This window comes from Canis lupus, chromosome X, assembly GCF_003254725.2.
Source record: "Canis lupus dingo isolate Sandy chromosome X, ASM325472v2, whole genome shotgun sequence".
Classification (NCBI taxonomy): Eukaryota; Metazoa; Chordata; class Mammalia; order Carnivora; family Canidae; genus Canis; species Canis lupus.
In genome coordinates, this window is record NC_064281.1 from 90,937,767 (window position 1) to 91,081,945 (window position 144,179).

At 38.5% G+C, this 144,179-nt stretch overlaps 1 protein-coding gene across 1 annotated transcript; it reads left to right on the plus strand.

Annotated features, from left to right (window-relative positions):
- Positions 1–34,097: 34,097 nt before the first annotated feature.
- Positions 34,098–115,453, plus strand: WDR44 (WD repeat domain 44). Its single transcript, XM_025431340.3, has 20 exons — positions 34,098–34,594; positions 62,357–62,390; positions 68,615–68,689; positions 73,312–73,948; positions 74,442–74,572; positions 75,684–75,779; positions 77,493–77,629; positions 78,441–78,524; positions 82,036–82,142; positions 82,893–83,044; positions 87,599–87,737; positions 88,970–89,034; positions 100,199–100,312; positions 104,994–105,116; positions 108,372–108,563; positions 108,745–108,846; positions 109,272–109,387; positions 110,239–110,366; positions 110,944–111,078; positions 114,327–115,453. Exons 1-20 carry the CDS (start codon positions 34,518–34,520, stop codon positions 114,419–114,421), a joined length of 2,739 nt encoding a protein of 912 aa, XP_025287125.1. The 5' UTR covers positions 34,098–34,517; the 3' UTR covers positions 114,422–115,453.
- The last annotated feature ends 28,726 nt before the right edge of the window (positions 115,454–144,179 follow it).

Sequence of the window (144,179 nt, forward strand, 5' to 3'; positions counted from 1 at the left end):
TGAGCCACCCAGGCACCCTGAAATAGGAAAAGCTTTCTAAGCAACTAACAAAAGCCAGGGGCTACAAAGTAAACAACAACAACAACAAAACAGCATAGGGGCAACTGGATAACTCAGTTGGCAGAGCATGTGACTCTTGATCTCAGGGTCATGAGTTTAAGCCCCATGTTGGCTGTACAGACTACTTAAAAAGAGTTGTTTTTTTTTTAATCGGCCAGACTGCATACAAATTCAAAACTGCACAACAAATGACAGAATAAACAAAAGTCAAGTGTTATTATTTAAAAACTAATAAATGTGGGGTACCTGGCTGACCCAGTGGGTAGAGCATGCAACTCTTGATTTCAAGGTCCTGAGTTCAAGCCCCACATTGGGCATGGAGATAGATACATAGATAGATAGACTAGATAGATAAAGTGACTGGGATAAAATATGTTTACAAATTAAAGGATTGGGGTGCCTGGGTGGCTCAGTCTTTTAAGTGCCTGCCTTTGGTTCAGGTCAGGGTCTCAGGGTCCTGGGATCCAGCTCCAGGTCAGGCTCCTTGCTAAGTGGGAAGTCTGCTTCTGCTTCTCCCTCTCCCTCTGCCCCTCTGCCTCCCCTCCCAGCTCCTATGCATGTTCTCTCTCTCTCCCAAACAAATGAATAAAATCTTTTAAAAAAACCCAAAGGATTAAAATATTTTTAATTGATTTGAGTTTCTTCAAAACAATAGGAAAAGACCATCCAAAGAAAAAATAGGCAAACAGGTAATTCAAAGACAAAAAATAGGAATTTCCAATAAGATATTTTTAAAAATTTTTTATATATTTTTAATTGGAGTTCGATTTGTCAACATATAGTATAATACCCAGTGCTCATCCCGTCAAGTGCCCCCTCAGTGCCCGTCAAGTGCCCCCCTCAGTGCCCGTCACTCAGTCACCCCAGCCACCCCCCCACCTCCCCTTCCACTACCCCTTGTTAGTTTCCCAGAGTTAGGAGTCTCTCATGCTCTGTCACCCTCACTGATATTTCTCACTCATTTTCCCTCCTTTCCCCTATAATCCCTTTCACTAGTTCTTATATTCCCCATATGAGTGAAACCATATAATGATTGTTCTTCTTTGATTGACTTACTTCACTCAGCATAATACCCTCCAGTTCTATCCACATCGAAGCAAACGGTGGGTATTTTTTGAAAGATTTTATTTATTTATTTGAGAGAGAATGTGCATGCACATGCAAGTGTAAGCAAGGAGTGGGCAGAAGGAGACCAGCAGACTCCCTGCTGAGCAGGGAGCCCCATCATGACCTGAACTGAAGTCAGTCATTTAACCAACTGAGCCACCCAGGCACCTCACCAATAAGACATTTTTTAAATTTGTATTTATTTCAAGTAATCTCTATACCCAACATGGGGCTTAAACTCAACTCACGAACCCAGAATCAAGAGTCACATGTTCCTCTCGCTGAGCCAGCCCATCCAATAAGGCATGTTTAAATGTGCAGCCTCAATAATAATGAAAACAATGAAGCCTCTTCTTTTTACCATCACATTGGCAAAAATGAAAGCAATCATGTTAACTAATGAAATCTAAATAAAAACTTTTAAAAAAGGAAAGCAACAATCAAGTGCTTGCTAATATCCAATGTTACTGATGAGAGTGGGGAGAAATGGACTCTTTTAAACTCTATTGGTGAGAGTGACTGTAAATTGCTTCAAACTTTTCAGAAGGCAAATTATTGACCATTAAATAAGTTCTACAATAAATTCTATTAAAATGTTCATTGTACGGGCACCTGGGTGGCACAGTTGGTTAAGCACTGCATCCACCTCTTGGCTTCGGCTCAGGTCTTGATCTCAGGGTAATGGGATCAGAGCCCATATCAGGCTCCGTGCTCATCACAGAGTCCGCTAAAGTTTCTCTCTTCCTCTCACTCTGCCCCTTCCCCCTTGCGTGCGCACTCTCTCTCTCTTTCTACAATAAATAAATACATCTTTAAAAAAATAAAATGTTCATTATATATTAAGTTATCTGTTAAAATTCCTCGTGTGTATGCATACCCACTCATCCAGCAACTGCATTAATGTGCCTTATAGATCCTATTTCCTTCAGTCACAACTGCCATCCAAACCTCGTTTATCAAAACAAACAAACAAACCTCGTTTATCATAATTTATATCTTAATTCGAATACCGTACTCATCCTCTTCTAAGGTAACCAAATCTCTCACTCTCCTTACCTTTCCAAATTCTTCTACTATGTCCTCTGAAACGCAGTTATTTTCTTTAAAGATTTTATTTATTTATTTATTTGACAGAGAAAGAGAGCACAAGCAGGGGGAGCAGCAGGCAGAGGGAGACCAGCAGACTCCCTGCTTAGCAGGGAGCCTGATGTGGAACTCTATCCCAGGCCCTTGAGATCATGACCTGAACCAAAGGCAGACATCTAACCAACTGAGCCACCCAGGCACCTCTGAAACTCAATTATTATCAACATTAAACTTTGCTAAACCCCTGCCTCTTCCCTAAATGTTTCCTTCCCCTTCTTGTTCTCCCTAAAACTGCACACTTCCCTAAGCACACTGCTTTCCCCAAAGCTCTGCCAGGTGGAGGCTATTTCTCTTCCACAGAAGTCACACTGCTAGACTTGGAGGTAAAGTGCTCTCTTTGTTGCCCATTGTCGTCGTGGCCATCTCCAATTCATTCCTCCTTTAAAATCCCCAGTTCCACACATCTAGCACTCTGTCACCTATGACTTTGGCATCAATATGACATCCTGCTGTCCAAAACCACTACTGTCATTCTTGGTGCCTTTGATATTCACGTGGATCGTCACTGAACCCCTCTAGTCAATCAATTCCTTAACCTGCTCACATCCAGTAATGTTTTTCTCCAGGCTACTTCAACTGCCTACTTCCACCACCATAACCTAAATCTTATAATTACTTTAATTGAACCACCTCCCAATGTAACACTGGAAATTGCAACACACTAGAGCAATGCCTTCAAAATTTGAAGGAAAATTACATCCAAACTAAAATTCTATGCTGGTCAAACCATTAATCAAGTGACAGGGTAAATTAAAAATATTTCAAACAGGCAAGATTTCTAAAAACCTCTGATGCCTAGATCAGATAAAGATTCTCCCCGTACTCCCAACACACAAACACAGAATGTTATGTTTTCACCTTAAGAGCTAGAGGTTGACTCTGATGAGCTTAAAAAATATAGGGCAGCCTATTCTTTCTAGTCATCTTTCTGCAGAATGTACAAAAGTTGGTCCACACTACTACAGCCTTGCCAAATATCCTGACTCTTGTGGGCCCTGTTTCTCAGGACTGGTGCTTTGCTGGGTAGCTGGCTCTCCAAATTATTTTTTAAAGTCTTTTGTTTGTTTGTTTGTTTGTTTATAATCTTTATATCTAATGTGGGGCTTGAACTGATGGCCCAGAGATCGAGTTGCACGCTCTTCCAACTAAGCAAGCCAGACAACTCCAAAATATTTTTAATCAAAAACAAAAGCCCAAAATTTAGAGTTTGTCAATTTTCATGATGCAAATATTCCCATTATGGCCAACTGGCCAATTTCAAGGTGCAAACATGACATAATTTCCTAAAATTGTAGGGCACCTGGTTGGCTCAGTGGTTGAGCATCTTTCTGCCTTTGGCTCAGGTCAAGATCCCGGGGTCCGGGAATTGAGTCCTGCATCAGGTTCCCTGTGGGGAGCCTGCTTATCCCTCTGCATATGTCTCTGCCTCTCTCTGTGTGTCTCTCATAAATAAATAAATAAATTTTTTTTAAAAAATTCCAAAAATGTAATCATCAGTCAGTACAAGCCAGCTCCAACACACCATCATGTAACACAGCAGCACTCACTTATGACTTTGCCCATGAACTCCCTCAGTGGGAATTCTTATAAACACTCAGGGAAGTTGGCCAGAGCCCCCAGGGACTCTTCTTCTGAAAGCCTTTATTTAATAATGGCAATAGGGGACCCTAGGTGGCTTGGTCAGTTGAGCAGTCAACTCCTGATTTTGGCTCCGATAGTGATCTCCTGGTACTGAGATGGAAACCTGCATCCGCCTCCATACTCATCATGGAGTCTGCTTGAGATTTTCTCTCTCCCTCTCCCTCTGCCCCTGCCCACACTCTCTCTCAAATTAATAAATAAAGCTTTTTTAAAAAAACAATGGCAATAATAGTGTCTGTCCTTTCCTAAGGAGATTAGTGCTTACTACTCAATTTTTCAAAATTAAACAAAATACATGATACATAGGTGGTTAATATATCAAGGGAGAAAAAAAAAACAAAGAAATGTTTAAAATAGAGAGATAGTGATTACTCCTGGCAGTAATGAAAGGGGACATAAATGAGGAAGAGAATACAAGGGCCTTTTAAGATATTAATGATTTCTGTTTTCTAAGCTGGATGGTAGGTACACAGGTGTTTATTTTTATTATGCCTATACTATTTTTTTAAGATTTTATTTATTTATTCATGAGAGACACAAAGAGAGAGGCAGAGACATAGGCAGAGGGAGAAGCAGACTCCCTGCAGGGAGCCCGATGTGGGACTCAATCCCAGGACTCTGGAATCATGACCTGAGCCAAAGGCAGACACTCAACATTGAGCCATCTAGGTACCCCTGTACTATTTTTTATATAACATACATTTAATAGTTTAAAATGTTTGAGTAGTGGGGCACCTGCTGGCCCAGTCATTTAAGCATCTGCCTTCGGCTCAGATTATGATCCCAGGATCCTAGGATCCAGCCCCACATTGGGCTCCCTGCTCAGTGGGGAGTCTGCTTCTCCCTCTCCCTCTGCCTCTCTCCGGGCTGTGCTCTCTCTCTGTCAATAAATAAATAAAATCTTTAAAAAATAAGCTATTTACAAAATAAAATAAAATGTTTAAGTTGTAGTGAAATAGGAAAGAAAAACACTTAAAAGAAAAATGGTGGATTAAAACAAAATGCAGTAACATACTTTTATCTAATCCTCAATTAGGAGGTCCTTCCTTAGCAAGATTCCAAACCCCAAGTCCAAAAGACTTATGGATTTGATTATATCGAGATTTTAAATTTCTGTACAGAAAAAGATAACAGGGACACCTGAGTGGCTCAGTGGTTGAGCACCTGCCTTCGGCCCAGGGCGTGATCCTGGAGTCCCAGGATCAAGTCCCACACTGGGCTCCCTGCATGGAGCCTGCTTCTCTCACTGCCTGTCTCTGCCTCTCTCTTTCTCTTTCATGAATAAATAAATAAAATCTTTTTTTTAAAAAAAAGGATAACAAAATTCAAAGGCAAGTAATAGAGCAGAAAGGAAAGATTTCTACTACGTGAGAAAAAAGTTAATACTTAAAATACATGAAGAATCCTTTCAAATCAATGAGAAAAAGACAAGCAACCCACCAAAAAAATCGAGTAAAGAATATCAACAGATGGGTGGCAACTGGCTGACTCCGTCAGTAGAGGATGCAACTCTTGATCTTGGCTTTGTAAATTCGAGTTCCACATTGGGTTAGAGATTACTTAAAAATTAAAAACAAAAAAACATTACAAACAAAGAATATCACAATTCATAGAAAAAATGCAAATAGTAAACATATGGAAAATATTCAACCTCACTAATATTTTGGGGAAAAACAAATTAAACAATAATAAAATACGAATTTTTACCCATCTGGCTGGCAAATAAAAACAGCTAATGATATCCAGTGTTGGTGAGGGTGTAGAGAAACAGAGTATCTCCAATATTATTAGTGAGAGTATAATTGGGTACATTCTTCTTATAGGACAATCTGATTGTATATCTAAAAAATATTAAATGCATTTTTCAACTCTGCAATTCCTCTTCTAGAGTGGTAGCCTTCAGATACACTTGCATAAGTGGACAAAGTATAGATGAAAAAAACAAAACAAAACACCCATACAGGACTGATAAGGGATGCCTGAGTGGTTCAGCAGTTGAGCATCTGTCTTCAGCTCAGGGCATGATCCCAGGGTCCTGGTATCAAGTCCTGCATCAGGTTCCCCGTGGGGATCCTGCTTCTCCCTCTGCCTGTGTCTCTGCCTCTTTCTCTGTGTCTCTCATGAATAAATAAATAAATAAAAACTTTTTAAAAAATACAGGACTGATAAAACATATTACAAGATATTCATATAATGGAATATATGTTAAAAAAGAAAATGTACTGACATGGAAAAATGCCTCTGGTTTATTGCAGATTTTACACACGTATGCACATACACATGTATGCGCGTACACACATATACACGTATACCCGTACACATGTATACACATACACACGTATACACGTACACACGTACACACATATGCATGTACTCACAAAACATTAAATTAACTAATCTAAACCCCCCTTACCCCCATAAACTCATCTTATTTACAATATACCTATTTATGTCCCGCCAAACCCCAAGAAAAGGACTAAGTAAATGCAACATTCATAAGCCACATCTAAATTTCATATAATTACACCACAACTCTAGTTAATTCAACAAAATAACTTCATATGCCTAATTTCACAATCTATAGATAGGACTTCCTTGACTACACCCCTTCCATTCAACTCACAAAAATCCAATCCCACATTCTCATCAACATAATATATAACACCATAAAACACCTGTTAATGTAGCTTAATAAATAAAGTAAGGCACTGAAAATGCCAAGATGAGTCATAAGACTCCATAAACACAAAGGTTTGGTCCTAGCCTTCCTACTAGTCCTTAGTAAGCTTACACATGCAAACCTCCACGCCCCAGTGAGAATGCCCTCAAAATCACTAAGCATTTGGGATCCCTGGGTGGCGCAGCGGTTTAGCGCCTGCCTTTGGCCCAGGGCGTGATCCTGGAGACCCGGGATCGAATCCCACGTCGGGCTCCCAGTGCATGGAGCCTGCTTCTCCCTCTGCCTGTGTCTCTGCCTCTCTCTCTCTCTCTCACTGTGTGCCTATCATAAATAAGAACTTTAAAAAAAAAATCACTAAGCATTTAAGAGTGGATCAAGCACACTCTAAAGTAGCTCACACCACCTTGCTAAGCCACACCCCCACGGGATACAGCAGTGATAAAAATTAGGCCATGAACGAAAGTTCGACTAAGCTATACTAAAGAGGGTTGGTAAAAGTAAATTTCGTGCCAGCCGCCGCGGTCATAGGATTAACCCAAATAGGCCCACGGCATAAAGCGTGGTTAAGATAATACCGTACTAAAGTTAAAACTTAACTAAGCCAGAAAAAGCTACAGTTACCATAAAATATACTACGAAAGTGACTTTAAAACTTCTGACTACACGGTAGCTAAGATCCAAACTGGGATTAGATACCCCACTATGCTTAGCCCTAAACATAAGCTATTCTATAACAAAATAATTCGCCAGAGAACTACTAGCAACAGCTTAAAACTCAAAGGACTTGGCGGTGCTTTATACCCCTCTAGAGGAGCCTGTTCTATAATCGATAAAAAAAAAAAAAACAATAAACCTCACCATCTCTTGCTAATGCAGTCTATATACCACCATCTTCAGCAAACCCTTAAAAGGAAGAGTAGTAAGCACAATCATGTCGCATAAAAAAGTTAGGTCAAGGTGTAACTCATGAGATGGGGAGAAATGGGCTACATTTTCTACTTTAAGAACATCTTATGAAAGTTTTTGTGAAATTAAAAACCGAAGGAGGATTTAGTAGTAAATTAAGAATAGAGAGCTTAATTGAATAGGGCCATGAGGCATGCACACACCACCCGTCATCTTCCTCAAGTAAAAACTTCACACATAACATATTAACTATACCAAAACACGAGAGGAGATAAGTCGTAGCAAGGTAAGCATACCGGAAGGTGTGCTTGGATTAACCAAAGTGTAGCTTAACCAAAGCATTTGGCTTACACCCAGAAGATTTCATACATTATGACCACTTAGAACAAAAGCTAGCCCAACTAAACCTCAAACTAAAGTACTACAATATTATAAAACAAAACATTAGTTAAACCATAAAAGTATAGGAGATAGAAATTTTAATTGGAGCTATAGAGATAGTACTGTAAGGGAATGATGAAAGATATTTTAACAGTACAAAACAGCAAAGATTACCCCTTTTACCTTTTGCATAATGAATTAGCCAGAAATAACTTAACAAAGAGAACTTAAGCTAAGCCCCCCGAAACCAGATGAGTTACCTATGAACAATCTACAAGGATCAACTCATCTATGTCGCAAAATAGTGAGATTTATAGGTAGTGGTGAAAAGCCTAACGAACCTGGTGATAGCTGGTTACCCAAAACCAGAATTTTAGTTCAACTTTAAATTTACCTAAAAAAAAAATTAAAATTTTAATGTAAATTTAAAATATAATCTAAAAAGGAAAAAAGTTAAAAAAATAAAAAATATATAATCTAAAAAGGTACAGCTTTTTAGAATAAGGATACAACCTTTCTTAGAGAGTATATATTAATGCTACCATAGTTGGCCTAAAAGCAGCCATCAATTGAGAAAGCGTTCAAATACTTACCTGGCAGGGGAGATACCATGATCACGAGAAAGCGTTCAAGCTCAACAATTAATATGACTTAATTCCAACCGTATTAAATTAACTTCCAATGTGACACTGGGTTAATCTATTTAAATATAGAAGCAACAATGCTAGTATGAGTAACAAGAATTATTTCTCCCTGCATAAGCTTATATCTGAAACAGATAGACCACTGATAGTTAACAATATGATAAAATTAATCCAAAAATAAAATACTTATCAACCCCATTGTTAATCAACACAAGTATGCACCCAAGGAAAGATTAAAAGAAGTAAGAGGAACTCGGCAAACATAAGCTCCGCCTGTTTACCAAAAACATCGCCTCCAGCATCCCCAGTATTGGAGGCACTGCCTGCCCAGTGACATCTGTTCAACTGCCGCGGTATCCTGACCGCGCAAAGGTAGCATAATCATTTGTTCTCTAAATAAGGACTTGTATGAATGGCTACAGGAGGGTTTAACTGTCTCTGACTTCCAATCAGTGAAATTGACCTTCCCGTGAAGAGGTGGGAATAACATAATAAGACGAGAAGACCCTATGGAGCTTTAATTAATTAACCCAAATTCATAGATCTTATTAACCTATTAGGTATAACATGTTACCATTATTATGGGTTAACAATTTAGGTTGGGGTGACCTCGGAATATAAAAAAACTTCCGAGTGATTATAATTTAGACTTACCAGTCAAAATATTATATCATTTATTGATCCAATAGTCTTTGATCAACAGAACAAGTTTCCTTAGGGATAACAGTGCGATCCTATTCAAGAGTCCATATTGACAATAGGGTTTATGACCTCGATGTTGGATCAGGACATCCTAATGGTGCAGCAGCTATTAAGGGTTCGTTTGTTCAACGATTAAAGTCCTACGTGATCTGAGTTCAGACCGGAGTAATCCAGGTCGGTTTCTATCTATTTAATAATTTCTCCCAATACGAAAGGACAAGAGAAATAAGGCCCACCTTATAAAAGCGCCTTAAAACTAATAGATGGAATAAGCTCAATCTAACCAGTTTATCTCCCCATAAGCCCAAGAAAGAGGACTTTGTTAGGGTGGCAGAGCCCGGTAATTGCATAAAACTTAAACCTTTATCCTCAGAGGTTCAACTCCTCTCCCTAACACCATGTTCTTTATTAATATCATTTCATTAATTGTCCCAATCCTCCTTGCTGTAGCTTTTGTTACCCTTGTAGAACGAAAAGTCCTAGGCTACATACAACTCCGAAAAGGCCCTAACATTGTAGGTACATATGGCCTTCTACAACCCATTGCTGATGCAGTAAAATTTTTCACAAAAGAACCTCTACAACCCCTCACATCCTCTATATTTACCCTAGCACCCATCCTAGCCCTATCGCTGGCCCTGGACTATATGAATCCCCCTCCCCATGCCTTACCCCCTCATTAACATGAACTTAGGAGTAGTGTTTATGCTAGCAATATCAAGCCTCGCCATATACTCCATTCTCTGGTCAGGATGAGCTTCAAACTCCAAATACGCCCTAATTGGAGCCCTTCGAGCTGTTGCTCAGACAATCTCATATGAAGTCACGCTAGCAACTATCCTCCTCTCTGTACTACTAATAAATGGATCTTTTACACTATCCACACTTATTATTACTCAAGAACATATATGACCAATCTTCTCCACCTGACCCTTAGCCATAATATGACTTACCTCTACCCTAGCAGAAACTAACCGAGCCCCCTTCGACCTGACCGAAGGAGAATCTGAACTAGTCTCAGGATTTAATGTAGAATATCCAGCAGGGGGACGCCTGGGTGGCTCAGTGGTTGAGCATCTGCTTTGGCTCAGGGTATGATCCCGGAGTCCCGGGATCGAGTCCCACATTGGGCTCCTTGCAGTGAGCCTGCTTCTCTCCCTGCCTATGTCTCTGCCTCTCTCTCTGTGTGTCTCTCATGATTAAATAAATGAAATCTTAAAAAAAAAACCATGCAGGTCAATATTTATGGTATAATTTTGTGCTCATTTTGGCAGCATATATACTAAAAATGGTATGATTTTGGGGCACCTGGGTGGCTCAGTCAGTTAGGTGTCTACCTTCGGCCTGGGTCATAATCCCAGGGTCCTGGGATCAAGCCCCACATTGGGCTCCCTGCTCAGCAGGGAAGGCTGCGTTTCCCTCTCCCTCTGCCTGCTGCTCCCTTCTGCTCGTGCTCTCTCACTCTCACTCTCAAATAAATAAGTAAAATCTTTTAAAAATAAATAAATAATAACAATTAAAATGGTATGATTTTGGGCAGCCCCGGTGGTGCAGCGGTTTAGCACTGCTAAACTCTGTGTCTCTATGAATAAATAAATAAAATCTTTTTAAAAATGGTATGATTTTATTTATTTAAAAAAACTAGAGGTGCCTGGCTGGCTCAGTCAATGGAGTGTGCAACTTTTGATCTCAGGGTTGTGAGTCTGAGGCCCATGTTGGGTGTAAAGATTAGTTAGAAATAAAAAATGTTTAACAAAATAAAAAATAAAATTCTCTTATATTATCTTTATTATTTTTAATTATTTTCCTTAACAATAAATGAAAATTTAAAAATCTATATGTGTGTTTATACACATAAGTAACATAAATGTTACATATATGCTATTTTTATATGCTTTTTTTCTATATGCTTTTCCTTCAAAATATTTTTCTATGTCTTTGTATATGTGTACATATATATGCTTTTCTAATATACTTTTATACATGTATATATAACATATTATATCACAATATATAAGAAAATATATAATGTTACATATTTATATATTAAAAATCACATCACATACATATATATGTATGTACTTTTTAATATATATACATATTATATATATATATATATATATATATATATATATATATATAAAAGCATAGAACATTTTGAAGGAAACTCACTAAACTCTTATGGTTACCTCTTCTTGGGGAATATGACCAGAAAACAGCTGGAGGAAGAGTAACAATTATAACATTTAACTTCTGTATTATTTGAATCTTCGTAAGCATGTACCTGAAGATTTCTTGCATAATTGTAATACAAAATCTTAATGTTTGCATAGTTGGTGAGAAAAGTTTTACAAAAAATATATTTGATGATTTTTATTTTACTATAGCTTTGACTAGGATCTCTCTTTTTTTTTAAGATTTTATTTATTTGAGAGAGAGAGAGAATGAGTGAGAGAGGGGAGGAATAGAGGGAAAGGGAGAAGCAAATTCCATGCTGAGCAGGGAGCCTGACATGGGGCTTGATCCAAGGACCCTGAGATCATGACCTGAGCCAAAGTTAGACACTTAACCGACTGAGCCACCCAAGCACCCCAACTGTGACCTCTTTTAAGAGTAATCCAAAAAAAAAAAAAAAAAGAGTAATCCAGATTAATTTTGTCAAAGCAGCTTATGGAATCACAAAATAATAATATAGCTCTGACTCCATTTCTTCTGTTCTGCCGAAGTTATAAATAACCCTTCTTAAGTGTTTCCCAAATATTTCTGGCAGTTAAGTCGTCAGAGGCCATCACAATATGCTCTATAAATGAGTTTGCTTTGCTGCTATGTGGTGCCTACTATTTTCCCCAGTTTTGATGTCTCTTGTTCCTTTCATGACCAAGAGTGGCTTGTATGCTAAAATGCCCATGAAGGCCCCGTGAGCTGATGTCTTAGCTGAAGCCACCTGTACTAGTCCCATTACCAAAAGAGCTACTGTCCTCAACAATGACACTGCCAATGTTGCTGCTACTGCGAATCACCATCATCTTGATACCTCTCTCCTGCCCCCACATCCCATTAATCTATAAATTGTAAAGATTCAACCTCCAAAATATATCTCAAATATGCTGACTTTTTTCCAAGTCCACTATTATCATCCTAACCCAAGCCACTATCATATCTTATTTCTGCTATTGCAAATACCCTACTAAGTGTTCCCCCCATTTCCATTCTTTCTCCAATCCAATCCATTTTCCACAACAATAGTAAGAATGATCCTTTAAAATATAAATTAGCTTTAATCATTTCCTTGCTCAAAACCATTCAGGGCCTCTCCACTACACTTAATTAAAATTCAGACTTAACAACACCAACAAAATTCAGACTTTACCATGATTTACTAGGCTCGACATGAGCCTAGAGCTGACTTCCAACAACCATTAGAACTTCATCTTGTGCCACTCTCTCTTCAATCAATCAGGTACAGTACATTGCCTCCTTTCTGTTCCTCAAATACGCCAAGCTGTTCCTGCCTTGCAGGCATTATATTTGCTATTGCCTTTGTCTACAATGTTCTTCTCCCTGCATTCCTTATAGCTCCCTCCTTCTTGTCATTCACTCATTACTTTATTTTTTTTTATTTTTTATTTTTTTTAAAGATTTTATTTATTTATTCATGAGAATGCACAGAGAGGAGAGAGAGAGGCAGAGACGCAGGCAGAGGGAGAAGCAGGCTCCATGCACCGGGAGCCCGATGTGGGATTCGATCCCGGGTCTCCAGGATCGCGCCCTGGGCCAAAGGCAGGCACCAAACCGCTGTGCCACCCAGGGATCCCCACTCATTACTTTAAATGTCTCCTCTGGGGATGCCCGGGTGGCTCAGCGGTTTAGTGCTGCCTTCAGCCCATGGCGTGATCCTGGAGTTCTGGGATCGAGTCCCACGTCAGGCTCCCTGCAAGGAGCCTGCTTCTCCCTCTGCCTGTATCTCTGCCTCTCTCTGTGTGTCTCTCATGAATAAATAAAATTTTTAAAAAAGAAAATTAAAAATAAATAAATGTCCCCTCTGCAGAGAGCAACCGCCCTGACCTACCAATCCAAATAGATATTCATTCTCTATCATGTCATTCTACTTAATATCCTGCACATCACTTCTCACTGCCTGGCATTTTGTTAGTCCATCTGTCCCAACAAAACTGCTAGAATCCATGATCCAAAAGAGAAAGGACTTTGTCAGTCCTCTTTGCCACTGTATCCTTAGCACCTAGCCGAGTGCCTAGCACATAGTACAGGCTCCCAATAAAATTTTGCTAAAGGAATCACCCTCACCAACATGACCAATGTTGCTGCCAATGTCAGAACTGTTAACTCCTTATGTTCTTACTATCCTACATAGTTTTATAGGACGCTGTATTTTAACTTTTACTCTTTTATTTTTAAAGTTCCTGGGATGCCTGGGTGGCTTAGTGGTTGGGCATCTGCTTTCGGCTCATGGCATGATCCCACGGTCTGAGATTGAGGCCCACATTGGGCTCCTTGCAGGGAGCCTGCTTCTCCCTCTGCCTATGTCTCTGCCTCTCTCTCTCTCTCTCTCTAGCTCTCTCTCTCTCTCGGTCATGAATAAATAAATAAAATCTTTTTAAAAAGTCTTATTCTTAGGTAATCTCTTTGCCCAATATGGGGCTCGAACTCACAACCCTGAGATCAAAAGTTGCATGTTCCACTGAGCCAGCCAGGCACCTCATTGTTTACTCTTTTGTAGCTCCTTAGATGCAGGTCTCAAGTATGGCAATTCAGGTGGGGCCACAGGTAGGACTCCCTTCGGGGTGAACCCAAGGGCAATTTGATACGTAGACTCACATGGCACCCAAAACCACTCCTTGGCTGCCTTCAGCCAATATCTTTGACAACCCTGTAAATGGATATTTTCTCAACCTCTAGAGCAGCAGTTCTCAATCTCTGCTATAGAAAGAATTACCTGAGGAGGTTTAATAAATATTAATGCCTGGGGGTGGGGGGGTGGCGCCTGGGTGGCTCAGTCGGTTAAGTGGCTGCCTTTGGCTCAGATCAGGATCCCAGGATCCTGTTATTGAGCCCTGCCTCAGGCTCCATGCTCGGTAGAGAGCTTGATTCTCCTTGTCTCTGCTGCTTCCCCTTCTTGTGCATTCTCTCTCTGTCAAATAAAGAAATAAAATCTTTTAAAAAAGTAAATATTAATGCCTAGCCAATTAATTCTGATTAATTGGTCTGGGATGCATCATGGGCATTAGAAATTTTTTTTAAGCTCACCAAGTGATTTTGACTTGTAGTGGAAGGTGACAACCACTGCTATAAGAATGAATTTTTTCATGGAGGACTCCCTGATCTCTCATACAAATAGATCCCCGGTAGGTCAATTTCAAATCCTCTTGACTCTCCCAGAATTAGTGTAAAGAACAACATCAGGCTCCATCTGAGACCCTTGCTGCATAGATGTGCTACCACATACGAATACTGGAATATTGACACAATAATACTTTGACCAAACCAGGGTTCTGAATATCCATTTCATGATTGCATTAACTGAGGTGAGGCACTTTTAAGAAATGTAGTGGGGGGGCGGGGGGTGGATCCCTGGGTGGCTCAGCGGTTTAGCACCTGCCTTCAGCCCAGGGCGTGATCCTGGAGTCCTGGGAATGAGTCCGGCATCAGGCTCCCTGCGTGCAGCCTGCTTCTCCCTCTGCCTGTGTCTCTGCCTCTCTCTCTGTGTGTCTCTCATGAATAAATGAATAAAATCTTTTAAAAAAAAAAAAAAAAAAGACATGCAGTGTGTGCTTACTGTCACTAGAGGGCTGTCAGGTAAGGTAAGCAAAAGTGAAGAAACAAAATTTTCAAACTTCAGAGCCTCTATTTACTCCTGTTTCCTATCATTTGGATGGGTACAAATCTAAACTTTCTATTGCTTGTCTCGATCACTTTTCAAATGTCCAGAACTGTACATTCAAGTGCACGTCCTGGCAATTTCTTCTTGCTTGTTGGTCCCTTCATATTTAACCAAACACTGAAGTCAAACGTGTGCCTCCCCAGACTAACTTCTGTTTCTGTCAATGATGTTTCTATTCTTCTAGTCACCCTAATGAGAAACTCTGCAGTCCTGTGCCTCTTTCTTCATGTATCCCCTGCCTCCGTGCTCCAAGGTCATTTTACCTCCTGAGTATTTCTCATGTCCATTTCCTCTACTTTACCCTCACTGCCACGGCCTTGGTCTAACCCCACAGGACTTCTCACTTGGATTTCTGTAATAACTACCTAATAGGTCTCTATGACCCAGTTTGGGTCATCTCCTCCTTTCCTTAACACTGCCACCAGAACAAGCTTATAAAACTGAAAAGCTGGGGCGCCTGGGTGGCTCGGTTGGTTAAATGTCCAAATCTTGATTTCAGCTCAGGTAGTGATCTCAGGGTCATGGGATTGAGCCCCCCATTGAGCTCTCACTGAGCATCAAGCCCCACAGTGAGCAAGGCATCAGGCTCACACTCAGCAGGGAGTCTGCTGGAGATTATCCCTCTGCCCCTCCCCTTGCTCATTTCCTCTCTCTGAATGAATAGAATATTTTTAAAAATAAATAAAACTGAAAAGCTGACCATGATCATGGCAATCCCCGCTTAAAACCCCTCAGTAGGGCAGGCCGGGTGGCTCAGTGGCTTAGCACCACCTTCAGTCCAGGGTGTGATCCTGGAGACCCGGGATCGAGTCCCACGTCAGGCTCCCTGCATGGAATGGAGCCTGCTTCTCCCTCTGCCTGTGTCTGTGCCTCTCTCTCTCTCTCTCTCTCTCTCTCTCTCTCTCTCTCTCATTCTCTGTCTCTCATGAATAAATAAATATATTTTTTAAAAAACCCTCAGTAGCTCCATATATAATAAAGTACATATCTCTAGGGCCTTTAAAGACATGGCCCCTTCCTACTTCTCCAAATATATTTTTATTTTTTAAAAAGATTTTATTTTTATTTATTTATTTGAGAGAGAGCATGTGATGAGTGGGGAAGGGGCAGAGAGGGAGAAGCAGACTCCCCACTGAGCAGGGAGACAGATACGGGGCTCAGTCCCAAGACCCTGGGATCATGACCCAACCTGAAGGCAGATGCTTAAGCGACTGAGCCACTTGGACACCCCCAAATACATCCTTCATAGCCCTTTCTTTTGCATACTAGGATATGATGTCTCCAGCCTTGCAGTTTCCCCATCTGTGCCTTTACAAGTACAGTTTCCTCTGCCTATAAGGCTCTTCCTCTTCTTTTTAACCTGATGAACTACTTATCCTTCAGAATTCAGCTATAGAGTTTCCTTCTATTTTCAGGCAAAGGCCATCCCTCTGGTGCCCTCTGGGCAACAGAACTTTCCACAGCTCACAGGTGGTTCTGATGTGTATCCAAGGTTGAGAACCAGGGGCATCTGGTGGCTCAGTCAGTTATCCATCTGCCTTCAGCTCAGGTCATGATCCCTGGGATCGAGCCCTGCATCGGGCTCCTTGCTCAGCAGGGAGTCTGCTTCTCCCTCTGTTCCCTCACCCTACTCATGTGCACGCGCTCTCTCTCTCTCAAATAAATAAACTCTTGATAAAAAAACAAAGTTGAGAACCACTGCCACCATATATCTCTATCACTATACTATATTTCAATCAGTTTTAGCATATTTGTTCTCCTTTCTAAACTCTAAGGTCTTTGAGGAAATAAAACATATCTTACTCAATTTTGTAATCTTATGGAGAATAAATAAATGAATGAATAAACTTTATAAGTAATATAAAAACACAGTTTCCATGAATATTTATTTTTAACTAGGCTTCACACCAAACGTGGTGCTTCAACTCATAACCCTAAGAGCAACTAAGCCAGCCAGATGCCCTTCCATTAATATTTTTGTTATAACCACATAAAGTTCTCTTTTGTAAAAATATGATGCAACACTACCTTGTAAGAATGTAAGAATTGTCTTGCTGATTTAAACTAAATATTGTCACCAATAGTATAAAGAACATGATTGTCCTCACTGACAACTATGTCAATCTGCTCAAAGATACAACCATCTGTAAATAAATTTAGCTTCCTATAATAATTTATCATAAAGCCATTGTAGGCAAATTAATAAATCTCTTCAAAAGCTATTTATAATTCTAGCTAGGCCTATCTTATGGGGATAGATTTACTATTGGCATGCAGAAACATTCCAGGGCCTGGTATTAGATACAGAGTGCAATGAAGCCACCTAAAATTTTCTTTTTTAGATAGAACTTGATCCTGAGACTGAGGACAATTTATCCCCAGAGCAGCTTCCCCAGATGCCTTCATTACACCATCACATTCTTATCAACAGCTGCTTAGCTAAAACTTCCTGAGGACCGCTCAGCTAGCCTAGCCCAAAGAACCTGAAGATATTTCTGGGATTAGAAGAGAGATAGTTGAGAGACTATGGAAATAGAGGACATCTGTTGTTGTCATTCCACAACAAAGATGACACCAGAAAACTTGGGCCTTTATCCTAGGTAGAAGTGCCTAACCATGATTGGGAGGTCTTTAGCCACGGGGAAATGTGAAGTACTGATCTGGGTTGGGTCTGAGTCCCCTAATCTGTGTCCTGCTTTGGCAGGGGTGTCCCATTAAAGGGTCTTCACTGTTCGCCTCATTGACCTGGACACACATAGAGTATTCGTGGACTGGGACCATTAAACCTTTCTAAAAGAACAGAGACTTGAATATTTGATAAGGCCATAGGCTGGCAGCAAGAAAGTGCCTTGGTGTATGGGTAGTTAGAACAAGAAAGCCAGGGTTTAGAAGCAGTCGGAATATGTACCGATAAACTTACGCAGAAGCATAAGCTAAAGCTACAGCCAGGAGGCTAGTTGTTGGCCTTGGCCCTGGTCTAAGGAGGGCCGTTTGGAGATGAAAATGGCAAACATTTTTACTCTTTTCAGGATTTAGAGGATGAGCATCTTGTTCTTCAAGTGAAACATCTGTGGGGGCTGCTGATGGAATGAAATGCGATCATCATTGTGTATCTACTGACCCACTCCCTTGGTCTATTCCAGACACAAATTAACTTGAAGAACTGAGAGGAAAATCTGGGAGAAAGGTGTTTACATTTGTAGTAATGGCAAAGTACCACTCAACTTGGCACAGCCTCAGCTACTAACTAGGTCCTTCTGGTAGTCATGGTAACATTCTATATAGCATAGAGGACTCTCCATCATGAGTAGACTCTGACCTGGAAGTCTAGTCTTTCTAATTAATTTTTCCTACTTGCACCTTCTAATCCCAGATTACAATATAAACTTTTTGGTCTTTTGAGGAGCAAAGTCCTTTCTTATCTAGCCTTCAGCAGACATGGTTTGGGGCTTCAGATTGAAATAGCACTAACTTCCTGAAACAGGGCTAGTTTCCTTATGGTTGCTCCCAGGATGTCCTGTTACTATCTCTTCCTCCCTGCGGCTCTAATCCCATACTGTTCCTATCCCTGCCCCTAGGATCATAGCATCCTAAATGGTCTGCAGTCTTTCTCTGTTGTCTCTCTCTAGACTCCCTGGCTGCTGCACCTTCCAACTTCATGATATATTCTTTCTTAAGCTTCTTTCTGTCCCCAACTCTGGTTGTCCCACACATTTTCTGTCTCTTCTCTCTTTCGCAGTAAACACTTTAGAATTTTGGATTTTTTTTTTTTTTTTTTACAAACCTAACTCTAGATATCACACCCACCTCCTCCAACATATAGGGCTGCATTTCCTTACCTCCCTCCCTCCAGTTCAATTTTTCTCCCTATTCCAGCTTGAACAACATGTATCTTCAGAACCATCCCACATACATACACTAACTGCCATTAAGCATTTACAAAGGCTTAAAGTTCTTTTTTTAAGATTTATTTATTTATTTATTTATTTATTTATTTATTTATTCATGAGAGACAGAGAGAGAGAGAGGCAGAGACAACAGGCAGAGGGAGAAGCAGGCTCCATGCAGGGAGCCCGATGTGGGACTCGATCCCGGGTCTCCAGGATCACGCCCTGGGCGGAAGGAGGCGCTAAACCGCTGAGCCACCCGGGCTGCTTAAAATTCTTATATTTATATTTTAATAGTCCTGGGGTGCCTGGCTGGCTCAGTTGGAGGAACATGCAACTTTGATCTCTAAGTCATGAGTCTGAGTCCCACATTGGGTGTGGGACTACATATGTAGAAATATGTATTTAAATGTATACCAAAATATATCTATTTTTTTAAATAATTCCACTTTTAGACCTCCCCTCCCCAATGTCACAGTCACTTTGAGAATGGAAGGAATTTATTTTCTATAAATGCCCCTGAGTATTTATGGCTGAAATCTTCAGTCCAATGGCCAAACAGCAATCCTTAGGTATAAAAACAAAATGTGAAGCTTCTTCAAATCAACTTTGTTTAAAGTGTTGCCAAAGCACTACCTGCATCACAGTCATTTGGGAGAAGCTTCTTAAAATGCTGATCTCAGGGGTGCCTGGCTGGCCTAGTTGGTAGAGCATGCAGCTCTTGATCTTGGGGCTGTGAGTTTGAGTCCCACGCTAGGTGTAGAGATTACTTAAATAAACTTCTTAAGCTTTTCAAAATAAATAAATAAAATGTTGATTTCAGGGTCCTCCCCAAGATCAGAATTCAACAGGTCTAGGGTAAAGTCCCATAATGTATATTTTAACAGGCTCCCCACATGAATATATAGTTTGAAAATCACTGCAGTACGACATGCTGCTTACATAGCTTTCTTTACTTTAGGTGTCAGGATCTTGATTGTGGTCATCTGATGAGGAACCCAAAACAGGATGTAGAGGTTTGTTTGTTTCTTTGTTTGTTTGTTTGAGAGCAGGCACTGTGCTCACGTATACACACAAGCAGTGGGGGGATAGGAGGTGACAGAGAGAGAGAGAGGGAGAGAATCTTAAGCAGGCTTTGTGCTGGGCACAGAGCCTGACACAGGGCTTGATCCCAGGACCCTGAGATCATGACCTGTGTTGAAATCCAGAGTCGGGGGACCCTTGGGTCCAGCAGTTGAGTGTCTGCCTTTGGCTTGGGATGTGGTCCTGCGGTCCTGGGATTGAGTCCCACATCAGGCTCACCGCAGGGAGCCTGTTCCTCCCTCTGCCTATGTCTCTGCCTCTCTCTCTGTGTCTCTCATGAATAAATAAATAAAATCTTTTTTTTAACAAAGGAATCCAGAGTCAGATGCTTAAGTGAATTTTTTTTTTAAGATTTCCTTTTTAAAACAAGTTCCAAACAGATTGAACCTCTGTACTTCCTAGGCAGACTTGATAGCCTTATACTCTTCCAGAGAGAATGGAGTCTCACTTTCTGCCCAAACAGTGCTTGATCCCCTTTCTGCATTTCTCCAGTCCAGAAAGCATCCTCTTCAGGACCTGCTGCTGGTATTAGATAAGACACACTACCTGCTCCAGAACCTCAAACATCCTTATTTTTTCAAAGACATTATAAATCTGGTAACAACATAGCCACCACAACAACTATGTTATAACCTAATCAATATAAACCCAAAGGCAGAGCTTCTGTACAGTCTGTTTTACTTCTTCTCTGACAGCCTCCTGTCTTGGTAGAATTGTCTTTTTACCAATCTACCTACCCAAAGCCCTATCTTTCTGTGGAGCAGGACTGAATTGAGGTAATACATCAGCAGAGATGTCTGAAGAAATATCTCTAGTATAGCACATCTTATAATGACAGATAAGAGAGAGAGACAGACAGCAAGAGGACAGATAGACTATGTCCTTTTAAAGATTTTATTTCAAGAGACAGAGTGAGCACAAGCAAAGGGAGGGGCAGAGGTAGAGAGAGAACCTTAAGCAGGCTCCATGGTCAATGAGGAACCCCACCCAGAGCTTGACCTCAAGACCCTGAGACCATGACCTAAGTCGAAATCAAGAGTTGGGAACTTGGGAGACACCTGGGTGGCTCAGCAGTTGAGCATCTGCCTTCAGCTCAGGGTGTGATCCCAGGTCCAGGGATCAAGTCCCCCATTGTACTCCCTGAGAGAAGCCTGCTTCTCCCTCTATGTCTCTGCCTCTCTCTTTGTGTCTCTCATAAATAAATAAAATATGGTGTTTTAAGAAAAGAGAGGGAGATGGAGATTTGGGCACCTGGGTGGCTCAGTGGTTGAGCATCTGCCTTCGGCTCACGTCATGATCCCAGGGTCCCAGATCCAGCCCTGCATCAGGCTTGCCACAGGGAGTCTGCTTCTCCCTCTGCCTATGTCTCTGCCTCTGTGTGTCTCTCATAAATAAATAAAATCTTTTAAAAGAAAAAGAGAGACTTAACGGACTGAGCCACCCAGGTGCCCCAGATCATGTCCTTTTTTTTATTTTTTTATTTATTTATTTATTTATGATAGTCGCACAGAGAGAGAGAGAGAGAGAGAGAGAGAGAGAAGCAGGCTCCATGCACCGGGAGCCTGACGTGGGATTCAATCCTGGATCTCCAGGATCGTGCCCTGGGCCAAAGGCAGACGCCAAACCGCTGCGCCACCCAGGGATCCCCAGATCATGTCCTTTTAAATGCAGGGCTGATGGTTGAGATGGTGGGAAAATAAGAGCCAGTAAGAACATGTCAGCACTAATGTAGAGGAAAGAAAGAAAGCTATAAAGCTGGCACTTACCTTGGGATAGCTACTGCTTCTTAGAAACCCCAGAGAGTAGTTTTAATGGGCCAATCAAGTGCAAGCAAGGGACAAAAGGAACAAATCCAGGGGTCCAGCCAAGGTTACAAGCTGGATCAGGCACACAGCATCTCCCTCCTCTGCTTAAAGTCATAGCCCCAGAAATGATGCTCTTAATGGAGGAACAGAGTAAAAACAACAACAAAAACAAACCAACAACAACAAAAAAACACTACCTAGAAGCAGATGGTAGAGATACATGCTTGCTTGGTTTTGGCTCTGCACAGAATAGAAAAAGAGGAGGGAGAGAGAGAGATAAATTCCCTTTAGACATCATAACCACAAACCTGAACTCAGGCATGTTTGGGTCCAGAATTCACATTACTTATACAGTCAAAACACCTCATATCAGAAATGTAGCTTAAAATAGGTTTGTATTGGCAGTGCAATTGATCCTTGAACAACACAGGTTTGAACTGCATGGGTCCACTTATATGGAGATATTTTTTCAATAAATACAATATAGTACCATAAGTTATTTTCGCTTCCTTATGATTTTCTTCTTTCTTCTTTTTTAAGTAAGCTTTACACTCAACATGGGGCTTTGAACTCACAACCCCAAGACCAAGAGCCACATGCTCTACCCACTAAGCCAGGCAGGTGCCACTCATGATTTTCTTAATAACATTTTCTTCTCTCTAACTTACTTTTTAAAAAAGATTTTATTTATTTATTCATGAGAGACACACAGATATATATATATGTATATAGGTGGGGTATACTAGAAAAAGCATACATTTAAAAGACAGGTTCAGAATAAAATATAAAAATTTTTTAAAAATAAAAGACAGGTTCAGGGATGCCTAGATGGCTTAGTCAGTTGGGCATCTGCCTTCAGCTCAGGTAATGATTATGGGGTCCTAGAGTTGTGTCCTACACAGGGCTCTCTGCTCAGCAGAGGATCTGCTTCTTCCTCTCCCTCGGCCCCTCCTCATGCTTATTCTCTTTCTAATAAAGTAATAAATAAATAATCCTAAAAAAAAGTCAGGTTTGCCTAAGTTCAAATTCTGACCCAGCTACTGTGCTTCAGGTCCCCACCTATAAAATAAAAGTAAAAACACAGTGGGGAAAGGTTTGAAAATTGAATGACTAAAATAAGATGTAAAATGTCGGCCAGATCACTGGTACAAAACAAATGATCATTCTCTTTCCATCTTCCATTGTTCTTCTTAGGCCATGACTATCAAACTTTTCCTAAGACTGAGACCAGATCAATGATTTTTTTAACTTTTTTTTTAATATAAGCTCTTTGCCCAACATGGGGTTTGAACTCCCAATCCTGAGATTAAGAGTTGCATGCTCTACTGACCTGAGCTAGCCAGGTGCCCCAATGATTAGTTTTTAAACAGATTGTCTACTTTTGACAAAATGATTATTTGGGGTATAAAACTTTGTTAGAAAATTTGAAAAGTTAAAAGTATATCTACTGTTTCTCAACCCCAAGATCTATGTGGGCATGGTAGGTCTAAGGATTGAATAGTTATTAACAAACCAGAACAGCCAGCTAATAAGACTCTGGTGGACAGGACAATTGAAGTAGGTGAACAGATCTGGCATGGCAAACTAGAATTTCAAGTCCATTACTTAGCACTAGCCAGGTAACATAGGAAAACTGTGGTCAAGGCTTCTCCAAAACTAGAAAAGGCTGATGTCCAGAAGTTCAGTCTTCAAAGATAAGGAACATAAGCAAAAGCTGTAAGTGAAAAGCTAGATTTAGTTATTAAGGGGCTGAGCAATGACTGTTGGAAGCCTGATTCCCAGATGATGGGTCATATGTGTCAGATTCCAGGAGCAGAGTACTGAAGCAAATCAAGAACTTATTTTTTTAAAGATTTATTTATTCATGAGAGACACAGACTGAGAGGGAAAGGCAGAGGCACAGGCAGAGGGAGAAGCAGGCTCCTTGCAGGAAGCCTGATGTGGGACTCGATCGCGGATCCTGGGATCACGACCTGAGCTGAAGGCAGGCATCCAACCGCTGAGCCACCTGCAAATTTGCATCCTGCAAATCAAGAACTAAGATGACAAGGATAAAAAGCCCAACCTAGAAGGATTGGGCCATACCACTGTTAACCCACTACATGGCACAATGCCTGGCGTATAGTAAGCCCTTAATAAACATCTGTTAAATGAATGAATGGATAATGAAGCAACCACAGTGAAGCCGGTAACAGGATAACAATACTGTAAGGTCAGTAGTGAGATTAACATTGAAACTAAACCCAAATTCTGGATGTAAGCAGGTTCACTCAAGGGTAAAAGACCATAGAAGCAGGGGATCAAACAGTCTCTAATATATGGTTGAGTAGCAGGATTACAAGGCTTCAGAGGATATTTTGCAAATGGAGGTGAATTGGGGTGTAGTCTGTCTCTGTATGAGTGTATGTGAAGCAAGATACTTCTCTCATATTACAAATGCATGGTAGGTTATTTATTATTTTTTAAAAGATTTTATTTATTTATTCATGAGAGACACAGGGAGAGAGAGAAGCAGAGACACAGGCAGAGGGAGAAGCAGGCTCCATGCAGGGAGCCGGACGTGGGACTTGATCCTGGGTCTCCAGGATCACACCCTGGGCTGAAGGTGGCACTAAACCACTGAGCCACCTGGGCTGCCTAGTTATTTTTTTTAGTTCACCGTTTTTCTCTTCTGTTACATTATACCTTAATGTTCACTCCACTGTTACATGTATTCCCAAGTGCACTTAAGGACTTGAGAAAGCAAACAGCATCTGTTGACATATTACACTTTTTTTTTTTTACCATGACCTACTTAGATCTGTCATCCATTTTTTTAAAGATTTTATTTCTCAGTATCTCTGCACCCAATGTGGGGCTTGCATTTACAACCCAGAGATCAAGAGTTGCATGCTCTGCCAACTGAGCCAGCCAGGTGCTCCTAGATCTGTCCTTCTTAATTGGCAGAGGGAGGGTAGGGATATTTATCTCTGTAGTTGTTTTTTTTTTTCTTTTCTTTTCTTTTCTTTTCTTTTCTTTTCTTTTCTTTTCTTTTCTTTTCTTTCATCTTTCTTTTCTTTCTCTTCCTTTCTTTCTTTCCCTTCCTTCCTTCCTTCCTTCCTTTCTTCCTTTCTTCTTTTCTTTTTTCTTTCTTTCTTTCTTCCTTTCTTCCTTTCTTTCTTCTCTTTCTTTCTTTTTTTCTTTCTCTATGCCCAACATAGGGCTTGAGCTCAGGATCCTGAGATTAAGAGTCACATGCTCTAATTACTGAGCCAGTCAGGTGGCCCTCCCTGTAATAGTTTTTATTGCTTTATAACAAATGATCCAAAAGTTAGTGGCTTTAAAAAATATAAATTTGTTATCTCACAGTTCTGTAAGTTAGAAGTCTGGGTCCAGTGTGGCCAGACTCTGCTCAGGGCCTCATGAGGCTGAAATAAAGGTGTTGGCCATGGTGCATTTTCATATGGAGCATGGGCTCCCTTTCCCAGCTCATTCAGGCTGTTGGCAGAATTCAGTGCCTTGCATCTGCGGGATCCAGAGCTCCAATTCCTTCCTATCAGCAGGGGGCCATTCTCAGTTCCTAGAGGCCACATTCCACACCTCATCTGCAGTTCACAGCATGTTTGCTTTCTTCTAAGCCAGCCAGAGTGTATTTCTCTGACTTCCTCTTCCCCATCTGCCAGAGAAAACTCTGCTTTTACAGGGCTCATGTGATTAGGTCAAATCCACCTGTATAATCTCCCTATCTTAAAGTCAACTGATTTGGGACTTTAATGACATCGGCAAAAATCCCATCATAGCCGCACCTAGATTCGTGTTGAACTGAATAACTGGGAGGAAGGGTGAGTAAACTAAGAGCTAGGAAATCTTGGGGTCTATCTTAAAATTCTGCCTACCACAACTCCCAATGTTGAGATGCACCCATTGAGGTTAAGAAAACCATTACACACACACACACACACACACACACACACACACACACACACAAAGAAAGAAAACCATTACAAAAATGAAAAAAAGGAATATCAACCAATTGCTTTAATTTTTTTTATTATGATATTATCACTTCTGACACTTCACTCATTAACATGCCTCAGTTGTTACAGGCTGGTAAAACTAGAGCAAACTCTGGGGAGATAATGAATAAAATAAAATAAAAGTGTGAACTTAGGCTCAAATTTTGACCACTAAATGCTAGCTGTGAAACTTTGGGCAAGTTACTTAACTGTTTTAGATCTTTTTCCCTACTTAAAACATAGTATATTCCTCATATTACATGGATTAAGTGAAATAATATATGCAAAGTACTTAATAAAGTACCTAGCACTAACTTAATGATAGCAACTATTACTATTTTATTATCACTGAATGACATAAGATATTTGAAACTATCTCAGAAAGTATAAAGAACTATTCTAATGCAATATTACTAGGTACACACAGAGAGCATACCATTAGGCAGGTACCCTATACATAGGTTAACATGTTTAGTATGTACACATATTATCCCATACTTATTTAATGTACATTTGGCCATTTGAAATTTCCATTTGTCTTTGTCTCTTAACACATTTAGTGTAAACACATCAGTGTATATTCTCAAAATAAAAAATAATAAAGAGGACTGGTAACCATCTTTAAATAGATTAAAGGTTTTGTTAGACTTAGTAACCAGATTTATAACCAGTAGATGTAAACTAGAAACACAGATTTGGGCTAAATACAATGAAGAAATTTGTTTACATTTATCAAAAAGTGGATTGGGAAAAAGAAGGAGAAAAAAGTGAATTGGGTAAGGGTGCTTAGCTGGCTTAGTCAGTAGAGCAGCACATGACTCTTGAACCACACATTGGACATAGAGATTACTTAAAAAATAAAATGAAATAAAATAAAAACAATAGTTAAAAAGTGGATTGGGTAAATAGTAAGCTCCATGTCCCTGAAGGACCACTTATCAGGAAAGCTTGTAAAAGGAATCCCTATTTCAGATATGAGGTTTGGACAAGCCATTTTTAAAATCCCTTCTAGTTCTAAGAGTCCATGAAATTCTAATTTTTGCTATTAAATACATGTCTCATGTGTGTATGCACACATGTGTATTAGCCTGATGATTGATATTTCTATATAAATGTTTGCCATTTGAGTCAGCTTTAGCAATTAAAAATATATGTAAACGTCACAGGAAACAAAAACCCCAGTTTTTGGTCTGATGTAATATATTTTTTTAAGATTTTATTTATCTATGAGAGAGAGAGAGAGAGAGGCAGAGACACAGGCAGAGACCCAGGCAGAGGGAAAGTAGGCTCCATGCAGGGAGCCTGATGTGGAACTTGATCCCCAGACCCGGGATCACACCCTGAGCCAAAGGCAGACGCTCAACCGCAGAGCCACCCAGGTGTCCCATGAAGTAATATTTTGAAGCATAAAGTTCATATGTCTTAGTTTACCCCTGTTTAGATCAGGCCATATATATTGCTTATTGTTTTGAAAAACAAAATTACGGTTAGTTCATATTATTAGAAGTGAACCTATATTTTTTAAAATTTTTTAAAGATTTTATTTATTTATTCATGACAGACACAGAGAGAGGCAAAGGCACAGGCAGAGGGAGAAGCAGGATCCATGCAGGGAGCCCGATGTGGGACTCAATCCTAGGACTCCGGGATCATGCCCTGAGCCAAAGGCAGATGCTCAACCGCTGAGCCACCCAGGTGTCCCAGAAGTGAACTTTGAATATTATGCTTTGCCTCTAGAAGCTTCACAGTGCCTTTGGAAATTATCATTACCATTCTCTGGATGTTAGGCCTGCAGCGCAAAAATAAAAATAATACTTTTTACTGGTAGACTCAACTACATTCCAAGATTTGCTTTGTGGGTATTTTTTCCAAGTTCAGCCTCTTAGTGGCACTTATTTGAACTGTTCTAGAAGCTAAGTGGGATGCTTGCAATAGGCCCAAGACTCACAGTCGTGTACTATATGGGCAACAAATCTCAGGCCTTTATTTTGTATTTTAGTGTACCTTGTATATGCTTGGTTATATATTTTCTTTTACTATTCTCCCTCATTTAAAAAGTAATATGGGGCACCTGGCTGACTCGGTGGATGGGGCATGTGACTCTTGATCAGGGTTGTGAGTTAAAGCCCGGCTTTGGATGTAGAGATTATTTAAAAGTAAAATCTTAAAAAGTAAAAAATAAAAATAAAAAGTAATATACATTCACTGTAGAAAACTCAATCATTATACAAAGGTATAAATAAGGCACACATCTCTTAATATTTAATCAGCAGCCAAAGACCATTATCATCAATCATTTGTTAATATTCTTCCAGAATCCTCCATGCTTATGCACACATATACGTAGATAAATGATTTTACATAAATGAGATTATACTCCATATGCAATATTTTATAACATCTGTTTTTATTTAACACATCATGAGCTTTTGTCACGTCAATGAATACAGAGACTGAACCATTAATGACTGTGGTTAGCACATTGTTCCTGTCTCCTAGTAACTCTCTCTTGGAAAAAGCAACCATTGCATATTCCATGTGGTCCTAGTGAGAAAGAGATTCATAGCAGTCTCTCCCTACTTGGTGTATATCAAGGAATCAGCTGACTTAAGGCTGACAAATAAGAGTTCTCTATGCCCTTAGCTAGAGGAATTTCCTAAGGCCAATCAACATCATCTCTGAGATTTAATATATGACCACTGGGACAAAAAAAGTCTCACTTCCCTTGGGATTGAGAATTATTAGGACATTATAAACTAAAGTTGCCTGTAACCTTTTTCACTGACTTCAAGAAGGAAGCTGTGATAGGAAAATTGAAACCAAATCACAAAAAGCAGCAGAGATAAGCAAAGATGTGAGATGGGCAAGAAGAAAGAGACTGATATACTGGACCCTGGATCCAGCCATGCCTAAAGCTACTTCATCTGGACTAGTCAGTGCTGCCATGTGGTAACATATGCTTTCCTAAAAATCACTCTACTACACAAAGTTGTTCAATAAAAACCCCATGGTTTATGTGGAAAATGAGGCTAGGAGTACAACATTCAAAAACTTGGTCACTATATTATACAGCAGGAACTAACATAACACTGTATGTTAACTATACTCAAATAAAAAAAATCTTTAAAAACCCTACCAAGAAAATATTATGTGTTTATGAAGACCGAATAACACCTGACTGTTCTAAAAAACAAAACCCTCAAAAACCCAAAATCAAAAACTTCTGTCCGTGACACATACACAAAAACATACAAACCTAATAAAAATGGTAGTAGCACAGTTTTATACCTATTAAGTGGTTATGAAATAAACACATAAATACTGAAATAAATAGAGCACTATATTTTGAAGACCTGAAGTTTGCTTGTGGAAATAGGCGTCAGAGGAGTTGTGGCTTGTTATTGTGAAGTGGTGGGAGAGTTATCTGAAATCAGACTCTGAAGGAAAATTCTAATGCTTAGATATGGACGGGTGTAACTCAAAATACACACAATGAACTGAGGTAGATGTAAGTATATTTTGTGCATTCCTATGTGACTTGATTCAGCTGAGTGTATTTTTCTGCTTTTACCTAGTGTTTCTGGCTGACAAAAATCACACTAAAGCAAATACAAAATTTGCTTTATGCTCAAATTCTTCTCTAATACATTAATTACAAAGGAATAGACAAGTATTATAGCAGTCCATATTTGATTATGCAAATGAATAAATTCTCTTTATGTTGTTGTTTAAAATAATCTGTTTTATTCCATAGTCTATATGAACAGTAATACATGGCTACTTAGTATTCAGTTACATAGTAGGACAATTTAAATCCCAAACTAGTTTTCTGCATCTCTTTTTTTTCCTGAATCTCTTAACAAATTTCTAGACTATCTTTCTCTACTTTTGGTTTTTGTATACTCAAAGATTGAAAGTCATTTCAATATTAATATCAAGAAAACATCATTAACAGGCACCTGGGCAGCTCAGTGATTGAGCATCTGCCTTTGGCTCAGGTCATGATCCCCGGGTCCTGGGATGGAGTCCTGCATGGGGCTCCGGGCAGGGAGCCTGCTTCTCCCTCTGCCTGTGTCTCTGCCTTTCTCTGTGTGTCTCTCATGAATGAATAGATGAAATCTTAGAAAAGAAAAGAAAGGAAAAGAAAAGAAAAGAAAAGATCATTAAGAAGATTATATGGACCCTAAAAAGACATAAAGATTCCAAAGCCAAATAGAAGTGATTTTTTTAAAATAATACTTAACATCATAATCTACAACACAACTGACCTTTCAAACATAATCAAAGGTTGATTACAGAATTGTAGCTTGGACCTAAGAATTCTTGGCCAGTTTCAGAATAATTTTCTTTTATGGATTCTGATACTTCAAAATCCATAAAAACTCTCACAGAGATTACAATATTAAATCAGTTCATGTCAATATTGTATCTCAAATCATCTAACTCTGCATATAAAAAGTTTTCCCCTGATTTATCACTTTAGCTCTTGTTTGTAAAAAAAAAAAAATTAAAGCCTACACTTGTGACAGTCTTGTCACTGATGCTCCCAGTGAGTACCTGAGTTTGGAGCAAAATTGGCTTCAAGTATACTGCCAGTTTGTATTATTCTTGCCAAGAGAAGAGAGTGAACATCCCATAGACAAATTGTTCCATACACTGGCTGTGACCTGTTGCCTTTGGAACTCCTAAGTAGAGTTTATGCTTTTCAGATAAGGAGACATAAAAATGTTCCTCAACTCACTTTAGCCTCAGACCTGGGTATTTTTTAAAGTCACTAGAAAGGAGTCAGGTAGGAAAAGGTTTTATTCTCATTCTTATCTCTATGTATGATTTTGTGGCATCATACAATTCTGTTGTGAAACTAATTCAAATAACCATTTAATATGCATGTACTTTCAGTTCTGGGGCACCTCATAAAATAATATTCTATGGACCAAAGGTGGGTAAAATTTTCTGTAAAGAGCCTAATAGTAAATATTTTAGGGCCTTGTGGACCATACAGTCTCTGTCCCAACTACTCAACTCTAAAAGTAAACATACAATACATAGACAAAAAGGTCTGGCTGTGTTCCAATAAAACTTTACAGTAGTCCTCCTTTATCCCTGGGGAATATGTACCAAGACCCCCAGTGAAACTGAACCCTGCAGTGCCTGAAACTATAGATAGTACTGAACCCTATATATACTATGTTGTTTCCTATACACACATACCTATGATAAAGTTTAATTTATAAAATAGGCACAGTAGAAGACTAACAATAACTAATAATAAAACAGAATAATTATAACAATAGACTAATAAAAGTTATGTGAATGTGGTGAATATTGTACTGTACTCACCCTTCTTGTGGTGATATGAAATGATAAAATGCCTATGTGATGAGATAAAGGAAGGGAATTGATTTAGGTGTTCTGATGTACTGTTAGATGACATGTCAGAAGGAGAAGCATCTGTTTCTGAACCACAGCTGATCTTGGGCAACTAAAACTGCAGAAAGCGAAACCATAGATAAGGAGGAATTGCTGTATTTACAAAAACAGACAGTGGGATGGATTTGTCCAGTGTATCATAATTTGCCAATCCCTGCTTTGGACCAATAGCCTCCAATTTCTTTTAATGACACCTTGGGGCAGTCTCTTTACGCTCAGAGACCTGAACTATTTCGGCTTCAACTGGTGCAGTTATTATTTTTATCATAAGTAGAATTTTACCTGAAATTAGATTTGATTAAAAAATTTCATTTCTAATAAAGGGAAAAACTTTAACTTCCTTGGACTAAATCTAAAACCTGCTGCTTTAAAATTTTAGATGATTCAGGCAAAACATTCTTAAAAATGGTAACAGGTGATAGGGAGTAGGGGCCTGGCTGGCTCAGTTGGTGGAGTATGTGACTCTTGATCTCAGGGTCATGAGTTCAAGCCCCGCGTTGGGTATAGAGATTACTTAGAAATAAAATCTTTTTAAAAAAATTATGAGGTGCACTTGGGTGGCTCAGTGGGTTGAGGATCTGACTTCTGGTTTGGGTTTTGGTCATGATCTCAGGGTCATGGGATCAAGTCTTGCATTAAGGCCCTGCCCCCTCCCTTACTCATGCTTTCTTTCTCTAAAATAAATAAATCTGTTTTAAAAATTATGACATGCAGTACACATATGCTTTGATGTTACCAGAAACTTACTTTCTCACATAGTAGATAAAAGCATTTAAACAGGCAACTTTAATAGCTCTAAAAATGCTATCTGCTTATAATTTCTCCACTTAGACTTTTTCTAAGCATAATGTTTAAGGTACCTTAAAAGGTCCGAGAGATAGAGGGAAAAAAAAGAAGACCCAAGAGATGTGATATGGTATAGTAAAAAAAAAGCACCAATTCAAGAATCCATATTTGGATCCATTGCTAGATTGTGAGCTCCTGGAAGACAGGTACTAAATTATCTTCTTTGTCTTTTTTCTAAGTAATCTCTACATTCAAGGGGAGGTTCAAATTCAGGACCCCAAGATCAAGAGCCACATGGTCTACCAACTGAACCAGTCAGGCACCCCAACACCAAACTCAATTTTTAAGGCAAACATAAATTCACTATTAGATGACTAGGAAGAGAATAAATTCAGGGAGTTTGTTTGCTCTTTTCACAATCCATAAGGAAAATAAGCATATCTCTCCTAGTGAGCAACAAAAATAATAAGTTAGTATTTGGAGATACCGTTTTATACCTGGGAAATTAACATGTTTAAAACACATAAAAGCTAATAATTACTGGACTGTAACAAAAATCACATCCTCACAAGGACTCAGAAATCCCTTGCGTGCAATTCTGAAATCCAAAAAGTCCTGGAAACTGAAAATGTTTTGTATTTTTAGGAACTTATTTGACAGTCAAATTGATCTAACCTAAACTTATTTGGCAGTACTATCTAACCTGAACTGATGAGGCTATTTACTGGTATTCATTTACCCCGTATGAATAATCATACGGTTTGCTACAAAAAATATTACCATATTTGAACATGCAGTGTTTCCCCTGAATTCCCTGGGATGTTACAGAAGTTACAGTATATGGCATTTGGTTTTACTCAAGCACGCCAGACAACGCTAGATCTTTTCCCAGTTGCTTTACAAGGAGAAATTTAGAACCCCATTTTAGCCTCCAAGGCAAAGAGCCCAGAGCCAATTCAGTCTTTCCTGCTGCCATCTTGAGAAGTAGTTGAGGCTGAGCAAACAGTTCCGAGAGCCCGCCAGTCATGACGTCAACGGGAAACTAAAGCGTTTCAGCGACCACCTAGAAAGTCAATGTTATCACTTTTGTGGTCAATGATCCGTCAAGAAAGAACATCTTGGTCTTTCAAAAAGTACTTATCTATTTTTATCACTGGACATTGGACAATCTAGGGTCAGAATTAAGTTACTAGCTCTTAGCTCTGCCACAGTAGTATCTGTTCAATAAATATTTACCACTGACTGATCCACATCTTGGCCAGTCTGTAAGAATTTCTCTCACATTAAGTGTGGGCAGCAACAAATATTTGTTTAGAGAAAGAGTAACTGGAAGCCTTATGCTGGCTCCGCTCCAGCAATGAATCCATCATTACTTCATGGAACTGGCACACTCCCCACGATCTCATGGACCCCACCCTCTGGCCGGCAGGATCGTCTCTAGGGACCTCAATCAGAGATCCTGTAGTAAACAGCTCGAGTTATTCCCGTAACGCTAGCGGTGGTGGACCTGCCTATGCCCTAGGGTGGGATACTCTGGGCTTGGATAAATGAAGACGACGTAAATGCAAACCACAACGCCAAGGTTTCCCGACATCATTTCCTCACAAGGAAAAAAAGCAGACTCAAAACCACCCCTCTGAAGATGCGGGTCTTCCGAACTCCAGGGTTACAGGGTAAGACAATCCGCCACACCCCACCTACGTTGGGCGCACTCCCTAGGAGCCGAGGCACCACCCCGCTCCTGCGCAGGTTGTAGGCTCCTCCCTCCAGGAGGCTCTTCCCCACCCTCCTCGGCTACTTCCGTCCGTCACCGAACGCCCTCAACGCGCTTGCGCCGTTTTGATAGGCCTCTCGGGTAGCAGAAATCTGAGCGCCGCCGCTCTGGAACCGCCCCCGCCTCCTCTTCGCCCCGCCCACGCTCTAACCGGCCCCTCCCGAAATCTCGCGAGGTTAGGTGCGCGTCCGTATTTTGCGGGCATCTGGCTCTCCCAGCTGCTGTAATTGCTGCTGCGGGAGAAATTGGAGCCGCTGTCGTCGGCGCGCCCGCCCTCCCCCACAGAGAGCCACCGCCTCTTCGCTCACTCTCCCTGTACACCTATCGCCGGGAGCGGCGGCTGCAACAGTCCCTGGACCCACCGCCACCTCCTCAGGCTGCCGCTTGACTGGTCGTTCCCGCAGCGCGGCAGCTGACGGCGGCCCCCTGCTCCTCACCGGCTCCTCACTCTAGATCGTCTCCTCCGTCCCTATCCTCGCCCGGGACCCACCTCCTCACGGTCTCGCCGGGGAGGAGGACGACAAGGAGGAGACGAAAGTCACCCTCCCTCCAGGCGGCGCCGGCCCCCTCACCCGCGGGTGTGTCCTATAAATGGCGTCGGAAAGCGACACCGAGGAATTCTTTGATGCCCCTGAAGATGTGCACCTAGGGGGCGGCTACCCTGTAGGGTAAGTAACTGGAGCTATGGCCCAGAAGCCGGGCGCTCCGGTCCCCCGGTTTCCCCTGTGCCTTCCCCCCGGCACCCCTCCCAGGTCTCGCTGTGTCCGCCACCGCTGCTTCTCTGTTCTCACTCCCGCACTACAGAGGGATTCGGGGGAGGGGGAATGGCCCACCTTGGCAAAACCTCCTCCTTTCCCTGGGGAGCGGTCCCTGGGGCTAAGGAGCCCCTTTCTTGTCTTGCCCTGCTTTCTTCGAGGTGGGACACTTTACGTGTCCGAGAGCCGGCGATTTGTATTTGTGAGGTTCAGCGTTTTACCTTCGAAACATCCGTTTTGGCCTTGGGGACCACAGAGCAGTAACAGAAGAAATTGCACTTCCCGCTGGTTCTCTTCTTTTGCCGCTAACTTACCTATTCGTTTCGAAGGTAGCTTTAATTATCCACCGCCCTCTTCGTTGTATAGAAAGAAAAGGAGCGGCAGAGGGAAAGGTTGGATATTTACTTAGGAAAGTCCTCTAGCTGATGTACCTACATCAACAGTGTTTTACTAAAATAGCACCTCACCGTGAGGCAAAGGAAATCGAAGACACGGTCCTTACCATTAGGGAGAATGCCGTCTTAAAAGGATAGCCGGCCACAATTACAATTGTACATAACCAACTACAGAAATACAAACAAGTGCTGAGTAATCTGTTCGTTGGAAGAGCCACAGCTTTGTCTTGTTTATCTAATTCTGCAAAATGTTTTAATGATGATTAGTTTGAGAGATTCTGAGTAAGAAAGTGCAGTAGTTGGAATGCTTTGCTTGTCTGGGACTGCTTGACTGGGACTTCTACTTACCGACTCCTCCACTTTTAAAAGTTGAAACAGGATTTAAAGCTATTTTGCCGAACTCCTCTACGGACTTGGGTGGAAATTGAGGCAGTGAAATATATTTTCATGCTGTAAGAACTCGAGAATTAGTGAAATTTGTATATTAATGTAAGTAGACACTTATACGGTTACAGGAATTTAGCTGCCTTCAATTCCCAAATTTTCCCCATGGAAGAAACACTGCTTGATGCAAATAAAGTTATTTGTACTTTCTAGAAGTCATTCTAAAGCTTAATATATTTTATATATAACATATAGCAAAAAAGTCACAGCAGCAAAATCAGAAAGAAATGTACGTTGTAGATGGCAGATGTGTTTCCACCAGCCTTCCTATCACTATTACGAGATTTTTGGGTGGCAAGGCCCAATCTTGAGTTGGCACTGAGTCTCCTTCAAGTTCAGTATCTGAAACAAGTTCATAGCTAGATGGTACAGGATTGAAAATACTTTTGGCGCCAAAATGTTTGGATTCCCTTGAAATTAAATTTTGTTTTTGTTGCTTTTCCCTTTGAACTGTCGATTTAGGTTGAATGATATACCTAATCGATTAATGCTTTTGAGTATGTGTGGAGTGGGGAAGGAAATAACTATGTATATGATTGTAATCATTTTAGAAATATGTGAATATTGTTCCTTCTCAGTGAACGAAACATTTAATTTTGAAGAACAGTTATATCAGGAGTTTATTTTGTCTAGTACTTGGCACAGAAAGAACCCAAATGTCCATTCCCTTGTCCTTTCTTGGAATTAACAAATTTAACTTCACACAGTGGTTACTTTGAGAGGAAGTATGCAGAACTTGGAGCTATTTAACTTATTTAAATCCAGTGAGTCATTTTGATAGAATTGATAGAATCACTTCTTGCCTCTTGGGATAATAGAGCTTCTCAAGTACTTTGATCCTTTGATAGTAGGTGAAAAGTAAAAACGTCTCTTGGGACCTAACCTTCTAATTTTAACTCTAACTTCTCCAAATATTAATGGTGTTGAACTCTATGGGTAAAGCTATAGTGTCAGTCTGTGAATTTCATGGCTCCCATCTGTATTAGTAGGGGGGATTTGGAAGAGAATTAGGTTCGTCCGGACAGTTGCATCTGAAAAGAACTAGTAGTACTGGGAGGACTGAAAATGGTTGTGGCATCATTGATATTTCCTCTGTTGTGACAGGTTTTGTCTTTCGTGTAAGGTACCTTGAAGAGAAATGCAATGAGAAATCTTGATTTGTGGAAATAGATGGTATCACTAGATATCTGGTCACCAGAAATATCTTCTGTCCCTTGATTGAACTGCAGTGGCACACCATACAGACTCTTAAGAATTTAACAAGCTGAGTTTGCAAACTTTAAGAAATTTTCCTTGCTGACGGGTGTACCACAGTACATAGATCATTTCATCAAATTGTAGTGAACCGGACAGCCCCGGTGGCTCAGCGGTTTAGCGCCACCTTCATTCCGGGGTGTGATCCTGGAGACCCGGGATCGAGTCCCATGTCGGGCTCCCTGCATGGAGCCTCCTTCTCCCTCTGCCTGTGTCTCTGCTCCTCTCTCTCTCTGTGTGTCCCATGAATAAATAAAATAAAATCTTTAAAAAAGAAAAACAAATTGTAGTAAACTGATTCACAAGTGAAAGTTATCTCATGTTTTGTTAATCAGAATCCAAATACACAGTCCATTTCCTGAAATTGATTTATTTCTTCTGTTCCCTTCAGTGGTGTCTTCAGTTTTGTTCTACTCTTTAGAGGTTAAAGATCAGCCCAGTTTCTTAATAGAAAGACTTCATTCCAGTACTGCCTACTTTTCCACAGTGGCAGATCTTCTCCAATTGCCCAGCTTTGCAATATTCACCACATATGTTTATATTTTTTTAATTTAATTTTCTTTTTTTAAGATTTTATTTATTTATTCGTGAAAGAGAGAGAGAGAGAGGCAGAGACACAGGCAGAAGGAGAAGCAGGCTCCATGCCAGGAGCCTGATGTGGGACTCGATCCCGGATCACACCCTCGGCCAAAGGCAGGCGCCAAACCGCTGAGCCACCCAAGGATCCTGTATTTTTTTAATTTTCAAAAAGATTTTTATTATTTGAGAGAGAGCACAAGCAGGGGGAGCAGCAGAGGGAGAGGGGGAAACAGGCTCCCCACTGAGCAAAGAGCCCAACTTGGGCTTGATCCCAGGACCCTGGGATCCTGATCTGAGCTGAAGGCAGATGATTAACCAATTGAGCCACCCAGGCGCCCCTATAACACCACATTTATAATGCTTAAGTTTGATTGATATTTTAGGTCAGATTTCCTTGTTTTCTCCATTTTTACGTATGAGGAACCTTAGACTCAGAGAGATTAATGAATTGGCTTATGAAACACAGCTTGTAAGTGATAGAATTGGGATTTGAAGCCAGTTTTTCAGACTCATAGTCCAGTATTTTTTTTTCCAGTACATCATAGCTATGCCACACTGTGTGTAAGTGTGTGTAGAGATTCTGGAGTAGAATGCTTTAGGACCAGCTTGCTGAATTGAACTGATGCATCTATTTAAAACTGGCAGCCCACTTTTCAGTTCTCTTGGCTAGAAATTCCCACTTTTCTCTTTCAGGAATGTTTATTTTGTCAGATATGATTTTTTTTTTTGGTGGGCAGAAAGCAAAATTTATTGAGAGTACAAAGCTTCTGAGGAGGGAGGGGACCCAAGAGGGTTCCCTAAGATAGGGATTTAATAACATCATACCATGTTACAGCTAGAAGGGGCATCTAGTTAAATTTCTGCATATAAATTATTGTGGGGGCACCTGGGTAGCTCAGTCAGTTAAGTGCTTTCAGTTAAGTGTCTGCCTTGGGTTCAGGGTTCAGGACCCTGGTGGGTTCAAGCCTGGCAGCCCCACATCTGACTCCCTGCTCAGCAGGGAGCCTGCTTCTCCCGCTGCTGCTCCCCCTACTTGTTCTCTCTCACTCACTCACTCTCTCTCTGCTAAATAAATAAATAACCAAATAAATAAATAAATAAATACATACATACATACATACATAAATAAGAAAACCAAAGCCTAACGAGGGAAAGTGACTTGTCCAAGGTGCCACAGCAAATTAATGGCAATTAGGACTAGAATCCAGGTCAGTTTTGCAGTCTTTCATTCTTTTTGCTACTTTGCTATGTTTTGATAAAGCAGGAAAGGGAGGAGGAAGTGTGGTATAGTAGAAAAAGCCCTGGACTCTGAGTCATTTCATTTCCTCATCTTTAAATTGAGATTACAGCCTGAGAACTTCCAACTCTAAAAGTCTGTCATCGTGTTGAGGTTTAATAGTGTGCTTTTATTGGTAAGCTTTTGTTCTTGGGAAATCTTTCCATGATTTTCAAGATGAATGCTCCTGCTAGTTGAATGGATCATACATACACTAAAGACTGGCAGTAAGAACATGTTATAAAAATAAATGTGACATTTTGAGCATTCTTTATTTTTTAGTGGCAACCAAAATATTTTTGAGGCTTTGAAAGGATGGATAGAATGGTAACATTTTTAGGATAGGAAAGGATGAGAAATCATTCAATGCAGCCCTCTGATTTTTTAAAAATATTTTATTTATTTATTCATGAGAGGCAGAGACATAAGCAGAGGAAGAAGCAGGCTCCATGAAGGAAACCTGACATGGGACTCGATCCTGGGACTCCAGGATCACAACCTGAGCCTAAGGAAGACACTTAACCGCTGAGCTACCCAGGCGTCCCATACCCTCCCATTTAACTGAGAGAAACCTAGGTTTAGAGAGGGAAGGTCAACCCATTGCTGATTAGTGGCAGACTTGAAACTATAACCCAGGTCTCCTGATTCTTCATTTGTACCATGCTGCCTTGTCTGTGGAAGGAGGGAAAGTATTGCTAGCTATCCCTGCTCTAGGTTACTGGCACTTACCCTATTAGTGGGGTATTAAGATGGTCTCCTATCTATGGTGGTTCTGTTTTGTCATGCCCTGATGTCAGAGGACATGGACTGTTCTGTCTAGGATTCTAGCTTTTGCCCACTAATTTTCTCCAGATCAGGATGAAAACCGGTGGCAGAATAGTTGATCTAAGAACAGTGATTGTTACTCAGTTTAGTTTCAGGAGTCTAGTAGGAGCCCCAGTCTTTTTTTTTTTTTTTTTTTAAATAGGCTCCATGCTCAACATGGGGCTTGAACTGAGGACCTTGAGATCAAAAGTTGCATGTTCTACCATCTGAGCCAGGCAAGTGCCCCACTAGTCTTTCATTTTAGATTGGAGTAATGGTGAAGTCTTTATTTTTTTTAAGTCATGAGAACTGAGATCAGACTGTCCTGAAGAATTGTTCAATCTGAAAACAAAAAGTTGCATAGCCGCCTTTGTTGAAAACTTAAGCTTCTCACTTTACTTAGGCATCAGAAATATTTCCCTCTGAAGTGAAAATAGATACAAATTTCGATTAAAAACATTTGTGCAATATGGGTTACTTTAGGAAAGATTCCTTAAAATGGCTGTTCATAGACTGGCATTTAATCAGATTATATTTATAAATCCCAGATTATTATTGATTGCTTTTGGCTTTGTGGATTGATAGAAATATATTTGTAAAAGCTGTTTATCACACCCACGTAATTTCATGTTGAAGCGGGGCGGGGGGGGGGGGGACAGACCTACATGTAAGGTAAATTCAGGCTCTAAATTTAGTGACCTCCAACTGTCAATTGGTGATTCATGGAGATAGGACAGTTCGTATTAGTATGGCAGTTTGGGGGCTCACTTTTAATCTGTACAAACTCCTGTAAACTGAAAAGCTTACTTGGCTCTTGTGATAACCTACTGCATAACATAGAGTAGATAAAATTTAATTTTTAAGATGTTGAAAACCTATGTAGTTTTAGGATGTTGGCAATTCAGTGGTGGGCTTACTGAACAGTAAATAATTTCTGATTTTTGGTATTTGAGACTTACTGGGTAACCTTTACATTATACAACCTTCCTTGTGTTCTCTTCATTGTTTTAACTTTGACAAAGTCAGGTGAATTTACCAGGCAAACCCCTTAAAGATGCTGTTTGTTTCCTCCTCATACTCTGCATGCAATTCTGGTAATTACTTCCTGGGGTAGTGTAGGTGGAGGAAGGGTTTGGTTGATGGGGGTGGTGATTGAGGCACAGGGGGTGAGGATAGCCCCAGTAGCCAATATAGAGACCAGGTTATAAGGCTGCTTCCTGGAGCGTAGATAATTGAGATAAAACAAAGCACACCATTTACTATTGTTTTAGATTCGCATCTACACAGTGTGAATTAAATAATCCTTTTTGTAAGAGATTAATAGCCCATAAGAAATACCTTAAACAAAATTTAAAGTAACAAAAACTGTAGGTACTTTATGATGTCCTCCTGATATCTAACTTAAATTGATAAATAACCTACATTTCTGTTTTTCTACCCAGAGCTAAACTAATTTCTACAAACTTTCACTCGGTCTGTTCTCTTTTAGCTGTGGGATATTATTCAGATAAACCTTTAATTGGGGGCTTTCCTTACTCTTTAGAGCAGAACCCCATTCTCTTATTTCAGACTGAGTGGGCTTTGTGTTAGTTTGTCATCTCATGATTTAAAATTGAGGAAAAAGCATGTGAAACTTAATGTGGGCCTCATACCTGATGGCAACCCCTATGTTTTTCCCCAGTCAGTATACAAATTTATCTTGGTTGCCATAGCAATCAGCCTATCAGTTATTCTTCTAGCTCCTTTGCCTTGTCTCAGCTACTAGGATTACCATATAATCAGGTTCTGTTAAAGCTCTTCAGGTTTTAGTATTTTATTGCCAGCTGCAGCTGTCTGGCAGTTTATAGTTTGGCATTCCATCTGGGTAAATTAGTTTTAAGTCCGCAAAAACTTTTTGTCTCCAAACATTTTAAGCCTTCAGAATTTAAAAAGAATGCATTTAGGCAACAGTTCCTCACACTACTGTTCCCAGTTCCATTGTTAGTCATTGTCTTGAAGATTGAATACATTGCATCACTGACATCCAATGGCCATCCTTTTGTAATATCAGCTAGAATAAATTTCAAGATCAAGAGTGATCAGTTAAGAAATAAATTTGCAAATCATCACAAACTAGCTGAAGTGACATAAAAGCACCTTGATTCATCAGCAGCTACCAAATAAGCAATCTGACTTCTAACAATAATGATTTCTGTGGGTTATAGAAAGAATGACTCTTAGATTAATTCATTCTAACTTGAGAAAATTGTTTAGAAATTAGGAAAGGTTATCTTTCTTTTGCAGCCTTCGAATAAATGGGAAGGGAAAGGTAAAGACTGGATAGTAGTGGAGGTCGTTATTATAAGCCTTTCTATTTACTTGACAAGTACTTTTTAATCTCTTAAAAACCTCAATAAATGTTTACTTGTCTTGCTAAAAATAAGGATATTGAAGAGGTACCTGGCTGGCTCGGTCAGAAGAGCATGACTCTTGATCATGAGTTGGAACCCCACGCTGGATGTAGAGGTTACTTTTAAAAGGGGGGGGGGCGTTCCTGGGTGGCTCAGTGGGTTAAGCATCTGCCTTTGGCTCAGGTCATGATCCCAGGGTCCTGGGATCAAGCCCCACATCGGGCTCCCTGCTCAGCAGAGGGCCTACTTCTCCCTCTCCCCTCTATTTCTCCCCCTGCAGCAGCGCGCGCTCTCTCTCTCTCTGTCAAATAAATCTTTAAAAAAATTAAAAACATTGAAGAAGTATTTAGGATTTATAAAATTGGTTTGTGCATTATTAGTATTTGTGTTACTGTTTGGTGCTCATGCTTATTAATATTGTATGATGTAACTTCCAAATAAGCATAATTAATAATCTCAGGTTAACTGAATTGGACAAGGTTATTAATCTGCTAAAGATTTAGCCAGTATTCCTGTTTCTATACATAACAATAATGTCTTTTTAAACTCAAAGTAGAATTTTAATCTTAAGATTTTTTTTATTTTTTTACTTTTCAAAACATGTTTATCTTGTTAAACTAGAAGATTATGTACTAAGATTGTAAGTTTGTGAATTAATAAATGTTCCTGGCTTGAATTCTTGTTGAAATCATGATTTGAATGGCTTCGTTTTAAGACTAATATATCCTAATCAAAACTGTGGTGAAATTCTGATAATGCTCAAAAGAGAACTTTATTTTAGTTCCACAAATAGATTTAAGGGCAATAAAAGCTTTACTTTTCCATAGGGCCCTAATCCTGATCATTTTTATATAGAAAGTGAGGAGTGAGGGGGAAGATAAAAAAAATTTTTTAAATGGAAATTTCTGACAGAAAACCTTAATATTTTCCAGTGGGTAACCTGTACAGAGCAAGCCATACCTGTATAAAACCTACTTGACCACTAATTGTCATAGACTATTCCGGTACAAACTCGTTGAACTGTAGGCATTCTTATGAACCACAGGTCAAACTTTCTAGAGAACCAATGAATAGAATGTAGAAGCTGTATTCAAACCCACTTTCTCAGAAGCAAGCATCCTGGTTACTAAGTAGGCTCAAGAGAAGAGGTGGGAGTGTTTTTTTCTGGCATTGCTCTCGAACTGGAAAAACTAGCCAAGGATGAACTTAATATCCATCTCATTTACCCCCAGCTTTCTCCTTCGTTTACCCAGTGTCATTACTACAGAAATTCACTAGCATTTAATAACTTATTGTCCCTTACAACTGAGAAGGGACTGTGATGGCCACTATAACAGCTGGGTCTTTGGGAAGAGTTAGGGAAAGATTGGTTAAATCGGATATAGCAGATGTGTTGGTAAGTGGGATTGGTTAGCATTCCACTTGTGGGGGTAGGTTTATTGGGTTAATGGAAGACAGGTGAGCAGAATGAATAGGTAGTAGCTTGATAAAACTAGTACATTTGTGAGTGGAAGTGAGTAGGTTTGTCAATACTTTGCAATTGATATTTTATCTATATTGGGTTGGCTTTAGAGATTAAGGCTAATGACTGAGATCAGTCTCTTTTCCTTTAAGTGAACTTTACTGTCCCTATTTTGTTCCAGGCCATAGCTCTTGGCTGTTGACCTTTAACTTTTGCCTTATTTCCCAGCAGAGAGAGATGTTCACAGCTGCTATGTAGTAGCAACAAAAGGTTTAGATGGTAATAGGGATGGTGAGTAGGCATGCTCTGTGGTGTTCCACTTCTCTTCACATTTTCTTCTACTTTTGAACTTCCTGGTTTTCCCAAATCTGCACCCCCACTCCTACCCCAGTTCCTATAAGAGTAAAGACGGAGGAAATGGAGGGGGCTGAGGCAAGGACAGTGGTTTGGATTTATGGAACCTTTGTAACTTGAGGACATCCTGTACTCAGCAAATATTAAATGTGAACAGTGAAGCCTTGGGAGGTGTTGTCAGTTATCCCGTAGTCATATCAATTTCTTGTTATCAATTTTTTCTTCCAGGGATGAATGGGTTCATAATAAGTATTATAGTCCTGTGTGTTGTTATGTGTAAAGAATAATGCCATGCTGTCAACCAGTGTTGGGCATGAGTTTTCAAAGGTACTTCTTTAGTCACATTATCTCTTCTGATTATCCTGCAGCTCTATGAGGCAGAAGGGACAATTTTTGTGGGATAGGTAGGACAATTTTTATCCTAATTTTGCAAATAAAACTCAGTCCAAGGTAGATAAGGGCTAGCCAACAGAAGTGGAACTTCACTACTTTGTGGTAATTAGATTATGGTTTTGAATGAAAATATAAAACGTTAGGTCTCTCCCTACTTTCCTTTTCTAAACTGTAAACATTTGTGATGTTATATTTTAAGTGTGAATTGTTAGAGTGATGAGACTAACTCTCCTGCCATTTGGGTATGTATAATTTATTGTTTAGAAAAATAAAAAGCAGGGGAACCTGGATGGCTCGGGCGGTTGGGCATTTGCCTTCAGCTTGGGTCAAGATCCTGGAGTCCCAGGATAAGAGTCTCGCATCTGGCTCCCTGCTCAGCAGGAAGTCTGCTTCTCCCTCTCCTCTCCCTGCTTGTGCGCTCACTCGCTTCCTCAAATAAATAAATAAAATCTCTAAAAAAAAAATAAAACAATAAGCAGTATTTTTCATGTTCTTTTTAAGCTTTGATGGAATTGATTATGGTACAGTAGCTGGGTCAGAAAATGACCTTGCTGCTGCAAGAGCTGGAATCCCAGATACTTCTAACTACATTTCGTGGAGTATGTTCCTTGTTCCTAAGAGAAAACCCCTCAAGATGTGAGCTATTGCTGATTGGGCTTCTGTGCTTCATCAAAAAGTCTTGATCCTGGATTTTTTTTTCTGTGTTTGTTTTGGAGATTGTTGTCACTTGTTTACTTAGGCCACAGTTTTGGCGAGGGGGGCGTTGTTTTGCTTTTTTGGTATAACTGATCATATTTTTGGCTACAAGCCACTAATTGGAAACACAATGCTTCTTTTTTTTTCTTCCCCTTGAAAGCTGTTTTCTAGCAGTCACAATGAATGCATGTGGTAGTTATTAATATTTTCCACCTAATCAAACCTATTTTGGCTGTCAAATTAGTAGGAAAAAATGCATTCCTCGTAGCTAATTAGAAAAATAACATTATCAGTAATTACTATTTAAGATCTAAGATTGAATAACCTTTTTTATAATTAATAATAAATGTGCCACTCAGAATGTTTTATGTAAATAAGCATTTAAGGTAATTTGAGATTTTTCTAGAGTATTGAGTCTTTAATACATATTCATTAAAGTATGCAGAAATAGAAATTCAAATACATAAAGCATAGTTATATAATATAAAATTTATAAAATAAAATGCTTAATATTAAATGTACTGAAGTATGCTTATTTTTCTATTCATGACATGGAAGGAGAACATGAATAATTAAAAGCTATCAGTTACACCAAAACCTCAGTTCAGTCATTAGTTTACAACCTCTTTTTCCATCGAGGCTTTTATCATAGACAGCAGTAAATTAAAAATAAAAATTAAAAAAAAAGAATGGTTTGGTTTGATTTTTGTTCCTCTGCCCATCTTTGGTAATGAGCAGTAAACTCAGAAGGAGAAAAAGGAAGAATCTCAAAGTCTGAATAATAAGTTCACTGACAATAGAATTGATTTATGTAAAAAATTTTAAAGGAGGATTGTGACAGATTCTTTAAAGTTCAAATTTTTATATAGGCTGATCCTATTGGCATTTACTTTTTTTCTTTAAGTAAGTTCTTCACTCAGTGTGGGACCTGAACTCACAACCCAAGATCAAGAGTCATATGTTCCAACGACTGAGCCAGCCAGGCGCCCCGCCCCCACCTTTTCCTTTCTAAGATTAATACACTATTGCATGTTTTAGATAACTTGCAAAAATCATATTAGCACATTAACTTGCTAAAGCTTCAGATATGGCCCATAGCCCACCCAGCCTCTTGTTTATTTTTAAAGAGTAAGTTACAAAGTGATTTAGCATGACTGTGTTAGTATTGACTTCTCTAGGCAGTCATAAATTTAGTTACCTGTTTCTGTTATGATTTTACTAGAAATTACTTTAAATCATTAAGAGAGAGACGCCTGGGTGGCTCAATGGTTGAGCATCTGCCTTTGGCTCAGCACATGATCCTGGAGTCCCAAGATCGAGTCCCACATCAGGCTCTCTGAATGGAGCGTGCTTCTCCTCCCTCTGCCTATGTCTCTGCCTCTCTCTCTGTGTGTGTGTGTGTGTGTGTGTGTGTGTGTGTGTTTCTTGTGAATAAATAAATAAAATCTTAAAAAAAATCATTAAGAGATGTGACTTTTATCTAACCCACTTGGGCAAATTGGGACATTGTGAGATAGATGCCTTTTCCTGGAGTTGTTTTTAATGTGGGTATTTATTAAATGTCTGTAAATGTGCAAACTAGAATGTTTTTAGTTTAGAATTCTTGAGTAGAAAAAAAAAAGAATTCTTGAGTAGGCCCAGGGAACAGATATATTTTTCTGTTATTTTTGTTAGTAAATAGATTATCAAGATGTTCTTTCAGGAATATGGCATAAAGCTGCATGAATTATATAAATCAGTTTTGAAAAATCAGATTGTCATTTTAGACAGAATGCACATCATTGCTTAAGGATCTCCTTTAAGTTTGTAATTTATATGTGATTAAAAAAAACAAAAATATGTGACTAGATTTATATTTCTTTATGAAGTTTTCTTTGATTTTATTAAAGATTATTTATAAATGTTGCCACAAAACCTGCTTTAAAAAAAACAGCTATTGTGCCAAATTTTTTTCACCACCTATTCCCATTAATATGGATAAAATCATTATTAGGGTTTTTTAAGATTTTATTTATTTGGTGGGACACCTGGGTGGCTCAGCGGTTGGGAGTATGCCTTTGACTCAGGGCGTGATCCTGGGATCAAGTCCCGCATTGGGCTCCCTGCAAGGAGCCTGCTTCTGCCTCGGCTTATGTCTCTGCCTCTCTCTCTGTCTCTCATGAATAAATACATAAATCTTTGGGAAAAAATATTTTATTTATTTGAGAGAGAGTGTTTATGTGCATGAGCAGAAGGTAGGGGCAGAGGGAGAAGCAGAGTCCCCACTGAGCAGGGACCCTGACATAGGACTTGATCCTAGGACAGGATCATGACCTAAGCTGAAGGCAGACGCTTAACTGACTGACCCCCCCAGGATCCCAGTTATTAGGTATTTTAGATATATTCTACTTCATGGCTTTCATAGTATTTAAAACTAAAAATGGCCTTTCAAAGAATAATAGAAGTAGTAATTCACATCTCTAGGGTTCAGTTAGTTCCCTGTTTGATAATTATAACTATATTCTTGGCTTTTTGTTAATCTTGTTAATAAATTAGTATTGCCATATATCTAGGGAAATATGAATGAGTCCGTTTTCAACAGCTTAGTTAAAACATGACATTAAGGCTGTACTAGGAAAATAAGAGTCATTTGTGATTGCCTAACACTTTCTTTCCTGCTATTCCTAGACTTTTCAGGTTGAGTTGGGATTGTCACTTTTGGTAGCAGCCAACTTAGAGTTGTGAGAATAGGTGTGGTACTGTCACAAATTATTTAATTTGTTTATTTTTACAAATGATTTGATTTTGAAAGGCCAGCAAATGATTTTCTCTTAGATCTCATTTCTTTAACTTGAGTATTGTTATTACTTGAAGATGTTATTTGACTTACCACTTTCTATGAGTGATTTTACTCCTTCATATATGATTAATAAAACTTACCATAAAAATGTACCTAAGTAAGTTGGATGCCCAACTCTTGATTTTGGCTTGGGTCCTGATCTTAGTTAGAGTCATGAGATTGAGTCCCACCTCAGGCTTCACACTCAGCATGGCGTCTGCTTGTCTCTCTCTGCTCCTCCTCAAGGACGTTCATATGTGCTCATGCATTCTCTTTATCTTTCAAAGAAATAAAATCTTATATAATAAAATCAGTATATAACACTTCAATTCCAGTTTTAAAAACAAGGCACTTAGAGCAAGATTTAAAAGCTAAAACGGTATCTTATCTAAATTTGAACTGTTTACAATTTTTGTTCAACTCTGTGGTTTTTTGGCTTTGTTTTTGGCTTTGTGTTTGATGTTGTTTTCCTGCCTGGCCTAAGTGGGGAGAAAATCTTCATGCCAGGGTTTTCTGATCACCAGAACCCTTCTGATTCCTAACTTAGACTTAGCCACTTGTGTGTTGGTCTTAGTTTACCATTAGATCTTCCTATTTCAACTTACTGGGTTTTAGAAATCAAAACTCTTTAATTACCTGCTTACTTTAATGACTTGGTAAGGCCTTATCTGTGCTCATAGCCTATTCACCTCAAGAACCTTAGAATCCCTGCACCTTCTTTGTACAGGCAAGCTGTTTTTTTGTTCTGCTCAATTCAGTTCTCTGACAAACTGCATAAGCTTATTTTACTTTTATAGTTTCCTGATGGCAAAGGCAAAAAGAAGAGGATAAAAACAAAATCAAGCTGTAGGGTAATTCTCTGTTAAGCCCTTGGTAGTCATCTTCTTATAAAAAAAAAAAAATGTTTCCCCAGCTTTATTCCAGCTGACTCACTTATACTCCTTCTTCCATATCATTGTTCCATTTTACCTCTTTAGGAGTCTGTCAGGAATTTTGCAAGAGGCTCCTTCAAGAGCCAACCACCTTTTTTTTTCTCGGAGCCTAGAAAAAGGTGCGTCCTCTTACTGACAGAAAAAGAAGACTTTGTCCATGTTTTTGTGTGTTGCCAAATTATCTTGGTATATTTTCACCTAGTATAGTACGAAGTCTAGAGATGTGAATGTTAAGTGTGAGATTGCTCTTAATATTTTATTTGTGTACTGCAGGAGGTGGGTCTTTGAGTTCCTTGTTGTTTAGTTGACTATGAAGCAGGTGGCAAATAGAGGTTTAGTTTGCACTCTCCTTCCTCCCTATTCTCAAAAGGCTTACAGATTGTGTTTGTTTGCTTTTCAGATAACAACCCTCAGGTAAGAGGTAAAGGAACATCAAGCCCAAAAGGCAGAAGGATGTGTCTGTAGCTAAAGGGTGAGAACCTTAGAGGTAGGGTGGTTTATGGGATCTGGCTCTTTGAAACCACAGAAATGCAGTGTTCTTTTCAAAAGTAGACTTAAGCACATGCACCATGATTTTAAGGCCTCATTAACCTAGAGCCTCATCATATGAGTGCTGAAGATTTAATTTTAAAATTGGGAAAGGTGATCCAATGATTGCCTGGAGAGAAACCACTTGCTGAAGCTCTGAAAAACCAAGAATCCTACCTATAGTCAGACATGTCAATACCTGATTTCAAAACGTGGGTTTTGCAGTAAGCCAGGCAAAACAGTGCATGCAACTAGCTTCTATTTGGGGGAATTTATAAAGGTTCTTTTTTTATAGATTTATTTATTTATTCATGAGAGACACAGACTCAGAGAGAGAGGCAGAGACACAGACAGAGGGAGAAACAGGCTCCTTGCAGGGAGCCTAATGCGGAACTTGATCCTGGATCCTGGGATCATGATCTGAGCCGAAGGCAGGCGCTCAACCACTGAGCCACCCAGGCATCCCTATAAAGGTTCTTAATACACACTTGTATTGATTGCCATTCAAATCTAGAGCTATTAGTGATTAAATGATTAATTAAGTGATTAAATCCAAATCTAGAGCTATTAGTGATTCTGGTTGTGGAAGGATTTTGAGATTATGTAATGACAGACTTGGGAAGCACATACCTCATATTGCAGTATTTTGATTGAGAAATACTACATCTGAAATATTTCTAGTATCCTTTTTATAACATGAAGAGTGCCCTAAAAAGATTTTGTATATATAGTAATTGAATTTCTATTTATTTATTTATTTAGCGTGAGTGTGTGAAAGGGGTAGGCACAGGGGAGGCAGAGGTAGGAGAGAATCCTTTTTTTAAAAAAAGATTTTATTTATTTATTAATGAGAGACACCGAGAGAGAGATGCAGAGACACAGGCAGAGGGAGAAGCAGGCTCCACACAGGGAGCCTGATGTGGGACCTGATCCAGGGACTCCAGGATCATGCCCTGGGCCGAAGGCGGTGCTAAACCACCGAGCCACCCAGGGATCCTGAGAGACAGAATCTTAAGCAGGCTTCATGCTCAGTGCCAAACCCAACAGGGGCTTGATCTCACAACCCTGAGATCATGACCTGTGCCAAAATCAAGAATGGACACTTAGCAGACTGAGCCCCCTAGGCACTCCCTATTTATTTATTATTAAAGGTTTTAGTTTTTTAAGTAATCTCTGTACCCAATGTGGGGCTCGAACTCACAACCCCAAGATCAAGAGTCACATGCTCCACCTACTTAGCCAGGTAGGTGCTAGTTGAATCCCCTTTTAATGACAACATAATTTTAATTGATATTGATCTAGAAAGTTGGCTATTGACGTTGACCTATATAAGTTAACCTCATTTTGAACATGTTGACTGAGGACAGCTTCAAAATGATATAGATATCTTTAAATAATGATTATAAGTCAATTTACATATCTAGAGATTTTGTCAGTTTGTTACAGTAGCCATCTTGTTCTTGTTTTTTGTGAGGGGACAATATAAGCCAACATAATTAAGCTAATAATATACCTTCCTACTCTTCACTGAGTGCTTTTGAAAAATGTACTTAACTGCATTTATACAGTGGTATTTGCATTTAGGCATATATACTGAATGCACTGTGGGAAAGCTTTGACTGAATTCACACAAGTGCAATTTTTTTTCCTGATCAGTGAACACTATTGAATACTTAGATGAATATTTATATGATGACATTGACCAGGCAATTCCTCCCACTTTTTCTCTTTATTACACACTAACAGATCATAGGGTTAATTGTCCACTTAATTAACTTGGGTGTGGAGTGGAGTTGCCAGATAAAATACAGAACTGCCAGTGAAATTCCAATTTTAGATAAACATACAGAAAATGTATTTGTTATCTGAAATTGGAATTTAACTGGGCAGCCTATATTTGTAGTTGCTAAATCTGGCAGGCCTAGGTGGGGAAGAAGTGGAAGGAGACTGGTGGATATGGGCATAGTTGTGAGATTTAAATACAATTATTGTGTAATGATAAAGGTAGCCTTTATTCTGACAGGAATACTAAAATTTTTTGAGTGCAGTGTTTATTTTAGAGTCCAACACTTTTTTCTGTGAAAGTGCATCAGTGAAAACAAAGCTCAGAAATAACGAAACTTAACAATGTATTGTTTAGGGATAACTTACGCTTTTAAATGATAAAGTAAGAAAGAACAAAAAACAAATCTGGGCTAGTGGTTTCCTCTAAGGGAAAGGCAGCAGATAGAGTAGAGCAACACAGTAGCCATACTGGTCTTGATGCTATACTCATTTTCAGGTGACTTGGTAAATCTCGGTTCCTTTTATTTGTTATGTTTCATAATGACATGCATATACTACATACACTTCTTTGTACATATCAAATATAAAATAACAGTTTAGAAGTTAAAAAATATGTTTCAATGAGAAAATTAGATAATATGCAAAGTTTCACTGCCTATACTTTGCAAAATAAATCCCAAATCCAAAAAGTAAAGAGGCATTCATTTCTTCCTTATCTTCTCCAGGATAGTTAGTATCCTTAGTTCTATATATCATTCTACTTGGTTTCTGGAACATTCACTAAATTGGTTTCTCTTTTTCAGATATATTCTATCTCATCAGTATTTCTCTTAAAATGTGGATATCCCAGTGGTACATAGTTTTATTTATTTGTTTATTTTAAAGAGGGAGAGAGAGAGAATCCCTAGGAGACTCCCTGCTCAGCATGGAGCCTGACATGGGACTTGACCTCACAGCCCTGAGATCATGACCTGAGCTGAAATCAAGAGTCGGACACTTAAATGACTGAGCCATCCAGGCGTCACTGGTACACAGTATTCTTAAGGGTGTTCTTATCAGTGTGAAGTAGAACAGAATTTACCACTCCCCTTGCCCTGGGCATAGTAGTTCTGTTAACTCAGTTTAAGATTACACTAGTTTTTTCAGCCACCCTATTACAGCCTCTACTGTGAGCAATCAACAAAAATGTCTAAATGTTTTGATCTGGTTTGCTGTTAAGTCATATCTCTCCAATCATGCATTTTACATTTATCCCTACTATATTGCATTCTGTTAAGATTGGGCTTCTTGTTCTAATGTATTAAAATACTTATGAGTCTTGTCAGCTAGTATATTCCTTATCCCTCCTACTTTGTGTCATCTGCAAATTTGGTAGATGTACCATCTGTGTCCACATTCAAGACATTAATAAGAATAAGGGGGGCATCTGGGTGGCTCAGTGGTTGAGCATCTGCCTTTGGCTCAGGCCATGACCCCAGGGTCCTGGGATTGAGTACCATACCATATCAGGCTCCCCAGGGGGAGCCTACTTCTCCCTCTGCCTATGTCTCTGCCTCTCTCTGTCTCTCATGAATAAATACATAAAATCTTTAAAAATAAATGAATAAGTAGGATTGAGGGACCTGGCTGACTCAGTAAAGCATGAGACTCTTGATCTCGGGGTTGTAAGTTGGAGCCACACATTGAGTGTAAAGATCACTTTAAAAAATCTTTAAGAGGGCAGCCCCGGTGGCGCAGCAGTTTAGCGCTGCCTGCAGCCCAGGGCGTGATCCTGGAGACCTGGGATCGAGTCCCACGTCGGGCTCTCTGCATGGTGCCTGCTTCTCCCTCTGCCTGTGTCTCTGCCTCTCTCTCTAGCTGTGTCCCTATGAATAAATAAATAACATCTTTAAAAAAAAAACAACAAAAAAAAAATCTTTAAGATGGGTAGCCCAGGTGGCTCAGCGGTTAGCACTGCCTTCAACCCAGGGTGTGATCCTGGAGATCTGGGATTTAGTCCCACGTCAGGCTCCCTGCATGGAGCCTGCTTCTCCCTCCGCCTCTCTCTCTCTCTCTCTCTCTCTCTCTCTCTCATGAATAAATTAATAAAATCTTAAGAAAAAATAAAAAATCTTTAAGAAAAAAAGTAGAATAGAACACAGGAGAAATTATTTAATAGTTCCTTATGGTTTTTCATTGATCCACTAATCAGCTACCTTGAGTAATGTTCAACCAGTTATAAACCTACCTGAATATATTCTAGCCTACATCTGTTTGTTGTCTACAAGGCTATCTGTGGCTGGCTTAGTCAGTAGAGCATGTGACTTTTGATCTCTAGGTTGTGGGTTGGAGCCCCACATTGGGTGTAGAGATTACTTAATAAAATATTTTTTTTAAAAAAGGATATTGTGAGAGTATTATAAAATTTAGTGCTTAAATCCAGATATTTTTTTTTGCATGTGTACAATATTCCCTTTATATCATAGGCCAGTAACCCTATCAGAAAAGGAAATTAGATTAATCTCATATGACAGGCTTTCTGTGAATACTTACTCTTAATGATTATCTTTTACCCACACCTAGGGCCTTTAAACCATTAATGTACTTAAGAATTTTGCTTAGAATTGAATCTGTGTATAGTTTTTACATCTACTTTCCACTGTTAACCATTGAGTGTTTTTTTTTTTTTTCATTTTCTTCTTCCAGACTCTGATTCTTTAAAGGTTTTAGATAAGGGAGTAAGCTGTGTAAATTCTCAGGGTATGCTGGGATATAATTTGTCTAGGACAGGAGAACTGAACTCATTTAGATTATCTAAGTACTTTTATCTCCTTGAATGCTTTGAGATTCAGTTTCCTCATTCTATGATTTGTTTTTCCTTTTCTGGTTTGACTCTCAGTAATCTTAATTGGAAAAAAGAAAGAATTGAGACAGCCTTTTCCATTCTAATATTTGCCTATACATATAAGCAGACCTGTACCTTTTGTTGTTCTTACTCTGAATATAAATCAAAGCTGGTATTTTTTTTAAATACCAGCACATTCTGAGCACCAATCTTTCTGATATTGTTCTTACAGGTTTTTGCAGTTTTCTTTGGATATGTGCCCATTCCATCCCTACAATTTCTTCTGCATGTTTTCCTTTAAAATATTTTTTATGACATGACATTGTGGAGATGCAGTGAACAAAATTCGGACCATGAGAATTTCTACAGGATGAACAACCTAGTTTCTTTTTGTTGTTTGGTTGGGTTTTTTTAAGACTTAATTTATTTTATTTATTCATGAGAGAGAGAGAGGCAGAGACATAGGCAGAGGGAGAAGCAGGCTTCCTGTGGAGAGCCTGATGTGGAACTCAGTCCCAGGACCCTAGGATCACGACCTGAGCCAAAGGCCAGATGCTCAACCACTGAGCCACCCAGGTGCCCCAAGACTTAATTTTTTTCTAGAGCAGTTATAGGTTCACAGCAAAATTGAGAGGAAGGTATAGAGATTCCCCATTTACCTCCTCCCACTCACACATGCATAGCCTCCCGCATTATCAACATCCACATCAGAGTGGTGCACTTGTTACAGTTGATGAGTCTACACTGACATAATCACCCGAAGTACATAGTTTACCTGAGGGTTCACTCTTGGTGTACATTCTACAGGTTTGGATAAATGTATGACATGTACCCCTCATTATAGTATCATAAAGAGTAGTTTCACTGCCCTAAAAATCCTCTTCAGGATGAAAAACCTATTTCTTCAATATATAAACTGCAAGAAATAAGAGATTGAAGGGGAACCTATTGATTGAGAGAGCCAATCGACTGATTGTAACACATGGACCTTATTTGGGTATTAATTGAAAGGAACCAGCTGTAAAAAAAAATTTGAGATAATCTGGGCAATATGAATTCGTGACTGTATAATAGTGTATTGTTAAATTTGACAGTAGTACTGTGATGTTTTAAATAGAAGTCTTTTTTATTTTTTTTAAAGATTTTATTTATTCATGAGAGACACGGAGAGAGGGGCAGAGATGGGCAGAGGGAGAAGCAGGCTCCATGCAGGGAGCCCGATGTGGGACTCGATCCTGGGTCTCCAGGGAGCCTGATGTGGGACTTGATCCCGGGGCTCCAGGGACCCCGATGTGGGACTTGATCCTGGGTCTCTAGGGAGCCCAATGTGGGACTCAATCCCGGGGTCTCCAGGATCACGCCCTGGACCGAAGGCGGTGCTAAACCGCTGGGTCACCCGGGCTGCCCAGAAGTCTTTTTTAGATACATAACATTTTTATGGGTAAAAATAAAACAGTTTCTGGAATTTGCTTTAATATAACCTGGCAGGGGTGTGGAGGGAAGAATATTGATACCATTATTGAACATTGTCAATATGTTGTCTATGTGGGTTCATAACGTTCTCCCAATTTTGTATACATTTGAAATGGCCGTAATTCAAAGCTGGAAAAACTCCCCCAGAATATATTTCTGTGGTCACATTCATTGTTACTAGCAGATTCAGGGCTAAACCCCATATCTCCTGAATCCTCATGTTATTTTACTATATAGCTAAACTTCTAGCCCCTCTACTTCCAAATTGATGTCATGTTGCCCTTTCAGTCTCTGGGTCCCCTGTTCTTCCCTGGGCAATTTGTGGTGGATTTGGATTATTAAAGCTTTGGATTTTCAAAGCCTTAATAAGTGGCCAATTTTACTTGATTGGCTACCTACCCATGTGAAACCATGACCCGTTTTTTTTTTTTTTTTTTTTTTTTTTTTAGAATTATTAGGGAAGTTCACAGGCTGCATGGGTTGTTAAAATCAGCAAAGAGCCTTGTGTCCTAATCCTAACTAGGCCTTTGATCTTAAGTTCTAGGATGGTCCGGATCATATTGGCTTTGTTCACTGTTTTACACCCAGTGCCGGGCAGCCTGGGTGGCTCAGCAGTTTAGTGCTGCCTTCAGCCCAGGGCATGATCCTGGAGACCTGGGATCAAGTCCCGCATCGGGCTCCCTGATGGAGCCTGCTTCTCCCTCTGCCTGTGTCTCTGCATATCTCTCTCTCTCTCTCTCTCTCTCTCTGTGTGTGTGTGTGTGTGTTTCATGAATAAATAAATTTTAAAAAAATCTTACACCCAGTGCCTAGCATTTTCCATGAATGGAAATGATTTAGCCTCATTTTCCTCACATGTGAAATGAGTTCATTGATCTAAGTGGTTAAGCTTCTTTCCAGATAGAGCCCACTTCAGGCTCCCGGCTACGTGAGGAATCTGCTTGTCCCTCTCCTTCTGCTTCTCCCCCCTGCTTCCTGGTTCTCTCTCAAATAAAATCTTTTTTTAAAGATTTTATTCATTTATTCATGAGAGCACAGAGAGAGAGGCAGAGACACAGGCAGAGGGAGAAGCAGGCTCTATGCAGGAAGCCCGACGTCTGGGACTCGATCCCGGGACTCCAGGATCACGCCCTGAGTTGAAGGCAGCTCAACCGCTGAGCTACCTAGGCATCCCTCAAATAAAATCTTTAATAACTGTTATTTTTCCCTTCTGAGTCCTTTTTTTTAAAGTCCTTTTAGGATTTTGGGGTTTTGTTTTGTTTTCCTTTCAGTATTTTAAAAACAATTATTGTAAATACCTTTAACAGTAGGTAACATCAATAGATATATAGACTCATGTCTAACACCTGTGACAGAAAACCCACAGTTGTGGTGCATCCAAATCTCTTAAAAGTAGGCTACTGTTATGCATTTTCTATAAGATTGATTTTGTTTTTCCGAAGTATATGAGAACTGTTCTCAACATTACTAGAGAGTCAGGTTTAGTAAGTTCCAAAGTCAAGCTATCTTACAGGGGTTAATAAAACGTTGTGTTGCTTACATATTTGTTAGCTTTCACTGAAATTGTATTGAATGCAGTATTGTTATGTCAGAGCTTATAAAGGATTAAACATTGTGCTTCCTATGGAAACTTGGGCAACTTTTAGGTAAGTTGCGGTCATTGTCATCAGATCCAAGTCTAGTGACTAGGCACCTACCTTTGGGAGTAGTGACCTTATTATTCTAATGAAATTTTGCTGGAGGTATATGAAGGCTATTGCCAAATCAGGTCAGAGTTTATAAAAGAAAAATAGTTACTATACTGTCTTGCCAAATCACCAAAGCAATGTTTGGAAGCCATGTAAATTTTAAAAATTCTATTGTGCAGACATTAAGATGAATTGTTCTAAACACAAATACCCTAGCTGCAAAAGGAAAACGATAATTAAAATGCTAGATGGATGGGGACTTTGAGAAAGCATCTGTCACACATTATTTTATATTCAAACATGAGCTTTGTTAGTATAAACTCAACAAGTATGAAAACAACTTTCTTACCCAAAACAGGATATAATGAAGAGTGCCTGGGGAGCTCAGTCTGTTAAGTGTCTGCCTTAGGCTCAGGTCATGATCTCCAGGGCCTGGGATGGAACCCCACATCACCTGTGCTCCCTGGTCAACAGGGAGTCTGCTCCTCCCTCTTCCTCTCCCTCTGTGATGGCTCTTGCTCTTGCTCTCTCAAATAAATTTTAAAAACCTTTTTAAAAACAGGATATAGTGAATTAAGATATTCTGTGTTGAAAGTTACTGAAGTACTAATTTGAAAATGGCTTTTATATTCAAAATCTAAGTGGAAGCCACAGTAGAAATAATTTTAATGTGGTTTTTTTAAGTAGAGTATCAATACTTTTTTACAACAGATTTTATTGTGAAGCTGCTTTAGAAATTACTTGTTTTTCATGTTTAAATATAATAGTGCCATTGGTAGATAGTGTCTTCAATTTCAGAAACTGGTACAAAATCAAAGATTTTCTGTGTTTGTAACTAGTATTAGTATGTTGGAAGTTTTTCTTTTGCTATTAGATAATCAAGGAAGTTTAGCCTTTATATTTTTGTTCACCTTCATAAGTACATTTTTTTGCACATTTATTATTTAAGCTTTGTCAATCAGATATTTAATACGTTGAAAATATTTCATTTGAAAATATCCTATGATAAAATTTTCTAAATGAACTTTTGAAGACCTTATTTTGCTTTGTTAGGTTTTAAGTGAAGTATACCACCAATGCTTAAATATGTCTACCTGGTACTTCAGAGTTTTTTGTTTTGTTTTGTTTTTTCTTTAAGTAGGCTCCATACCCAATGTGGGGCTTGGACCCACAACCCTGAGATTGAGAGTCCTTTGCTCTACCGATCAAGCCAGTTAGGCACCCCACTTCAGAATTCTTTAAAGATTTCACTTGTGTGTGGTGCAGTAAAAGTTATTTTATGTAGGCATTTGGACTTTTTCTAGGAAAAATTACTGACCTTGACCTGTAAAAAGAAGGAATCTAATTTCCAATATTTAGTATCTACAGACATTTTGAAGGAATATTTTTCTAGTTAACTAGAAAAAGTATTACTGGACATTTCTGGATGTGTGTGTTGGATTATGTCAGTGTTTCCTACAGTATATCTCAAGTTTAAGGGAAATCAAAGGGTATAAAATTTAGATCATTAGTTGTGGTACAAATTAACCTATTCACTCCTGAACTAATGAGGGGTCTTAAAATTTCCTAAAATTACAGGAACTCTAAAAACTTCTGCTTTTAAAGGTCATGCAGTTTAGTTTGTTGGGAAAACTCAATTTTCTTGACCTCTAGATGCCCATTTCTTCTGTCCCCAAACTTGAACATGAATTGTTTTCTTTAGGCACATAATCAGCTTGAAATAGTATAATGTTATCTCGACTTTGAAGTTAGAGACTCAGAAACAGAGGAGTTGAGTGTTTGTCCAGGGATACCAAAGATTAGTGATACCTGGCTTACTGGGCAACTACTACTTTGCTAATGGATTCTGAAGTACAGCTGAAAATAAGAAATAATCACTTAAACAGCCTCTAACCAATCAAAAATAGTGCCACAAAGTCCACAGTAAAGTCATGCACAAAAATTCTCATGGGGAGACCCTCACTCAGAATCTCTGGATTCTTCCTTTAGCATACAATTCCATTTTTAAAAACCTGGTTTCCCAGCTCAATGGAGATTAGAAGCAAAAATTAGAAGGAGATGGGGAGAGAAGCTTTTAAAGACAGGCACACGGCCAACTGTAAGAACTGACCAATTAAAATGACCACTTAAATTGAGGAAAGAGACACAAAACTGTAAAACACAGACATTCCAAGCATAATAGCCTAGGGTCCTGTAGTGTGAAGGCAAATAAATTCCCCACAAATAAATGTCCCTGAAGGGCATTACTATATTAAAATGTAGTGTGGTATTTGAGCATAATTACTCTGAGTCAGTAAGAAAGGGAAAATTTTATATCCTTTGTTTAAGAAGGTATTTTCAAGGGAAAGATTACTGGAATGGCAGGGCTTAGCCTATAATGTACTTATTTACAAGCAGCTTTTGAAATGGAAATTCAAAAATAATTAAAATACTTTCAGAAGTTTGGCACTAAAAGAGAAGCTTCGTCTCTCTTGAAATTTTATATATGGAACATTTCATTATTTTTATTCCCTGGCAGTGCCAAATCAATTAGGTGTTAATTGTAGTTGTTAAAGGCAGATCAGAATTCAGAGCTTTTGACTTTAATCAGTCTAGTCCAACCCAAGAAGCAGCACTAATTGCCTTTACTTTAGTGTTCGTACATTCTTAGCACCAATTAGAATCTTTTCATAATCATCTTTTAAGGCCTTACCCAGAAAGGAGGCAATACTGCAAAGTATTTTAGAGAGTGGACTCTTGTGTCAGACTGCCTGGGGTCTAATTCTGGCCCTACTATTTACTAGCAGTGCAATTTAAATGACCTAATCTGACCCAAGCCTCAGTTGTTTTTGTTGTGTAAAATAAGGAAGGTAATAAAACTACCTCATAGGAAAGTTGTGAGGACAAAAGAAGCTAAAACAAGGCAAGTCTTAGCAAGATTTTGGGCACTTGCTTAATAAATGATGGCCATTGTTTTATTATTATTACAATGCCCCATTAGGAACACTTCCTGTGGGAATACTAAATAATGATTTACTGTTTCTTAGGGTAAAACGAATTGTTCTTTTCTCATCTTGGCACATGATACACATCATTTTAGCCAACTTCACAAATTACAAATGCGCTTTCACTTTTACTAGATGCCAGTGTTCTATAAATGGTTCAAAAATGTATCACAAAAGAAATCTGTTCTTACAGGGATCCCTGGGTGGCGCAGCGGTTTGGCGCCTGCCTTTGGCCTGGGGCGCGATCCTGGAGACCTGGGATCGAGTTCCGCGTCGGGCTCCCGGTGCATGGAGCTTCTCCTTCTGCCTGTGTCTCTGCCTCTCTCTCTCTCTCTCTCTCTCTCTGTGTGTGATTATCATAAATAAATAAGTAAGTAAGTAAGCAAGCAAGCTAGCTGTTCTTACAAGCTACCCTGTTAAAGACAAGCGTCGGGCTCCCGGTGCATGGAGCCTGCTTCTCCTTCTGCCTGTGTCTCTGCCTCTCTCTCTCTCTCTCTGTGTGTGTGTGACTATCATAAACAAACAAACAAACAAGCTGTTCTTACAAGCTACCCTGTTAAAGACAATCTTAGGCTTGATAAGCCTAGAAAAAGGTATAGTAGCCTGACATTTTACTGCTAACCAAGACCATAACAACCTTGTAACATTTAAAATGTTTCAAACATGAGTGTTTTTTTGTTACTAGTTTTTTGTTCAATGGCATCTCAAAATGTAAACCAGATTCCATTTTAATCACCAGCTCAATATAATCTGATTTTATTCATATTCCCTGTTGGTAAATGGGCTGGAGCTTGATGACAGCCTGTGGGTTATCTTTTCTGAGTTTCAGAAATTGATCTCAGGCTCCCCACTGCTGACAGTATCTTGGAGAAACTGGCTGAAGCTCATTTGTGAGTTTCAATGAAGCAATTTAAAGCTTTTTTTTTTTTTAATTTAAAGCTTCTGAAGAAACTACCACTTAACTGTGCATGCCCCATGTGCTCTCACTTAATCCTTATAGAAGTTCTATGAAGTAGAGTGCTTTTACCCTCTTTACCCTCTTTTACAGAGGAGGAGATTGAAGCTTGGAAAAATTAAATGATTTGATCAAGATCGCACGTAGAGTAAATGGTAGAACATTTAAGCAGGGTCCATATGCTTGAAAGGTCTTGCTCTTTTCACTATGTCCCCTTGGCTCTCAAAAGGAAGTAATAAATTACTCCTTATACTTTGTACATGACTATATGTAAAGTCCTGTTAGAACCAAGCTGGAATATTTCCACATATGTCAACAATTGGCCCATAATTTAGATCCTGTGAATCAATGGCTAGAAAGTGCTCTTTATGAAATCTGTTACATAACAGATAAATGTGACTCCCCATTCTGTGTTTTTTTCCTTTTTTTGACAGCTAAAAAACCTGGCCAGATTGCTCAAAGTGAGGCTCATGAGGAAGACGGATTTTCTCTTTCTTCTCTTCTCTACCTCATATGGGGCCTACATTTTTTTTTGGGGGGGGGCTACATTTTTTAAATCTTATTTCCTTTTGCTGCTACACCTCTGAAGCAGATGATTTCTTTTTTCCTAATTGGCATTCAGAATATGTGCTACATAGAAATTCAGGCTTCTTCAAGGTTTTTTGTTTTTATGTTCTTTTGATTGCACTTATGTTTTAGACATCCTTTGTTTGGAATCTTTTCTCTCCTTCTCTCTTTTTAAAAAAGATTTATTTATTGGAGAGAGAGTGCACTAGAGTGAGGGGGGGTGGGGAGAAGGAGAGAAGGAGACTCTGCCCTCAGCAGGGTTTGATCTCGCCACCCCGAGATCATCACCTGAATCAAATCTAGAGTCCTAGGCTTAATCTTCTGAGCCACCCAGGCACCCTCTTTTTTCTTTTTTTAAATATCGGAATAGCCTTGGTCTAATCACCTCTGGGTAAAGAGGACTTTGTTACATAGCAGTTTGTTTGCCAGGGAAGCCAAATAATTGGGAATATATTTTTCATTCTTGGAAGTTGTCCTTTGTTAACATGGAATTATATTGTCTAGGCACTACAATTAAATTGTGGGCACTATTTTATATAGCTACTGTTTTGTTTTTGTTTTAAGAGTTACTTATTTTTAGAGAGGGCACATGACCTGGGTGGGGGAGGGGCAGAGGGAGAAGGGGGGAGAGAATGTTTAAGCAAGCACCATGCCCATTGTGGAGCCCTACCATCAAGAACCCTTCTTGATCTCACAAAGCTGAGATCATGACCCAAGCAGAAATCAAGAGTCAGGCGTCCCTAGAATATTTATTCTCAAGAAATTTATCGTGGAAGAGCACAAAATTTTATTTACAAGGATGCTTATTATAGTATTCTATGTTCTATGTATCTGAGAAGATGAAAGGTACATACTCAAATCTCTAGATGGTAGGATTATGGGTTACTTGTATTTTATTCTCTACTTTTTGTGTTGTCTACATTTTCTATGTGCACAGAAGACTTTTTCCAATCACAAAATGTATAAATGTTTTTTAAAATATGGGCTTTAATAAAGTGTCTTTAATAAATGTATAGAAGTATTTCCCTTCTTGCCTCCACTATTCAACACCTCCTTCCTTTTATTTCTGTACAGGTCTCCAGGAAAGGTTGGAATTTCAACATTAAAGGTAAGTTTTGTTTTCTGAGAGTTATATCTCCACAAATTGTGTACACTTTTCATTCATTTTTCTATTTTATGTAAATCTTGGTTTTCTTTTGTTGTTATTTTTTGCTAAGTAATATTGTCATTGTATCTTACTAGGTGTGATTGTTATTTCTAAACAAATGCTGTGCTACAAGGAAGGGACTGTAAGTTTTTTAGATTTCCACTAATTTTGTTTTATAATTTTTAGAATAGAAGAATACTATAAAATATGTGTGTATGTTAATTGAAAAAGTAATATTTGCATGACAAAAATGTGGAATAACCAAAAACTTGTATACTTCTTATGGGCACATGCTTTAGTATCATTACTATATATAAAAATCAACCCCAGCCTTATCTCCAAGCAAAGGAGTTTGGTATTGAGATGTTATGCTAGGGAAAGCCATTTTAAGTCCATGAATATCATCAAACAGAACTATTTACATCAAATAGAGTATATACTGTATGTGTATGTTTGTGTATTACTATATATAATGTATGTATAATCTCAAACGTGCTGTATTTTTTTAGTGTCCCTACTTTCTGTTTATACACGTTGGATATTCATCTCTTTGATACATTGTGGTGTGTTCATGTGGCATATATTCTATAGCAGTAGATATGAATGAATTGATTATATACAATGACATAGATGGATTTCAGCACCATAGTGTTGGGTGGGGAAAAAACAAGTCACAGTAAGATACATTCAGTAAGATTCCATTTATATTAAGATCAAAAACATGCAGAACGAAATAATGTGTTGTTTAGAGATAGAAGCACAGAGTATAAAGAACAGCAAGGGAGTGACAAACACAAAGTTGAAGGTATCAATCATGTCTGAGGGAGAAAGAATATAATAAAAATGGAGGAGGATATGCAAGAGATTGAAAGCTAATGATAATTTTTTTCTTAAACTGAGTACTTAAGATTAAATCATAATTCTTCATTCCTTGTATTTTATAAAAGTTCTCTTGTATTTATTTGATAAAAACAATTATAAATAATGCATGGACATGGTTAAAATTTGCTTAGTACAAAAAAGTAGATGGTTGAAAATGTAGCTTCCCTCTCATTCCTCATTGTCCACCTCCCAATCCCCATATCCAGAGATGATTGCTGTTTATGCCTGTAGGTTTTTAAAGCCACTTAGCTCTAAGATATTTATATTGGTTATAAGAAATAGGTTTGTGAAATTTACTTTATCTCAGTAATTATAGATTGTGCTTAACTTGAATAAAATTAGATAGAAAATATACATATTTAGTAAATAAACACAAAGTTGGATATTGCTATTTACTTCTGAAATAATTATAGATTACAAGAAGCTGCAAATGTAATTTAGAGAACTCTTATGTATCCTTCATCCATTTCACCCAGTGGTTATGTCTTAATTATAGTACAATATGAAAACCAGAAATTTGACATTGGTACAATATGAGTATATGGTTTTGCTTCAGTTTATTACATATGTATATTTGTATAACTACCACCACAAGATACAGATCTATTTCATCACCACAAAGATATCTCTTGTGTTACCCTTTTATAAATTCACACACACTCCCTCCCTCACATCATCCCTAACCCCAGACAGCCACTAAGCTGTTTTCCATTTCTGTAATGTTGTCATTTAAGAATATCCTATAAATGCAGTCATATAGTGTGTGACCTTTTGAGACTGCCTCAAAGGATTGAGATCCAAGTTGTTGCATGCATCAACAGTTTATTCCTTTGTCTGTAGCATGAATGTACTCAGACTCTTGAGTGAATATCATGTATAACAGCATATCTATTGATATTTTAAGCAATCCAAAGAAGAATTTGGTTTAGTCCTGATTTTGATGATTTTACAATCTCACAGAAGAGAGATGTATACGAGATATTGGTGTTTGTAGAATAGAATAGACTTCTAAGTGCTCCAAGGAGTTTGGGGGAGATAAAACAATAGGAGAGCATGGGTACCTGGAATAGAAGAGAAAAGTTTCAGGGAGGAGGTAGAACTTGTGCTGGGCTTTGAGCAATGGAAGAGATCTGCATAGGCAGATAGAGAAAAATTGGGAAAGCATTGTATGTTAGGCAATAGTATGAGCTCATTAATATGCAAAGGTACAGAATTTGCTGGGAGCATTGAAAGACTGGTGTGACCAATATAAATGTTTCAGCAGTGAAATGATGGAAAAGTGAGGTGGGGGCAGATTTCAATGAACTTTGAATGTCAGCTTAAGAACTCTGGGCTTTAGGGATCCTTGGGTGGCTCAGTCAGTTAAGCGTCTGCCTTCGGCTTATGTCACGATCCCAAGGTCCTGGGATCGAGCCCCACATCAGGCTCCCTGCTCTGTGGGGAGTCTGCTTCTCCCTCTCTGCTGCTCCCTCTGCTTGTGCTCTCTTTCTGTCAAAGAAATAAATTTTAAAAAAAGAACTCTGGGCTTTGGGGCACCTGGGTGGCTCAGTTGGTTGAGCATCCAACTCTTCGTTTCAGCCCATGTCAGGATCATGGGATCGAGTTCCACCTCCAGCTCTGCATGAAGTCTGCCTGTCCCTTTCTCCCTTGCCCCCCCCCCCCCGCTTTCAAATAAATACATAAAATCTTTTTCAAAAAACTCTGAGCTTTAAAATTTTGAAGCAAGATATTTTATTTTATTTATTTTTTAAAAGATTATTTACTTATTTATTCATAGAGACACACACACACAGAGAGAGAGGCAGAGACACAGGCAGAGGGAGAAGCAGGCACCATGCAGAGAGCCTGACCTGGGACTTGATCCAGGGTCTCCAGGATCATGCCCTAGGCTGCAGGCAGCGCTAAACCGCTGCACTACCAGGGCTGCCTGAAGCAAGATATTTTATTATTTATTTCTTTCTTTCTTTTTAAGATATTTTAAAAGTCAATTTTTATCTGTCTTACCAGTTGTGCTCTTCAGAGGTTTTTTTTTTTTTTTTTTTTTTTTTTTTTTTTTTTTTTGCTGAGGAATTAACTAAAGGTATGGAGTGAGTGGAAGGGTGGGAGATGGTTTGGAGGCAAGAGACTAAGTGCACAGAGAATGGTTAAGAGGCAGTTAGAAGGTCAAGACTTGAACAAAGGGATTGTGTTGATAGGAATCAGTGGACTGTTGTGGCCATTATTTAACAGTTGTTTCTTGGTGGTGGTGGGTTCCCCCCCCCCCCTTCTTAGCAAAAGAGAGTAGAGATCACATCTCTATAAAGTGTTTTTTAAAATGTCACTTTAGGGGCACCTGGCTGCTTCGTCAGAAGAGCATGTGACTCTTGATCTAAAAGTCATGAGTTCGAGCCCCACTTTGGGGGTAGAGATTACTTAAAAAAAAACACAATAAATAAACTTTAAAAAGTAAATAAATAAATACATAAAATTTCACTTTGGTCACTGTTAATAGTTTCCCCTTCCTCACTAGTAAAAACTAGAAGTGACCTGAATTTTTAAAAAACTGAAATTTTTAGCTCACTGTTCTTTAGTAGATAATAAGATTTCCCTGAGTGTAGATTACTTTTGTGCAACTTATTTGTGAAAATGATTAGTCTTTTGGATGTGCTTATTAAAATTCAAAAGCTCAAACTGTAGAACTGAATACTCTGGAAAGTACAGGCAGTTCTCTAATATCCAACAGAGATGGAGGGAGACAGTGGTCTGAATTGCTAGAAATTGAATGATCCTACCATACTTCTATTGTTTTAAAGATTTTATTTATTTGAGAGAGAGAGAGAACACACTTGGCGGCAGTGGCAGGCCGGGCAGAGGGAGAGGGAGAAGCAGACACCTACTGAGCAGGAAGCCTGACAGGCCTCTATCTCAGGGCCCTGAGGTCATGACCTGAGCTGAAGGCAAATGGTTAACCAACTAAGCCACCCAGCGCCCCCCCCCCCACCATACTACTTAAGGAAGTATATTTCTGGGGTTGTGATAGAAATGGGTTAAAGAAATGGCCTGATGGTGGGAAGCTGGGATTTGGTAGGCCTCGTGCTTTAGTAATGGGGCAGTCCATCTCCAGAAGGAGGTAATAAATGAGTGTCTGAAGTCTGAGTTGGTGTCGTCTGCAGGCATATTCTTGGCTTCCATTGCTTTACCTCCACAGCCTGATCAAGGTGCTAGGGGAAGGACCTGGACCTTTGACATCACTGAGAGAGGATCATAGATGACTATATATGTACTAAATCAAGTTTTACTAAGAAATCTTGATTAATTTCTCTAGAGATTAGATCCTCTGGTAGGTGCCATATCACTCCATCAAACTTGTGACTTAACCACAGTTTACCTTACAGAGCTTGATACCTTTCAAAGGTTCAAAGTCCAGGAGAGTTTTGTTGAAGCCAAATAAAATGAAGTCTAATCAGTGCTTGGCAGTTTTGATCAATGTGAGAATGTTAATCCGTGATGATTTTAAGTACTTAATTCAAACAAATTATATTGAGGTAGAGGAATTAGTAGTGTGCATTTTTGCTTAGGTTAACTTAAGGAACATACCCATGGAATTAATGTTGTATAGTACTTCTGATTTTCCTACTAATGAACAGTTATTGGAGGATAATTGGATAAATATACTTAATTTGTAAGATAATTACAGGTGTTTCTCTAATATGCATTAACTGTTCTTAATGACTATCAGCTTTCAAGTATTCTCTCTCCATCTTGTCAAGATTATCTTACTAACTGGTTCTGATTAGAGTTCTTTTTCTTTTAGTTTAAAACCAGGATTTGATTAAAGGATATATAAACTTAAGATACGTGTATTTACTGAAGAAAAGCCAGAGCCATGCGTTATTCAACATTCATTTAGCAAATAATTACTTTTGCCCAGCAATCTTTAGGTATTAGGTACATAGTGGTAGATGGAACAAAGGCCTTGATCTCATGAAGCTTACATTCTAGTGGGGCAGGGAAGAGACAAAAGAATAAGCAAGTAAATGGTCATTTCAGGTGGTAATAAGTACAATGAAGAAACAAAATATAGATAATGTGATAGAAAGTTAAGCAGGTAAGGCTATTTTAAGGTGGTCAGGGAAGGCTTTTCTGATGTGATAATGCTTGAGTTATCACCCTAAAGATGGTAAAGAATCATCTGATTGGCCAAAGTGTGAATGTGGGGTTGTGGTGGACAGGGGAAGTGAGAAATATAGATGAGGTCAAAGATGTAGGCCCTCATGGGTTGTGATAGAGTTTGGATTTTACCTGACACTGAAAATTCCATGAAACAGCTTTTCAGCTTGAAGATAACAGAAGTACTACAGAAATTTCTCTAGCACATTAAATCTTTAGCATTATACTGGTCTGGAGTAATTTTATCACAGTACCTGTCATGGTCATATCCTAATACTTGTATAAGTGCTACCCTGATACTTAGATACATCGTTATGTGCCTTAGGTTGCTTATCTGTCAAAAATGGTTATTATGAACCTTCTCTAACTCTGTGATGTGTACCAAAAAATATGAAAAGTTTTTTTCTCAGTATCATTAGTAGCATTCAAATTGCTATTTTTATATAAACATAATGACAATTTAGGATGGAGATGAATACTATGTTTATATTTGCAAATGTGTAATTGTCTTATTTTACTAGAATTTTTTCCCAGCAGAAAATCTGTATCCCTCTCTACCTTCTCTAACCTCCCAAATATATATATATATGTACGTATGTGTATATGAATGTATACGTAGATATATATGTATTTTTGGTGGGTTTAATTTTTTTCATCTATTATTGCAGAACTTTAACTTCTGGTTGTCTTGATTCCTTTCATCTAAAGCATGTAGTATTTTTAAGAAAACTATTCTCTGAATGTGATTTTCTGTATTATGTACTTTTATATTTATGTGTATTTATGGTGCAATACTGTGGGAAAGATAGCAATCCTGATTCAACCCTTTGCTTTAAGTCCTTCATCTTTTTAAGCTACAAAGGTAGTTGGCGGTTTTTATCTTCCTGTACAATTTTTAATATTAAAAAGATGGGCACATTTATGGGGCAATAACCTATTGCTATAGAAATATAGAAAATTGCTGATTCGTAACCTTATGCAAATCACATTATCCCTGTTGGCATAAAATATCTGGGCATCTTTCCATATACAAACATCTAAGCTCTTCATGGACCGCTGCTTTATTAAGGTTATGTTTTCTAATTTGTACCCATCTTAAAAAGAATTTTAAAGAAAAAGTGTCATCATTTGATCTGTTTTTCTTTTTAATATAGGAAACTGAGAACACTGCACACAAAGTTGGAAATGAGTCTCCTGTACAAGAACTGAAACAAGATGTGTCTAAAAAGGTTGGTAAGATACAATGTCAGTATTGGTTTAACAGATGTCATATACATATGGTATATTTAAAGTGGAAAATTTTCTATATTTTTTGTAGTGCAGTATACTTGGTGGATATTCACTAAATGTTCCTTGAATCTTGAATTTGAGATTGAAGACACATCATGCTTTTTAGAGGTCATTTCATAAACACACTAATTGATAATTTTTCCTTGAAACAGTACAAAATTGTTTTGTAATGTATTTTGATTTTTTATGCTTGCATTTTTATTAGAATAAGCTTTAGCTATCTTTTTAAAAGATTTTATTTATTCATGAGAGACAGAGACAGAGAGAGAGAGAGAGGCAGAAACACAGGCAGAGCCCGAAGCAGGACTCGATCCCCAGAACCCAGGATCATGCCCTGAGCACAAAGCAGGTGCTCAACTGCTGAGCCACCCAGGCATCCCTAAGTTGTAGCTATTCTTGAGGTAACTACCAAGAATTAAAGGTATTGAAAGGCTCAGTGCAGCAAATTCTGATGCCTTTAAGAGTTAGAGGTTGCACAAAGTCATTACTGTAATAGTGCCTTTGATACCTTTTAAAAATTTGATTCTTTAAAGCTTCAGAGTTTGGTTTACTAGAAGAAACAACACAAGATAAAAATTTTGACAATGAGTAGTTCACAGTATCAGGATAAAAAGGGAGGAGAAAGGATACTATGTGTTCATTTAGTTCTCCTACTTGTGAGTATTTTCTGTACCCCTTGCTCTGTTCTGGCTGGTGGGTTTCCAGAGACCAGCAAAATGACGCATTCTCTATCCTAGAGTTTCTCAATAGTGACACTTTGGGCTGAATAATTTTTCATTCTGGAGGGAAGGAGAGACGTTTCTGTGCATTGTAGGGTATTTAGCTGCATCCCTGGCTTCTACCCACTAGACATCAATAGATTCCTCCCTACTTGCACCCTATCATGACAACTAAAAATATCTTACATACATCACCAAATGTCTGGGGAGGAGTGCTGAGCAAAATCACCCTTGATGAGAATCCATTGTTCTAACCTTATGGAATTTATAATTTTTTAGAAGATTTTATTAATTTGACACAGAAAGAGCATAAGCATGGGGAGTGGGGGAGAGAGAAGCAGGCTCCCCGCTCAGCAGGGAGCCCAGTGCGAGGCTCGATCCCAGGACCCTGGGATCATGATCTGAGCCAAAGGCAGATGCTTAAACAAGTGAGCTGCCCAGGTGCCCCGGAATTTATAAATTTAATGGACTCCATATTTTAAGTGTATTTTATTTTATTTATTAGAGAAGGAGGGAGAAAGAGAGGAGGAGCATAGAGAGAGCAAGAATCTTAAGCAGGCTCCTTGCCCATCATGGAGCCTGTCCTATAACCCTGAGATCATGATCTGAGCCAAAATCAGGAGTCCGATGCTGAACTTACTGATCCACCCAAGTGCCCAGTGAACTCTCTATTTTAATATTGATCATACTTTTTTCCCTCAAAAGGATTTTTTGGGGAGAAATGGTATTATTGTATATCAGCATAAATAAGGGAACAAAAGTAGTAACCAGTTTTTTCTTTTTAAATCAGAATAGCCCATAGTTCACACTGTAACAAACAGCTATCTTAATTTTTCAGCTTTGCTTTCTGGTTCTCACCCATTTGCATGACTTTGTTTTGTTTTGTCTAATAATAGTGTAAATAGAATTCTATATTTTACCTTTTCCTCTTATCATCATTAGTTTTTATTGTATTTCTACAGTTTCAATACTCAGTTTTCATTTGATGTTTCAGTTTTCTATGAAGCAAATATATTACAATGTATCTAGTTATTCTTATTGTTGAAAACTTGAAATGTTTCTATTTTTTCCACTAGTTTTCCTTTTCAAGAATTTTTTCTTAGGATACAAATGGGTAACTAATAGTGGCCAATAAAGGTAATTTTTAAGGAGACTTTAGAAACTGAAAAAATAGTAAACACTATGGAGCAGCTGAGTGAAGCTTAAGACTAGGTCTCACTTTTTAAGTTCTAGTCTTTTCAATTGATTTAAGTATCACATATGAATGATAAAAGCTGTGGGAATATACAGTGCACCAGACAAGACGATCCCTGTCCCCAGTAACTTACGTTTTAGTAGAAGAAATTAGTTAAACACAAAACTGAGTGTAAAATGTGTTTGTATAAACTTACAAACTATAAGGGCAGAAAGGGAGCCTTTACTTTCTGCTTGAAGATAGGAATGGGGAAGACTTAATGGAAGAAGTAACATCTGAGCTGGTTCTTGATGAATGGTTAAGATTTGGACAGGCAAAGATGACAGTTGAAAGGCATAACCAAAGGCATGGAAAAGAGAAATGTGCAGAATGGTTACAAATGACATTAGAGCCCAAAGTTAGGCCCAAACTATGGGAATGCCTCTTATGTTATACTAAAACATCTGGTTTCTATTTTACAGTTACTGGAAAATCAGTGAGTTTTTTGAAGCAGGAAGGTGATGTGAAATGAACAGTTGCTTTAGCCTGTTCATCTCTGTGTTGGTCTTGATTCTCGTTGTTCTCTTCGTCTTTCCCTGTTTGCTACCTTCTAAAACCTGAGGGTTGGGGCGGGGAATACAGGGTTAGGTATTGTAAGTAGGTGCTATGAGGGCATAACAAGAGGGATAAAATATGGGCCTTGTGTTTCAAAAACTAATTATCTGTTATGGGGAAAGTATTTATATAGAGCTAGCCCATATACTACTTTGTGTTTATATTATAATTCACACTATAGTGAATGGTAAGAATGATAGGAGTTCAGTGAAGGGATAAGGGATTGGGGAAGACTTATGATTTTTAAGCTCATTTTAACCCCTTTTCTGGTATTAGCATTTCCATTATGCATAGTGATTATTCCAGACCTTAATAGTCACCTCATGCTCACTGTGCCCACTAGTATCCTGCTTGCTTTCAAAAGCAGATAACCTTGTTTCCTACCACACATAGACATTAAAGACTAAGAAGCCTGAATTTACTCCTTTTCATCTGCTCTCACTTCCCTTACCTGCAGACTTGTTTTCATCTTTTGCCTCTTTTTCAAGTCTGAGAACTTATTTTTTTCCTGTCCAAAGTAGCATGGTGTAATATAAAAAAAACACTGGATTTTTGAGAAAAATCTGGATTTCAGTTTTGAACCTTGTAGTTTACTAGTGGTGGAACCTTGGACAAAATTCTTAATGCCTTTACCTCAGATTCTTGTTTTTGTAGGAGGGAGATAATCTAGCTACCTCAAAGCCTGTGCAGAGATTAAATGGAAAATATGTGTACTGGTCTAATACACAATAGTCCTCTTTCCTTTCTTCTCCAGAACTTTATCTAACTCTACCGTTGGCTCCTTCCCCTCAGCTTGTAAAAATGCTGGGTCACTTTCTTGCAGCCTCTTCCATTTATAGCCAAGCTTTTTGAAAACATAGATTGTGCTATCTCTGTGTTGTCACTCTTACTCATTCTTCAACCCACTGGCTTCTGTTATCACTAAGGTATTCAGTGCTCAGTAACCACCTAGTTGACAAAGTAGGTGGACTCTAGTTAATATTCCTCTGGTCAAAGTATGATTAAGACTAGGTCTTAATAGTCTCCCTCTATTAGAGACACACACAGAGAGAGGCAGAGACACAGGCAAAGGGAGAAACAGGCTCCATGCGGGGAGCCTGATGTGGGACTCGATCCCGGGTCTCCAGGATCACACCCTGGGCTGAAGGTAGGCACTAAACCACTGAGCCACCCAGGGATCCCAATAAATAAAATCTTTAAAAAAAAAAAAAAAAAGAAGTAAACGGGGGGAAAAGGCAAGGTGAGCTGAGCTTTTGAACTCGTGGTTCTGCCATTTCGATGAATAGTGGAGCATTTGGTATAGTTTAAGAATGTTAACCTCTGAGGCACCTGGGTGGCTCAGTGGTTGAGCCTTTGGCTCAGGTCCTGATCCCAGGTCCTGGGATCAAGTCCCGCATTGGGCTCCTTGTGAGGAGTCTGCTTCTCCTTTTGCCTATGTCTCTGCCTCTCTCTCTCTGTGTCTCATGAAAAAATAAATAAAATCTTGAAAAAAAAAAGGATGTTAATCTCCCTGCATCTCTTTTCTGTCATAGGCTTGAGTTCAGAACTAAACAATTCGAATTCTTGTGCTAGGTGGTTTTAATTCTCAGTTTTGTTAACTAAAGCAGCAGGTTGTTACTGCAACTAACTTGGCATAAATATGTAAATGGACAAGGGTATGAAGAGTCTGAATGTAAATTTAGGTTTGATCTTTTATTTTATGGGGTTGGTTGAACTTTTGTGATTATGCATACTAACAGATTCCCTATTATAATGGTTAGGAGAACAGATTCTGGAACCAAACTCCTGGGATTTTTGCCAGCTTCATCACTTACTCACTGTGTGTCCTTGGACAAATCACTTGATCCCTCTATGCCTTTGTTCCTTCATTTGTGTAATGATGATATTAAGAGTGCTAACTCATATGGTTATTGTAGAGATTAAAAAATGTAAAGTGCTAAGAACAGTACATTCCCAGGGCACATAGTAAGTACTATGTAAATGATTAGCTGTTACTATGTTCTTGTAAATAGCTTCATTTTTTTAAAAAAAATTCTTTTTAACCTTTCATCAGATTATTGAAAGTATTATTGAGGAGAGTCAGAAAGTACTACAGCTGGAAGATGACTCCTCAGATTCCAAAGGAAAAAGACACTCTGATCAGGCTACTGCCAGTTCTATTGTAGCTGGAACAGATCTTAGCAATATACCTGGACTGTTAGCCATAGATCAAGTACTACAGGAAGATTCCAAAGAAGCAGAAAGTCAGAATGCAATTGAAGAAACTGAATTAGAATCAAAAAGATGTTTTCCTTCTGATGACATCTATGAGAAGTCAGTAGATGAAATCACTAAGTTAACTGAAATAGGTTCAACTGAGCAGCATAATGTGCCTGCAACTGAAACAGAAGTATTGAACAAGGAAGCTGTGGAAGCCAAAGGAAGTGAGGTTCTAGAACCTGTGTCCTCAAACTCTTTATCTACTAAAGATTTTGCTGCCATGGAAGAAGTGGCTCCCGCCAAACCCCCAAGACAGCTTACTCCAGAACCTGACATTGTGGCAAGTACAAAGAAGCCTGTTCCAGCACGCCCTCCCCCTCCAACTAATTTCCCACCTCCTAGACCCCCACCTCCATCTCGACCTGCTCCACCACCAAGAAAAAAGAAAAGTGAATTGGAGTTTGAGGCCCTTAAAACACCTGATCTAGACGGCAAGTATTTAATTGAGAAATAACTTGTGGAGAGATTTTGGAGCTGAAGCTATTTGACTTTTTGGTTTTGTTTCAGTTATGCTATATATAACCATGTTGATGACCATGACCAAGTTATAAAAGTTATTTTAGTAATGAAAAGAGAAAATGTTTACATTGGTAGTAAGTTACATTACTATGTTTGAACATTTTAGTAGACTTCAAATTTTCAAATCTGTTACCATTGGAGACTTAAGATCTGAATTCAAGACATAGATCTCTTCGTGTATAAGTTGTATAGCTTTGAGAAATTGAAATAACTTGTTTGAATCCTGGTTTTGTCATATATAAAATGAGAGTAATAAAACCACTTTCCTCATGGGATTGTTGTAAGAATCAGACAAAGGTTAAAGTGCTTTCAAGCTCTATATAAGGTTCCAAATATAAATACTAGTTATTGCCATTATCATCATCATCATCATCATCATTATTATTATCATCATTGTCATTGCAGTTCCCAAAGAGAATATTACATCTGATACTCTCCTAAGTACGAACATGGCTTCAGAGAATACAGTCAAGGATTCTCAACCTTCTCTTGACTTGGCAAGTGCTACCAGTGGAGATAAAATAGTTACTGCCCAGGTTGGTAAATTCATGTTATATTTGACATAGGCTTTAACAACTTTCCACAGCTGGCTGGTTTGTTGCTTGTTGAACCTTCCTTCTTCTCCAGGCAGAATATTTCTTTGTCCTTAAACCTGGCCTTCTTATATCCCCTTTCTAGCTCTGCTACTACATAGCTAGGTGATTCTAACAAACTATTTAATATCTGACTTTCAGATGTCCCTGTGATAAAATGAGGGAACAACCTTCCTTGAAGATGTTTTGTAAGGATGAAATGAGCTATGCCAAGTACATGGCATGCAGTAGGAAATATAAAAAAAGGAAGATGCTGCTATTTGTAATATTATTATAATGTTAATAAGCATCAACTACAGTCTTCATTTACCTGACCTATGGTGGTCAAAATTGAGGACTTTCATTTATAATTTCCTTTACCTGATCATGAAAAAAACATTCATATACTATGTTATATATCCATATGGAGGCAATAGAAAGCACCTGATAGCATGAATTTTACCATAGCCCAATTTCTGGGACTCAAGGCTTACTTGTGTAGTAGCTGTGGTTGGGACAGGTTAGCAGACTGGAAGATATGCCACTTCAATCTTGTCATAGCTTTAGAGCCCAGACTGGCAGTAGCCTGTCTTTGTAGGGTCCCGGAGCTAAGAATGGTTTTTTCATTTTTAAGGGATTGTAGGGTGAAAAAAAAGAATACATGATAGACATTACATGTGAAACAGAAAGCCTAAAATATTTACTATCTGGCTCTTTATAGAAAAAGTTTGCCAATCCCTGCCTTCGAGATAAGCACAAGTATAGTCCTGATTAATGTCAGTCTTAGTGCTGGCATTCTGGTAGTAGAGAACTGCTTTTGGGTCAGGTTCAAATAGAACATTTATTTGCTTTCAAATACTAAGACATTATTTCATGGGCAGCAGTGGTTTTGATACTTAGTGTTTTTCAGCATGCTGGGAATAATAAAAGACTGAAATGGAGTGTTTCATTTAAATTTTCAGTAGGCTCCATTATGTGAATTATGGAATTCTTTAGAACTGTGTGTGGTAATGAATAATTGAGTGTTTATAAAAATCGACTCAGTCACTTTCTGTTTATAAAATTGTAATTTTAGGAAAATGGAAAAGCACCTGATGGGCAGACTGTAGCAGGTGAGGTGATGGGCCCTCAGAGACCTAGATCCAACTCTGGAAGAGAGCTTACTGATGAGGTATAATTAGATTTTATTTTTGTTCTTAAAAACATAAAATATAAAAATCATAATGAGAAGATGAAAAAATTCTCAAGATGAATGGTAGTGATGGTTGCACAGCATTGTTAATGTGCTTAATACCACTGAATATACAACTAAAAATATTTTACCATGATTTTAAAAAAATTTAAAGTTTATCGCTGTTAGGCAAAAAAATGTAGAAGAAAAAAATGAAAATTGATGATTTTCTTAGTTTTTAGAAACATTTTTATTGTTTTATCTATTTTTTAAAATATTTTATTTATTTATTCATGAGAGATACAGAGAGAAGCAGAGACACAGGCAGAGGGAGAAGCAGGCTCCCTGCGGGGAGCCTGATGTGGGACTCAATCCTGGAACCCCAGAATCATGCCCTGAGCCAAAGGCAGATGCTCAACTGCTGAGCCACCCAGGTGTCCCTGTTTTATCTATTTTTAAGTAAACTCTACACCCAGCATGGAGCTCAAACTCACAACCCCAAGATTAAGAGTCCCATGCTCTACTGGCTAAGCCAGCCAGCCACCCCAGATTTTTTTTTTAATATTCTGGAGTTTGCAACTCTAACTTAAACTTACCTTTTTATACCATTACGTGGTATTGAAAACAAGGTCCAAATTTAATAGAAGGTAGGCTTAAAAAGAACTTGATGTTCTTTTTATATGTTATATGTTTTTATACTTGCTAAGTGATGCACAGTATACAGACTAAGTGCTTACTTCTTACCATTAAAATTTAGTATACATCGATTGGCCAGTTTACTCCAAATAAAGTTTTGATGCAAAAATCTTATTTTTCATGTCTTTTTTTCTTTCTTTTTCTTTTTTAAAGATTTTTTTATTTTTAAGTAATCTCACCCAATATGGTGCTCAGACTCAACCCCAAGACCAAGGGGCACATGCTTCACCAACTGAGCCAGCCAGGTGCCCCAGTTTTCATTTCTTTTAAGCAATATATTTTTAAAAATTATTATACTTTGGAAAACAGTGTGGCAGTTCCTCAAAATATTAGACATTGAATTACCATGACCCAGCAATTCCACTCCTTTGTATCTATGTATATACCAAATAGAAATGAAAATATATGTCCACACAAAAAATGTACACAAGTATTCATAATAACCAAAGTGTGGAAATAACACAAACATTCATCACCCATGAATGGATAAATAAAATATGGTATATCCAAACCACATGGATTGTTTTTTTGGAAATTAAAAGGAATGAAATTCTGACACATGCTGCAGTATGGATGAACCTTGAAAACATGGTGCTAAGTGAAAGAAGCCAGTCACAAAAGACAAACATACAAGATGATTTGATTTATATGAAATGTCTGGAATAGGCAAACCATAGAGACAAAAAGTAGATTAGTCATTGCCAGGGGATGAGAGGATGAGAGGAGAGGAAAATGAGGTATGGCATTTAATGGATATGGAGTTTCTTTTTGAGGTAGTGGAAATGTTCTAAACTTAAAGGTAATCGTTGCACAACTCTGAATTTACTCGAAATCATTGAATTATACACTTTAAATGAGTGCATTTTTCAGTGTATGAATTGTATCTCACTAAAGTTAAAAATTATTGTACACAGTACTAAATATATCTAGAAAGTCCTTAGCTTAATTGAGAATTTTGCAGACTCAAAAAGATAATTAAATTATAGGTCCTCTTGGTGTTATTTTTATTTATCTCAGGAAATTTTAGCCAGTGTCATGATTAAGAACCTAGATACTGGAGAAGAAATACCTTTGAGTCTTGCAGAAGAGAAACTGCCAACAGGTATTAATCCTCTCACTCTACACATCATGAGAAGGACTAAGGAATATGTAAGGTATGGCCTATTGTTATTATTTATCATTTGTAATATTTCAGAGTGGTGAAGATTTCTGTGTTTATGAACTATAGCAGTCCCTAATTTGATTTCATGCAGTCTTCTTTTTTAAAATTTGGATTTAAAAGAGTTAATATATGAATTCTTCAATATTGTTCTCTCTTAAGACCATAAAGTTACTTGAGGAAAATAGAATATCTCTTGAATCTCATAGTATTTTGTTTCACTTTTAAAATGATTTATATAATACTAGAGACATTATTGAAACATATTGAGGGTAAAAAGCCATGTGGAATGAAGACCTGGTTTTCTAAAACCTGGCTTTAAGTACTACAAATTTTATAAGTAATTGTATTATCTTTGTAGGCTAGAAAATGACTTTACAGTGCGATGATTGACTTTGAGATGTATGTAGATCAAAGAAGTGATTATTATTGAAAGTAGTTCTTGATAAAGTGTAATACATGATGTGCCTGAAAAGCAAAGAGGAAGTTAATTTGTCATTTCTGTGCAGCATGTTTTGTCCAGCAAGAAGCCTTGTTGGTAGTAGGTTTTCCATAAGTTCCTAAATTGCTTTCACTTGCATTTTGTACATTATACCATGCTTAAAGATTCTATTCTTTGACCTTTCACTTCTTACAGTCTCAGGATCATTATTAAAATTAAACTTCTATAAAGTAGGTTAACATAGTTTTTTTCTTATTCTGAGTACCTGAGTATATAGTAAATATATAGTAAATATACATAGAGATTGTTGAGAGGTGTAGGGGGAAATGGCTTCTTTTAAAATGACTTCTTCCCCCTCTTGTAGTAATGACGCAGCACAGTCAGATGATGAAGAGAAGTTACAATCTCAGACAACAGATACTGATGGTGGAAGGTTAAAACAGAAAACGTGAGTTACAGTACATTCCTTTTCTTTATTTCAAGCTTTTATTTAAAAAAATAAGAGAATTGCCATACTATTTTAAGTCTGTGCTCTATCTAGTTTATATGTCCATCTACCACCACCATTTCCTGTTCCCAGGAACAGGAGTTGCTTGAGGCTGTATTGGTGGTCATTTTTATAGCATTTGACAAATAGTAAATGATCAATAAATTTTGCATCATGCCTGTATTATTTTTCTGATGGTAGGGACCAGAAATGTTAGTAGAACATGATTATTCTTGACGTTGCTTTCAAATCCAACTAAACAATTTTCCATACTACTCCAGTTCATGGTAAATTTCCTTTTCTCAATTTCAGTGACACCTACAGTCTACATAAATTACATTTTACCTTTATTTTATGTTATCTTAATGTGTTTTCTGATTTTTTAAAGATTTTATTTATTTGAGAGACAAACAGCACAAGCAGGGGGAGAGGCAGAAGGAGAGGGAGAAGCAGACTCCCCTGCTGAGCAGAGTGCCTCACACAGGGCCCTATCCCAGGACCCTGGGATCATGACCTGAGCCAAAGGCAGATGAGTCTAAGGCCCCAAAGCAAATTCTTCACTATAGTCTGATCTTTCCTTAGTATGGGAAGTGTATCAAAGAAAGCATTGAGAACTCTCAGAAAAGATTTACCCACAATGCACGTAACAACCCAGGCACCTCTTATATTAATTTTTAAAATGGTTTATCATCTGTGTTTTTTTATTATCAAAACTTATACAAGGATGCCTGGACTGGTTGGAGCATGCAACTCTTGATCTCAGGGTTGTGAGTTTAAGCCCCATCTTAGGTATAAAGATTCCTTTAACAACAAGAACAAAAAAACTAATACAGAAATATGGAAAATGAAAGTCTCCTCATCCAGAAATAACCAATGTTAATAATTAGGTGTATTCTGCCTAGAATTTTTTCCCTCACAAAAGCAGGATTAATACTGCGCCTATAGTTTATTGGCTTGCTTTATTTGCCTTTTTTTCAAAAGTAAGCTCCATGTTCAGCATGGAGATCAAGAGTCACATGTTCTGCTGACTGAGCTAGCCAGGTGCCCTTGTCAGCTGGCTTTTTAAAAATATCTGATTTGTAAAAAAAAAAAATATCTGATTTGTAATGAACATCTCTTTATATCAGTACCAATAATAAATATATTGTAGCCTTTCTATCAGCCAGATATGGGAATTCAGTGCTGCAGATACAATAGTTAGGACAAATGTAGTCCCTGCCTTCCTAGAGCTCCCAGTTAAGTAGGAGAAACATAAATCTAACTACATTTGTAGTAATTGCAATAAAAGAAATGTATGGGGTACTGTGGGAGTAGAAAACAGGAAAATCTGCTCTAAAGAGTCAAGGAGGGGAGAACCTGGCTGGCTCAGTTGGTGAAGCATCTGCCTTCAACTCAGGTCATAATCCCAGGTTCTGGGATCAAGCCCTGTGTGGGGTACTCTTCTTCTTTCTCCCTCTCCCTCTGCAGCTTTCCCTGCTTGTGCTCTTGTGCTTTCTCTCCCCCGACCACTGCCCTCTCTTCTCTCTCTCAAATAAATCATTAAGAAAAAAAAAAAGATTTGAGGGCTTTTTTTGAGAAGTAACTGTTTGGTCCAAGACCTAAAAGATGAGTAGAAATTAACCATGAGAGGAATGTTCCAGGCAGAAATAACATGGCATTGGCCCCAAGATGAGTAAGAGCTTGGTACATTTGAAGAACTGAGGTTTGCCTCATTTATTTTATTGCATTCCATTGTAAGAATATACCAGCACCTATTCATTCCTCTGTTGATGAAAACTCAGTTTTTCTCTACTTTTTATGCCTTTTTTCCCTACTTTTTATGTTTTGTAAATAATGTGGCAGTGAACATCTTTCTATATATGGCTTAGCAACTCTTTCAAATACTACCCTTTAACATCATGAGTTCCATGAATTGGTAAAAATTGCCTCCTGTAAATTTTGTTTTGGTTTTAAATATCATTTATGTACTGTGTTTTATTTTTTATGATCTTAATATATGAAATTTGAGACAGATTACTTAAAAAGCAATAAATAAGTCCTGTTTATGGACAGTTGAAATGCATACTTGTATTACATTGTGTTTGGGAATACTTCCTGGGAAAGCTCAGCCTAACTGTATTGCATGCAAATACCCAAACTGAAAGAGAAGAGACAAAAGGCCATCATAGGGTACCATTTTATTCTGTAAGTAAATATCCCTTTATAGTTTCTTTCTTTCTTTTTTTAAGATTTTATTTACTTGAGAGAAAGAGATTTAGTGAACCTGAGCAGGGATGTGGCAGAGGAAGAGGGAAAAGGAGACTCCTGCTGAGCAGGGAACCCAACTCAGGGCTCCATCCCAGGACTCTAGGATCATGACCTGAGCTGAAGGCAGATTCTTAAACGACTGAGTCATTCAGGTGCCCCCTCCTTATAGTTTGCTTCTTTTTTAAGATTTTATTTTTAAGTAATCTCTATACCCAACATGGGGCTCAAACTCAGAACTTCTAGATCAAGAGTCCACATGTTCTTCTGACTGAGCCAACCAGGCACCCCTATAGTTTTTATATTGGCAAAATGTTTTTTTAAGGATTACTTTTTTATAAGAGTTCTTTATTTATTTTAGGAGGAGAGAGAAAGAGAGCATGAGTGCAAACAGGGGGAGGGGAGGGGTAGACACCCTGATGAGCTCAAGAGCCCAATGTGGGACTCAGTATCATGACCCAAGATCATGACCTGAGCCAAAAGCAAGATTCAGACATTCAACCAACTGAGCCACCCAGGTGTCCCAAGGATTGCTCTTTAAAGTAGTCTTCTCAAAGACATTCTCACTGTAGATTAATAGCTCCACCTCAGACCCTCTAAATCATATGATCTGCAGGTGGGTCTCAGGTTCATGCACTTTAAACACTCCCCTCCCACCCCATCCCTGCCAATTTATTATTCACCATTGAAAACCAATGCTTGAGGGGCACCTGGGTGACTCAGTCAGTTAAGCACCTGCCTTCGGTTCAAGTCATGATCTCGGGGTTTTGAGATCAAGCCCCTCGTCGGGCTCTGTATTGGGCAAGGAGCCTGCTTGGGATTCTCTCTCTCCCTCTCCCTGTGCCCATCCCCTACCCCTGCTTGAGCTCGCTCACTTGCTCTCTCCCTCAAAAACAAAGAAAGAAAACAAATACTCTAGAGTATATGATACTGTCCATTATAATACACTAATCACAGCTGATGAGATTATTTGTTAGTTGTTGAGTTTTTATAGTTAGTTAATAAATAATTTTGGTTTGGGGGGGCACCTGGATGGCTCAGTCAGTTAAGAGTCTAACTTCAGCTCAGGTCAGTCTTAGGGTCCTGGGACTGGACAGGGACTGAGCAGACTCAGCAGGGAGTCTGCTTCTCCATCTTCCTCTGCCCCTCCCCTACTCATGTCCTTGCTCTGTCTCAAATAGGTAATATCTTAAAAATAATTTTGTTTTTTTTTTGCATTTTTGCTAAGGACTCAATTGAAGAAGTTCTTAGGAAAATCAGTAAAGAGAGCAAAGCACCTTGCAGAGGAATATGGTGAGCGTGCTGTGAATAAAGTTAAAAGTGTTAGAGATGAAGGTAAGTGAAATAGAACATTACAAATGAATATTTAATTGATTTGTAATCATTCAAATACTTTATAAGAAGCATTCTGTTTTATTGAAAGTAAGGAGCCTTTTAGCAAACATCTTAGCACTTCAATACTACTGTACTGTAGGTATCAGTTAATTTTATGAGAGGAAGAAAAATAAATTTGTTCATCTTAAACATGAATTTTTACATATTCTATAACTATGACAACCTGGAAGCGATGAGTATTCATTGATCAGTTTGTAAGCTAGTTTTGTAAGGCTGTTTCATTTTTATGAATATTTTCAAAATTAGGAATATATTCTAAATTTGCTCAGATCTTAACTTCCTATGCCTTTGTGGGAATTGTACTCATTTATTTTTTTTTAATAAGCACTAATACAGTAGTTATTTTGTGCCAGACACTGTTCTAAGCACTTGGACCAGTATTTACTCATTTAACCTTCATAAAAACCTTATGAGGTAAGTACTGTTATTATCTTCATTTTATAGATGAGAAAACCAAGGCACAAAAGGTCCAGTGCTTTGGCTATGGTCACATAGACAAATAAATGGCAGAGCTGGATTTGGACCCAGACAGTCTGGCACCAGATCACATGTTCTTAACCAACATGCTATTTGGTGTAATAGATACTGCTTTTCCATTTAATGAATTTTCATGGTGAAGAGTAGATATGAACATATGATAGCTATGTCTACATTAGCTAGTGATTATTTCTATATTGCTTTTCTATTCAGTGTTTCATACTGATCAAGATGATCCTTCATCAAGTGATGATGAAGGAATGCCATATACAAGACCAGTCAAATTCAAAGCAGCACATGGTTTCAAAGGACCTTATGATTTTGATCAGATCAAAGTGGTACAAGATCTTAGTGGTGAGCATATGGTAAGCAACCTTTATTTTTTTCAGGATTGACTCTGTTTTCATTGAGAGAAGTATATTGGCTTCTATAAAGCCAATCTCTTAGGTATATAATTTTGCTAACCTGACTCAAGAAGAGTAAATTAAAAAAAAAAAAAGAAGAGTAAATTAATACTAATAATGATTTATTGCCTAGGTAATACAGTCTATTTCTGGATTATTTAAGAACTGAAAGGTTTTTTGTTTTGTTTTGTTTTTAATTTTAGTTCATTAACATACAGTACAATATTGGTTTCAGGAATAAGAGTTAAGTGATTCATCACTTATGTACAACACCCAGTGCTCATGACAGCAAGTTCCTTCTTATTACTCATTAGCCATCTAGCCTATCCCCCACCCACCTCCCTCCATCAACCTTCAATTTGTTCTCTATTCAAAGTCTTACAGTTTGGGATACCTGGGTGGGTCAGTCAGTTGAGCATCTGACTCTTGATTTCAACGCAGGTCATGATCTCGGGGGTTTTGGATTGTGTTTGGGCTTTGCACTCAGCAGGGACTCTGCTTGAGATTGTATTTTTCTCTCCCTCAGCCCCTCCCTCCACTCATGTGTGTTTTCTCTCTCTCTCTCTCTCTCTCTCAAATGAATGGATAAATCCTTTAAAAAAAATCTCTTATGCTTTGTTTCCCTCTCCTTTCCCCCCCCCACTTCCCATATGTTCATCTGTTTTGGTTTTTATTTTTATTTTTTTATTTTTTATTTTTTATTTTTTTTAAATTTATTTATTCATGAGAGACACAGAGAGAGAGAGGCAGGGACACAGGCAGAGGGAGAAGCAGGCTTCATGCAGGGAGCCTGAGCCTGACATGGGACTTGATCCAGGGTCTCCAGGATCACACCCTGGCCTGAAGGCGGCGCTAAACCGCTGAGCCACCAGGGCTGCCTTGTTTTGGTTTTTAAATTCCATGTATGAGTGAAATCATATTGGTATTTGTTTTTCTCAAATTGGCTTAATTTTCCTTAGCATTATACATTCTAGCTCCATCCATGTGATTGCAAATGGCAAGATTTCATGCTTTTTGATCACTGGGTAGTATCCCATTGTGTGTGTGTGTGTGTATATATATATATGTGTGTATATATATATGTACATATATATACATATATACACACCACATCTTTTTTTAAAAGATTTTATTTATTCATGAGAGACACAGAGAGAGAGAGAGAGAGAGAGAGGCAGAAACACAGGCAGAGGGAGAAGCAGGCTCCTTGCAGGGAGCCCAACGTGGGACCCGATCCCGGGTCTCCAGGATCAGGCCCTGGGCTGAAGGTGGCGCTAAACCACTGAACCACCTGGGCTGCCCTATACCACATCTTCTTTATTCATCATTCAGCAGTCAATGAACATTTGGGATCTCTCTGTAGTTTGGCTATTATTGATAATGCTATAAACATCAGGGTTCATGTACCCCTTTGAATCTCAATTTTTGGATCCTTTGGGTAAATACTTAGTAATGGAATTGCTGGATCATAGGGTAGTTCTATTTTTAGGTTTTTGAGAAACCATTCTCCAGAGTGGCTTCACCAGTTTACATTGCCACCAGCAGTGCAAGAGGGTTCCCTTTCTCTGCATCCTTGCCAACACCTGTTGTTTCTTGTGTTGTTAATTTTAGCCATTCTGACAGTTGTGAGGTGATATGTCATCATGGTTTTGATTTGTATTTCCCTGATAATGAGTGATATTGAGCATCTTATCATGAGTCTGTTATCCATCTGGATATCTTTGTAAAAATGTCTATTCATGTCTTTTGCCCATTTCTTAACTGTGTTATTTGCTTTTTTTGGGTGTTGAGTTTGATAAGTTCTTTATATATTTTGGATACTGTCCCTTTATCAGATACTTCATTTGCAAATATCAAGAAGTGAAAGTTTTTGAATTTTTGTAAATTTTATTTATTTGAGAGAGAAAAAGCCTGATCACAGGAAGGGGAACAGAGAGAGAGAGACAGACAGACAAACAAGCAGACTCCCTGCTGAGCCAGGAGCCTGACATGGGGCTTAATCCCAGAACCCTGGGATCATGACTTGAGCCTAAGTCAGACTCCTAACTGACTGAGCCACCCAGGCATCCCTCAAGAAGTGAAAGTTATTGAATAAGTAAACTCTAGGCCTGTATCATTAAGAAAGCTGTGTAAAGGTACCAAACTTTAAAGCAGTTAAATTTACAGGGTGGTCTGTGTCTTTAGAAGACATTTAAAATGCTTCCTGGGCATATTTTTAAGATATTTTATTTTATTTATTTATTTTTTTTTGAGAGAAAGAGCAAGCAGCAGAAGGAGCAGAATAAGAAGGAGAAGCAGACTCTGCTGAGTACTGAGCTCGATGTGGGGCTTGAACTCACTATCCAGAGTCATGACCTGAGCCAAAATAAAAGAGTTTTATGCTTAACCAACTGCCCCTCCCTGAGTGTATTTTAAATAATTAACACAAATATTGCAGTAGGTCAGTGTATTTTGTCAAATGGCAGCTAAAACCAGGGAAGACAGGTACATGTTTTCTACCAGAGTTAAAATGTACCACAGTAGTTATAAAGTGCACAAGTGATATTGTAGGTTACCCCTTGAAAATGCTAGGAACACAGGGAAGGTGGTAATAAACTCCTAGATTGGACAGATGATGCTATGAGTTTTTGATCAGGGAATCTGTGTCTATTTAGATTTTATTTTATTTTATTTATTTATTCTTAAAAATATTTTATTTATTTAGATTTTAAATCCAAAATTTGGCTTAACTAGAAGGAAACAACTGTAAACATATTAGATGGCAGCCAGATTAGAATTTAGACTTTGGTGCTTATGATCTCCACATAAAATATTTGATTCTGATAACTTCCTTGAGGAATTTCCTTGTACTGTTTTTTTTAATAGAATAATTTTTTATTGGTGTTCAATTTACCAACATACAGAATAACACCCAGTGCTCATCCCGTCAAGTGGCCCCCTTAGTGCCCGTCACCCACTCACCCTTGTACTGTTTTGATTCACTTTCATTATTTCCAGTTTTAACTAAAGTCTCATTTTAGTAGGCTCCCAATAACAAATTTCTTAATATACTGGAATTTTGTGGAAATGAATGTTATTTCAGTAAATGAGCTGTTGCCTCTAACTTGGATAATCTTTTTTTAAGTTTATTTATTTTTAGGTAATCTCTACACCCAACATAGGGCTCAAACTCATGACCTGGAGACCAAGAGTTGCATGGTCTCCCAAATAAGTAGGCACCCCATAACTTGGATAATCTTTTTGATCTGCATAGATATGTGTTATAATACAATAGTAGTTTTAACAGTATTTGTTGTAATAGCATTTGGGTTTTCCAATTTAAGGGTTCACGTTCTTTAATCACCCCACCCCCACCCCCCAACACATACATACTTCCCTTTGTTAGCAGTATCTGGGAATTCTTTTTTTTTTAATATTTTATTTATTTGAGAGAGAGCAAGCATGAGTTGCGGGGAGGGGCAGAAGGAGAGGGACAAGCAGACTCTCTGCTGAGCAGGAGCCTGACTTGGGGCTCATCCTAGGACCCCAGGATCACTATCTGAGCTGAAGGCAGGTGTTTGACTGAGCCACCCAGGTGCCCAGTATCTGGGAATTCTGACCATATACTGTGAAACATTGTTTCTAGGGAGAAAAAAAAACAGGATGAGACCACATGATTCCAACACTTTATAAATGCCCAATGCAATGAAAGTCACTGCTAATGTGAACTTATATTTCCCTCAGCCCTGATCAAGAGTATCAGTGGTATCCTGAGGGCTCTGTCTCCTCTGATGCCACTCCCCCTTATGTTCAGCTAGGAGACTGAGATTTTATTTGTGTTTTTACAATGATTTCTAGCCATCTTGGAACTCCATTTCCTTTAATTTGTAGACAAGGCTTGTGCTTTGACCTTGTTAATTTAGATTATGGTAAAATGCTGCTTTCTTATTCTGCCTTTCTCCTAAAAGTTCCTCTTTGTGCTGTTGCATCATTGAACTGTTGGCCTCAGGTCGTATCAGAATGTGAGCATTATCTTACGATGTATAATTTGGAATAATTCTTTACTTTGGCTTTAAAATAATGTTTCGACTCTTAAGGGTGCCTGGCTGGCTTAGTCGGTAGAACATGCAACTTTTGATCTCAGGCTTATAAATTCAAGCCTCATATTGGGTGTAGTGATGACTTAAGAATAAAATCTTAAAAAAAAAAAAAGGTTTAGGGGCACCTGGGTGGCTCAGTGGTTGAGCCTCTGCCTTTGGCTCAGGGCATGATCCAGAGGTCCTGGGACTGAGTCCCACATCAGGCTCCCTGTGGGGAACCTGCTTCTCCCTCTGCCTATGTCTCTGCCTCTCTCTGTGTGTCTCTCATGAATAAATAAAGTATTTGAAAAAAAAGTTTCAACTTTGTAATAACTTTTTTTAATTGGAGTTCGATTTGCCAACATATAGTATAGCATCCAGTGCTCATTCCATCAGATGCCCCCCTCAGTGCCCGTCACCCTTTGTAATAACTTTGAACCTTTCTTTGTTTTCATAGGGAGCTGTGTGGACCATGAAATTTTCTCACTGTGGCCGATTACTTGCCTCAGCTGGACAAGATAACGTAGTGAGAATATGGGCTCTAAAAAATGCTTTTGACTATTTCAACAATATGAGAATGAAATACAATACCGAAGGTATTTTTCATTCACCTGTGGGCTTTAAAACTCTAGAGACATCTGTTGTTTTTATATTTTAGGTATAATAATGTCTTTCTCTGGCAACCATTTGCAATAACCACTATTTTTCATAATGGTCACAAACCTAAAAGTAGGACAGAAGTCAACACCAAAAAAAGCATATAAATCCCATGGAAAATACTACCATAAAGCTTTTGACTTTATCCCTTTTGAAGTGTAGTGCAGAGTTTATTTCATCAGCTGTTGAGAACAAAGTTACTTGGTTTCCCCTGACAACCTTTAGTTCTCCCCTGGCTTAAAATGAAATAACCTAATTAATCTAGAAAAAGAATGAAAATAATAATATCCATCTAATACGTAAAGAAAGCTAAAGGAGACCCATCTATGAAAAGGAAATGTGATTTGTCAGTACATTAGAGGTATATGAAAAAAAGGTTAAATGGCAGAGGGAAACCTCAGAATGTGATACATGTACACGTGATTACAGCTATGTAAACTAGTTCTGTATGTTGATAACTTACCAGGAGAGTTAGAATTGATGGAAATGAGAGTTTTATGTTTATGGGTTCCTTCTCTTATAATTGTTTAACTTCAATAAATTTTGTTCACAAACCCCTTCCTTTCACTCCCATCCTCACTCCGGTCAACCAGGGCTGAAACCAAGAAGTTAAGGGATGGGAGAAAGAATAAGTAGCCATGGGCTGGAGTATAGAGTATATCTGAAGCACCAATTTGAGGAATATAGAAATCTAGGAAGATCCACTAAACTGGCAAATGAGGCCTCACATACTTTAGTGGTCCTGTGGGTATAGCTTGCATTGTGTTATACATAATTTAAGATAATGGGTTCGCAAAAAGTTAAACTATGTTTACATTTCTTTTATTGCCCTGCCTGGAGCAGAAAGACGTTTTTAGTGGCCATTGAGACTTACACCACCCCAGGCCCTTTGTGCCCCTTTATTGTTCATCTTGTTTGTATTCACTATGAATAATGAGGATTTTAAAATATTTTATTACATTGGTTATATGGTTATAAAGATGTTATGATAAAAATGATAACCAATATTTTGATGGCCAAAGAATTAATGCTTCACTTATTTAGAAAATGTGTTTTTTCAGAATGTTACATTATATGACTATTAATTAGGTGTTGCTGTATCATTATTTCTGATTGATGTTTTGTGTAAGTGTGTTTACATACGTTTTTATAATTATTATATTGTTTTTAGGACGTGTGTCCCCATCCCCTTCTCAGGAAAGTCTGAATTCATCAAAGTCTGATACAGATACAGGGGTATGTTCAGTATTTTCTGATTACTCTTGTTAACTGCTATAATTTGATTTGTTTACCATGAAGTACCTTATTGTCTAGCAGCAATTATAGTTACATGAAAGCAGTAAATTAAGATACATTAGAAACAAGAGTTTCTTCTTTTAGAATTGGTAAATGAAAAATTGTGGTATTTAAAAGCTGTCATACAGTGGATGATACTATTCCAGCTACTAAACTAGTAATGCAAATTTGAATTAAACAAAATCCCCTCCCCTCAAATCCATGTTACAATTTAAAAAAACATTGGATACTGAATAAGGGGTGATTAAGAAAAGAAAAACAGATATTGAAATATTTTAATTTTTCTATCTTATTGGTTTAATAAATATTTTATGACAGTTTCAGGTAGTTTAAAATATCTTAATGATTTTCATTTGATCTGATAGCTGGAAGGTTAAAAATAACCAATGTTAAACCTAAAAAGCCAAATGGAGAATATTTTTCTAAGCTGTTCCCTGTGCTCCTTGTGTATTGATCTAGACAAGGGGATGTAAACAAAGAACCTAAAATGTTCACCTGCTCAACAGTATTTTCCTGAAATTTCATTGTCTCTATAGTATTTGACATATTCCTCTCAGCTTTCTATGGTTCTGTTATTCCTTGTTCTCTTCCTACACCCTTGCTGTCTCTTTCTTCCACTTAAATGGTGCTGTTTTTCAGGGTTGTATCCTTGCCCATCCTTATATGACATATTCATTTGTTGCCTCAAGTGAATTGGCTCTACCTTCATAATTCTTGTTTCCTTTGAATAGCTTTATGGGTTTTAAACAATAAGATATTATTGGGCATGCTACCCTTTTCACGTAGCAGTATTTATAGAGTCTCTCTGTCAGTGTATTCACCAAGCACATCAATTAATAGGTCTAAAATTGAATTCCCTCAACAAATATTTTTTGAGTGCTTGTTACGTGTGCCAGATACTGCTAGATTCTGCAGTCAAATGAGACATAGTCTTTGCCCTCAGAGACTATGCTGACTCATGAAATAGATACATTCACAATTCTAGTATTAGATGGTAATATTCTATAGAAGGTACTACCCAAGTATAGGAGTTATCTTTACAAATCAGAGCATGAGGGAAAATCTTCCTGGAGGCTTTGTTTGTGAGCCAGGAGCTAAGTGTGTGAGAGAAGGAAGAAAGGAAAGCGTCACAGTGAACAGCCAGTGGAAAAGCCTGGAGGCTGAAACAGGATGGCATGTTAACGGTGCTGCTACCTGAAGTCCCGTGTTGCTAGAGTAGAGCAGGCATGTGTGAGAGTTGGAGGAGAGGAAGGCAGGATTAGGATTTTAAATGGCCCTTTGTGTTAAACCAAGATATTTGGACTTTGTCCTGCAAGCTACGGGTCGGGGGGAGGAGGGGAGAGGTCCTGAGAAATTTCAGTCAGGAGCTGAGTTAAAACGTTCAGATTTTTGTTTCAGGAAGAGCATTCTGGTAAACCCTGTAAAGCATCAATTAGATGGGGTCCAGGCTACAGAGAGAGATACCATTTAAAAGGTTATTAACCCAGGAGAGAAACAAATACTTTATGAAACAGTGGGTCTAGAAACTATAACGATGAGCTAATTTGAGAGATGTAGAAGATGTAGGATCTCTGGCACTTGGTGATGGACTAGCTGGGGTTGTTGATGAGTAGCCTAGGATTATCCCCAGCTGGCTGGCTTCAGTAACTGGCTTAGATATTAATGGTCACTCATGTAAATATTTATATTACCTACCCACAGCCCTGCTTCTCTCTTTTGAGCCTTCTTTAATGGCATCATTATCCATAAGTTACGTTTCTGACTCCATCAGAAAATACTCCATTACCTTTTTTTCCTTACTTTTTTAACTCCATCAGAAAATACTCCTTACTTTTTTCCTTACCCACATATCAAATTAGTTATACATTTCTATCTACTCTGCCTACAAATCCCCATGGAATCTGTCCCCTCATTCTCCATTGTCACTCACATATCTCAGCCCTCAATGTTGATTGAGATGTTTGCTATAGCCTCCTAATTGCTTTTTCTGTCTTTGGTCTCTACCCAATTCATTTTCTATACTACCATTAGCTTTTTTCCCAAAATCCAGATCTGATGCCATTTTGTGGTTTAAAATCTTTTGATGGCTTCTTGTCGCCTACAGAATAAGGCCCTTCCTGATATTGCCTCATTTTACCTTTATATGTGTGTGTGTATGTATGTATATTTTATGATAGTAAATGCAAATTTTTAAAAAGACTTTCTATTAGAGAGTGCAAACATGAGCTGGAGGAGGGGCAGAAAAAGAAGCAGACTCCCCGCTGAGCAGGGAGCCTGATGTGGGGCTCTTTCCCAGGACCCCAGGATCATGGTCTGAAATGAAGGTAGAGGCCCAACCAGCTGAGCCACCCAGGCACCCTGTCATCTTACCTTTTTTTTAAGATTTTATTTATTTATTCATGACAGACACAGAGAAAGAGAGAGAGAGAGGCAGCGACACAGGCAGAGGGAGAAGCAGGCTCCATACAGGAAGCCTGACTCGGGACTCGATTCCGGGACTCCAGGATCATGCCCTGGGCCGAAGGCAGGCACCCAGGGATCCCCCTCATCTTACCTTTTTAACTCAGTTCTAATTCCCTGGTGCCTGTGCACCCTGCTCACCACACTGGACTTAGGTCTGTCTGTACTGTACCCTAACCATTATTTCACGTTCATTGCCTTTGTCTGCTGTTTGCTTTGCCCACAGTGCCCTCCCTGTCCCCTTTTCTCACAGGGCAGAACTCTATTCATCCTTCAAGATTCAGTTCAAAAAGGAAAAAAAAGATTCAATTCAAATATCTTATCTTCTCTCATTATTTTCCCTGAATCAGGCAGGCAAAATTGTTCCTCATTTGTGTTCTCACAAAACTTTACAGATACTTTGACACTGATACCACTACTGTGTGTTCTTTGGCAGTTTTTCTCACTGACTAGACTCTGGGCTGATTTAAGGCAAAAATCTGTACTATGGATTTTAGTGCCCTTGGAACCTAACCGCATGCCTGACTGTGGTGGGCCTGAATCGGTTTTGAATTCCTGTTTCTGTGCCTTTGTTCCTATCTTCCTTATCTGGATGCCTGTAACCTCCCTTCTTTCTATTCAAAGTTTGCCCTTTCTTCAAGGCTCACTTCCTCTATAAAGCCTTCACTGACTAATGTAGTGGTAAAAAATTTAACCACTTTGCTTTAGAGAGAAGGTTTTGCTTTTATTAGTTTAATTCACCATAAATCTTACAGGCATTGACTACTATTAAAAACAGGAACTATTTGTACCATCTTGTATTATACTTATTTCAACAGTCCTACTAACCGATTTTTTAATGTATTTCTAAAGATTTCATTTATTATTTATTTTAGAGAGATTGTGTGAATTGCAACGGGGGGGGGTGAGGAGCAGAGGGAGAGAGAGAATACCAAGCAGAGTCTGTGCTGAGCTTGGAGCTCTATGCAGGTCTCAATCCCATCACCCTGAGATCATGACCTGATTGAGATGAAATCAAGCATTGGAATCTCAACTGACTAAGCCACCCAAAAGCCCCCCCTACTGACAGATTTTTTTAAAGATTGATTGATTTATTTATTTATTTATTTATTTATTTATTTAATTTATTTATTTATTTATACATACATACATACATACATACATACATACACACACACCTGGGTGGCTCAGTGGTTGAGCATCTGGCTCTGACTCAGGGCATGGTCCCAGGTCCCAGGATCAAGTCCCATATCGGGCTCCCCACAGGAAGCCTGCTTCTCCCTTTGCCTATGTTTCTGCCTCTCACTGTCTCTCATGAATGAATGAATTAATTTAAAAAAAGATTGATTTGACAGAGCACGAGAGAGCACAAGCAGGGGGAGTGGCAGGAAGAGGGAGAGGGAGAAACAGTCTCCCTGCTGAGCAGGGACCCCAATGCGGGTCTCAATCCCAGGACCCTGGAACCATGACCTGAGCTGAAGACAGATACTTAACTGGCTGAGCCACCCAGGCACCCCCATATTCTTAACTACATCCATCCACCCTTACCTCATTTCCCCCTCCCCCCAGAAAACCTAAGTAATTCCTGAGCTTGTTTGAATACAGGCCTTTTTTTTAAAGATTTATTTATTTGATAGATTGTACACAAGTATGTGGTGTGGGGAGGGGCAAAAGGGAGAGGAAGAAAGAAATTCAAGCAGACTCCATGCCAAGCACAGAGCCTGACTGGGGGCTCAGTCTCACGACCCTGAGACCACAACCTGAGCCAAAACCAAGAGTCAGTCACTAAACCAACTGTGCCACCCAGGTGCCCAAAATATAGGCTTTCAAAATGAGGAGCATAGTATTTCTTTGATACAAAAAGTAGTGACCCCCTGGAGTATTGAGGTTTTTTTCCTATAGTAGTTGAGTATCGTTTATATCTGTTGTTTTCAGGAAAAGATTGGTGTTTCTTTCACTTCTGTCATTTTGTTAGGGGGTGGTTAGAAGAGGCCTCGATTTCATATGCCTTTGGAGTATGATATCTGATATTATCTTTTATCATAGCACTAGCTACAGTGAAGGGCAGTATATACAGTGTATTCATTGATTTATTTTCCTGATGTGTGTGTTCTTTTTTTCTTATGATAGTGATATACTTATCTCTTCTGAACTACATCCTCATTCTTGTTAGCATTCATGTAAAATAGAGTACTTAGAATTACCTGTACTATGGCTGGGCATAGAGAATGACACACCCAAGATCCCTAACCTCTTCATTGGTCATGCCAAGCCTAGAATTCTGCCTATTATGCTCTCTCCATTCCTATTGATTTACAAAAGTAGCTCTGTAAATGGAAGAAATGGAAGAAAGGAAGAGGATGTGCCAAGTTTGCTCCAGTATGGTAGAGATTTGTAAAATTTCTGCTTGAAACTAGAAGTTGTAACTATGTTGTTTATATAGGAATTGGTGCTTTTCTTGGGTTAAATCTGTGTTTGGTGTGCTTGATTAGTGGGACATCATTATGGGTGTTATAGCATTTAACTGCTGCTTTGAATTTTTGAGAGAAGATTTTAAGGAGGGAAAAAATTTGCTACTCTCTTAGGTTCTACAGCCAGGATTGTAGCTGGGATCCACGAATAACCTGACCAAAGACAGATTCACAGGAGAAACAGTTCACTATATATGTATATGGAGGCCTTCATAGAAAAATACTGAATACCTAAAGAAGCAGTTAGACCCAGGGGCTTATATATGATTTTAACAAAGGTGGTAAGTTTGTGGAGAGGTGACCAGGCCAGAAGGAAAGGGGTTGGGCCTAAAGCTCAAATTTACTCCCCTAAAGGGAATAAATTGTGACCAGGTAAAAATATTGGGGGAAACTAATGGAGGATAAGGATTATTTAGTAACTATCTCCAGAGGTAAGATGTACTTTCCCCTTCTTGGCAAGGAAGAGATGAAGGGGAGACACCCTCACAAAGAATTTCTTGCTCTGCTTTCGAGTAGAAGCAGGGAGGGCAGAGACTTTTTCTTGTGTCTGTTCTTTCTCAGTTGCCTCCAGTTCAAAATAATCTTTATGCGAAGGGAATATTTTGGGGTGACATAGTCTGATCTCCTTCAAGATTATTAAAATCTAAAATTTAGATGAAAGGAGTTAGCTATATGGAGGTGAGAGGTAATTTTTGTGAAAGTGTACATGTGCAGCATTTTATTTAAAAATATGCATTGAAGGGCACCTGGGTGGCTTAGGTTAAACGTGTGGCTCTTGGTTTCGACTCAGGTCATGATCTCAGGGTCATGAGCTCAAGGCCCATATCAGGCCCTGTTCTCAGTGGGGTGTCTGCTTGAGATTCTCTCTCCCTGCCCCTCTGCCCTTCCCCCAACCCTGCACACATACACACACGTGTTTTCTCTCTCTCTCAAATAAATCTTTAAAAAATAAAGTGCATTCAGGAGCTCTTGGGTGGCTCAGTGGGTTAAATGTCTGACTCTTGGTTTTGGCTCAGGTAATGATCTCATAGGTGGTGAGATCAGGCTCCATGCTCAGGGGAGTCTACTTGAAGACTTTCCCCCTGACCTTCACCTCATGCATGCCCTCTAAAATAAATAAATTTTAAAAAATATGTCTCTAAAATAAGTAAATCTTTCAAAAATATGCATTGATTTAGATTTGGTTTGGTCAACAACAATTACTACATTTCTACTACGTGTTAGGCACTGAAGTATAAAGATGCGATGGACAGTTTATGTGAAGGAGCTCTGCATGGGGAAAAACAGGCATCAGTGATGATAATATATATCCAAAGCAGAATTAAATATCATTTTCCCAGGGATCCCTGGGTGGTTCAGTGGTTTGGCGCCTGCCTTTGGCCCAGGGCGTGATCCTGGAGCCCCAGGGTCGAGTCCCAAGTCGGGCTCCCTGCGTGGGACCTGCTTCTCCCTCTGCCTGTGTCTCTGCCTTTCTCTCTGTGAGTTTCTCATGAATAAATAAATAAAATCTTTAAAAAAATATATAATTTTCCCTGGATAACCCCTCCTTTGATAATGTATTTGATGTCAGTTAGTTAAAAGCCATACCATCTTCTGAGTTAGAAACTGTGATCACTTTTTACTTTTCTCTCCTTCAGCGTTTGCTCATTCACCAGATCCTGCCAACTGGATCTCAGAAATGTCTTTGGAATCTGGCCTTTCATTTCCACTGTTTGTAATCTGGGCCTTTACCTCTTACTTTGAATCATAATAGCTATTCTTCCAGATTCCAGTCTTTCATCCTCATTGCTAACAGAATTACTTTCCTATAAAACATACCTGATTTAGTTCCTTTCCTGTTAAAGCACTGCTTTGGGTTCTCTTTTTTTACCTATAGATTTAAGTCCAGATTCGTTATTGTGGCTCAGTCTTGCAGAGATCAGCCTGACCTTAGCTCTCAGTGTTATTTTTCACCCTTCCCTTTCACAAACCTTGTGTTCTGAGCCATTTCTCAGATGTTCATTGTTACCCCAACAAAAATGTCAGATTCTTTGTTGATTGCATGTATTTACATATGCTGTTCCCATTTGCCTTGCCAATTGGTTTAAGACTCAAGAGTCCTCACTGAAGCATTTCTTGCTGCATCCAGTATATATTATTCATATGTTCCCTCACTGCCCCCAAGGTATTTTGCTCATATTTCTGTTAAAGGCACTTAGTGTACTACATCAATTTATGTAACGACAGCTAACATTTTATGAGCCCTGACTCTGTGCCAGGGTATTTGAACACAGAATAATATAATCTAACATATTTTAAAAGATTCATTCTAGCTTTTAAATACTGAGACTAGAATATAAGAATGATAAGAATTATATTATTTATTTTATCTCAAATAATTAACACAATAACTGGTAAATAGTGCTAATAAATATCAAAAGGCTTACAAGTTTTCATAGCAGTCCAACTTTAAAAGACATTTTTAGATAACCAGATATTTGAATATAGGTTAGATATTAGATGATACAAATGGTATTTTTTAGGTGTAATAATGGCATGGTAGTTATACTTAAGAGGGCTTATTAATTAGAAATACATAAAGATTATTTACTGGTAAAATCATTGGTGTTTAGATCTTGCTTTAAGTGCTCCAGCAAAAATAAGCAAATATGTAAACGTGCAAGGATTGATAAAACAAGATGAGTAAAATATTCATAATCATTAAAGCAGGTGATGTATGTATGGAGTTCATTCTATTTATTACATTATTCTACTTCATGTATATTTGAAATGGCCATAATAAAGTTTTATATATATTTATTTAGAGATATAAATATCTCTCTAGATGTAGATATCTGCTTATAGAGAATACATATAGATAGAATACATAACATTTTACTGGTTGAGTCTACCTTTAATAATTCTGCCTTTAAAAATCTGTCATGAGGGCAGCCCAGGTGACTCAGCGGTTTAGTGCTGCCTTCAGCCCAGGGTGTGATCCTGGAGACCCGGGATCGAGTCTCACGTTGGGCTCCCTGCATGGAGCCTGCTTCTCCCTCTGCCTGTGTCTCTGCCTCTCTCTCTCTCTCTCTCTCTCTCTCTCTTTTTCTCTCTCTGTCTCTCATGAATAAATAAATCTTTTTTAAAAATTCTGTCAAGAAGAAATAATCGGGGGTGCCTGAGTGGCTTAGTCAATTAAGTGTCTGCCTTTGGCTGGGGTCGTGATCCCAGGGTCCTGGGATCCAACCCTGCATAGGGCTTCCTGCTCAGCGAGGCCTCTGCTTCTCCTTCTGCCCCTCCCCCTGCTCATGCTCACTCTTTTTCTCTCAAATAAATAAATCTTTTTTAAAAAAAATAATCAGGCTCAAGGATGTAAGTAAGAGGATTTTCATCTTAGTATTCTAACAATAGTTAAAATTTAAACAATTTAAATTTTTAACAGTTGGAAAATAAAAACTATGGTATAATTCTTGAAGTAGAATACTATGGAGTCCTTAGATTATTTTCAAAGACTAATGACATTAAAAATATTCAAAATAAAATGTGAGGTTAAAAAAATTTTCAAAAAAAAAAAAATAATAAAAAAAAAAATAAAAAAAAAAAAATAAAAAAATTTTCAAAGAAGGGTGCCTGGGTGTCTCAGTCAGTTAAGCGTCTGCCATCGGCTCAGGTCATAATCTCAAGGTCCTGGGATGGAGCCTTGCATCGGGCTCCCTGAGTCTGCTTCTCTTTTTCCCTCTGCCACTCTCTATGCTTGTGCTCTCTCACTCACTCTCTCTGTCAAATAAAATCTTATAAAAAAAGTTTTTTTTTTTTTCAAAGAAATACACTAAAGTTGGGGCACTTAGCTGGCTCAGTCAGTAGAACATGTGACTCTTGATCTCAGGGTTGTGAGTTCAAGCCCCATGTTGGGTATAGAGATCACTTGAAAATAAGATCTTTGGGGGGAAAAAGAAATTACTAAATTATTAGTAGTAGTCATCTCTAGATGATGAGATTTTAGGCCATTTTTATTTGATTCTTTATACTTGTCTGTACTTTTAAAATTTTCTTTAGTAAACATACCTGCTTTTATTAAAAACAAATAACAGAAGATAGTATAAAAGTCTTGGGTTTAAACCTTTTAACTGTAATACTCTTAATAATAAAATAGGGATAAAGATGCATGTTCCAGGATGTTCATTGAATTGCTATTCTAACAAAAAATTGTCAATGTCTAAATGACCAGTTAGAGAATGATTAAATTATGGCACATCCATATGCAGCTAGTAAATGTTTTCAGAGAGTGAATTACTGAAAATGTTCATGGTATAATGGAAAGGAAGATACTGAATCATGTGTGCAATGATTTCAGTTAATGTTTTTTAAGAAATGAAAGATGAAGGCCATCAAAATGTTAGCAAATTATGTTTTAATTTTAGTTTTTCTGCTTCCAATGCTTTCTGAATTGTCTACACTGGTCATGTATTTATAATCAAAAAGATGTATTAAAGTATTTTGAAAGAAAATGTAGAGTACAAGGAGAAGAACATGGATGTTTGAAGAGAAAAATAAGATCTGGAATCAGTGCTAGAGGAATGATGCTGAGGAATTAATGAAATGTAAATGGTTATTTAGCAAAAGGTTGAATTTTATGCAGTAGGGCAACCCTGTTTAGTTTTATGTGTTCTTCTGTGCTCTCTAGGCTGACACACAACTAGAGGATGAAGCTGTAGTCCTCTAGGATTAGGAGTGCTTGGCAAAAGGTCACAGCATCTCTTGTAGCTGTTCTACCTTTGCAGTAGATACAAAGATGTTTTTATACACTGTAAAGTTCTAGGCAAATAGTAGTAGTAGTTTTTATTTGTCCTATGGCCACTGGCCTAGTTTAAGCCTTCCTCATTCTTATTTACACTTACTGCTCTTCCTGCCTCCAACTCTTTCTCCCTACCATCTTTTACCTTACTGCCCAGCTTTCTCTTTCCAAAGCACTGGTCACATCGTGTTATTTTTTTCTTTTCAGAAGCCTGTCCTGGCTCTCCACTGCCTTAGAATATCTGAACTTTTAAGCCACAAATGTGAGGCTCTTTATGATCTGGTCTCAAAGTACCTTTTTACCCTAATCCCCTGTTATATCTCCAGACGCTTTTCCCCCATCCTCATCATCCTACCTAAATATGCAAGGCCTATTAGCTAACAACTCTGTATTTTTGCCTATGCTACATCCTCTAAAACATTTGAGGGACAATTTTTGGACATATGGTTGTATTTCTGCTTTGGTTCTGCTGTTTACAGGTGGCTGTGTGAGCTTTAATATGTTATTTTGATCTCTTTGAGCCTCAGGTTTTTTTCTTAATATCTCCATCTTCATAATGTTAATACCTACCTGACAGAGTTGTTAGGATTCATTCAGATAATGAATACAAAAGCATGTTGTAAACTAAATGCATGGCACACATGTATGGCATTATTTTCTACCTACCTCTGTCAGGATGCTTTTGACTTCAAATAACAGAAATCCAACTGAAAATGGCTTAAACAATGAGGAAGCAAGTCTGGAGGTAAGGCGGTACCAGGGTTGGTTAATTCAGCAGCTCTGTAGTGTCATCAGGGACACAGGGTCCTGCCATCCTCCTGCTTTGCTCTTCTTTGTCTGTTGTTCTTTGGTTTGTTCCCCTCACGGTAGTTAGATGGCAACTACAGTCTTAGGTGTCATACGGACAGCAATGTTCAGAGGAAGGAAAGAAGAACATCCCTTTAGTATGCCCATTTTAAGAGTGAGTAAATCTTTCTGGAAGCCTTTCCTCTGTCTCCCCCACCACTTTCCTTCATGTCTAATTGACAAAAACTGTAGCACATGCCCATGCCTAAATCAATCATCACTGGGAAAGGGAATGAGCTCAAGACCGATCATGATTCATCCCCTGGTGCTGGCTCCCACCTCTCCGGAAGGAACAGATGCTCAGAAAAGGACAAAGTAGGGGCTCTGTTAAGGAGGGAGAGATTGTGATAGCACAGTCTTCAGGGATGATCCTGGTTTATTAGAACAAGGAGATGGATGAGTGATAAGTAGTAGATTCATCGTAAAGGGGAGTTTGTTACTGGTAGATCAAGATTTCAGTTAGGCAGCATACAAAATGATAGAATGGATGGGGTAGGAAGAGTATGAAGCTTTTGTTTTTCTAGTTTTAACCTTTGTCTTTATATCTAAATAGGTATGCAGTGGAGCTGATGAAGATCCTGATGATAAAAATGCACCTTTTCGGCAGCGGCCATTTTGCAAATATAAAGGACACACCGCTGATCTTCTTGATCTTTCATGGTCTAAAGTAAGAAATTCTTACTTGAAGAGTGTATTAATTCTATGTAATTATGACTTTGGGATAAAAACAAGTGTTTTCTTCTTATGATTGTCACACTGTCAAGTTTTTGAATGGTTATATATATTTCATGGGAGTTATCTACAAAGTAATCGGTTAAAAAGAGGAGAAACATCAAGTTAGGCTAATAAAATGTATATATTACTTAACAGCTTCTGTCCCGAACTGTCTATATATTTGTACTTTTTTCTTCTTTATGAAGTAATTTTGCAATGTAACTATCCTCGCAAAGTGGATATGACTGCAGCTACAATGGTGAAGTCTGATCTAAGCAAAACTGCTTTGGCTAATCTATATTTATTGAATCATTAAGTTTACCAATATGTAACTCTTTAATAAGTCATCATTTTGGTTTTTTCCCTTAGAGCAAAATTATTTCAGAAGTAGAGGGGCCTGTTCCACCACTGAACAAGTATCTTAGCAGTTTTGCAGAAACTTAAAGGGATACTTTACATTTTATTTAAGGCGTCTGAAGCATGAAGCATTGTTTGGAATTCTTGCATAATACCCTATATTTCCTTTGTGATTAACATTTGTCAGTAATCAGGATCTAAAATATATTTAGAATTGGAGGGGGAAGTAATATTTAAAAGCCTTAAACTAGGGCTCCTGGGTGACTCAGTTGGTTAAGTCTTCCTTCAATTCAAGTCATGATCCCAGGGTCCTGGGATCGAGCCCCACATTGGACTCCTTGCTCAGCAGAGCATCTGCTTCTCCCTCTCTCTCTCTCTCTGCCTCCTCCTCCCACTGCATGTGCGCTCTCTCTCTCTCTCTCTCAAATAAATAAATGAATAAAAAAGCTTTAAAAATATAAAAGCCTTAAACTGAGAAAAGTCAACTGAGTTAACAAAATACCAGCAGAGGGATATCAGTGTTGCACATATATTTTCACTGTGTCAAGTGAACCTCATGTACCACAAAGTTACTACTGGTATATATAGGCAAGTCAGGCTTTCCCTGAGCTCCAACTTTGAATCACTCCATTTATGAATTGCTGCTCCCGTCATAATTGTTTAGGTATTCTGGATGCTTTAAAAAAATCCATCTGTCATAATGTCTTTTTCTAACTTGGAAAAAACTTAGACCTTACCTGGTAGTCTGGTCTTAAACTGAGCCCTAATTGTATCTTTATACTCCTCCCACACCCTGTGTGAAATCTGAGTTGTCAGAAGATACAAATCTGAAGTTTCCAGAATCTAATAATCATACTCATTGGGGATAAGTACAAAGTACACACATATTTGGGAACCTTCACTCGTTTTACTTTCTGAAAACAACCCAATATTTTTTATGGGATGTAACCCTGACTGGAAGAAATGAGCTCTCCGTTGACCACTTATCAGTCAGGGTTCTCCAGAGTAATACAACCAAGAGAACATACATACATAAGGAGATTTATTTTAAGGAATTGGAGCACTCAACTGTGGGTGCAGGCAAGTTGAAATCTGTAGGGCAGACTGGCAGGCTAGAAATTCAGCAGGAGTCACACTGGAGTCTTAGGGCAGAATTTCTTCTCCAGGAATCTTGGTTTTGTTCATAAGGCCTTTATCTGTCTCTGTGCTCTTTTCTTTTGCTTTCTTTTTTACCTGTTTACTTATGTACATGTCTAGATATTATTTGCAACAGGATTCTAAGGCCCAAAGTAGGGACCAGATTTTATTTTACTTTTGTTTCTCTTCAGTATCTAGCATAATCAGTATTTATAGTGATTGTTCTATCTATTGAAGACTTACTTTGTGCCAGGTAATGAGAATTACCTTGTTAATTCTTTTTTTAAAATTTTATTTATTTATTTATTTATTTATTTATTTATTTATTTATTTATTTATTTATTTATTTATGAGAAGGAGAGAAAGAGAATACACGAGCAGGGGAAAGGGCAAAGGGAGAGAGGAGGAGGGAAACGACTCCCTGCTGAGTGCAGAGCCCAACGATACCACTGGGCTTGATCTCCAGATCTGGACCCTGAGATCATGACCTGAGGAGTCCTACAATTAAGGGACTGAGCACCCCAGGCGACCTACCTTGTTAATTCTTAAAGTGACCTGTGAGGTAGACAATATTTCATTTGTAGATAAGGAGACTAGGTCTCTGACCTATCCGAGATCACAAAACTAATTATGGGTGGAACTTAGGTTTAAATCTAATTTCTTTGACTCTGAAGATACTGCTTGGTTCAAGAAAAGTATTTAATTTCATTTATTCAATAAGTATTTATTGAACAGAATCTTCTTAGCATAACAGAACAAATCTTAATAAGTCTTCAGTATCTTCACTTTTAGGGATGTTTTCATATTTCTTTCATATGCTTAAAGCAATAGAGTATTGCAAGAATTGAATAAAATGAGTTTAATGGGGAGCAGACCATAGATTTGGGGGTTTTTATTTTTATTTTTTATCTGAATATTGTTGATATACATAGATTTGGGTTTTATACAGTTTTATTAATGAACTGAAAATAGAAAACTGTACATACTCTTCAGAACATTTCTGGAACTGAGTGGAACTTGAAAATAAAAATAATTGTTATTAGATGTTTCAAAAGTTATAAATCTTTCAAAGTTCTTTTTTTTCTATGTAGAAACCATCTTTATTTTTTTAATTTAAAATCAATTAATGAATAGTGTTATATTAGTTTCAGAGATAGAGTTTAGTGATTTATCAGTTGCATATAACACCCAGTGCTCATCACATTAAGTCCCCTCCTTAATGCCCATCTCCCAGTTACCCCATTTCCCCTCTAGCAAACCTTCACTTTGTTTCCTAAAGTTAAGAGTCTCTTACGGTTTGTCTCCCTCTCTGATTTCACCTCATTTTATTTTTCCTTCTCTTCCTCTATGTTCATCTGTTTTGTTTTTTTAAGTTCCACATATGAGTGAGATCATATCATAGTTGTCTTTCTCTGATTTATTGTCACTTAGCATAATACTCTCTAGTTCCATCCATGTCATTACAAGTGGTAAGATTTCATTCTTTTTGATGTCTGAGTAACATTTTTATCAAAATTCTGGGTTTTTTTAAGATTTTATTTATTGATTCATGAGAGACACACAGAGAGAGGCAGAGACACAGGCAGAAGGAGAAGCAGGATCCTTACAGGGAACCCAATGTGGGACTTGATCCCAGAACTCCAGGATCACACCCTGAGTCAAAGGCAGACAGATGCTCAACCACTGAGCCACCCAGGCATCCCTAAAGTTCTATTTTTTAATTGTATGTTACGCTATCTGTTTAAAAAACAGGGGCGCTTGTGTGGCTCAGTCTGTTAAATGTCAGACTCTCAATTTCAGCTCACATCATGACCTTAAGGTCCTGGGATTGAGCCCTGCGTTGGGCTCCTCTCTCAGTGAGGAGTCTGCTTGAGGATTCTCACTCTCTGCCTTTGCTCCTCCCACCATGCACACATGGCCACATTCTCTCAAATAAGTAAATCTTAAAAAAAATAAAACAGGTATACCACATAACGCATACACTTTTAAAACTAGCCCCAAATAGCACATATTTATTAGTGCAGCAATGTATCCAAATCAATATTTGCACTTAAGCCTTTTTACATTCAAATGTTAAAGATTCTTTATTACTTTTAGCAAATGACTAAGCATCTTATTGCTTTTTTTAAAACATGTTCTACTTAAGCACTCTGCAGAAGAGTGTAGTGGTTACAGCCTGGCCCGAAGGGCAGACTCCCTAAGTTTGAATTCCACTCTGCCACTGATGAGCTGTGTAGTCTTAGACAATTATTTAATATCTCTGTCCCTCAGTGTTCTCATTTGTAAAGGGGGATAATAATGTAACCAACCTCATAGCATAGTGTTGAGAAAAACTTTTAGCACATTGCAAGTACTCAATAAATGTCATCATTGCTTTGATTTGTTTAGCACCTTTAGACATACCAAAGAACACTAGGGTCTCATTTGTGTTTTCTCCTTCATTATAACTCATAGTTCTCTCCTTAAATAGATTATGCTGAAAAGTTAATGAACTTCTGCCAGCTGGAAGCTTTTGACAGATATATGTTTGGTTCCTGGGTTGAGCCATCATAGTGCCTAAAGCAGTTACACTACCCTCTTATAGCTTTGAAAATTCTGTGATTTATTCCGAGATGTTTGACAATTTCTTTTCTCTCATTTTCTTGCCTAGGGTATGACAGGTGCACAATAACTTTTCATTTTCCTGCTGCATTATAGGGTAATCTTTTTGAAGGCATTTTAAGTGTCACTTAGGGAATTTGTGTGAGTTAAAATAAATTAGTGTTGCCAGTGTCAAAATAACTGAACTGAAGTGACAGTCAAATGAATGGATGCCTTATACTCAGCCTCATGCAGACTATAACAACTAAGGCACACCTTAGTCCTCTCTTGTTGCCTAGCAGATTTCTTTTGACATAGATGGTAAGATTTTCCTAATTTCAGAACAGGTAATATAAAAAAAGTCTTAGAATTGAAGGAATATGTTATGTAACTGGGAAAAAATGGGATCTTCCAAGTGAATTGGATAATCTTGTTCTTTCTGATGCTAAGTATAATAACAAAACTATTGAAATACATAGGACTGAAAATAAAAGCCTTTAATTGTACAAGTAGTGTTTTTTCATAGGGTGATAAAATGATCAATGTCAATTTCTTGATAGAACTACTTCCTGCTTTCTTCTTCGATGGATAAAACGGTCAGGTTATGGCACATTTCCAGAAGAGAATGCCTTTGCTGTTTTCAACATATAGATTTTGTCACTGCCATAGCTTTCCATCCAAGAGTAAGTAATTTTTATGTATTTTTTATTAGACCAGAAGAAGGCAAGGGAACCTGGTGTCCCTGAGGGCTTTTGGACTACAGAAAAAAAAGTTATTAACAGCCACATAGTTAAGAACAACTTAATTTAGTGTTTCATTTTGTTTTATTTATTTATTAAAAGATTTTATTTATTCGCTTGACAGCATACAAGCACAACCAGGGGGAGTAGCAGGCAGAGGGAAAGGGAGAAGCAGGCTCCCCATGGAGCAGGGAGCCCAAAGTGAGGCCGTGCCAGGACCGTAGGATCATGACCCGAGCCAAAAGCAGACTCCTAACTGACCAAGCCATCCAGGCCCCCCTATTTATTTTAAAGTAGGCTCCACACCCATCATGGAGCCCAGTGTGGGGCTTGAACTCATGACCCTGAGATTAAGACCTGAGCTGAGATCAAGAATTGGATATTTAACTGACCAAGCCACCCAGGTGCCCTTCTTTTTTTTTTTTTTAAGATTTATTTATTTATTTTTGAGAGAGCGAGAACACAAACGTGAGAGGGAGGGGCAGAGGGAGAGGGAGGGGCAGAGGGAGAGAATTTCCAGCAGACTTCCCGCTGAGTGCAGAGCTCTGTAACAGCATGCAGCTCAGTCTCACAACCCTGAGGTTGTGACCTGAGTCAAAATCAAGAGTCGAATGCTCAACCAACTAAGCCACTCTGGCACCCCTTAAGCATCTGACTCATGATCTCAATTCAGGTCTTGATCTCCAAGTTATGTGTTTAAGTCCCACATTGGGCTAGCGTGTAAGCCTACTTTAAAAAAAAATGAGAAAGGAAATATTTTGCTAATCTGTATTAGAAAAACTGGAAATGTTATGGTCTAACTGTAAGAATGAAAAGCCTTCCCAGATCTTTAATAAGACATGCTGAGTATAAATAAAATAACGTGTCCTGTTAAAGACAAGAGAGACTGGAGATGGAGGAAGAAAAGGAGATAGCAGGTAGATTAATTAAATATAGGGAAGCAAATAGGCAAGAATAGCGGGAGGTGTGGAGTGGGAAGAGACAAAGAAGAAAAGGCTGAAAGAGCCAAAGACCAAAATGCATTACAAGGTATACTGAATTCCCATTTAACATCTAAAAATATTTTGTTTTTTGGTTTTGGGATTTTGGTTTGGTTTTGGGGTATTGTGGGTTTTTTGTTTCGTTTGTTTTGTTTTAGTGAGCTCTGCACCCAGTGTGGGGTTTAAACTCACAACACTGAGATCAAGAGTCACATGCTTTTCCAAATGAGCCAGCCATCTTAATTCATTTTCAATGTAGAAAATCTCAGTTTCTTTCCTCTGAAAAGGAAGTATTTCGTATGATTTCAACTAAAGGAGGAAAATTCATCATGGAATTGCTGACCTATCTTATGTCCTTGTAGGATAGAGCCACCAAATGAGTAAGGCTAAATTAATTTTCACTCTGCAACTAAAAGCACAAGGGAAGTCCCATGCTGGTGCTGCTCCACTAGCTAGATTTAAATAAGTGGAGGATTTGAGTTGACCTGACTTACCCTCCCCTATGTTAATGTATAAATCCTATTTCTATTCATGTCCTCTTCGCTCTATGTTTAAGAACCTTTGTCATATTAATGGAACATTTTAGTTACATTTCTTTCTCTTTTTTTCCCCAGATAAAGAGAGAAGAATGAACTTTTTTTTCCCCTCAATATAATTTCCCTTCCTGGGCAGGCTTATAGTGTAAGACCATAATAATTTTGAACCTTAGAAGACTTTGGTTAAGAACTTTGGTAAATTAAAAATGCATAATCAGGGGATCCCTGGGTGGCTCAGCGGTTTAGTGCCTGCTTTTGGCCCAGGGCCTGATCCTGGAGGCCCCAGATCGAATCCCACATCGGGCTCCCTGCATGGAGCCTGCTTCTCCCTCTGCCTGTGTCTCTGCCTCTCTCTCTCTCTCTCTCTGTGTGTGTGTGTCTATGTGTGTGCCTCTCATAAATAAATAAACTAAAAATATTTTCTAAAAAATTAGACCAGCTTAGTGGTAGGCCTGGTTTAGTTTATAGCAGGGTTTTTCACCCTTGGCACTGTTGCCATTTTGAGCTGGATAATTCTTTTTTTTTCCTTTTTCTTTTTTGTTTAAGATTTTATTTATTCATTCATGAGAGACACAGAGAGGCAGAGACACAGAAGAGGGAGGAGAAGCAGGCTCCCTGCAAGAGCCCAGTGCAGGGCTCAATCCCGGAACTCTGGGATCATGCCTGAGCCAAAGGCAGACACTCAACTGCTGAGCCACCCAGGCATCCCTTGAGCTGGATAATTCTTTGTTGTAAAAGGATTAAAGTCTATCCTGTACGTTGAAAAATGTTTAACAGCATTCCTGGCTTCTACCCACTAGATGCCAATAACTCCCCACCCCCAGTTGAGACCATCAAAAATGTCTCCAGACATTGCTAGATGTCCCCTGTGGGGCCAGCTTTGCCACCTGTCAAGAACCCCTGCTTTGAGATTGAGAATTTGAATACTGAAGTGATTTCCTACTGACCTGGTGTCAAAGTTCCCACAAAATAACTGGTTCTGTGGGCTAACCGGTGTTACTCTTTTACCCAAGCATTACATGTATCCCAGAGGAGGATATGGACAAACATATCATTATAGGATAGTTCTTCCCAAAGCATGTTCCTTGAAGGTGCTAGCCCTGCTAGGTGTTCCTGCCTAACTTCCCTCAACCACAACACCCACTTCCCCCAAAATGGTCCCTGCTTATATAAGTTGGAAAACACTGCCTAGTTTATTCCTCTTTTGGAGATTGAGAATGCATGTTAACTGAGAATCGTCTTTAACTTTCTGTAACCCAGAATTCCTCAAACTTCTTGAACCATTCTACACAATATATGCTCCCAGTACATTATCCATTAACATTCGTACGTTGGAAAAAACAGTTTAAGGATATGATAAAGTAGTCAGAAATTCATTTCTCCAAAGTGAATACTGAAGTTTCTAATTGTTATTTTTAGTTAATAACGCTTGCTTGAGGGCACCCAGCTGGCTCATTCGGAGCACGTGACTCTTGATCTTGGGGTTGTGAGTTCAGGCCCCACATTGGATGTAGAGAGTACTTAAAAATAAAATCTTAAAAAAATAATGCTTGAAGAATAATATTTTATAAATGGAATCTACATATTTTAAACATTATTTCTAATATGTTTATGTTTTGATTTCCTAATGAATTTTTCTTGATCTGGTAAAATGAGAGTTTTCTATTTTGCAACACCTTTAGGATGACAGGTATTTTCTAAGTGGGTCATTGGATGGAAAGCTCCGCCTTTGGAACATACCTGACAAAAAAGTTGCTTTATGGAATGAAGTAGACGGTCAAACAAAATTGATCACAGCTGCAAATTTCTGTCAGAATGGCAAATACGCAGTGATTGGGACATATGATGGCAGATGTATTTTCTATGATACAGAGGTAAATGATTATCTTGTGTAAATTTCATAATGGAATACTTAGCAGTTTTGTGTAAAGTGGTGTATCCTCTCTGGGCATTATAAATTGGGGCAAGTAATACCATGCCTGTCTGCAAGCTGGATTGGATGATCTTTGAGATTCCTTCTAATTCTCATATTTTAAATGTGTGATTTCATTTTAGCATCTGAAATACCACACACAAATACATGTCCGATCTACCAGAGGACGCAACAAAGTTGGAAGAAAAATTACTGGTATTGAACCTTTACCTGGAGAAAATAAGGTACTCAGTATTCAGAACCATCTCTTTTCACACTATATATAATAGACTCCTGAAAGTTCCTACTGTCTTGGCTTATATTTTCTTTCATATGGAATACAGTCTTTTTTAGTTTTGAGGTATATTCTCTCTGTATATGTATATGTAATACACTTTTTGGTTATACGTTAACTTAGAGTAAAAGGGGTGGCTCAGCAGTTTAGCGCCCACCTTCACACCAGGGTGTGATCCTGGAGTCCTGGGATCAAGTCCCACGTTGGGCTCCCCTGCATGGAGCCTGCTTCTCCCTCTGCCTATGTCTCTGCCTGTGTGTGTGTGTGTGTGTGTGTGTGTGTGTGTGTGTCTCATGAATAAATAAATAAAATCTTAAAAAAAACAACTTAGAGTAAAAGGTGGTGTTTTTAACTTTTCCTTTGATTTATGTTTAGATACTGGTAACCTCAAATGACTCCAGAATCAGACTATATGATCTTAGAGATTTGTCACTCTCCATGAAGTATAAGGGTTATGTCAACAGCAGCAGCCAGATCAAAGCAAGTTTCAGGTAAATTGACAATGAGAAATTCTCAAGAGATCAGAATATTTCTCATCTACTCCCATATTTTCTTTGATCTATGCCTTATGTTTATATGGTGTTTCTAGTTACTTTGCACTTTTACAACTGATCTCATGTTATTATCATGCAGTACTCACCTTATCCACCTATTTAGTAGATGGAGTTGGAATTGCCCCTTTTCTGCAGACAAAGAAACTAAGACTCAGAAAATTAAGTAATTTGTCTAAAGTCACTAGGTGTTGCAGAGCTAGGATTAGAAGACTCACTCCCGGCTCCAGAGTTTGTGCTTTTGTACTTTTATGTAAGCTTTCTAAGAGGAAATTTACCTGCCACCCACCCATGGTCTTTATCCTTTTAGTACTGAAGCTAATAAAGCCTTTTAACACCCTAAAGTTACAGTGTCCTATATTTACACCTTTACAGAACATTATTATTTGAACTCTTAATTTGGGGTCTGGAGGCTCTCCTGAAATAACTGCCTCTTCTTATAGCCCTCTTTCAGCCCTTTTCTTAACAGTTCTCCTTTCTTCTTGAATTACCCAGTAATTACCGAGAAATTTAATTGGTGAAGTGTTCTGCTTCTCTCTTTCATCTTGTTAAGTAGGTATTTCTCTCAATGTGGGTTAACTAGCAGCACAGTTATCTAGAGCTTTAATGAGCATCCTTGTGCCTCTGGCCTCTATGTCAAACCTGCATGTTCAGAACCTCTGGAGTAAGATTAGGAGTCTAGATTTCAACAAGCTCTCTTGTGTGTTGGCTTAGGTATTTTAAAGTAGGAAGCAGTGATAGAGGAAAACCTAAAAAAAAACTGATTTTTTTTCTTTCTTTCCCAAATTTAGCCATGATTTTAGTTACCTCGTTAGTGGCTCAGAAGATAAATATGTTTATATCTGGAGTACTTACCATGACCTCAGCAAGTTTACTTCAGTCAGGAGAGACCGTAACGATTTTTGGGAAGGTATTAAAGGTAACTAAATGCCTTCTTCTGTGTGTTTCCTAAGTGAATAAAGTTAAAGTGGAGATGTATTACAAGTAAATTTGTACAGGTATTATTTCAGAGACAATTTGGCAGTTATAACCACTTTTGCTTTGTATTTGGCTTTGTTTGAATTTTCTGTACCAAGGAAAAACTTGTCTAAAATTTGGGAAGTCATGAAATCTCAGAACTTGTACAGGCATACCTCCTTTTAATTAAGATGTGTACATTGTCTTTATAGACCTAATTCTAGTGCACATTAATTGACTTCAGTACAGTGTAGACAGAATTTTTATATATGCACTGGGAAACAAATTCATTTGACTTGCTTTATTGCAATATTCACTTTTTTACAATGATCTGGAACAAAATGTGCAGTGTCTCTCAGGTATGCCTATATGTAATATTTTTTAGAATATATTTTTGGATTTTAAATAGTTATGTATTAATTTTAAAGGATATTAGCATATATAACATACACTACTGTATTTTTTGCATATGATACTTCTTGTCTTGATGTTTAGAATCAAATTTATTTGTTATCCTGAAGTAAATTCTTTTTCCCCAGCACACAATGCAGTTGTTACATCAGCCATCTTTGCTCCAAACCCAAGTTTGATGTTGTCTTTGGATGTGCAATCTGAAAAGTCAGAAGGGAATGAAAAAGGTGAAGATGTTGAAGTTTTGGATACTGTGCCCTCTGGTAGGTACTCATATTTTATTTGTCCTACATTTTTTTCTAGTCAGCACTTAGTAGCTTCATTGACCTACATAGGGTATTGTGAGGTTTTCATGTGTATGAAGAATATTTCTTGTTTACAACATAATTGTTGGGAGTATCCCTTGCTAAATATTTCAGTGGCCTATTTCTTGCAAACTTGACTTCATTTAAATTTACCTGGGAATTAAAAATGAAAATTTTAAAAGCTCATAATTTTTTTATGGGCAGTTCTGCTTGGAGAAATGCAAACAAGACATACAAATGCAAAATTTCTTTATTATCTGTCTCTTCTAGTGGACTGTCATTCTGAGGACAGAGACTTGCTAATGTCCTATGTATTGTTGTGATGCCAGTGCTTAGCACAGTGCTTGCCTGCATGTAGCCGCTCCTAATAGGCATGTGTTGAACAAATGAATTAAACCAAAATGAAAGCAGTGTCTTTTTCTACTTGCCACATACATATATAGCTCTGTAACCTCTCAAATCTGTAGCTATTTACAAGCCTCTGATTTTTTTTTTTGCAATTTGTACCATATGCATAGAGAAATGAGGAGTAATTTCAGTTATATAAAATGCTCAGGTTACGGGACACCTGGGTGACTCAGTGGTTGAGCATCTGCCTTTGGCTCAGGTCATGATCCCAGGGTCCTGGGATCAAGTTCTGCATCGGGCTCCCCATGGGGAGTCTAATTCTCCCTCTGCCTGTGTCTCTCATGAATAAATAAAATAAAAATCTTAAAAAAAATTTGGACTAGTTAATGAAAACAAATCTATTATTCAAATGAATTGCAGAATAGTTTATTAAATGTTCTTTTTCACTCTAGAGACTACAACCAGACCTTTTAGAGAGTTCTAAAGCCACAACAAAAGATACAGTATACAAACAGGGCTTCTAAAAGTATTTGAATACTTAAAAGTTCATAAATATTTTTATTTCATTTAATCTCAAGTAATTTCCCTTATAGTATTATTTACACTGTGCATTGTACCAAATACACTATTTCTTCTGTGGCAGCATAGATAAACTTCAGTCTAGTATGTCCTTCAATTACAAGATTTAAAAATAAACCAAATCAGCATTATTAAACCCTTACTAAATGCCTGTTTAGAAATACTTACTTTTTCTTTTTTTTCTCAGAATCAGATCTAGTGTTCTCTTTTAACTTAAGTCATTTGGGTTTTTTTTTCCCAGTGATACCTTTTTTATACTCTGTACATGTCCCTTACACATTTCACTGAAAATTCTAGCTTTTTTTCTTTTAAGAATTAATTTATTTAGAGAGAATATGGAATGGTGTGGGGTAGGGGGACACAGAGAGAGAGAGAGAGAGAGAATCCCAAGGGGACGCCACTCTGAGCACAGAGCCCAACACAGGCCTTGATCTCTGACCCTGAGATCATGACCTGAGCCGAAATCAAGACACTCAACTAACCAAGCCACCCAGGTGCCCCTGAAAATTCTAGCTTTTAAGACAACTTGAGAGAAGCACCTGGGTAGTTCAGTAGGTTAAGTGTCTGCCTTTGGCTCAGGTTATGATCACAAGCCCCACATTGGGCTCCAGAGAGCCTGCTTCTCCCTGTCCCTCTGCCTGCCACTTCCCCTGCTTGTGCTCTCTCGCTCTGTCAAATAAATAAAATCTCTTTAAAATTTTAAAAAAATAAAACAACTTGAGGAAAGATGAAAAAGTACTTTAAAAAAAAAACTTTTCAAAACTCCACCATATTAACAGGGTTCAATTGACTCACTGGATCCTTTTTAAAGAGGCACAACTTTTAATGCATTATACTCAGATTTGTGATGGCTGTTTTGTACCCATTGAGGTAAAATGTAAGAATAAACTCTGAAAACTATGGTATGAGATCATAAAACCTATCTGATCGTCCTCTCTATTTCTGACATAGTTGGCAATTTACGCTTCAATTTTCCGCATGTGTAAAATAGTGTTAATACCCAGTTTATAAGGTTGTAGTAAAAATTAAAGAGAATATATAGTGTCTAGCAAAACGTCTGCTGCATAGGAGACATCATTATTGTCGTATCTTACAAAGCATTTATCTGTACACAATGAATTATTTTCTTCTAGCCTTTCTCATATCTCATATTCCAAGTCCTTTGCTGCTGCTGCATAGCACAACTTTGAGATATGATCAAAGGATATATCAGTAAGTTTCTGAAATGTTCACAGGCTTAGGATAGGTTTTTAGCGAATCTAAATGAAGCCATTTTGTCTTAACTCATTCTGTACACAACTTTTCAGTTCAATTTGGATTATTTTCTTCCTTACTGATCAGTCCTTTATAAATCTACAGCTTTTGCCTATGCATAATAGTTAACAAACTTTGTTTGTTAAATGATTTTTGCTGGCAAATATAAGAGGTAGGCATTTTGCCATTCAGCATAGCCATATAGCTCTTCAATACAAACCATAGAGGCTGGGGACGCCTGGGTGGCTCTGTGGTTAAGTGTCTGCCTTTGACTCAGGGAGTGATCCTGGAGTCCCAGGATCAAGTCCCACATCGGGCTTCCTGTGGGGGCCTGTTTCTCCCTCTGTCTGTGTCTCTACCTCTCTCTCTGTGTCTTTCATGGATAAATAACTCTTTAAAAAAAACATAGAGGCAAAAAGTTGCTGTCAGTATTTACACAGTGATCATGTATACTTCATTTCATGGCAATTGCAGTATGTCTGCTGTACAATGAACCTTACTGTCAACCTTATTAGAGACCCCCCTGATAGCAACACACTTGGCCCAGCTGATCCTGTTTTGTCAGCCTTCTAGTCCTGGGGCTGAATAATATGCTAGTCTCCTGCCATGAAGTGAAGCATTGGACAATTTAGAGGCCTGGGCTCCCTGGGAGTAAATCCAGGCATCCAGGCCCCAAAGGTCTGTAATCTCTCCAAGCCAGGGAAAGACCAGGTAACACACAGTAAGTGGAAGTGAGCCTCAGAAAGAGGAGAGTACAAGAGAATGAAAAGATTACAAGAGCGAGCTGGAAAGAAGAGACTGAGGGGTGCCTGGCTGGCTTGGTCCGTGGAGCACGTGACTTGATCTCAGGGTTGTGAGTTCTAGCCCCACAATGGATATAGAGATTACTTAAAAAAAAAATCTTGGAGGTGGGAGAAGACTATAAACATGGGGGAAAGGTGTGGAGTCTTGGACATGTGGCACTTATAACCTCAGGTTTTGTATTCTTTTAAAATCAACTAAAACCTTTTTTTTATGCTTTTAAGGTATTATGAAGACAGATAATACAGAAGTTCTTCTTTCGGCTGACTTCACTGGAGCAATCAAAGTGTTTATTAACAAAAGGAAAAATGTATCTTAATTTGAAATGACATTTAAAATAAACATATCAGTAAGTTTCTATATGTATCAGAACTGAAAAAAGTATATTATAGTGTTTCAGGCTAACATCTTTTTGTTTTAATTTTTATTGGAAGTTCAAATATAATATATTTTTTGAGAGGCAGTGTTAATGATCTATAAACCCTGGACTGATAGACTAGAAAGAAATGTGGCTAGAATAACATTGCCAGACATTAGGCTTTATGTTTTGTTATATTTGTGTTTTTGTTACATAATTGTGAACATGCACAGGTTTCTGCATGAAAATATATTAATATATTAATCACATGTGTGTGCCTTTTGGTTACATGCACTAAATCTAACAGAGTTAAATTATTTCAGTGGCCCTTTTGGCCTCTTACAGGGAGTGGTGGGGGAGTCTTGTTTCTAGCTTAAACCATTTCTTTTGCACAAAACTTCATTTTTCAGGAAAGTGGTATTGACTGAGTTACTGTTTTGAAAATGTTATACAGGTTTTCAATAGGTCAACAACCATGTATAAATGGTTTTTATAAATTTCTCAATTTGGGGATAAGATTTTTTTTGTGGTCTAAATTGTGGACTTAAGACTCTTTTCTTTGTATGTATATATATCATTTTTCTTTTTTCTTTTCTCTTTTTTTTCTTTTCTTTTTCTTTTTCCTCTTTTTCTTTTTTTTTTCTTGCCACACTGGAGCACAATGTTTCTATGTAAAGAATTCTTTTCATTCTTTATCCATGAGCACCAGGCTTTGCTCACGTAAAAAAATTAAGCCGCATTAAGGAGTGAGTCTTCTTTTTTACAATAATGTAAAAATGAACTGTTTACATTTTTTTAAAGCATTGTAGTTTTAAAAATTAAGCTGTTTTGTTTTGTGTTGTTGAATTTGAAAGCCTTTGTAAATATTGATATAATGTACCAATGAAATAACATCTGGGGCAATGGAACCCTGATCATGTTGTTGATGGTTAGCATATGTTTCTGAAAATTAAATATGTATTATTAAAAGTTGGTCGCCAAACACTTGTTAAATATGTGACTTTATTTTCAAATGACTTTGGTAAACTGAGGAATGGAAGAAAAATAAAGTCTTGTTTTATACTTTGATTTTTAGCAAGCAGAACACTGGATTTTGGACCCTTAAGTTATAATGCATTAGCTACATACCTTTAAGAAAAAAAATTTTTCTAATTCTAAAAAGAACACTGCTAAGATTTCATCTGTATGTTTATGTGTTTTTTACTCCACTTGTTTTCCATATCTGAGTGAGAAGCTGGAGAGCCATGATCATATCCTTATTAATCAGCATGGTCTTGGAGTGTTCTGGATATTCTGGTTCATTACATATTGTTTGCCTTGCTTTCTCCCCTTGCTTTTTACATATTACAAACAATTACATATTGTTTGCCTTGCTTTCTCTTTCCAGTGCTGTACTCTCCCCACCGCCCCCCTGCTCGCTCTTCTGTACTCTACCTGACACATGGAATTGTTATGCCATTGGCTTTGTAACCAGTTTCTTTAATCTCAAAATCTGGGTGGCAGTGAGTTTGGTTTAGTGTTACAGAGAATTTGATGTCTTCAACTTCTTTGAGGCAGCTTGGCTTTCACTGACTTCTGTCCAAAGACTTATAGTCTACTGTGGTGCTAATCATTTCAACTGCAGATATTTGGAGCATTGCCATAGGACTATTTCCTGACAGGTTTTATGCAGTTTCTGGAACAAAAAGGCAAAAAAAATAGTTGGGATGCTATTTTGAGAGAATAATACAAATGTCTCTAAATTTAGTTTTTTAAATGTTTGCTATCACTATGTAAATACATTGCAGATTTCTAAGTCAGAAGGGGAATTTGGGAACACAGAATCAAGATATATACAAAGAAAAACTGATTAATATTTCTCCCTAAAATGAGTATTAGAAACTCAATTTAATAAGTGGTGTGGAGGAAAGAGCACAGATTATAGAATCAGAGAAACTTAGATTTGGTTCCCTCTATTAGTACATTCCATGGGTAAGTTATATATCTTATATTTACATTTCCTTATCTATAATATGAGAACACCTAACTGAAATTGTAAAGATTTACTGAGAAATCATGTATGTATAAAGCTTTTTGCCTCACAAGTAGGTGTATTCAACAAATGTACATTTCTCACAGCCTTTCCCAAATCCCTGAGTGCCCTCTAGACTTTCTCCCCCCACAAAAAAGTATATAGAAGTGCTTTCTAGACATTTGAGATTTCATAGATGAATATCATTTTAGGTATTGACATAAAGCACCAACATTTTTTTTTGCCAACTTGACACTTTTTAAGCCATCTATGATCACCTCTTCAGAAAAGTGAACATTTGATAGTTTAAAAAGTTAAGTACAATCTTATCATCTTAGAGCAGTGAACAATCTATTAAAGTGAATAAACCTAGCTTTTGGGCAAAAAAGTAACCATATTCCCTTATTTTCCAATTTTTCCTTCCTTGAAAATTTCATCATGGACCTAATGTGGCAAGATGAAAACCACTGTGCTAGATGAACAAAACAAGTTTAAAAGATTTTTATTAAAAGCTCTTTGAAAAGTCATTTTGAGTTTTTCTCTCTCTTGCTTACCTTAATTGGAATTGTTAACGACTCAACATAATTTAGCATGCCACCTTCTCTGATCTTCAAATGATACAATGACTAGGCAATGACTAGGCAATGACTTTTTATTCTTTGAAATATATATTTAACAATTTATTATCTCTCAAGTCCTGATTTCAATTGTGTAATTTTGAAAATCAGAGGTCAGATAGCCTCACTCATAAAAAAAAAATCGTCAAAATATTCTTTAAGCATTTCAGTTATTTTTAAAGAAAAACAGCTTTTTCCAAGGGTAGAATATTTTTAAATAACCTCAATTACTATGGGGATTCAAGGTAGAGACATGTTTGAAATTTAATGTTTCCCCATAACTTTTCAAAAGAGAAACATTCCCTCCCAGTTTCACTGTTTCTAGTTTTCTGACTGATTCATTAAGCAAATGTTTATTGAACACCTACTATATACAGAGCGCTGCTAGGACTAGAGAAGAGTAAGGCAACATTCCTGTGCCAGAAGAGCTTACAGTCTGGCGGAGAAGATTCCCACAGAAACAAGTAAGAGGCTTGGAACTGTCTTGTGGCTATGGACCTAGAAATGCCCCTTCTCACCCTAACCCCTGTCTGTTCTGCCCTTCCTGGTAACTCATCGCAGCCACTTGATCTCAGGCCAATCTTTGTTCATCTAATATTACAAGCAGCAAGGATAATATGGGTAACAGAGTTTATAAGTAAGCCAGAGTAAGGCAGAGAAAATGGAGTACTCTCCATGGTGACATTTTCCCTGGTCTCTGGTCCTTTCCTCCCAGCCTGAAATCTTTGTCTTATTCCCCAAAAAATCTTAACTGTCTTCTTTGGGTTAACTCCAGCTTAATAGACACCCCCCCCCTCAACTGCTGTCCTGTTGCCTTCAGTTCTGAAGCTTTGCCTGTTTTGTTCTCTAGATTTGAGTCCGCCATGCTACTGGGGAACTCAGGCTCCCCTTATTAACCACAGCCACTTTTCTGGTATAGATTTATGCACATGAAATACATTCAGGTTGGTGGAGCAGGGCCGATGTGAGGGGATTAAGGGAGATGGGATATAGACTTGAAGGGAAAAAGATCTATCACAGAGTCCCAAACAAATCAAATGCCATCGTGTAAGTTAGCTAGGGTGTTCCAAGCAGATAGTTTGCTCCTATATCCAGCTACCCTGCATTACATTTTTTAAATAAAATTTTCATTTTAAAGTAACTAGATGAACAGAAAGTTGCAAAGAATATATGGGGATCCTATATAGGATTCCCTCAGTTTCTCCTAATGTTAACATCTTATATTACCATGGTGCATTAGTCAAAACTAAGAAACCAACTCTGGTACATTATTATTAAGTAAATTCCAGACTATTCAAATTGTACCAGTTTTTCCACTTAGTGTCTTTTTCAGTTCTAAGATCCAACCCAGAATACCATATTGCATTTAGGCCTATTATGCTTTCTTAATTTAAATACACATTTTATATTAGAATATTAAGGGGCAACTGAGTGACTCAGTAGGTTAAGCATCTGACTGGATTTTTGCCTCAGGTCATGATCCTCAGGCTCGTGGGATTGAGCCTGACATTGGGCTCTGCTGTCCTCAGCGTGGAGTCTGCTGTAGATTCTCTCTCTGACCCTTCCCTCCTCCCAAATATATACATCTTTTTCTTTAAAAAATAGTTTTAGGGGATCCCTGGGTGGCTCAGCGGTTTAGCGCCTGTCTTTGGCCCAGGGCGTGATCCTGGAGACCCGGGATCGAGTTCCGTGTCGGGTTCCCGGCATGGAGCCTGCTTCTCCCTCCTGTGTCTCTGCCTCTCTCTCTATATATATGTCTCTCATAAATAAATAAGTTTAAAAAAATAGTTTTAAGTTTTCAGAAAAGTTGGCAAAGAGTTCGTGTAACTCCTGTACCACTTTCTCTGTTAACATCTTACGTTACTGTGGTACATTTTTCACATTAAAAAACCAACATTTGGTACATTATTACTAACTAAACTATATGCTTTCTTCAGATTTCACTGGTTTTTAACCTAATGTCTTTGTTCTGGGATCTAATCCAGGATATGATATTACATGTGGTTGTCAGGTCTCTTTAGGTTCCTCTTAGCCATTATGGTTTTTCAGATTTTTCATGCTTTTGATAACCTCAACAGTTTTGAGAAGTATTGGTCAAGTATTTTGTTGAATGTCCCTGGGTTTGGGTTTGTCTGGTGTTTTCTCATGATTTGACTGGGTTTATGGACTTTTGGAAGGAAGACCACAGAGGTAAATTGCTCTTTTCATTTCATCCTACTAAGGATACATACTATCAACATGACTTAAAACCTGGCTGAGGTAGTAGTGTTTTTCAGGTTTCTCTACTATAGAGTTAATTTTTTCTTTTTTTCTATAAATCTACCCTTTGGAAATGAATCACTAAGCACAGCCCAAACCTCCTTTGGGGCAAGTAACTATACAACTTATTTGGTATTGTTAAGTGTGGGTGATAGGTCTCTTCTCATTCATTCATTCATTCATTTATTTATTTATTTATTTATTTATTTATTTAACTCAACCCTTTATTTACGTTAGCATGGGTTTGTGGGTATTTATTTTATGCTTTGACTTGTAAACCAATACTGTATTATTTTGTTGTTCAGCTTGTTCCAGCCTTGTATTTAGGAATTCTTTCAAGCTGGCTTCTGTGTCCAGTTGGCATCCCCTATTTTTTTTTTTTTTTAGCATTTCCTTACTTTCTGTCACTCCAAGATGCTCTAGGATCATCTTGTATCTTTCCTGCCCCAGCCATTTAATCGAGGAGCCCTGGTTCCCTTTATTGGAGAAGGATATTAGAAACCAAGATCTGGGTGTTAGATGTGCTCGTTTCTCCCAGGTGTCATTTCTCTTAGACTTTCTCATCTGGCAGAGCAAAGAAATAAATGTGTGTATGCTAATATATATATATATATATAAATATCTAGAAACATTTCTATGTAACCATCAATATTATAAGTTCTTATTGACGTCTCTAATCCATTAATACGTGGATCATTCTAGTTTCCTCTTGCTTATTAATAACCTCCTTCTCCAACAGAGAAACCTGGCTCCCACCATTTACTATCCATTTACTTATTTATTCAATCCCAGCACAACACATTCAATGGTTTTAGAATTGGTAACCTATATCCCCATGAGAAACAACTTTACCAACAGGAGTCCAGTTTTTCTGTATAGTCTTTATCTTTGGTGTCATAGTTCTGGTCACAGAACTGTTTTCCAAAGTTACTTAGGTGAGCACCTTTTCCCCCACCCATATTATCTTTTTAATAATTAGATTATATTATTCTGTCCCTCTAATTAAAATCATTTGGGATTTGATTATGTACATAGCCATCCTTATTTAATAAGCAAGCTGTGGCAGTTTTCTGTAGACCACTTCCTGCGTTGCTTTCAGATGCTAAGCATTTTCTTAAAGCAGTTTTACAGTTCTGTCCTGGTATTGCGTGGAGGTTTCACTCATTCAGCAAACATCAAGTGCTTAATCTGTGTCAAGGTCTTGCCAGGAGTCTTAATAGAAACAGGAAAGTGATAATTTTGTTAAGACTATGTTTATATGATTAAAGGGGTCATCTTCTCTTACCTCAGTGCCGAACCATTTATGGGAAGAGAGGGGGGATATATTTATATTCACATATAAATAAGGTAAAAAAAAGAATTTATATATATAAAGTATATAAATCCATATTTATGTATAAAGAATGGTTAGTAAAAACCCACTTATCTAATTCAACATGCAAACAGGTATTGATTACACTCTGCTTATATATAAGCAGTATTCTGAATTGTCAAAAAACAAATATTTGAGAATACACAGTTTAGTGACATAAAGAATTAGTAATTCATTAGAAGATAGGAAAGCCATTCTTTCAAAGATAGTCATTTCTTAGTTATGAATAATTTAATCATAAATAATTTAATCCTCTCTTAATGAGAGAGGATGCTTTTTTAAAAGTTGAGTATATTGGTGGTTGGGATTCATGCTGTGGATCTTCATAGAGGCTAACCCGACAGCCCATAACTGAGTTGCAAATGAGTCTGCCTGCATTCATTTGCTAGTTCTGTCATAACAAAATACCGCACCCTGAGTGACTTAACACAAATTTGTTTTCTTACAGTTCTGGAAGTTAAAAGTCTAAGATCAAGATGCTGGCAACTTTTGTTTTTTCTGAGGCCTCTCTCCTTGGCTTGCAGATGGCTGCCCTCATGCTGCCTCTTCACATGGGCATCCCTCTGTGCACATGTGCCCCTGATGCCTTTCTTTATGTCCTTATCTCCACTTCTTAAAAGGACACCAATAAAATTGCATTAATCTCACCTTAAGACCTCACTTTAACTTAATCACCTCTTTAAAGGCCCTATCTCCAAATATAGTCATATTCCGTGGTATTAGGGATTAGGGTTTCAACCTATAAATTTGGGAGCAATATAAATCAGTCCATAACATGGTCTCAACAGTCATTTTATTTAAAATCTTAAAAATGATAAAACTATACTAAAAAGAGGAAAAGGGAAATTAGAAATATTAATCAGCCTCTGGCTGTTTTTTTCAGGCCATGCACATAGAGTTATACCTGAAAATCATCTAAAACAAAATCAGGGGCCACCTGGGGTGGCTCAGTGGTTGAGTGTCTGCCTTTGGCTCGGGTCATGGTCCCGGAGTCCTGGGATTGAGTCCTGCATCAGGCTCCCCACAGGGAACCTGCCTCTCCCTCTGCCTATGTTTCTGCCTCTCTCTGTGTGTCTCTCATGAATGGATAAATAAAATCTTTAAAAAATAATAAAACAATCACAAACATGAAACAAACTGATGGTGTAGAATAGAATGTCAAGGCTTATAAGTTTATTTTTTTTAAAATTTATTTATTTATGATAGTCACAGAGAGAGGGAGAGAGAGAGAGAGACAGGCAGAGGGAGAAGCAGGCTCCATGCACCGGGAGCCCGATGTGGGATTCGATCCCGGGTCTCCAGGATCGCGCCCTGGGCCAAAGGCAAGCGCCAAACCGCTGCGCCAACCAGGGATCCTGGCTTATAAGTTTATATATATGTGTGTGTATACATTATATATACATGTACATTAATGTACATGTACATTATTATATATACATACACATACATATAATTGGCTCTTAACATGGGAACACAAGTTTGAACTGTGCAGGTCCACATACAAGATTTTCTTTTTTTAAGATTTTATTTATTAATTCATAAGAGACAGAGAGAGAGGCAGGCTCCCTGCAAGGGGCCTGATGTGGGACTCTATCCCAGGACCCTGGGATCAGAACCTGAGCCAAAGGTAGACGTTCAACCACTGAGCTACTCAGGTGCCCCTAGATTTTTTTTTCTTTAAAAACTTTGTTTTTATGTAATCTCTACACCCAGTGTGGGGCTTGAACTCACAACCCTGAAATCAAGAGTCACATGCTCTACCGACCAAGCCAGCCAGGTGCCCCTGTAAGCACAGTAAATACAGTACTATAAATGTATTTTCCTTATGATTTTTATTTTGTTTTTTTCTTCCTGTTTCCATCCTATTTTATAAAAATATATATGTTTATATATTTATTTATTGGTGTTCGATTTGCCAACTTAATAGCACCCAGTGCTCATCCTGTCAAGTGCCTGCCTCAGTGCCCATCACCCAGTCACCCCTTCCCCCCGCCTGCCTCCCCTTCCACTGCCCCTTGTTTGTTTCCCAGAGTTTACCCCAAAGACTGTAATAAGAGATGAAGAGGGACACTATATCATACTTAAAGGGTCTATCCAACAAGAAGACCTAACAACCATGGATATTTATGCCCCTAATGTGAGAGCTGCCAAGTATATCAATTAATAACCAAAGTAAAGAGATACTCAGATAATAATCCTTATGATTTTCTTAACATTTTCTTTTTCCTTTATTGTAAGAAAGTGTAATATATGCAACATAGAAATTGTGTTAATCAACTATTTATTTGATTAACAACTGTATTTATCTTATTAGTAAGGCTTCCAGCCAACAGTGGGCTATTAGTAGTTAAATTTTTAGGGAGTCAAAAATTATAAGTGGATTTTTGACTGCATGGGGGTTCAGCACCCCTAAGCCCTGCATTGTTCAAGGGTCAGGTGTGTGTGTGTATATGTGTGTGGTGTTTAGTCATGTCTAAAATCAAAAGTCATTCTTTCTCATGAACTTTTATTTTTTAAGATTTTATTTATTTACTTGAGAGAAAGAGAACGAGCACAAGCAGGAGGAGGCAAAGGGAGCTAAGCAGGGAGCCTGATGCAGGGCTCGATCTCAGGATCCTGGGATCATGACCTGAGCTGAAGGCAGTCACTTAATCAACTGAGCCACCCAGGTTCCCCTCGTCTCATGCACTTTTAAACATCTTTATTGATATATAATTCACATACCATAAAATACACCCATTTAGTGTATAACTCAATAGTCTTGGTGGTGGAACCATCACCACCAAGTCTAGAGTATTGTCATCACCCCAATAAAAAATCCTGTACCCATAGCAATCACTTGCCAGTTCCATTCACCAGCTCCAGCTCCACTAATCTACTTCTATTTCTGTGATTTGCTTATTCTAGACATTTTACATAAATGATTAAATATGTGTTCTTTTGTCTCTGGCTTTTTTTAGTTAATATCTTCATCCATGCTGTATCATATATCAGGACTTTATTCCATTTCATTTCTACAACTCCATTGTGCATTTATCTGGATATTTGTTTTCAATTCTCTTGGGTATAAAGCTAGGAATAAAATTGCTGGTCATATGGTAACTTTTTAATTTTTGAGGAACTGCCAAGCTGTTTTCTTCAATGGCTGCACCATTTTGCATTTCCATTAGCAGCGTGTGAGAGTTCCAGTTTCTCCACAACCTTATGAACACTGGTTATTGTCAATTTTTTTATTATAGCTATACTAGTGGGTGTGAAGTCCATTTTCATTATGGTTTTGATCTGCCTTTCTCTAATGACTAATAATGATGAGCATCTTTTCATGTGCCTGCTCAGCATTTGTACATCTTTGGGAAAATTTCTATTCAAATGTTCTGCCCATTTTTAAATTGAGTTATTTTTCTTTTTGTTATTGACTTGTTAGAGGACTTTATTTTTTTTCTTTTTTTTTATTGGAGTTCAATTTGCCAACATATAGCATAACACCCAGTGCTCATCCCATCAAGTGCCCCCCTCAGTGCCCGTCACCCAGTCACCCCCACCCCCCACCCACCTCCCTTTCCACCACCCCTTGTTCGTTTCCCAGAGTTAGGAGTCTCTCATGTTCTGTCTCCCTTTCTGATATTTCCTACTCATTTTTTGTTAGAGGACTTTAAAATATTCTGGATACATCGGGATCCCTAGGTGGCTCAGCGGTTTAGCGCCTGCCTTCGGCCCAGGGTGTGATCCTGGAGTCCTGGGATTGAGTCCCACATCGGGCTCCTTGCATGGAGCCTGCTTCTCCCTCTGCCTGTGTCTGTCTGTGTGTCTGTCTGTCTGTCTCTCCCTCATGAACAAATAAATAAAATATTAAAAAATATAAAAATATAAGGTATTCTGGATACAAATCCCTTATCAGATATATGATTTGAAAATATTTTTACCGGGATCCCTGGGTGGTGCAGCGGTTTAGCGCCTGCCTTTGGCCCAGGGCGCGATCCTGGAGACCCAGAATCGAATCCCACATCGGGCTCCCGGTGCATGGAGCCTGCTTCTCCCTCTGCCTATGCCTCTGCCTCTGTGTGTGTGTGTGTGTGTGTGTGTGTGTGTGTGACTATATAAATAAATAAATATTTTTAAAAAAAGAAAATATTTTTACCTTGATGTGTCCTTTGAAGCAAAAGTCTTTTTAATTTTGATATTTCAAGGGATGCCTGGGTGGCTCAGTGGTTGAGCGTCTGCTTCGGCTCAGGGCGTGATCCCAGGGTCCGGGGATCAATTCCACATCAAGCTCCATGCGAGGATCCTGCTTCTCCCTCTGCCTGTGTCTCTGCCATTCTCTCTCTCTCTCTCTCTCTCTCTCTCTGATGAATAAATAAATAATCTTTAAAAAATTTTTTGATATATCGATTTCTTTTGTCGTTGTTTTTGATGTCATATCTAGCAAACCACTGCTGAATTCGAGATTTATTCCTAAGATTTCTCATTAAAGTCTTATGGTTTTACCTCTTACACTTAGGTCCATGATCTGTTTTGAGTTAATTTTTATGTATGTTGTACATATATTCTCTTGCATATGGATATTCAGTTTTCCCGGCATCATTTCTTGAAAAGATTCTTTCCCCATTGAATTGTTTTGGCATCCTTGTCGAAAGTTACTTGACCATAATGTAAAGGTTAATTCTATTCCATTGATCTATATGCCTATCCATATTTCAGTGCCAAACTGCCTTGATTACTCTACCTTTGTACTAACTTTTGAAACTGGGAACTATAAGTCTTCTATCTTTGTTTCTCCTTTTCAAAATTGTTTTAGCTGTTCTGGGCCAGTTGCATTTCCATGGGAATTTGAAGATCAGCTTGCTGATTTCTGTAAAAACTTTTGGTATTTAATGGCAAACGTAACCCTAATTTCTCTGACAAAATATATTTTTGATGTACTTTTGAAGAGCTCACCAGAATTTCAAAACTGCGTGAACCAAGTTTGAAGCAGCTGGTTGAGGCTAAAACAACACGGGAAAATTTCAAAGCAAATAATTTTCAGATAATCACCTAGGTTGCCTTGAACCATCTATAATATGTATGCTTTGGATCTCAGATACTCATGAAAGAGTTACAATTACAATTTCAGTCATTTTATTGCTTATTTTCTGGGTTCCTACTATACCAGGTACTGGAAAGGATAGAAAGATAATAAGCCACAGCCCTTTCCTTCAAAAGTCACAGTCAGAACACCCTTAATAGAAAGCTTTCCCACTATTAGAATTGATAGTAAAGCCTCTTCAGGTCAATGCAACGACATAAACGACATGAAGATCTGTGACACGTATACTCAACTTTCAGTTTTGTGAGAAACCTAAATCTTAAGAGGATTTGGTAAAAATCTATAAAGAAGCCATGATTTAAGGGCTATTTACATGCAAAATATTACCCTTGGGGCAGCATTTGTGGGAGCAGAGTTGGGTTATATATGCTGATATGCTGGGACTAGTAGCAAGGCTTAGACATTAGAGAGGATTCAGTTGCTGGTGTACCAGATGTATAGGCTGACACAAATTCATAAGAAATCCCTTTTAACTTAAAATTATATTTATTTTACTTTAATACTTTCTCATCATAGAAAACTTGACATATACCAAACAGTATAAATAATCCCCGATAATACTGTAATTCAGAGATAACCAATACTAATATTTTAGTATATTTACTTTATGCATATATATTCTTAAGAGCTAATACAATTATACAAGGTAATTTGAATGATATGCTACATATGTGCAGTTTCCATTTTCTAATGGTATATAAATGTTCCATCATATGGACACAGTTTAAGCAATCTATGGAACATTCAAGATGTACCTGTATTTTATTACTGTAAGTAACAATGGTAGATATAGACATAAATATCTTTGTCAGAATTTCTAATTAGAAAAATGGGGCACTGGAAAATGTTGGAAGAAAGGGAAGCAGATATGGGAGATAGAAATTGCTTCTGGAGGGGTGCCTGGGTGGTTCAGTCAGTTAAGTGTCTGCCTTCAGCTCACGTCATGATCCCAGGGTCGTGGGATCCAGCTCCACTTCGGGCTCCTTGCTCAGTGGGGAGCATGCTTCTCTTCTCCCTCTGCCTGCTGCTCCCCCTGCTTGTGCTCTCTCTCTCTGTCAAATAAATAACTAAAACCCTTAAAAAAAAAAAGGAAAGAAATTGCTTCTGGGGCTGGCTATGCTGGGTCCATAGCAACTAGGAACCCCAATTGAGCCAACCAAACCTGTCACCTACCTGACCCAGCTGCCAGGACAGGTCAGGCTTTGTGCTATTAATGGCTTCTTTGTGTGTGTGGGGGGTATAGCTGACACAGTGTTACATTAGATTTAAGTATACAAGTTAGTGATTTGACAAGTTAATATATTATGCTCTGCTCACAAGTGTAGCTCCCATCTGTCACCATACAATGCTATTACAATATCATTGACTATATCCCTGTGCTGTGCCTTTTATTCCCATGACTTGTTCATTCCATAAGTGGAAGCTTGTATCTCCTGCTCCCCTTCAACCATTTTATCCATCCGTCTCCCCTCTGGCAACCATCACTTTGTATTTTATAGGTCTGGTCTGCTTTTGTTGGTTTATTCATTTGTTTTTGTTCTTAATGTCTTTATGTTCCTGCTGACATTATAACTTCTTTTTTTTAAGATTTATTTATTTATTCATTCAGAGAGACAGAGAGAGAGAGGCAGAGACACAGGCAGAGGGAGAAGCAGGCTCCATGCAGGGAGCCCAATGTGGGACTTGATCCCAGGTCTCCAGGATCACACCCTAGGCTGAAGGCGGCACTAAACCGCTGCACCACCGGGGCTGCCCGACATTATAACTTCTGACCTGTGGCACCAGAATGGCACAATCAGTGACTGAGTTCTACCCCTAGAATTTCTAATTCAACTGATCATGATCCAAATCAGTATATCGAAAAGCATTTTCTCTAATTTTTTTCCCCAAACATGCATCAGCAGAATCAATAAATAGTCTCCCTAGGTGGTACTCACCATTGCAGTGTATATTATTCATTATCTGTATAAGAAGACCAAAAGCATGACTTAAAATTCCTAGAAGAACAAAGGCTTAGATTTTCACCATCCCTAGTTGAGGGGAATGGGGAGGAATATTGCAGCAGATGGCAGATAGCAATACTGTGCTTCTCCTGGGACCAGACCAAACAGAGGGAGCCAAAATACAGGAATGAACTGTATTAATCTGCTGAACCCCAAAACAAATTTTACATATATTTTAGTGGACCATGAAACTAATCTAAGTTACTTACAAAACGAAGTGTTTAGTAAAGCAGTGCTTTGTAAAAAGAATAAGAACTAAACCTATTTTCTTAAACTGTTGAATATAAGTAAAATTTATTAAAATAATGGCCAAAGACAGCTTAAATTGAATCTCACTTAGGTAAGTCAGAGTCCATACTTAGGAGACTCTTCTAAAGGGTAAGTTTTGGATGAGGCTAAAAATAAAAGTATAGTTGGTCTTAATGAAGCTCTGTGTGTAATAAGAGTGAACCTCCAATAATGAGGCCAGTGGGATGCAGACTGCACAGGCTGCAACACCTGGGACAGACACAGGTGGCAATGGGACTGGAAGGTGGTGAAAAGCCTTAAAACCTGGGAGAAAAAAATAACCCTGGGAGTTGAGGTGAAATAAATACAGAAGACAATGGGGATCCCTGGATGGCTCAGTGGTTTAGTATCTGCCTTTGGCCCACGGCCTGATCCTGGAGTCCTGGTATCGAGTCCCACATTGGGCTCCTGCATGGAGCCTGCTTCTCTGTCTGCCTGTGTCTCTGCCTCCCTCTCTCTGTGTCTCTCATGAATAAATAAATAAAATGTGTTTTAAAAATACAGAAGACAAGAGATCATTCCTCTTCCTTGTTGATTATTATGGATTGACCCCTAGAATGTGTATGAAAATTGATCACAGGGCCTTATAAGTATGAGGTGCTCAACAAATGTTCCATCTGATTTTATCTGCTGCATTGCGCAGTACAATGTGGAAAAGGTTGGAATAATAGAAGAGAGATGGGAAATTATGTGTGGCTATATTGGTTTGATTTTTGCCTTGACATGAGCATTCACTAAATGAAAGGAATAAACCATTAGAGGCAAGGTTCAGTCAGCCAGGCTCTCATGCATCTCCATTAGGGAAAGGGTTTATTTTAAGCTTATAAACAATTACATGAAAGCATTTTGCTCTCATGCAATCATGTCAAGAACAGGACATTTTGTTTCTCCTTTTTCCTGTTCCTCTTCCTCCAGTCTGATGGGGCAGCGCTTCTCAAATTATGGTCTGTCTGCTTAGTCCATCTTCCTCTGAAGCACCCAGGAGCTTGTTAAATACGCAGACTCCTGGGTCACACTGAAACAGAAATGGGGGCAGGGGTGGATCAGGAATCTATTTTGAAAAACTTTCTACAAGATTGTTTGGACCTTCAAGTTTAAAAATCCCTGAGCTAGGAATGAAAGTTCGACCAGCTAACTCATTTGGGCAAAGGCTAAGAGGCAGACAAGTAAGGCCGTGGATTTTCCCAAGTCCAACAACCAGAGGTGAGTGGCCAGATAAGTACTTTAACAGAGAGCTCTCTAAAAGAAAGCCAGATTTGTAGCATTTGCCATTTTTGTTGTGCAAATAATGTTCACCATGGCCACTTTCAAGCTATCAGCGTGACTTAACATTAATGGGGACCTGAGGCACAGAGCAGTGCACTTTTCTATGGTATTTCCACCATACAGAGGTAAGAGATATAAATGATCACAAGATCATGACTGACAGTAAAAGGTAAGAAAATAATTAGTGATATGTTTTGAGTATTTTTACCTTTGCTTTTATTATATTTTTATTTGTTGCCGTTTAAATTTTATTTGTTATTTTTGTTCTTTGCAATTTAAATTAGAATTCTTTAACAAATAGCTTGTAAATTTAAGGATGGGCTCTCATAGGTATTATAGGCTGACACCAGCATAACATGGTCCACAGCCATTCCTGAAAGACACACAACCTGACGTTAGCCTGCGGACCCATCATAGCACACTGAGTAATCTCAGAGAAGCTACCATCTGCCCAGTGAGGAAGGAGCAAAGTGTGGGGAGGGTAGAGGATGGGCTATTTAGGGATAGATATTGCCAGTAGCCAACATCCATGAATTGCTATTGGCTTGTCCACTCTCCTGGGGCTTATGTGGCCACACAGAACCCACTAGGTGGCTATTTTAGCCTCATTCAGTGGCCTGCCCTAGACCCTGAGCTGAGAAAAAGAGGCCACAGGTGGTTGGGTATGTGTATATGCCTGCAGCCAAAAGGCAAACTGTCCCTCTGCATCTTATACTATACTCTAGCCCAGGATATCCTGAGTGTCAAGCACAGACAACCTGCACCATTTGGGAAGGAGGAAACGGAGTGTGCTTAGAATGCAGAGTCCTGGGCCCTACCCCAAACCTCCTGAATCAGCATCACAAGCAACTCGCCCCAGAATTTGCTTATTTGCAAACTCGCCAAACAATTCCAATAAGCTAAAATGTGAGAACTCCTGGGTTGCACCTGCTGTAAAGATAAGTACACCTACGTCTGAGGGTACATGAAGATTCTCCAAGGCATGTATAGGCACAGAGTGTTAAAGGAATCAATTTCCATTTTCTCTATTTCCATATGTTCTCACATTTCCTAAAATCCATCTGACTGAGGAAGAGGCAACATGCAGAATCTCCTTTCCTGCCTCCCCTTTCATGAGCGCCTGTATCTCCCCTTGACAGACAAAAGAAAATCCTATTTTTCATCCATCCCAAAATTTACTACAAGGACTAGCCCGAGGATATAAAAAACTCCCTAGAGACAAAGAGAGGGACAATTCAGAATACTAGTGCTGGGGCCAGTCGAGTGGTTTCTAATGCTTTGCTCAACGCAAAATTGAAGGAGTACCTCCTCTGGGGCTCCTGGCTGGCTCAGTCAGTAGGGCATGCAACTCTTGATCCCAGGGTTGTGAGTTCGACCCCATGCTGGGTGTGGAGCTTACTTAAAAAAAATAACGATAATAGATCACTGCATTCTTTATATATACTTGGAAAAGGTTCAAAGAATTGAGTGGCATTGCTCTAGCAAAATTGTCACCTACTTAAAATTGTGAATAAGGTTCCTCAGTGCTTATATCTATAAAAGGAAAGAAAAATAAGAATAAAATTGAGGCTTACCCCTGTCTCCTTTTAGCAGTAAGAAATAGTCATACACAGGGGCATCGGGGTGGCTCAGTCAGTTGAGCATCTGCTTTTGGCTCAGGTCATGATCCCAGGATCCTGGGATGGAGCCCCTTTCAGGCCCCCTGCTAAGCAGGGAGTCTGCTTCTCCCTCTGCCGCGCCCCCACAGGCCCAGCAGCTCTCTCTCCCTCTCAAGTAAATAGATAAAATCTTTTAAAAAAATTTTTAAAAGAAATAGTCATCCACAGAAATATGAGCTAATTTAAATATGGTCCCATACACCTTATTTAGAGCTGTATTTCCAATAAAAATTTTCTTTTCATGTTTATTAATTTTTTATTAAAATTGTTACATTTATGTTGATCAAGTGTGCAGCAACATAACTGTATGGCTAACTTATTCAGAAGAGAAGTGTTAAACATTTAGAGCATTAAGGTCACAGAAAATAAAAAATACAAGTTTAATGTGTGTATCTATATGTGCTGCAAGGAGGTATGACAGGATGATCAACATAAACACTTTCAAGAATAAAAATATATTGCATTAGGAGAAAAATCTGAGATAAGAGGAATGGAAGTACAGTTAGTCCCTCCTTAGCCAAGGGGAATATATCCCAAGACCCCCCAGTGGATGCCTGAAAATGCAGTTACTGAACCCTATATATACACTATATTTTCCTATACACACATACCTATGATAAGGTATAATTTATGAATTGGGATCAGTAAGAGATTAAAAACAATAACGAATAAACTAGAATAATTGGTAACAACATACTATAATAAAAGTTATATGAATGTATTCTCTCTCAAATTATCTTACTCTGCTGTACTCACCCTTCTTGTGATGATATGAGATGATCAAATGCCTACGTGATGAGACGAAGTGAGGAGAATGATGTAGGTGTGGTGACAGCGTTAGGCTACTATTGACCTTCTGATGACCTATCAGGAGGATCATCTGCTTCTGGACTATGTTGACTGCAGGTAACCGAAACCACAGATAAGGGGGGAACTGCTGTATATATTCAAGGAGAAAAGAAAACTAATAATTTTCAACTGGCTTTTAAAAAAGATTTTATTTATTCATGAGAGACACAAACACAGGCAGAGGGGGAAGCAGGCTCCTAACAGGGAGCCCAATGTAGTACTCTGTCCTGCGACCCCAGGATCACACCCTGAGCCCAAGGCAGACACTCAACTGCTGAGCCACCCAGGCGCCCCATAGCTTTCAACTGTTAAAAGAGAAGCTTGTCTATGTGTTTTTGAAAGAAATGGTGGTAGCTATCAAACTGTTATGGTATGAATCTTATGGTATATGAAATATATCTTAATAGAGCTGTTATTGGGGGATCCCTGGATAGCTCAGCGGTTTAGCATCTACCTTTGGCTCAGGGTGTGATCCCGACTCTGGGGATCGAGTCCCACGTCAGGCTCCCTGTAAGGAGCCTGCTTCTCCCTCTGCCTGTGTCTCTGCCTCTCTCTCTCTCTCTCTCTCTCTCTCTTTCTCTCTCTCTCTCTCCCTGTCTCTCATGAATAAATAAATAAAATCTTTTTTAAAAAGCTGTTATTGGGGATCCCTGGGTGGCGCAGCGGTTTGGCGCCTGCCTTTGGCCCAGGGCGCGATCCCGGAGACCCGGGATCGAGTCCCACGTCGGGCTCCCGGCGCATGGAGCCTGCTTCTCCCTCTGCCTGTGTCTCTGCCTCTCTCTCTCTCTGTGTGTGTGTGTGTGACTATCATAAATAATTAAAGAAAAAAAAATTTAAAAAAGAAAATAAATAAAAAATAAAAAGCTGTTATTGAAGAAAAAATTGGAATGGGATCAGATGTATAGTATTTTGGAATAACTACTGACTGTCCCCCCCCCCCCCCATTCCTAAAACTGAATTTCTGGAGGCATCTGGGTGGCTCAGTCAATTTAAGAGTCCAACTCTTGATTTCAGCTCAGATCTTGTTCTTGGGGTTGTGAGTCCAAGCCCCATGTTAAGCTCTGTGCTGGGCATGGAGCCTACGTTAAAAAAAAAAAAAAAAAAAAAAAAAAAAAAAAAAATTAAAAATAAATAAATAAATAAATAAATAAATAAATAAATTAAAACTGAATTTCTGAAAAATATATATTGGATGACAAAGTACTACAACATTTAAATCAATTCTGCTGGTTCCAAATGGGCTAAGTTTTTTTTTTTTTTTAATAGAAAAGTTTCAAGGATTTCTTTAAAATGATGGTGCATACGAGGAAGCAACATATATTATGGCTCTGCCATTAGCTTTTGACTGAGCAAGTAAGTAGCTTCCTCCCTCCCTGGACCTCAATTTCCCTACCTGCAAAATAAGGGATTGGATGCAGTGATATTTTAAGTCCCCCCAGGTCTAACTGATGATTGCACCACCTAGTTCACCTAGTTGGTTCTTTTTCCTCCAGCAATTGATTTTCAGGCCATTGTATCATTTCAGTTCACCTCCACTAGAGGGTAGCCAGAGAAAGGAGATGAGGCTCCAAACAGTTACTTGTATTCTTTGTGTTTAGTCCTGAGCCCACCCCAGCCCCCAAAGCAGTTGGCACAAAAAATGATCTTACACGGACAAAAACAAAATAGGGATTTCTATTGGTTTCACTTATTTTAGCTGTTGTGCTCCTATATTACACAAGGAAATTATGAGAGAGATGTTTTACATAATGTTCTTTTTATTCAAATAAGGAAATCAAGAATATACCGAATTGTCAGGGTACCTGGCTGGCTCAGTTTGGTGGAGTGGTGGTGCATGAGTCTCTTGATCTTGAGGTTGTGAGTTTGAGCCCCATGTTGGGTATAGAGATGACTTAAAAATAAACTCTTTAGAAAAATAAAAGAATATACTTGTTTGATAATGCCATGTACAGTCTATCCCCAAGTTAAAAATTCAATCTTCATGAAATCAACCTTTTACATTCTTTTTACTGGGATTTCCAATTGAGAATTTTGATCGGGGACCTTCATTTATTTCCATTTGCTTACCACAAGAAGTTCCAGCTCTCTAGACAACTTTCTAATCAACTTTGTTTCCCATTACTCCCCAGAAATTATCCTGACCCCTGGAGATACATCTTTCCACAAAAATCTCACAAACATCACCTTGCTTTTGGCAGGGCTGACCCAGCTGTTGTGTGATAGAAAGAGCCACAAACAGGGGTGCCTGGGTGGCTCAGTTGGTTAAGCATCCAACTCTTGGTTTGGGCTCAGGGCATGATCTCAGGGTGGTGAGATTGAGCCCCTGTGCTCAGCAGTGAGTCTGCTTCTCTCCTTCTGCCCCTTCCCCCCCAAATAAACAAGTCAATCTTCAAAAAAAAAAAAAAAAAAAAAGGAGGGACTGCAAACTGGTGTCAAAGGGTTGTATTGCACAGAGCTCCTAGGAGAAATGGCTGATTTCAGGACTGAGCAAGGTAGGCATAAGATGAGCCTGGAACATACTGTTATGCCAGAAATTAAGGAAGTGCTCAAAATAAATGACTGGAATATGTCAAAAGGACAGGAACCAGCTTGACAGGGCCGTGGGCCAAATCTGTGACAAATTGAGAATCAAAATAATAAGTACAGTAATAAATTACAAAACATTGAAAAAATAGAAAAGCTGTGAGTCCATACCAGTAAGAAACATAACTAAATAACAACAATAAAATGGATGAGGAGGGAGAGATCTTATTTACTGTGAATATGCAGCTGGTGACGTGAAGGAGTATGGGAGTTAGAAAATCAGCATTTTGCAACCATCATGTTAAATATTAGTCAGACAAGGATCATCGATGGCTTTTGATTAGGAGTAGGAATTTTGCATGGTCTTAAAGTATTACCCTACAAAGTGCTTGTTCATTGCACAGAAAAATATTATACAGGGAAGAAATTGGACAATACTCTCACCAAGTGATCAAAATTAACATCACTAATGTGGCACAGATGGACATGTGTCTCCAGACGCGAGACCCCGAGAAGGACCCAGCATCACCGCCGTAGTATTTCAGCTGAGAACACATAACCCGAATTAATTATGAGGAAACTTCAACCAAAACCCAAATAAGGAATGTTCTGTTGAAGAGGGAAAAGGGGGGGGGCATGAGGACAGTATTCTTCAAAAATGTCAATGTCATGCAGTGCCTGGCTGACTCAGTTGGTAGAGTATGAGAGTCTTGATCTTGGGGTCGTGAGTTCAAGCCCCATATTGGGGGTAGAGATTACTTAAAACAATTTTTAAAAGCATTAAAAAATGTCAATGTCATAAAAACAAAGAGAGTCTATGAAAATGTTTCCAGATTAAAGGAGATAAGAGAGATATGGCGATTAAATACACACCTGATCCTAGCCTGGAACCTGTATGGGAGGAGTTCTTTACAGAACATCATTGAGAGGACACCTGGGTGGCCCAGAGGTTTAGTGCCTGCCTTCGGCTCAGGTTGTAATCCTGGAGTGCCGGGATCGAGTCGCACGTCGGGCTCCCTGCTTGGCAGTTGCTTCTTCCTCTGCCTGTGTCTCTGCCTCTCTCTGTGTGTGTCTCTCATAAATAAATAAAATCTTTTTTAAAAAAGAGAACATCATTGGGTCAATTGACAAAATTGGAATACAATGACAGATTACATAAAATTGTAAAAAAAATTGTATTAATATTAAATTTACTGAAGTTGGTAACTGTACTGTGGTCAAGTAAAAAGAATATCCCTACTCTTTTTTTTAAAGTTTACTTACTTATTTATTTATTTTAGAGAGAAAGAGCAATGGGGAGAGGCAGACTCAGAACTGAGCATGGAGCCCACCCAATGCAGGGCTCAACCCTGAGATGAAACCAAGAGTTGGATGCCTCACCGACTGCGCCATCCAGGATTCTCCAATAATATCCCTATTCTTAGGAAATAAACAGTGAAGTATTTAGGGTTAATAGGTCAAAAATTATATAACTTATTCTCAAATGGCTCAGAAAAAAATATGTATACACAGAAAGAGAGCAGGTACAAATGAGCTATAACAACAATAATAGGTATTTCCATTCTTATTTTTGCAAGTTTTTGGTAATTTTGAAATTATTTCTATACTTCAAAGCTTAAAATAGAAGACGTGGTTGCCAATTCTAACCACGCACCTTAGATCTCTCTGACCACAGACAACATATATGAATTCACAGCAGAGGCAGTTACCAGCCACTGAGCACTTACCATGGGTCAGGCACTACGGCAAGCATTTTACCTGCATTATCTCAGTTCTTAAAATAGTACTTCAAGGGGTGCCAGGGTGGCTCAGTTGGTTAAGCATCTGCCTTCGGCTCAGGTCATGATCTCAGGGTCCTGGGATGGAGACCCACATGGGGCTCCCTGCTCAGTCGAGAGCCTGCTTCTCCCTCTCCCCCTGCTTGTGCTCTGTCAGATAAATAAATTAAAAATCTTTAAATGAATAAACATTTTATAAAATAGCACTTCACGAGAGGTTCTATTTTGGTTGTATGGATTAGGAAACTAAGGCTCAGAGAAGTTAAACAGCTTACACAAAATCACCCAGTTATTGGGACACCTGGGTGGCTCAGTGGTTGGGTGCCTGCCTTCAGCTTGGGTCTTGATCCCCGGATCTGGGATCAGGTCCTGCCTCGGGCTCCCTGCATGGAGCCTGCTTCTCCCTCTGCCTGTGTCTGCCTCTCTCCTAGTCTTGTGTCTCTCATGAATAAGTAATTTTAAAAAAAATCACCCAGTTATTAAGTGGCAGGCTTAGATTTGAACACAGATCTAAAACTAATACTCCATTTCCAAAGGAGGTAATCATACTTAGTCATATTTTTTTACGTAGTAATTATGATGTTCTGACATATTGTTTAATTAATTTATTAAACATGGTAATTGTTTCTTTTTTGTCTTCCCCCACTGCCCACAAGGGCAGAGATCTTCGTCTGTTTCATTCGATGATATATTCCCAAGCATCTGAAATAATGTCTGGCACATAGTAAGCGCTCAGTTAATGTTTTTCATGAAGACTTACACCTTAGCAGTACTGGGAAGATTAAATAAGATGATGTAAATAACATTTGATATTCTTTACTGTAACTTTCTTTTAAGACTTTTATTTATTTTTAGAGAGAGAAAAAAATGAGTGGGGAGAGGGGCAGAGAGAGAGGGGCAAGCAGACTCCATGCTGAGTGTAGAGCCCAACATGAGGCTTAATCCCACAATCCTCCTGAGATCATGACCTGAGCCAAAACCAAGTCAGACGGTTAAGGGATTGAGCCTCCCAGGCTCCCCTGCTATAACTCTTGAACGAGTTCACAACTTTGGAGCAGAGGCCCTATCAGTTCTATCAAAGCTTCAAGAGTAAGGAAATGTCTTCTCACAGAACAAAGGTGGGAAGGCCTCTAACTTTCATGCTTGGGATCAGCTGGAAAACAGCCAGGCCCTAGGCATACTCTGCTTCCATCATGAAACATCTTGAAGGCACTCAGTTACTGGCAAGTTTTTTACCACTTAAGACAGATTTTCCATGCCATTGGAAATGAAAATGTGAGGGTAATACCTCTGTTCTAGGAGCCCAAAGAAAGGCTAAAAAAATACTGAGGAATTGGTAGGAGGTGGAAACTCAAGACCAGACCAAAAAGCATTGGGATCTCAGGCATGTTCTTGATACATTGTGCTGGCTCCACCTTAAGGAGGAAATAAACAGAACGAATGAGAAACAAATACATGAGCCAAACAAGAGGAAGAGGGAGTTTGTGATTTTCATGAGAACATGGTCAGGTTTTGCTAACTACTTAATCCCAGCCTCTAGCCCAATGCCTGGCATATAGTAGGTACTCAGTAAATATTCATAAACTGATGGACTCTTTCCTTTGCTGCAGTAGCAAGCTCACAAATCTCAGATACTTACAAATCTTGCTCTCTTGCTTGTGGTTGTGTGGGCTGGCTGTGGGCCTCCTAGGCTTAGTGAGCCTAACTTCTTAGGCATGAGTTCAGGACTGTTCCTTGATTCAGGACCCATGCCAAAGAGCAGCAGCTACCAGTAGCCTACTCATCTTTTAGTGGATGGCAAGAACATGAGAAGGAAGCAGAAATACAAGAATACAACAGCAAAAATACAAAAATGCAACACCCCTTAAGGCCTCTGCTCAAAACTTTGAATATGGGCCAAATGGAGTCAGTGGTCAAAAAAGGTCATATGACGAAGCCCAAAGTCCATGGAAAGGGGAAATAGATTCCACTTACTCTACTGGGTGGGATGGCGCTGCAAAGTTGCACAGCAAAGGATGCACATGTATAATCCCATTGTAGGAAGAACATAGAGACAAGAATAATCCCACGTTCTGGGCACTCTTGTCGATATGACAGAGAAAAGTTGAGATGGCTGTGAAGGCCTGTTTATGTTATTCTGATGATAATTATTCATGCATTTGTGGCTTATTTAATTAAGACCTACCTCTTGCACTAGGTAAGAGCTCCTTGAGAGTTAGGTGTCAGGTTTGGCTCATCACTGAATCCCCAGCAACTAGAACAATGCCTAATACATAACAGATGCCTTTTTTTTTTTTAGAACAACTCAGCAAAATAAAATTCTGGTTTACTTTTGGATACATAGTAGATGCTTAATAAATATTCTTACAATAATGAATGAATAAATGGAATCAATGAATGTGTGTTCCATTAAAGTTTTCACAGGACTCTGACCCTCCACTCCTAAAATCTCAGTGTTTCAGTTTAGCCAGAAATGCTCTGTAATCACTTCAGAGAACAAAGATCACCGTTAGGGTTTGGAGGAAAATATTACAAAAGGACGAAGGTTGGGCAGGCTGGGTGGCTCAGAGGTTTAGCGCCGCCTTCCGCCCGGAGCATGATCCTGGAGACCCAGGATCAAGTCCCACCTTGGGCTCCCTGCATGGAGCCTGTTCCTCCCTCTGCCTGTGTCTCTGCGTCTCTCTCTCTCTTTCTCTCTCTCTCTCTCTCTCTGTGTATCTCATGAATGAATAAATAAAATCTTCAAAAAAAAAAAAAGGACGAAGGTTTACTTAAGACATTATCAAGAGGAACCTACAAGCTGGAGGTCTGATTCTGCAATCGTACAATGTATCTGGAAAGCCTTGATAACAAAGTCCTCTGTGGTGACACTTGATTTCTGGCACATATTGAGTAAAGTTGAAATAGAGATAACATTGTTATCCAGTCTCACACAAAATTTTAGAACATAAACCAAGTAACAAAAGAAAAACTCTGTGCAACCTTTGAGGAGGAAAAAGAAATCCTTACTATCCATTTACTCGGTTGTGTTGAATTAATCTTTTTTTCCAGTTTTATTTAAAAAAATAATTGGAGCTCCTGGCTGGCTCAGTCACTAGAGCATGCAACTCTTAATCTCCATGTCATGAGTTTGAACCCCACATTGGGCATAGAGCTTACTTTCTCTCTTTTTAAAAATATCTTATTTATTTGTTTGTTTATTTATTTATTTGAGGTGGGGAAGTAGCAGAGAGGGAGGGACGAGCTGACTTCATGCTGAGCCAGACACAGGGCTCAATCCCACAACTCTGAGATCACAACCTGAGTCAGGCACTAACCGACTGAGCCACCCAGGTGCTCTACGTATAGAGCTTACTTTATAAAATAAAAAGAAAGCAAGAATAAATAATTGATATATGCCACTGTACAAGTTTAAGGCATACAGAATGATGGCTTCATATATATGTATTGTGAGACGATTACCACAATAGGTTCGGCTAACATCCATCTTCTCGAATAGTTACAATAAAAGAAAAGAGGGGCGGGGGCACCTGGATGGCTCAGGCAGTTAAGCATCTGTCTTTGGCTCAGGTAATGATCTCAGGGTCCTGGGATCAAGTCCCGTGTTGGGCTCCTTGCTCATCAGGGAGTCTGCTTCTCCCTCTCCCTCTGTGCTCTCTCTCTCTGTCTTTCTCTTGCTCTTGCTTACTCAGATAAATAAATAAATAAATAAATAAATAAATAAATAAATAAATAAATAAATAAAATTTAAAAAAAGAAGAAGAACAAAAGAGGAGCACCTGGCTGACTTAGATGGTAGAGCATGCAACTCTTGATCTCGGGTTGTAAGTTTGAGCCCCACATTAGGTGTAGAGATCACTTAAAAATAAAAAAAAAAAATCTCAAAGAAGAGAATGAGGAAAAGGAAAAAGGAAAAAGAAAAGAAATTCTACTTATGATGAGAACTCATAGGATTTACCCTTTAACTACTTTCCCATATATCACATAGCAGTGTTAGCTATTCTCATCACACTGAACTGTATCTCTAGTACTTATTTATCTTATAACTGGAAGTTTGTACCTTTTGACCACTTTTCTCCAATTCCCCCTCACCCTTGCCCCCACTTGTAATTACAAGTCTTATCTCTTTCTCTCTCTCTCTCTAAGTAAGTTCTGCACCCAATGTGGGGCTTGAACTCACGACCCTAAAATCAACAGTTGTGAATTCTACCAACTGAGCCACTCAAGCATCCCTGATCTCTTTTTTTAATTGCTGTATAATTAACAATAAATGGCATGTTAGTTTCAGGAGTGCAATATATTGATCTAACAATTCTATACAATACTCATGTGCTTACCATGATAATTGTAGTCACCATCTGTCACCATACAATGTTACTACAATATTATTTTTTTAAAGATTTATTTATTTTAGAGAGAAAGAGCACATGAGTGAGGGGAGGGACAGAGGAAGGAGAGAAAGGATCTCAAGCCCGATGTGGGGCTCGATCTCATGACCTGAGCTGAAATCAAGAATCAATCGTTTAACTGACTAAGCCACCTAGGGGCCCCTACTACAATATTATTAACTATATTCCCTATTCTATCCTTTTCATCTGATTTTTTTTCTATGAGTTTCCGTTTTCTATGAGAGTGGCACTTGAACTCACAATCCCGAGGTCAGGAGTTGCATGCTTCACTGACTGAGCCAGCCAGGTGCCCTGATGGGTTTGGGTTTGGTTTATTTTAGATTCCACGTGTGAGATCATATAGTGTTTGTCTTTTTTTGTCTGTCTTAGCACAGTGCCTTCAAGGTTTATCCATGTCACAAATGGTAGGATTTCCTCATTTTTAATGGCTGAATAATATTCCATTATATATATACTACAACATTTTTTACTCCAAATAAATCCCAAGTTGTTAAGTAAAATGAGCCTCAGTTACCATCCTTGCCCCCAGACTCCAGACTCCTTGTGGGGAAGGAAAGGGAGCTTGGAGAAAATGAGCAATTACTGGGATGTGGGTCAGTTTGTCACCGTCGGTGTGTTGGCCAATGATGTTGGGAAGGCGGTCCAGGCGGCAGAGAGGTTGTTCAAACTGAGACCTCCAGTTTGGTACCTCCGGTCATTAGTTCAGAACTTGTTATTAATTCAGCGCTTCAAGAAATCCATTACTGAACATTCATCCAGACAAGAATGGCTTAACTTCTGGTTAGATATGATTTTTGAGGCAACAAATGAAGCTACTAATGGATTCAGATTTCCAGTGCTGGTGATAGAACCAACCAAAGTCTACCAGCCTTCGTATGTCTCTATAAATAATGAGGCTGAGGAGAAGACAGTTTCTCTGTGGCATGTCTCACCCACAGAAATGCTCATGTCGTGATCTTGGGATCATGGGATCAGGCTCTGCACTCAGCAGGAAGTCTTCTTGAGATCCTCTGTGTCCCTCCATCCCTGCCCCTGCCCCCACTGACTCTCTAAGATCTTTAAAAAAGAAAAAGAAAGGGACGCCTGGGTGGCTCAGCTGTTGAGTGCCTGCCTTTGGCTCAGGGCGTGATCCCGGAGACCCGGGATCGAGTCCCACATTGGGATCCCTGCATGGAGTCTGCTTCTCCCTCTGCCTGTGTCTCTGCCTCTGTGTGTGTGTGTGTGTCTCTCATGAATAAGTAAATAAAATCTTTTTTTAAAAAAAGAAATTTGATAGATACTAAAGATAAATAAAATTTGAAAGCTTCCTTCCCCCCAAAAATGTCAGTCAGTCTGCAGTCAGACAGAGATGTTCTGTGAAGAACCATATGGTTCAGATACAGTGAGAAATTGAATACCTACCTAACAGAGAAGCAAAAGTATGCCCTTCTGTCCTTCCACATTTTTCCACAGAAATATTCCAAAGTAGAGGTGTATGAATGCTGAAGCATAACATTTCATTGAAGTCTTGATTTCACTTTAAAAATCCACACAGGGGATCTCTGTGTGGCTCAGCGGTTTAACGCTGCCTTCAGCCCAGGGCGTGATCCTGGAGACCTGGGATCAAGTCCCACATCGGGCTCCCTGCGTGGAGCCTGCTTCTCCCTCTGTCTGTGTCTCTGCCTCTCTCTCTCTCTCTCTGTGTCTCTCATGAATAAATAAAATCTTTAAAAAAAATCCACACAAATTTTGCTCTTTACTACATAATATATCCAAGTTTGCTATAATATAAAAATGTCATTTGGGGTACCTGGCTGGCTCAGTTAACTGAGCATATGACTCTTGATCTTGGGGTTGTGAGTTCGAACACCATTGCTGGGTATAGAGATTACTTAAAAATAAAATCTTTTTCGAAAAATGCCATTTAGGTGTGCCTGGTTGGCTCAGTGGGTAGAACATGCAACTCTTGATCTCTGAGTCATGAGTTTGAGCCCCAGATTGGGTGTAGAGATTACTTAAAAATAAAATCCTAAAAAATTGTTTTTAAATACCTTTTAAAGTTACTCATTATCTAGTAAAAATGTACACTCCAAAAAGATGCATTTTGTTGAAAATGTTAACCAGATTATAATATTTAGATCTGCTTGGCTAGATTTTTCCACGTCGTACAGGAGGGATTCCCAAAAATGATGCCAGAAGGGAGTTAGGGTCCCTCCTAAGCAAATGAAAAAGCAAACAATGAGAATCCATCAAAGTAAGATATTACTTTAAAGGGCTTGGGAGGTATTTCTCCAGAAGTTCTGTTGTTAATGGCATTGAAAGAAGCAGTGAGCTCTTTTATTATTCTTTTCTCATGGCCTGACTTGAGATGTCACTCTAAAATCCCATTCCTACAGGGGCGCCTGGGTGGCAGTCTGTTGAACATCTGCTCTTGTTTTCCATTTGGGTTGCTATCTCAGGGTTGTGGGATTGTCTGCTTCAGATTCTCTCTCCCTCTCCTTCTGCCCCTCTCACTTGGGCTCTCTTTCTAAAATAAATAAATCTTCAAACAAAATAAACAACAAACAAAAAAAAAGTCCCATTCCTATGGAATCCCCACCCCCACAGAAATCACCCAGTTTGTTTGCACAATGTAAATGTGTCTGCCTGGTAGGATATAGATGGTCCAATAGGTTTAGAGAAGAGATTTCTTTTTATGACCACAGCAGCAAACTTATTTATTTATTTACTTACTTATTTATTTATTCATGAGAGACACTGAAAGAGAGGCAGACACACAGGCAGAGGGAGAAGCAGGCTCCCTGCAGGGAGCTCGATGTGGGACTTGATGCCGGGACTGGGATCATGCCCTGAGCCGAAGGCAGATTCTTAACCTCTGAGCCACCCAGGCATCCCAAGAGCAATTTTTAAAAATTTATTTATTAAGTAATCTCTACGCCAAACATGGAGCTCGAACTCACAACCCTGAGATGGAGTCGCAGGCTCCAGCGCTGACCCAGCCAGGCACTCCTACAAGAGTAATTCTTATTCATTGTATAACAAATCAAAAAGTATAAAAGAGCAGGAAAAAAAAAAGAAGCTGATAACCCAGAGCAATCCCGTTTTGGTATATTTTCTTCCAGCTTTTTTTCCTGCCTTTGTTTCTTTGTTTTCACACAATAAAGATAATTCGACATATGTAAATTTTTATCTTTTGTCCCTTATTATTATAGCATTTTTCCATGTTCTTAAATATTCCTCTAACAATTCCATTTAATGACTGCACAGAGTCCCGATTTCTAAAACTAGATATTATAGGTTTAGATTGTTTCCAGTTTTTTTCAGATTTCTCAAAAACACTTAGATGAACACTCTCGTGCGCAAATTTTCATCCACAGTACAGAGTGCACACTTAAATAAATGTCTTAGGATGGGGACTTAACATGCATTTTTTTAAAGATTGTATTATTTATTTGACAGAAAAACTGTAGGCGCGCGTGCACACAAGCACGGGGAGCTGCGGAGGGAGAGGCAGAGGCAAGGAGTGGGATGTGGGGTTCAGTCCCAGGACCCTGGGATCACATTTCAAGGGGGAGGCGGACACTTAACTGAGCTACCCAGGTGCCCTGTTTATGCATTTTTTAA

Coding starts and splice junctions, on each gene's coding strand:
- WDR44 (XM_025431340.3), top strand. CDS start 34,518: ATGGCGTCGGAAAGCGACACCGAGGAATTCTTTGATGCCCCTGAAGAT. Junction 34,595..62,356: donor GGGGGCGGCTACCCTGTAGG/GTAAGTAACTGG, acceptor ATTTCTGTACAG/GTCTCCAGGAAAGGTTGGAA. Junction 68,690..73,311: donor AACAAGATGTGTCTAAAAAG/GTTGGTAAGATA, acceptor ACCTTTCATCAG/ATTATTGAAAGTATTATTGA.